The sequence below is a fragment of the Emys orbicularis genome, chromosome 4, assembly GCF_028017835.1.
Source record: "Emys orbicularis isolate rEmyOrb1 chromosome 4, rEmyOrb1.hap1, whole genome shotgun sequence".
In the NCBI taxonomy this organism is placed as follows: Eukaryota; Metazoa; Chordata; order Testudines; family Emydidae; genus Emys; species Emys orbicularis.
In genome coordinates this window covers 14128173-14272351 of record NC_088686.1, presented here as the reverse complement: position 1 = coordinate 14272351, position 144179 = coordinate 14128173, and the positions used below count along the sequence as shown (strand labels likewise).

Sequence of the window (144179 nt, the reverse complement as noted above, 5' to 3'; positions counted from 1 at the left end):
TCTCCTACCCTGGGTGTAATGTTACACTGACAAGGCGCGCAGGACAATGAAAAGGGAAATAGAATTTACCCAGCGAACAAAAGGTATTAGTGCTCTCTGCTCCAAACCCCAGGTGACTGTACAGAATTGATTGCAGGGTCTCCGGTGACAGAAGGCTTGTGTCATATTAAAAACATGAATGTGGCAGCAGCAGTAGAAAACGAATACACACGGCGGTGGCCAATTGCTGTAATTGTAGTGTTTTGTGTGGCTATTTTTTGCTAAATGCAACTGGTGTCATTTAAAGTTGAAATCAATGAAAGAAATCAGCCAGCAGGCGCCTTAATGCCAATGGCATATATTCAACTGGATTAGCATTTTCCAAAAAGGAAAGATCTCCAGCCCTGCTTTATTTAGATTATATGGGCCTGTTCTTCTTTGTTATGGAGCACCCACAACTCCCACTGACTTCATCAGGACTAGTGCCCCCCCAGCACCAGTCAGGCTCAGGCACTGAAGTGAAAGCATCACAGGAACGTGAATCTCTTGCCACTGGTTACACATCTGGTGCGCTGCAACCATCGCTTCCCAGGCTGGCTGGAGTCATCTCATTGTGCTGCCCCTGTCTGTTTTATTGCTTCCATTTGGGGAAGGCACCATCTCTTTGCTCTGTGTTTAGACAGTGACTCAGACAGTGGGCACTCCATCCATCCCTAACCTAGACAAATTGGAGGATTGGGCCAAAAGAAATCTGATGAGGTTCAACAAGGACAAGTGCAGAGTCCTGTACTTAGGACAGAAGAATCCCATGCACCGCTACAGGCTGGGGACCGACTGGCTAAGCAGCAGTTCTGCAGAAAAGGACCTGGGGATTACTGTGGATGAGAAGCTGGATATGAGTCAGCAGTGTGCTCTTGTTGCCAAGAAGGCTAATGGCATATTGGGCTGCATTAGTAGGAGCATTGCCAGCAGATCGAGGGAAGTGATTATTCCCCTCTATTCAGCACTGGTGAGGCCACATCTGGAGTACTGCGTCCAGTTTTGGGCCCCCCACTGCAGAAAGGATGTGGACAAATTGGAGAGAGTCCAGCGGAGGGCAACAAAAATGTTCAGGGGGCTGGGGCACATGACTTATGAGGAGAGGCTGAGGGAACTGGGCTTGTTTAGTCTGCAGAAGAGTGAGGTGGGATTTGATAGCAGCCTTCAATTACCTGAAGGGGGTTTCCAAAGAGGAAGGAGCTAGGCCAGGGGTGGGCAAACTTTTTGGCCTGAGGGCCACATCAGGGTTCTGAAACTGTATGGAGGGCAGGTGTAGTGTATTAAATTGCTCCCTGTAGGAATGTGCTACTTACGATGTACTACTTACAGCTGCCAGTCCTGGTGCTCCATAAGTAGCACATTCCTACGGGAAGCAATTTAATACACTACACTCAGCGGCTCTTGCAGCCGTGCTGCCCAGCAGGAGCTTGCAGCCCCACTGCCCAGAGTGCTGGCAGCACGGTGAGCTGAGGCTGCGGGGGAGGGGAAACAGCAGAGGAGAGGTCGGGGGCGAGCCTCCCCGGCCGGGAGCTCAAGGGCCGGGCAGGACGGTCCCGTGGGCCGGACGTAGCCCGTGGGCTGTAGTTTGCCCACCTCTGAGCTAGGCTGTTCTCAGTGGTGGCAGATGACAGAACAAGGAGCAATGGTCTCAAGTTGCAGTGGGGTAGGTCTAGGTTGAATATGAGGAAACACTATTTCACTAGGAGGGTAGTGAAGCACTGGAATGGGTTACCTAGGGAGGTGGTGGAATCCTTAGAGGTTTTTAAGGCCCGGCTTGACAAAGCCCTGGCTGGGATGATTTAGTTGGTGTTGATCCTGCTTTGAACAGGGGGTTGGACTAGATGACCTCCTGAGATCTCTTCCAACCCTAATCTTCTATGATTCTATTCTAATGCAAATAAAGAAAGACATCGATAACGAGGAGGAGGTGAGGGTTTGGGTTATTCCAGTTCCCAGTTCCCATCTTTGATTTGTTCTGATGCATTGGCAAGTCACAGGCCACGCGTGCATTAAGGAAACATCTAAGCAGATAAGAGAGACAGTTAAGACAATGTCTCTGATGGTTGTTTTTTCTCTTTGCTGAGAAAGGTAACACATACACTAAGTAAAAATAACCATAGATGTTAGAGATGAAAAATACCATGCTAGGGCATGCGGGGTTGGCTCCCTACAGTACTTGCTACTGCATTGTTCTGGATTTGAACATCTCAAGCAATGGGGTTTCTGCCACTTCCCTTGGGAGAATATTCGATTTCTTAATTAATATGTCGCACTGTCATCACGGAGTGTTTTGGTGAGATTCAGCCTGCGTGTTCCCTCTTGAAAATTTCAGCTCATTGATCATAGTCAGACCTCTAAATGGGAAAGGGTAAAATATGGAGAGGGGCAGAACAAAGAGACGGATGACTGGCAGTGCATGAGCTTCCTGGGGCTATGGTATGAGTTCTTTTACACCTGGTTTCTAGGATTCCCTGGAAGACAGTGGGAAGGAAAGCTCAGACGGAGCAGCTCACATCACATCTTTATTCATGCATCTCTTCCCCACCCCCATGGAATTCCACCAGTGGCTCCCTCATACCTTTAGCATGAAGTTTAAGCTGACCCTCACCTTCAAGGCTCTTCACAAATGGCTTTGACCCAACTCTGATCATTCTGCCTATTGCCCCCTCACCCCCTGCCAATGATTAGTGTAATTGCCTAAGGGATTTAGGAGCTGAGCCTAAGTCTTAATTTAAAAAGTGATGTAGGCCTGGTCTACACTACAAAGTTAGGCTGACGTAAACTGCCTTGCATCAATCTAGTTGCGCATGGGGCTCCACTTAAAGTCATCTCCTACTGATGTAAGTGCACCGTTACAGCGACATAGTAACATCGCCTCCCCAAGCGGTGTTGAGCACACTCAATGTATGAAGGTCAACACGGAACAAATGTAGATGCAACATTACCTATGTCAACCCTAACAGTCCAGTTGCTGTCCCACAATGCCCAACACTGACCGCTCTGGTCACAATTGTTAACTCCACCGCCCAGAGATCACGTAGCCCGGCTCTCCCCACCCCTACCCTTTAAAACCCTGTGAATTTTTGCAATGCCTTTTTCTGATTCTCCAGCTGAGCGAGCGCACCTAACAGCTCTCCACCGTTGTGTACAAGTGCCCTGCACTTCTGCCTGGACTAGATGGGAGATTTTGGATCTCCTGGGCCTGTGGGGAGAAGAGGATGTGCAGGCACTGCTCCAAGTCAGCTGTAGAAAGGTAAGACATCTGTGAGCAGATTGCTCAAGGGGATGCAGGAGAAGGGGTACAACAGGGGCCAGCAGCAGCGGCACAGACCTGCTGCTTTTACAAAGAGTTGCATGCCATGCTTGGCGAAGATCCCACCACGACCCTGCACACCACTGTGGATACCTCCCAGGAGCCTGAGACACAGGCCCCTGCCTTGAACAGCAAGGAGGAGATGGACAAGAAAGAGGAGGAGGAGTATGGGGGACAGGTGACTGGGGGGGGGGGTAGGGTTCAGCTGTGCCGCAAGCCAAGACCTGTTTTTGACTCCACCACAGTCCAGCCAGTCCCTGCAGTTGAGCACGGGTGAGCCTGAAGCGGGTGAAGGAACCTCAGGTAAATGTGTAAATAAATTTCCCATAACAGTTATGACTCCTCCAACTTATCAAGACACAACCATCGAATATTCATTAATTTACTCACACTAGAAGAGGTAGATAGACAAGAAAGAGAGATACATTTGTTTGTGTACACAGGGAAGTCCGTTGAATCCTCCTGAGAGATCTCTATGAAACTTCCAGGGAAGTACTCTGCAACCCTCCCCTACAGGTTCCTAAGGATGGCAGCCTTCAATCTTCCTCCGTGGCAGGACACTTCCCCATGCCAGTCAGTGATAACTTCGGCAGGCCCCATTGCAATACACAGGCTAGTGGCATACGGGGCAGAGGTGGCTTCAGAATGCCAGCAGCAGCTGTGCTCTCTGTGCCTTTGTTACCCTCAGGAGTGAGTTATCAGATAAAACCACCACCCCTTGTGGAAAATGTTGCCAGTCCTCAGGGCCATTGCCCTGAACTCAGTTTTGTGCAACCCAGCAATTCCATCATTTTCTTCACTCCTGGTGGGCCCTACACACCATGGCTGGTGCTGTGAGCAGTGCCATGATCAAGCGCTCCGAAGCAGACGTGCCAATAAGCATGTCTTGTTTAACACTTTAGGGGAACAAGGGAAGGGGGGTGTTATGAATCTTAAAGTTTTGCTTTCTGTACATACTATACTGGCAGTGGTACCTCTGTGTGTTTTATCTGTAGCTGCAGCCATTGCGGCCTTGAGTAGTACCCCCGCCACAGGACATGTTCTGTGAGATCCTGCAAGCCAGTGCTACATCAGTCCTTGAACAGAGGGCCCGGAGGGTGAATATCACAGACAGCCTGGAGAAGGAAAGAGTGGAGAGGAGAAAGGCCCAGGAGGCCAGCAGGAAAAGGAGAATGAGATGCACCAGAACATAATGGGCCTTCTCCATCAACAAACTTAGATGCTTCAGTCTCCTGCGGATCTCCACGTTCAACAATTCCAGGCTCGACTGCCATTGCAGTTGGTGGAGAACTGCAGCAAAGAGCCTCCCTACACCTCCTCCTCCCAGCATTCTACATGGCCTCAGGTCCTGCTGCCTATCCCTACCACTCCACACTGGGGGAAAGCCTGGACAGCTGTAGCGTCACATACACTGACCTGTTAGAGCCACGGCCAATGTATGTGTAGCTTCAATGGACATCACTGTTCCTCTCCTTTGTTTATTTATTAAGGTTCTGACATTTTTGGAAGCTAAAATCAATTTACTATTATGTTCTACAGATTGTTGGTAGGTGCAGTTTTCCTAACTGAATAAAACTCTTTTATCTTGAAAGTGATTCATAGTTATTAGTTTACAACACATGGTGTATCATGCCAGCTGGCAGTGAAAATAAGGGTCATAACCCATGTGATCAGGGGCAAACACTGTAGTCGTCATAAATGTGCAACAAGCACCTCAACATTATTAGCTATGCCGGCAGTGATACAGATGTGCAGCAAACACCACAGTTCCTAACAGGCCCCCAGACTGCGGGGCCAGGTGGAGCACAGTACACCACAGCACATTGCTGTGGCTCGCTGTTAAAGTGCTCTTTCAAAGCCTCCCTACAGCTCCTCGATGAGCTTGTCTGATAGCCCTTGTATCTGACTGTTCAAACTCCACAGACAGCCGCTCCACATCTGCCCTCCACCCCAGCGGCAAGTTCTCCTTCTCTGCTTCACACATATCATGCAGGACACAACAGGCAGCTAAAACAAGTGGGATATTTTTCGCACTGAGATCCAATCTGGTGAGTAAACAACGCCAGCACCCTTTCAATCTACCAAAAACACATTCAGCTGTCATTCTGCACTGCTGATCCTGGAGTTGAATTGCTCCTTGGTGCTGTCAAGGTGGCCAGTGTACAGCCTCATGAGCCAGGGGAGCAAGGAGTAGGCTGCGTCCCCCAGTATCACTACTGACATTTCAACACTGCCAACCATAATCTGCAGGTTGGGAAAGACTGTCCCTTCTTCTACCTTTCTGAACAGTCCTGTGTTCTTAAAGATGTGAACGTCATGGGCCTTCCCCAACCAGCCACCATTGATGTCAGTGAAGTGTCCCCAGTAATCCACCAGCGCTTGCATAACCATGGAAAAGTAGCCCTTTCTGTTGAGATACTCTGTGGCAAGATGCTCTGGGGCCAAAATAGGGATGTGTGTGCCCTCTGTCGTCCCACCACAGTTCAGGAACCCCCATTGCTGCAAATCCATCCACTATGTCCTGCGTAGCAGGGGATGATTAATGGCCCTGCAGGCTTGCATGACTACAGCCCCCACAGTGGATTTTCCAACTCCAGAAATGACTTTTTACTGACCGGTAGCAATCAAGGGTTGCACATTTCCACAGTGTGATCCCCAGTCGCTTCTCTACTGTCAGTGCAGCTCTTAGTTTGGTGTCCCTGAGCTGGGGCGAGCTTGGCACATAGAGCCAAGAATGTGGCCCCATGTATCCGAAAAAGTTCTGCAGCCACTGCGTGTCATCCCGTGCCTGCCTTACGATGCGATCTCACCAGTCAGCGCTCATGTCTCGGGCCCAGAAGCAACGCTCCACTTTCTGCACCCGCCACCAACAACCTTGAATTGGTTCGCACTGTGTCCCACAGCAGTCTGTCCGCCAAGGAATCGCCATATTCCCCACGGTTCTTCTTGCAGCTCTGCAAATAACGGAGGATTGCGTGTCCTGTGTTTGCCACTCTCGTGACAACAATGCAGAGCTGTGCAGGCTCCATGCTTCTGTGGGAGATCGCGGACAGCGTAGGTGCATGGGAAATTGACAATAAGCATGAAAATTATGGGATAGAGATGATATTATGGGATGGAGAACATTGCATAATGAGCAGTTGACCCCTTGCTTCCAGGCACCTCTGTGGGACTCATTTCTGCCCCACCATGCATTGCCAAAACTACCCAAAAGACAATGTGCTGAGTGGTGGCGGGTTGCTCACTGGGATACCTACCCCTGGAGCACCGCATTCTGCATTGACACAAGCACTCCTGGTGAGCACACACAGCACCGACGTAAGGAGCCACATGTGCACACGCACAGGCGACATTCTAACTGCGGCGGCTGTGTGCCGACATAACTTGCATTGTCAAAACTTCGTAGTGTAGACATGGCCTTAGGCACGTGACTTTCCATGAGACTTAGGCTCCTGAGTCACTTAGGTGCTTTTGAAAATTTCCCCCCCAGTGTCAATGCCCAGCTACTCTCCTTCTCCTACTCCTGCCTCCATGCCTTTTACCACACTGACGCTGCCCCATGTAGCAAACGCTATCCCCCTTCCAGTCTGACATGCCATGCCCCTATCCCCGCATTCAGATCCCCCCTCAGCACTCACTTCTTCCGCAGGCCCCACAAGAGAGGATCCTTCATCCTGATATTTCCAAGGGTATCCTGGCTCTGGGTTTCCCTCTGTCATCACTTCAGCCTTTATGTCCCAATCTGCCTGGGCAGACCCTTGTCCCCGTGCACAGCCCCATTAAAGTCAGTGAGGCTCTGCCTATACTGATCCACTTACAGCACCAGGGCTTAGATCAGAGGTGGGCAAACTACGGCCCGTGGGCCACATCTGGCCCGTGGGACTGTCCTGCCCAGCCCCTGAGCTCCCGGCCAGGGAGGCTAGCCCCCGACCCCGCCCCGGCTGTCCCCCCTCCCCCGCAGCCTCAGCGCACTGTGCCGCCAGCACTCTGGCCCACCGCTCCTGCCAGGCAGCGTGGTGGTGTGGCTGGCTCTGGCATGGTAAGGGGGCAGGGAGCAGGGGGCGGTTGGATGTTGCGGAGGTTCGGGGGGTGGCGGTCAGGGACGGGGAATGGGAGCGGGGGTTGGCTAGGTGTGGGAGTCCCAGGGGGCCTGTCAGGGGGCGGGGGTGTGGATAGGGGTCGGGGCAGTCAGGGAGCAAGGGGGGTTGAATAGGGGGTGGGGTCCCAGGGGGCAGTTAGGGGTGGGGGGTCCCGGGAGGGGGCGGTCAGGGGACAAGGAGCAGGGGGGGTGGATGGGTTGGAGGTTCTGAGGGGGGCAGTCAGGGGGTGGGATGTGGGAGGGAGCAGATAGGGGGCGGGGGCCAGGCTATTTGGGGAGGCACAGACTTCCCTACTCGGCCCTCCAAACAGTTTTGCAACCCCGATGTGGCCCTCGGGCCAAAAAGTTTGCCCACCCCTGGCTTAGATTGTCAACTCTCTGCAGCACTGACTGTCTTTATTTTGGGTTGTGTACAGGACCGGGCACACGCTGGATGCTTCACAAATGAGGCTAAGTTTATATTGGTGCCATTTATCCACCATGAACATTCACTCCTCCATGAGACCAGCGGCACCAGCCATATAAAGTCTCTGTTGAAAAGTAATTAGACAGGAGTAGATATAAAACTAGATTTGATTTTACAGCAAGTCTTGCAAGGGAGTATCCTTGCAGGGGAAAAAATATAGTGGTCAGATGTTATACAATGTATTTCTCTGACTGGGAACAGAGTGAACATGCCATACAGCCAATGAAAGGGGGGGAAGGTCAGCTAAGGTCATCAGAGAATTATTTTCTTTTGAAAATTATTTTCTTTTGAAATGTCAGTAACCTTACTCAGCCGAAGGAGGAATGCAATGTAAAGGCATACGGTCAATTTGAAAACTAGTCAATTAAAAAATATCCAGTGGCACCTGTCTCTGAGTCCTCTGCCAATTTTTGTGGTTTTACAGCCCTCCATCTCCCTATTTTTAAATGAATTTTCTCTCCCCTTTCTCTGTGAAGGACTCACACAAAGAACAGGGGAAACTTACTCTACTACTGCATAAGGGAAACAGTAAAACTGACTAGGTACAAAGTACTGCCCAGTGTATAAACATAGATAAATGCATTTTCCTCTGATCCCTTTCAATTACAGGAATTGTGGGTGTCATTTCTAAAACAGTAGGTTCAAGAAATTCAGACAGATTTTTAGTTTTAAGAGTATGGTTTGCAAGTTGCCCTTTGCCCTAGAGAAGGGGGCGGAGTCCTTTGATAACCGTTATACACACTAAGAATGAAATCTCCTGGTTCTAGTCATCAGCTGATCAACACATGAGTGAGGAAAGCATCGCCTTCACCATCCACCTGCACAGCCTAGTGCTACTGGACAGGTGCTTTTTGGAAAAGGTGGGTTCATTTTTCTCTGACGCATCAGACACAATCCATTGCTGAAGGTAGGATACTGAACCAGATGGACCAATGGTCTGATCTAGTATGGCAAATCTTAAACTTCTGTGCAGCAACTTGCCAAGGAAATATACAGACCTTATTTCTGGGGTATATTATCCATCAAACAGCAAAGTTGAGACTGAATATTACATCTAGTTCAGATGATGAATATGATGATGATGAAGATTTTTATGTTAAAGTTCATTACGTTATCCAATTAAAACCAGACCTCTCTCTCTCTCTGTCATTTGCTGCTCAATGCCTTCTGAGATAGGTGTATACAGTGATTGTACCTTTAGCACGCTCATCCAGAAAAGCCACTTTTCTCTTTCCTGACTTATAACCAAAAGCCCAACCTCTGGGGTGACAGCCTTCTAGGCTCAAATAACCTGAAATTTGCTTAAAAAAAATTGGTAGGAGCCCGATCCAGGAGGAAAACAAATGCCATGAGTTCCACCTTCAGTTTCCTCTGCTTCTGGGGGGTAGGGGAGGAAGTGGGTACATGTATTTCATACAGAGACATTACATCATTTAAAAAATATTTTCCATATGCATAGGCTGTAACTTATCAAGGGGGCCACTGTCAAATTAATTCCTATACAAATCCACACACATAAGTCCTCTATGTATACCATGCCACTTACACAGCAGTAGGTTACATCGCATTTTGCAAGGTGTGAGAAGTTTGGCTCCCCCTGTGGCGCAAGAAAGGATCTCCCCCTCCTTAAACCTGCAGCTGTCAGCACAGATCGCAGGACACCTGGAGGAGACCACAGCCATCTGTGCTGAGGCGCTTTGCATTCACTAAGACTATTGTTAGTGGCTGGATTCCAGACGTGCTGTCATTTTAGTATGGTATTTATTATTACCCCAAGCCTTTTAGGAAGCAATTCCCTATCTGGGCTATGAAGAGAGGGAAACTTCTCTTCTAGGGCATTTGAAATAACAATTCCAACAACATTATTTGACAGCTACTAGAATATATGTTTCTTGCAGGGACAAGACTTTTTAAACTGTTAAGAAATGTAACACAATGTTTAAAAGACAAAAGTCCTGCTTTCCTCCAAATAGCTCTACCATGGATGTTGAAAACTGGCCTACCAGGGAAATTGTGGCTCACTTTAACACTAACCCACCAGATGGTTTTTGCTTGTTTGTTTTTAAATGTCTTCTTCCCCAGGCCATTCTGCAAACATTCTCTCAGCTGTTTTACTCATTCTTCACCAGCTTCTTCCCCAGCAGCAGAGGAGAACAGAGCAGGGCAGAGAGAAACACAGTTCTCGAGTTAGCCTTTGTAGATGTTTCAAGTTCACAGACAAACCCGAGAACAATCCCTTAAAGGAAGCTGTTGCATAAGTCCCAAATCTGGTCTCTATCTATCTTAGGTACATATATGCCCCCCCTTTACCGAGCTATGAATGCTTCACAATTTTTAACATATTTATCCCCACAACATGCCACATGAAGTGCTATTATCCCTATTTAACAGATGGGGAACTGAGGCACAGAGAAGCTAAGTGACTTGCCCAAGGTCACACAGGAAGTCAGTGTCAGAACCAGGATTTGATCCCAGGTCTTCTAAGTCACAGACTAGGGCCTTTAACATTGAACCATCCCTACTGTCTTGGGAAATGCCAACTTTGCTTAACACGTTACTTATTGTAGGAACTTTTCCCTGTGATTCTAATAAAAGATTGTTAACCTGTTTTATGATGAAATGAGGCTGTGGGGAAAGGGCCTCCTTCCTGGAGTTCATTTGATAAGAGCCTGACCAGACCTGGCTCTTTCTTTTTCTTTCTTATTAAGAAACTACCTAATATGTCTGACCTTCACCCAGCAAAATCCTGGTTTGGAACATGCTGGAGATGCAAGGGATGTGATTCTGATCAGGTCAGATGGAATCAACTTCCAGGTTCATTAGAATATCATTAGCGTCAGATGCCTTGCTCAGCTAATAAGCTAAAAAGCAACCACTCCAAATCAGGGCTTTCCAGACATATTGGGTATACCGGAATGCTAAACTGCATTATACCGTTCAGCCACTAGGTGATGCTGTGCGTAATACACCTTATTTAAGCTAATCTCAGCCAGACCTGGCAATACCTTAAAGGATCTTATGAAAGACAGATCTCTGGTGTACCTCTCTGAGGCCTGGTCTACACTACGAGTTTAGGTTGAATTTAGCAGCATTATCTCGATTTAAGCCTGGACCCGTCCACACGACGAAGCCCTTTTTTTCGACTTAAAGGGCTCTTTAAATCGATTTCTTTACTCCACATCCGACGAGGGGATTAGCGCTGAAATCAGACTTGCCAGGTCGAATTTGGGGTAGTGTGGATGCAATTCAACGGTTTTGGCCTCCGGGAGCTCCATTGTGACCGCTCTGGACAGCACTCTCAACTCGGATGCACTGGCCAGGTAGACAGGAAAAGGCCCACGAACTTTTGAATTTCATTTCCTGTTTGCCCAGCGTGGAAAGCACAGGTGACCACGCAGAGCTCATCAGCACAGGTAACCATGATGGAGTCCCAGGATCGCAAAAGAGCTCCAGCATGGACCGAACGGGAGGTACGGGATCTGCTCGCCATATGGGGAGACGAATCCGTGCTAGCTGAACTCCGTTACAGTAAACGAAATGCCAAAACATTAGAAAAAGTCTCAAAGGGCATGAAGGACAGAGGCCATAACAGGGACGCACAGCAGTGCCGCGTGAAAATTAAGGAGCTAAGGCAAGCCTACCACAAAGCCAGAGAGGCAAACGGAAGGTCCAGGGCAGAGCTGCAGACATGCCGCTTCTACGCAGAGCTGCATGCGATGCTAGGGGGTGCAGCCACCACTACCCCAACCCTGTGCTTTGACTCCGTCAATGGAGAATCAAGCAACACGGAAGAGGGTTTGGGGGATGAGGAAGATGATGATGAAGAGATTGAAGATAGCTCACAGCAAGGAAGCGGAGAAACCGGTTTCCCCAACAGCCAGGATATGTTTATCACCCTGGACCTGGAGCCAGTAACCCCTGAACCCACCCAAGGCGTGCTCCCGGATCCTGAGGGTGGACAAGGGACCTCTGGTGAGTGAACCTTTGTAAATATTACACATGGGTTAAAAGCAAGCGTGTTTAATGATTAATTTGCCCTGGCATTCGGGGCCAGTACAGCTACTGAAAAAGTCTGTTAACGTGTATGGGGATGGAGTGGAAATCCTCCAGGGACATCTCCATAAAGCTCTCCTGGATGTACTCCCAAAGCCTTTGCAAAAGGTTTCTAGGGAGGGCTGCCTTATTCCGTCCGCCATGGTAGGACACTTTACCACGCCAGGCCAGTAGCACATAGTCTGGAATCATTGCATAACAAAGCCTGGCAGCGTATGGTCCCGGTGTTTGCTGACATTCAGACAACATCCGTTCCTTATCTCTCTGTGTTATCCTCAGGAGAGTGATATCGCTCATGGTCACCTGGTTGAAATAGGGTGCTTTTATTTAGGGGACATTCAGAGGTGCCCGTTCCTGCTCAGCTGTTTGGCTGTGTGGCTGAACAGAAATGTTCCCCGCTGTTAGCCACGCGGTGGGGGGAGGGGTTAAGTGATCATCCCAGAGAATTGCTTGTGTGTGGGGGGGGGGGGGGGTGGAGGGGGTTATTTGGGTTTGTGCTGCATGCTAACCTGCAAACCGCAGCCCCTCCTTTTAAATTGTTAACCCATTTTAAACGGCCAATCCAACGGCCGCTTGGTATGGGAAATGAGGGCACTGCTGTTTGAAACCATTCCCACATGTTATGAAGGTTAAAGAAGCCAAAAGACTGTGGCTTACCATGGCTGCCTGCAAGCCGAATTCTGTTGCCTGGCAGTGCGTGAGTGATCTCTCACACCAAACCGGCAGGCCCTTAATATAAATAAGAGGCAAAATGTGACCTTGTAACGAAAGCACATGTGCTGTGTAATGTGAACAGCAAGGTTTAATGGGAAAGAGTGATCCTATTGTTCTCTAAAATGTGTCTTTTTAACTACCAATCTCCCTTTTCCCCCACCAGCTGCAAATGTTTCTCCTTCGCAGAGGCTAGCGAAGATTAGAAGGTGAAAAAAATGCACTCGGGATGTTCTCGGAGCTCCAGATGTCCTCCCACGCTGACAGAGCACAGCAGAATGCATGGAGGCAGACAATGTCAGAGTGCAGGAAAGCACAATATGAACGCGAGGAGAGGTGGCGGGCTGAATGGCGGGCTGAAGAGAGTAAGTGGCGGGCTGAAGAGGATAGGTGGCGCCAGCTTGCTGACAGGAGGCAAGAGTCAATGCTCCGGCTGCTGGAGCATCAAACTGTTATGCTCCAGCGTATGGTTGAGCTGCAGGAAAGGCAGCAGGAGCACAGACCACCGCTACAGCCCCTGTGTAACCAACAGCCCTCCTCCCCAAGTTCCATAGCCTCCTCACCCAGATGCCCAAGAACACGGTGGGGAGGCCTCCGGCCATCCAGCCACTCCACCCCAGAGGATTGCCCAAGCAACTGAAGGCTGGCCTTCAATAAGTTTTAAAGTTTTAAAGTGCAGTGTGTCCTTGTCCTTCCCCCCCTCCCCCACCCCAGCCGGTGCTTTCCTCCTCCCCCATGCCTCCAGGGCTACCTTGGCAGTTATCCCCCTATTTGTGTGATGAATTAATAAAGAATGCATGAATGTGAAGTAACAATGATTTTATTGCCTCTGCAAGCGGTGATCAAAGGGGGGAGGGGAAGGTGGCTAGCTTACAGGGAAGTAGAGTGAACCGGGGGGGGGGGGGGTTCATCAAGGAGAAACAAACAGAACTTTCACACCATAGCCTGGCCAGTCATGAAACTAGTTTTCAAAGCTTCTCTGATGCGCACCGCACCCTGCTGTGCTCTTCTAACTGCCCTGGTGTCTGGCTGAGCGTAATCAGCGGCCAGGCGATTTGCCTCAACCTCCCACCCCGCCATAAATGTCTCCCCCTTACTCTCACAGATATTGTGGAGCGCACAGCAAGCAGCAATAACAATGGGGATATTGGTTTCGCTGAGGTCTGAGTCAGTAAACTGCGCCAGCGCGCTTTTAAATGTCCAAATGCACATTCTACCACCATTCTGCACTTGCTCAGCCTATAGTTGAACAGGTCCTGACTACTGTCCAGGCTGCCTGTGTATGGCTTCATGAGCCATGGCATTAAGGGGTAGGCTGGGTCCCCAAGGATAATTATAGGCATTTCAACATCCCCAACGGTTATTTTCTGGTCTGGGAAGAAAGTCCCTTCCCGCAGCTTTTGAAACAGACCAGAGTTCTTGAAGACGCGAGCGTCATGTACCTTTCCCGGCCATCCCACGTTGATGTTGGTGAAACGTCCCTTGTGATCCACCAGTGCTTGCAGCAGCATTGAAAAGTACTCCTTTCAGTTTATGTACTCGCTGGCTTGGTGCTCCGGTGCCAAGATAGGGATATGGGTTCCGTCTATCGCCCCACCACAGTTAGGGAATCCCATTGCAGCAAAGCCATCCACTATGACCTGCACATTTCCCAGAGTCACTACCCTTGATATCAGCAGCTCTTTGATTGCGTTGGCTACTTGGATCACAGCAGCCCCCACAGTAGATTTGCTCACTCCAAATTGATGCCCAACTGACCGGTAGCTGTCTGGTGTTGCAAGCTTCCACAGGGCTATCGCCACTCACTTCTCAACTGTGAGGGCTGCTCTCATCTTGGTATTCTGGTGCTTCAGGGCAGGGGAAAGTTTCGCAGCCACTGGGAATCATCCCAGACCTGCAACACTATGCGGTCCCACCAATCTGTGCTTGTTTCCCAGACCCAGAATCAGCGTTCCACAGCATGAACCTGCCCCATTAACACCATGATGTGCACATTGCCGGGGCCCGTACTTTGTGAGAAGTCTATGTCCATGTCTATTTCCTCATCACTCTCGTCACCGCGCTGCCGTCGCCTTCTCACCTGGTTTTGCTTTGGCAGGTTCTGGTTCTGCATATACTCCAGGGTAATGCGTGTGTTGGTTATAGTGCTCATAATTGCCGCGGTGATCTGAGCGGGCTCCATGATCCCAGTGCTATGGCGTCTGGGCTGAAAAAAAGCGTGAAAAGATTGTCTGCCGTTGCTTTCATGGAGGGAGGGAGGGAGTGGGGGCCTGACGACATGTACCCAGAATCACCTGCGACACTGTTTTGGCCCCATCAGGCATTGGGATCTCAACCCAGAATTCAAATGGGAGGTGGAGACTGCGGGAACTGTGGGATAGCTACCCACAGCTACCCACAGTGCAATGCTCCAGGAGTCGATGCTAGCCTCGGTACTGTGGACGCAGTCCGCCGACTTAATGCACTTAGAGCATTTTGTGTGGGAACACACACAATCGACTGTATAAAAACAATTTCTAAAAAACCGACTTCTATAAATTCGATCTAATTTCGTAGTGCAGACATACCCTGAGAAGGAGGCTCTGTAGCCAGTCAATACCTGGTACAGGAGCCTGATCTGCTAGTAGCAGCTCCTGCAACCTACTGTGTACAAGGTGTGCATGACACGGTGGCAGAAGTAAACTAATGCTAGAGGAGAGCAGAAATGGAAGGAAAATAGCAACAAAGGTTGCAGACAGAAGGAACAAAGCAACAAAGGTTGCAGGATTGATCTCATCAACATGCCACTCTTCAATGCCCCAGAGAACTTCAGCTTTTACTAACCTTCACAATGGTTAGACTGAAAGCAGTATTTTGCAAGATTTCAAATTGCTACAAAACTCCATAAGGAAACTGGAGATATTCAGGTATCATCTTCAATTTATGCTCTGGTGAAGTAGGCAGAGTATATCTTAAAGCTTTAGATTTTACTGAAAACAATCACAAATATGACTATGAAATGGGTCTGGCTATGTTTGATGCATACTTCATACCTCAGAGAAATGTGGTTTATGAAAGAGCATGTTTTCACCAGAGAATTCAGGAACCAAGAGAAAATGTTGAATGTTTTATATGTGCGTTGCATAAATTGGCTGAAAAACTGTGATTTTGGGGACTGCCAAACAAAAATATCAGAGAAAGGCGGGTTATTGGGTTTAACAGACAAGAAACTCTCACAGCACCTACAATTAAAAACACACTTAACTCTACACACAGCTATTCCAATAGCAAAGCAGTATGAGTGAGTAAAACACCAAAACCTAGAACAACTTGCAAAATGAAAAACCTGAAACTAGAAGCTGTAAACAGATGCAGCCTGAGTACTAGAAGTCATTACCATAAAAGCCTAGAGGCTATGAGGAAATTCCAGGAAAACCACAAAGCCTTTTAGAATAAATGTACAAGATGTGGAAAATTTCGTAGCTAGACATGTGTGTCTAGCTAAATGTGAGATATGTAATAAATGCACAAACTATGTACATTTTGCAGCTATTTGCTGCACTCAGGCACAGAGAGAGCTAACTAATATTGCAGACAATCAAGAGCCGTTGTTTCTGGCATCTATCATGTGACAGATCCTGCCTGGAGAGTGAAACTGAATATTCATAGAAAGACTATTGGCTTTAAAATTGACTCAGGAGCTGACCTCACAGTCATCTCAGAAGGAATTTACAATAACCTTCAACGCTGCCTAGAGCTGATATCATCTGATTCAAATCTAACTAGCTCTGGACGTATTCTGAATTGCCTGGGCCATTCACCCCAGAAACAACTTACAAAGACAAAAGCTTTGAATTCAGAGTGCATGTGATCAAAGGATCGAAGATCAACAACCTTCTCAGCTGCAGCATGGCAGACATGATGAACCTAGTGAAAAACATGGAAGAACTCAAAGGAGTATTTGATGATATTGGACTTTTGAAAGGAGATCCAGTAGAAGTAAACTTTAGAGACAATGCTGAACCATACAGGGTACAAACACCTCTACCATACAGATCTTGGAAGTGACTAGCTGCAGATTTATGTGAATTCAGAGGACATCATTACCTGGTGATAGTGGACTGTTTTTCCAGATATACAGAAATAATGTACTTGAAAGACATAACGTTGCAATGTTACAGAGATATTCAAGTGCGCTTTTGCTCATTTCTGTATCCCAGAACAACTAATGATGGACAATGGACCACAATTCAGTGCAGCAGAATTTAAAACACTCCAAGTGAAATATGACGTTTATCATATTACTAGCAGCTACATTACCCACAAGCGAATGGAGATAGCCAAGAAAATCCTACAGCAAGAAGATCCATGCCTTGCTCTTCAGAGTTACAGACCAGTGTAAATCCTGATAGAAAGACAACTCAGAACTATTGTTCCAATTTTGGAAAAGAATGTATCTTCAAAGTGGCCAGATATGAAGATAATAGCCAACTCAGATAAAAAGGCAAAAAGAGCTTACAAATGCTTTTATAAAAGACTTCACTCAGTTAAAGAACTACTGGGTCAAGAACTTTGTGACTATGTTTGTATCAAACTGGATGGAGAAAAAGGATGGACAATGCAAGATGTCATAAAGAAAAAGAATTCAGCACCCAGATCATATGTGATTGGGACTGACAGTGGAGAGTTGAACAGAAACTGTTGACAGTTTGTTTCTCAGAAAGAACAATCAACAGAGCAAAGTCTACAGATGGTGGATGCAGAATAAGAAGACGGCTTCCCAAAGATTCCAACCCATCCAGAAACAGTCGTTGCAACTAATGGACAGACAGATGACCAAGTTGTTTATGCTTCCAGGTCATGTAATTAGAAAATCTATACAATTCAGAGACACTTGACAGACTGGTCTGCACTGAACTTTAAAGATAGTGTAATAGTGTCAATTTTGTAAATAGTAGGAGTGTAGGACTTAAAGGGGGAGGTATAATGGAATGCTAAACTGTGTTATAACTGTTAAGTCACTAGGTTGAGCTGTGTGTAACATACCTTACTTAGGCTAACCTCAGCCAGATTCGGCATTATATCAAAGGATCTGATGGAAGACACATCTCTGGTGTATGTCTCTGAGGAGGAGGCTATGTAGCCAGTCCATATCTGGTACAGGAGTCTAACCTGCTAGTACCAACGCTGCAACCTACCAAACGAGGTGTACATGACACTGGGATCCTTCTCTAAAGGTCTATCAGTTTCCTTCTGCTGGAAGAGATTAAGAATGACATCCTTTTAAGCGCCAAGCTGGAACACATGCTTCCATGATCAAGATATCAGACAATTGGATGCTACTGTATATTCCTGGTTCAGAATGGAACTTTAGGAAGAAATCTTGAGCCACTAAAGCTTAGAGTAGTAGTGTCAGAGAAGGACCAATGAAAGCAACATGAGCCATTGGACAAGAGGCTAAAAGGAATAGCAAGCCCCAGATAACAAGCTAGTTTTCATTGCATCTATCGGGGTGGTTTCCAAAATGACCAAGAGCCAGTGTCATTTGTCAATTTTCAAGGTTTCAACAACTGCCTATGGTACAGACCCTCCAGAAGAGAGGTAAGCACAATGCTTGGCAGCTATGCTGATTCCCAGAGTTTTCATAGTGAGAATAACATAGTTCAGTTCTGAGGAGAGCTAGTTCCACTTTGAAGTGTGGTTTCACTCTGATAGACAAGTCTAGAAATGGTGTGATGGGGTTCAGTGCGAATGGGGTTGCACAAGTGCAACTGAGGGCAGATTCTGGTCTGTGGAACCTTTGTTACTTGCAGTGATGCAAAAGCAGGAAAGAATCCAGTGCTGACTCTCAGATTCCCAAGTTGAGGTGACAAGACTGGCAGTTAGGAAATATCATCCTTTTTTGTGTAACTGAGCTAATGTGATGCAGAAGCAGAAGCAGTGACAGAAACATGGAACTCATCACTGCTTTTTATTATTATTAATAGGAAACCAAGTCACTTTTCAGAGTGGATCCACACTTTAAATGCTTTCTGGAATGTCAGTAAGGGTCTCTAGCCTCCTTGTCTCACCAGTTGATTGCCAGGTTGATTGATTACTGGCTAATATTGTACCCGCACAGATCTTTCCTTAGCTAATTTCTATTAGGATTATCTTGTCCAACCTTCTGCCAAGTATAAAACAGCGCCTCCATTATGGACTTTGGTTTTGTCTACCCAATTTTAAATGATTCAAGTGATGAGGCTTGCAGCATGTCCTGAGGTAGCGCAGCCCACAGATTGTCGAGTCTGACAGACTCTCTAATCACTCTTAAGTTTTTCCTGATATTCAGCCTAAAATTGCTTTTGCTCAATTTCACTTCATTGCTCTCGAGGCCTGTCTACACTAGAGAAGGGCACCAGTCAGGGGAAATGGTTTTCAGATCCGTTTGTGCCTGCAGCAGGTCAGTGCGTCTGCACCGACCAGCCTGGTTTATGTAAACTGGTGCACTGAAGTTGCACGCAGCACTCCCTCGAACATGCGCATTTTGGTTCTTGTCCCCTCGCCCCGGCAAGCTCCTAAAGGCAGGTGCATACTCTTGTAGTAAGATGAGGCCCTGAAACATAAACTCTTGTGTCAGAGGCCCAGTCTGAGGCCTGAAGCCTGAACCAAAGTACTTCCAGGCATTGCTAAGTAAAAGCTGGGCTGTGAGCCAGAGGCAGGCCCCACTCACAGAAGTTGGCAAGAAGAGGGCTGCTAGAAGCAGGTGCATCCACACATAAGTGCTAATAAGAGGAACTTGTGCCAAGATGACATCAGGACACTCCACAGAGATAACAAGGAACAGGCAGGTGCATCTTAAAGACAGGGTCAAAAGGACAGCATGATGGATAGATCTGTTTGAAACAACATGATCAAAGGAGGAGACAGCACCCTAATGAGCCAAGGGGCTGTACTTCAATACGTCAGTAGGGATGAGTAATCTGTCCTGTAACTGTATAAAAGTAGGTCCCGGAGTGCACATCTTTGTCTGGCCTAGGGGGCAGTGGAAAGTCCCGCCACTGACTGAGCCAGTCTATTGTCAGGGGGCACAAATTCGTAGTATGTCTTGTAGAGTCTACGGGAAACTACTACTGTGCTTCGTTTGACAATAAACCTGGCTCGAGTTCCTTCGTACCTTACTAGAGTCTGTGGTCTTTGGGGGTTCTCTCGGGGTCTGCTGTGTCAGCGATCTGCGCAGAGCCGGGGCAGCACACAGAGGGAACACGCACGCAGCCCACTGTTATCATCATCGAACAAGAGCAGAGCACCACACCGGTAGCTACTGACAACAACTCTAAAGAATGTTACACTTTTTACATATGTGCAACATACATGAACCTCCCAAAAAAATAACAGGAGTACTTGTTAAATTTGTTAGTCTCTAAGGTGCCACAAGTACTCCTGTTATTTTTGCGGATACAGACTAACACGGCTGCTACTCTGAAACCTGTCATTATGCAAGGCACTGCATTTAGCCGTATGGAGTGGAAATCCATCAACTTCATTAAATTTGTTAGTCTCTAAGGTGCCACAAGTACTCCTGTTATTTTTGCGGATACAGACTAACACGGCTGCTACTCTGAAATGAACCTCCCAGTTATACATATGTGCCCCTGCTAACATTATATATTATTTCCCAGTGGTTTATTTCAGCGACTGATGACCCTGGCAGAAAACATGATGTCTCTGCATATTCAGACCACAGTTGTACTAGCTTTTGTGTTTCCCTTCTATTTTATATTCCCAGCTTAGCTTTGCAATCATCCAGAAGGAATTTCAGTAGCTTCTTGATCTTCGAGACCACTTGCTTCTGTCCTCACTGGTATTCCATCTGGCAACAATTCCCCCTTGGTAAGGGAAGATACATAAGAGATGTGCAGAGAGTGAGTCTGGTTGTTGAGCCTGTGCGCTTGTAGCAGAAGTTCTACAGGAGGCATGGCACAGAAGACAGTCCAGGTGGGGAAGGGATGCTCTGATGGCTGTACCCCACCTTTGCACCTTGCAGATTGTGGACTGCTCAGATTTACAGGAGCCCCTACTGGGCTGGCTGGGGGCAACAGCCCAGTCCATTATCTCTTAGTGCCATGCCCCCAAGCCATCCCTTCCTATCCCCATGGCCGTGCTTACAAGGACAGCATAAAGCTGAGCCAGGGGAATTCTCCTTCTGCCCACTGTACAGCCCATGTGCCATCTAGAGCAGCTAATCGAGGTCTGACGGGATGCAGAATATGACCTTCAGTTTCTTCTAGTCCCCACCAACCAATAGGATTTCTGCCCATTGAAGGAAATCTAAAATTGATGGAGCCATCATATGAACTGTCACATACTTTTCACTAATTGAAATCCACCCAGAAAACAGGCAGATAATTGTCTGATACAGTGAGAGAAGAGCATCAGAAAATGTCTAGAGGTGACAGCCAACCTTACAGACAAGCTGTCCGATAAATAATCTGGAGTTTATTACAAGGAAATTTGCCATTCTGAGCCTGCCTGAGAGACATAGTATTGCCTTTGACTCTATTGTTTGTCACCATTGGGACTTTGTCTGAAATTCAAATGAACATTCGTAACCTGGGCCACAATTCCAGTTCAATCCCCAAAGCAATTTTTCACTTGTATTAGTTCATATTTAGATTAGTCCTTCATTGCTGGTTTCTGCAAAGAAAGGGGATGTGTTGGTTAGGTGAGGAATTATTGATTAGGATCAAATTTTCAAAAGTACCCAAGTGACTAAGGACTTTCATTGACACTTAAGCATCAAAATCATTTTTGAAAATGGGGGTTGGACTCCTAAGTCACTTGGGCACTTCTGAAAATGTTATGCCTCTATTTTTGTCAGTATCAGAACTGTGTTTTATACAAAGCTCACACCTGACATGGTTCACCTGAATCTGCCAAATTGGGTATTTTAAAAATTAACATTTCAATTTCTGACCTCCATCTAACCCATCATTCTGGACACTTTCTGCAAGTGTTAATTTACTATGCTAACTTTAAAAAAAATCCAAATATGAATTATCAAGATATGCAAAAAGCAACAGAGGGTCCTGTGGCACCTTTAAGACTAACAGGTCTTAAAGGTGCCACAGGACCCTCTGTTGCTTTTTACAGATTCAGACTAACACGGCTACCCCTCTGATACAAGATATGCAGATAGCAAGTAACTCACCTAAGCTTTCCTTGTTATAAACCTCTTTTCCCGGCAACAGTTCTGTGACGTTGCACTCCATATGATTTTATAAAAATATACTAATGAGTGTGAATATAATGTAACTGGAATATGCTCCATGCAAAAGTTCTCTTGTAAGGTATCATTACAAAGCTTATAATCTACTGAGTGTGGTCATCCTATTTGTATAAATGTATCATTCTTGTATCTCAAACTAGAAATATGAAATATAACTCTGAGGTCCAATTGTAATTCTGCAAAGTGTGGGTCATTAATGGTGGTTTGTAATCTTGATGGCTCACATCAACTTGGACAATTTGTAAATGGCTGTTTACTTGCAAGCCTTCCTGTGAGTCAGGCCAGGAAGAATGAAGGCTTGGGGTCTCACAGGACATATGACCATGTCCCCTGGTACTGGAATACATCTAAAGCCTGGGGCTTTTCTATTTAGAAGGGGAGTGGGGACCCAGAGAGACAAAAGATTCCTGCCTTGTGCCAAAGCTATGTAAGGGGGTGGAACCGAACAAAGGAGGTTCCGGTCATGAGAAATCCCCTAGCTACCACCTGATCTGGAACAAGGGCTGTACCAGGGGAAAGGATTGGGCCCAGACTAGGAAGGCATCCAGTCTATGAAAGCAGCTTATTGGAACATCTCTGAGGGTGAGATTTTAGCTGTAATCAGTTTCTTAATGTATTAGGCTTAGACTGGCGTGTTTGTTTTATTTTGCTTGGTAACTTACTTTGTTCTGTCTGTTATGACTTGGAACCACTTAAATCAGGGGTGGGCAAACTTTTTGGCCTGAGGGCTGAATCGGGTTTCCGAAATTGTATGGAGGGCCGGTTAGGGGAGGCTGTGCCTCCCCAAACAGTCAGGCGTGGCCCGGCCCCCACCCCCACCCCCACCCCCTATCTGACCCCTCCTGCTTCTCACCCCCTGACACCCCCCCAGGACTCTTGCCCCATCCAACCCCCCCTGTTCCCTATCCCCGGACAGCCCCCAGAACCCCAGCCCCTGACCGCCCCCCGCCACCCCATCCAAAGCCTGCTCTCATTCCTGACTGCCCCCTGGGAACCCCTGCCCCCATTCAACCCCCCGTTCCCCGCCCTCTGACTGCCCCGACCCCTGTCCACCCCACCACCCCCTGATTGCCACCCCAAACTCCCCTGCCCTCTATCCAACCCCTCTGCCCCCTTACCGCGCTGCCTGGAGCACCGGTGGCTGGCGGTGCTACAGCCGCACCGCCGCGCAGCACAGAGCACCAGGTCAGGCCCCGGCTCTGCATCTATGACGCCCCAGGAGCTTGCAGCCCCGCTGCCCAGAGCATTGCACCAGCAGCAGAGCGCGCTGAGGCTGTGGGGGAGGGGGAACAGCAGGGAAAGGGCTGGGGGCTAGCCTCCCAGGCCAGGAGCTCAGGTGCTGGGCAGGAGGGTCCCGCAGGCTGGAGGTGGCCCGCAGGCCCTAGTTTGCCCACCTCTGACTTAAATCCTACTTTTTATTTTTAATAAAATCACTTTTGCTTATTATTGAACCCAGAGTTAGTGACTAATACCTGGGGGAGCAAACAGCTGTGCATATCTCTCTGTCAGTGTTATAGAGGGCAGACATTTTATGAGTTTACCCTGTATAAGCTTTATACGGAGTAAAACAGATTTATTTGGGGTTTGGATCCCATTGGGAGTTGGGTGTCTGGGTGCTAGAGACAGGAGCACTTCTTAAGCTGTTTTCAGTTAAGTCTGCAGCTTTGGGGCACGTGGTTCAGACCCTGGGTCTGTGTTGGAGCAGACTGGCGTGTCCGGATCAACAAGGCAGGGTTCTGAAGTCCCAAGCTGGCAAAGAAAACGGGCTCAGAGGTAGTCTCAGCACATCAGGTGACAGTCCCAAGGGGGTCTCTGTGACCCAACCCAACAGAAGTTCCCTTTCGCATTATTTGTTGTAATCTCTGGCTGTTAAATCTAAATTAGATTGCAAAAAAGCTCTGGGTTGGGCCCTTCCATTTTTCTATGTCTGTAAAGCACCAAGCAAACCCATGGCCTTATATAAACATATCATCAACAGGAGTATGTAGAATAAAATGGAATATTTAAATCTTAGAGTCTATGCAACAGTGTAATGAACAAATACACTCTTGAGGTGTTGGAAGGGGGAAATATATTAAACTGTACAGCATCTCCTTTTATCATAGTAAGAGGCAAAGAGCTCTACTTAGGACATTTCAGTTCTGTCGCTAATAGAAACTAAGGGTCTGATCATTGGTACCTCTATCAGTAAGTCATTGCCCTAAATGCAAGGTCAGATCACACAAAGGCATCAAATTACCTCTCTGGGCTGCCAAATTTCTTCAGGCCTCTGAGTCAGGTAAGCGATATGGCAGGTCTGACAGTGGAAGTGCAGGACTCGTGGACTGAACGTGTGGAATCTACCATGAAATCATGTACAAAATAAATTAGATCTAGACAGCAATCTAACCACTTGCAAAAGGACACGGCACTGCAGAGCTATCTCAAAATATTGGGATGGCACGGGGGAGAGAGATAATTCAGGTCAGAGCACACAATCTACAAATCCTTGGAATGCCTGAGGGTGTGGAAGGCAATGACCTCAGACTGCTTTGAAAATTGATTAAAGAAGCCCTACAGCTGATCATAGTCAATGACCCTATCTATGTGTATCAAACAGACAACAGACAACCTTCTCTGATTGAGTTGGTAATTGTAAAGATTTTGTCCTGAGATCTCTTGTGGTGGCCAGCAAGAAGGCAGTCCAATAGAACCAGTACCACCCAGTAAACTATTCTTCCTCAGCTCAGGCACAGAAATGAAAAGATGAGCTTTGTTCTCTTCAAGGGCTGATTGTCAGAAGATCAGCCTAAAGATGATGCTTTTTTAAAATGTATTTCCAGCTGTGTGATAGATCACAATATAAAAGACAAGGCATGTGTGCTTCAGGATCTGGTTTGACCATTAGCCTGCTAAACCCAGGGTTGTGAGTTCAATCCTTGAGGGGGCCATTTGGGGATTGGCCCTGCTTTGAGCAGGGGGTTGGACTAGATGACCTTCTAAGGTCCCTTCCAACCCTGATATTCTATGACATGGAGAACCACTTACTGAAATATATGGCAAAATAGACAGCTGGCCTAAAGAGTTGGACTGCATGGTATCTTTTATCTTTGGCTAGAAGTAGAAGGGATAAACCAAAAACTAGTAATTGTGAAATGGCATAAATATTTATTTTCTTTTTCAGACCAAGGATCCAATTAGCCTTATGGTCAATGTCTCCTTTTTGCCCTTGTGTGTATGTACCTTTAAAAACAAGCACCTTAAATATATATGTATCTAGTTCAGTTAAAGATTTTATGGTTAGAATACATGTGGCATAACCACAGCATGCGAACAAAGTTATTTGCTCATTTCAAATGATGGTTTCTCCAGGTGTTCAATGCGGAAGAGAACCACCAAATGTTATGGAGTCTAATTTTGATGGCAAAGGAGATGTTGGGAAAGGACTTTGATTTGTCTGCAATGTGTCATTCTCCAATACCTCTCACCCTACCTTAATACACACATTAATTAAGACTCACAACACCTTGGCAGACATAAGTATTATCCCTAGTACTTTACAAATGGGGAAAAACACCACCAGCCAGAATTGTTTGAGACAACAAATCCAACTGGAGTAACAGACTCAGAACTCCCAAGTACAAGTCTACCCTGATATAACGCGACCCGATATAACACGAATTTGGATATAACGCAGTAAAGCAGTGCTCCGGGGGGGCGGGGCTGCGTACTCCGGTGGATCAAAGCAAGTTCAATATAACGCGGTTTCACCTATAACACGGTAAGATTTTTTGGCTCCCGAGGACAGCGTTATATCGAGGTAGAGGTGTACTTACCTCCCAGTCATTTGCTGAGTTTGCTAGCTCTGTGAGGCTGTGTAACACTAAACTATTATAGGTGAGACTAGCATTTTAGGTTCTAGGATATCAAAGTGCTATGGTTTTTCTAGGATTGAAACATGCAAAAAATATTGTTTCTTTTAAAAAGTCACTCATGGTAAAGATGAAAGAATGGGTAATAATGCAGGAAGCTGCTAAAGGCTTTCAAACATTCAGGAACTTCTATCATAAAGGCTATATTCACAACTTGGCTCAAAAAATATACAACAACCAGTGCTTAGTTTTTTGAACTGCCATGTTTTCCAGACAATAATGCAAAGCTATTTTAAAGGAAGAGACTCTCATTTACGAATAATTGAGTTAAAATATGTTGGGAAGGATTTTTTTGGTTGGGGAGGTTGTATGAATATGAGGGGGGAGAACTAGGACTCAACGAAGAAGAAATATTAGGTTTCTGATCACACCCATCTTTAGTAGGTCTTATTCATGATAAGGGGACACAATGGAGGAAATGTCACTACTTTAAGGGGTTATTTAATTTCTGCTGGGCTTTTACAAAAATCACTGCAGTTGAATTTCAAGTAATCTACACGAACTAGGAAATACATGAAATGTGATTAAGAAAAACATGGAGACGAGCCCAAGTCCAAACACTTAATTTTCAAAGAGACTCTAGGCCTCCCCTCGATGGAAATGTAAGTACATAAAAATAGTCAATATTTCTTTTTTTTTTTTAAAAGGCCCACATATATTTTATATATTTTTTCAGGCCCACATTTTAAAGCTATTTAGGTGTTGCTGTGTCTGCCTGTCAGCTGTTGATGGAATTGAGATTCCTAAGTGCCTAAATCCTTTTGGAAAATGAGATTTAGGATCTTAAATAAGTCAAGCATTGGAAAGTGACTGTATTTGTGCAAGATAAATGCCACGGTGCTGTATACTAGGGACTGTGCAAAAATGAAATACACTTTTTTTTTTTTTTTTTTTTTTTTTTTTAAACACAGTCATTAGTGGCTGGTTATAGGGCAGTATTTCCAACTCAGAAGAGATCATTGTTCTTGCCAAGAACAATAGTTATGGCTGCTGTTGGTGAGCCAGAAATGAATCTTGAAATAAAGGGAAAGGTTAAAACCTGGAGGTCCTTATTTTGGGACCACCACCTCCAGTCACAGCTTTGGTGAGACAAGACTTCTTTAGCATGTAGCCTAGAAAGGGTCCATAGCATAAAGGCAGAGAGAGACAAGTTTGAACACCTGCATCACCTCCACTGCTAAAGAAGAGAGGGGATACTTATAGCCACTTATTTTTTAGTTTAAAAAAACCCAACATTCATTGATTTATCTATATATTCTAGCAAACTTCTAGAACCCTCGATTGGTCAAATCCTGAAGTATTGACTCAAAACAAAGCTCTACCTTGTTTGCTACCCTTAAAACCTATAAAATTTGAATGCATAGCATAAAGCTGTTCTTAAAAATAAGGGTATAAACAAACAAAAGAGAGTGGCCCATTCTTCAGGAAGGAAAACCTATCATTCTTGCAAAAGCTTTGTGATTCATGAGTTATCAGTAGTGCCGGTGGACATTTGTGGAGAATTTAGCCAAGTTGTGGCAAGTCTTCCTCCTGATTTCAGTAAAGATTTTGGGAGGTCTTCAAGAAAAATCGACTTAATACAAATAAATTCACTCAAATGTGAATTCTAATAAAATGGTTTTTAATAAGCTCCTGATTCTGCAAATAAATGTGAGCTGTCCCGTTGAGTTTATCCAGCTCCCAGTTGCTCACATGCATAAGTGTTTACAGCATTGTAGCCTAAGTTATTTATATAAGTAGTTTTAAAAAAAAATGTCAGTCTTTAGAAAATTCCTGTAATTCCCCAAATCTTCCAGCTTTACTATAGACTAATCTCACATACTCTAACGTTTTCATCCTGGGTCAAGGCAATTAAATATTTGACAGAACATTTAACCATTTGCATCTTTTAAATTAGCTACGTAAATGCCTTTTCAATTGAATCCACCCATACTGGACAATGCACATCAGCTGAATGTTTCCAATAAAATGATCAGCAATAAAAGAAGTGAAGCTGCCATTCAGGTCAATATTATGCTTCAAGAATTAATACACTCCTTTGAGGTGCTACCCAGATATTGTTTCAGTAGTTCTACAGTCTGAGGAAGAACCCAGTGATTCAATGTCATTCAGAAAGAGCTTTCCAACCAAAAAGGCCATAAACAAAACAAAACAAAAAAGTGACTAGTAAAAGGAAAAATGTTTTTTCCTCCCTCCCCCCCCCCTTCACTTTAATGCATAAAGGGAGCTTGACCATCACACTCTCACTGCTTAGAAATAATACTTGGTTGTTTTGCTAGACAACTCAGTTGTCTTAGCTGGGAACAGAGAGCATTCTCAACCCTTAACAGGGGCGTGTTGAATCTTTAAGGAAGACAGCTTTGATCCCAGGCATTTGAGTTAAACAGAAGATAACAAATCAAACATCCATCATTTAATCTGTTTGAATTTATATGGGACTTGATGTTAGAATCCTACCAGTTCTCCACTTGTTCATAAATACTTCCAGGGAAGACACCACCTGAATTGTTAATGTAAGAAACAAGGTTTTTTGTTGTTTTTTTTTAAAAGCATAAAGCATCAAAGTAGGTGAAACTCATTTCCCCCCTTTCCAGGTCATCTCTAAATTCTTAAGGCATTGAATTAGGACTCAGGATATTTAGGTTTAACTCCTAGGTAACCTCACCCAAGTTGCAATCTCTCTGTGCCTCAGGTCCCCATTCTACTTCCTTTCACTCTGTCTTGTTGATTTAGACCTCAGTGTCTGCAAAGATTTACACATATGCCGAAAATTCAGCCCATGCCTAAATATTTACAGAATCAGGGCATTAGACTGCAAGCTCCTTCAGGCAAGGACACTCTCTCACTCTGAGTATGTACAAAGCCAAGCAAAATGGGGCCCTAATCTCAGCTGGAGCCTCTAAATCAAGGGTAGTCAATAAGTGGACCGCAGACCAAATTCAAGCCGCCAGATGCTTTTGAACGGATCCTGAAATCTTTTTATTTACTTACCATTATTATTTTTATTTTCTCTGGAGTCTGGACCTTGACCAAGAAATTTGAATCTTGACAAAAAATTGATTGCCCCTGCTCTAAGTCCTATTGCAATAACATGACACACTTAAATTCATGCTAAAATGCAGAAGAATTTCCATGCCACACATTTCCAGCGGTCCTAATTATCAGGGTTGGGAGTTTCAGAAGAGCCTAAGGGAGTCAGGCATCCAAATCCAAAGGCTCTTTTGAAAATCCAGATATTCTTATTTTGAGTCAACACTACAGTCACTGTCAAGTACAAATTGTTTTACCCTAAAACAACTGTACACAGGGAGAGAAACCCGATAAACTGGGGGTCAGTATTTGTTTTAGTATCAACAATGAGTAAGCAAAAAAAAAAAAAAATGCACAGTATTCTATTTTAATAAAATAGACTTGAATTGTAACATTTAATTGAGGTCTCATGTAGGCTTTTCTAATTTAGTAACAAAAAAATATAGACGTGAGGTTTTATACCATACCAGTCAAATACACACACATTATGTAATTGCCTGTTTATTTAGTGGCACCATTTAGAAATATTTCTAATTTTCATCCCCCAACTACAATTCTTCACCATTAATAAGCTTAATGCAATTTGTTCAACCGACTCAAAAAAAAAATACAATCTCAAAGTTAGAAACTAAATTCACACATTTTCTTTGGGACCAGGAATCTGTACATAGTACAAAATATACATTTATTGAACTTTCTGTAAACAGTTTGAATTGCGTAAAACTGTAAATAGTGGGTGAATTACTGGATAATTTATTATATATTGTAATACATTTTACTTAAGGAAAATAGTTTTGCTCTTGTATATTACTCTGTTAAATTTATAAATTTCATAATGAGGCTGTGTATTCTGCAAACATGCTTTTCAAGCTTAAATCTCTCCATTCACAACACACATTTATACAGGTTATCAATGAAAAAGTTACACTTCCACAAAATATATATATATATGTATATAAAGAGTAGATTGAGCTTTCTAAAAAGACAGGCACAGCATGTCACTACAAATGAAGTTTTGTTTTATGATACAATGTGGATTCACTTGTGTAAGGAGGATGGGGAAAAACTTTAATTCAGTATGTTTCTACATGGCCTTAGCACCAAGACAGATGCAAAAAACTCTGGTCTAAATGACTTATCAGCCAGCCAGTTCAAGAAACCAGACTAAAGACTTCACCCTCTTGAAAATAAATTGCATTCAGTTTGCCCTAGATAAGGGAGCCCACATTTTTGGAGAAGACCATCTCTCGCATTAACCCTTTGGCACTGGTGGTTGGGATTTCCAGGCACTGAACTACCGGGCATTTTGCACTATTAGCCATTTGCTTGATTTAGCACTTACAGTAAGCACTAGATTCCTGGCACCAAAAAGTTAAAGTGGGTCATCAACAGATCAGGTTAATAAATCCAAATTGGTACCCAAGATCACAATGAACCCCCATACCAGCAATGAAACGTATCCTAGGAAATCCTGACTTCCAGAATCAAGTGGTTACGCTGTGGTGGAAAATACTTGCCAACAAGATGTGTGGTAACATTTCACTTACAGCGACACTGGATGTACTGCTGTCTCTATCGTAAATGATGATTTTCCAGTTTAATATTCTGCAAGTTCCAAATGACAGCAGATTGAATCTTGTCAGCAAGAATGCTAATTTCCTTATAACAGTTTCTCTCAGTATCAGAGCATTCAGTAGGTCCATTACTGGACACAGAAATTGTGTTAACTCCAACTCCCACCACATAAGAAACTGGTTCAGATATTGTAGGGCTGGAGTAACCAAATCCCTCCCAGAAATTTACACCTGATTTCACCCCTTCTCCAAGCTTTTGATGAAAAGCTGCATAATAAATAGAGAAGAAATTTCTTAAAACTGCTCATTGGATGCTTTGAAGAAAAATAGCAGAATTAGACGTTTGAAAGTTATATAACAAGAAACTGCTGTCCTTAATTTTCTATGAAAACATCTTATTTTAACACCATCATCTTTGTTCCCTTTAAAAGAACACTGTGAGGCGATTTAGACTTTAAAATGTTTTTCAAAACCAAAGATGAATAAAATTACCTTTTTGTTGTTTAATTCCAGTGAAAATAGAACAGTTGAGGCTCTAATGCCACAAAGGCGCGCACACACGTAACTTTACATGCTGCAATTATAGTTCAACTTCAATGGGACTACTTGCAGGGCCTAAAGGTCAATACTGTACATGCACAAATCTTTGCAGGATTGGCGCCATAGCATTTAAACTTTCCTTTGCCGTTTCTGCAAGTGAAATATTGCAGTATAGTGCTAGTGCCGGAAAACCAGAAAGTGAAAATTAAATGACTACTCTATTTTCATTTACAAACTGAGTTGAAATGCAAAAAGTAAAGTCAGCATTAGTAGTGAAATTAAGATCTTCGGGTTTAAATTTAATCTAAAACTTCTGATACAGGTTACAAAATGTAACATATTTTTAACCCAGCAGTGGTCCTTTAAATTAAATGGGAAGCCTTGTAATTTTCTTTAAATCATGCTTCTGCTCTGAAAAGTGACTGCACTCAGTTGACCTGCTCCCTGTGTATATACAGATTCCTGCCTATTTATTTGTTGATTAACGTTAAAAACAAAAGCCACCCGACTCCTGTTAGCTCTTTAAGCCCAATAGCTATGAAGAGCGAGCTGACTTGTATTCTGGCTTGTGCAGTGTCAACAAAGTTGAGAACTAAAGACCCAGTCCTATAAAAAAAGCTTACTACCCAGCATAGTGTTTGCTAGCATGAATAGTACTGGTCAGTTGTAGGGGTAAGCACTATGGGCCATATTTTTAAAGATACTTAGGCACCTAAAAATGCAGATAGGCATCTAACTCCTACTGATTTCAAGGGGAGTTAGGCACTTAGGTGCTTTTGAAAATCCCACTAGGCAACTAAGTAATTTTAAAAACTCTGACATCTAGTAGTGCTTGAAGGATTAGGCCCAAAGTTCTGAAGGCAGAATCTTTATTGTTGGGGAGGAATGGCACAGAAAGAACCCAGCCTGACTTTCAGATTCAGGGACTAAGAATTTGCAAGAGTAGAACTCAAAAACATTTTTACTTGTAAACTGAATGGATATGATCCTAGGATGTGATAACATAAATCAATATTAGTATCACAATTTTTTTAAAGTAACTTTTCAGAGCAGAACCATATTTTAATGTGAATTACTCATGTCCCCATAAAAGAAAAAATATATAAATCCAACCTCCTTAAACATTAAGGTTGAGAGAAACTAAAACATGAGAAAAATAGGATGAGTCCTTTAGCTTGGGCTAGTAAGGGTCTTAAAACAATGACCACATATGAAGAATAAACACTTTATGGGGCATTAAAAGTGTACTGCAAAGCTAAAACAAAAATGAAGTTAAACCCAGAAATATGCTGGAGACCTCCCCCAATAACAGATTGTGAACTCCTTCATCAGATAATTACATTTAGTTTTAGTTTAATTTTCCCCACTCTAACTTTAATGCAAGTCATATCACAAATATTTGTCAAGCTCCAATATAATCAATGATACTCAGAGGAAAGAGAAAAAATGGACCCTGCTCTCAAGTTTATAATCTAAGTAGACAAAAAGAGGTGATCAGAAGATCACAGGGCAGTGCAATTTTTCGTTTATTTTTCAGGAATCAGTTGAAAAGGTTGATAGACTTTGCTGAAAAAGTGTGCTTTTGAAGTGGGACAGTACAAGCACAGCACCCTGGACACATCACAAAAAAGGGGGTATTCTGGCATGTCCAGTGAACTTGAGTGCCAGGGACAGGGAGGGGAATTTTAAAAAAAAATTATTACTATGGCTTCTTACAAGAGTTGCTATGACGGCAATTGCCATGACCCAGGGCTCTGAAATCACCATTACAGCGCACTGACAATATAGCAAAGCAATTTCATTTAAGCAGACTTAAGCAGTCCTGCAATGAACCACAGCAGGTATATTCCTGTGCCTGCACAGAGACCCACTGACTTCAGTTCATATCAGTTCAGGGGACCAATCATGCAGTTTATTGCAAGGTCTGATTTCTGAGTTGAATTCTTCCGTAATCTGCTCAGCACATACTTCTAAGCTTCACTCAATTTCCATGTTGGCTTTGCAGTTCACATAAGAGATGGCCTTCATTTTGCTCAGCACAGCATTCAGAAAATTCACACGGTATGAGCATTTCTCACAACACCAATTTATTTTTGAAGTGTTGAGAGTCCATCTAATCAAAAGTGACCTAATTTGAGCCAACAGTATAAAGACCAAACAACAGTTTATGAACATGTACTTTTGGACACTAACAAGGAGCTACGAGGGGCTAAAAACATCATTTTCACATCTAATGAAGTGAAGCCTGGCAGCAAATTGGACCACTCCATTACACTAAATTTGTCAACTGCAGGTCTCTTTACCAACATATAGTAAACAACGTGCTGCCAGTTTCTAATTCCCATGAAGAAACTCATCAGCAAATATTTATAGTAAAAAGTTTTATAATACTCAGCTGCCTATTGTACATCATGCTCTAAATTAAAGGTTTAAACTTTCACACCAATTCAGAGTATTCAAACATATCAAACTATTTGAACATAGCGTTATCTAATTTGAAAAAAACATGTTCGTCTAAAGATTCTTAAGGTATGAAGCATTTGTCAGCATGAATGAATGCTGATATATTTGGGAATAAAGTTCAATTACAATTGATACTTCTGAGTTGCAAGATGGTGGCAGCCATCTTGTCAGCCCGTCAGGAGAGGAATTATGCCTTCATGTTTGTACAGAGCTATCAGAAGCAAAATAATCTGATTTTTTTCAGTGTGACACTCCCGTGTAAGGCTAAAGAAACTTCTATTCGATAGCTGTTTAACAAAAAATGAATGTTTAATACTAAAGCAAAATGCTTATATTTTAAATCAATTCCATAAGGAAATATTCAAGCAATGACCTTTACACTCCCTTACAAGGAGCTGTGAAAGGAGTTAGTCCTAAAATATTTTTTTTAAATGATTAACAGCAGTGTTTTGCCAAAATGTTGCCTTGTTGTCCATCCTATTCATAATTAACAGTCAAAAGTTTAGTTTAGTTAAGATGGCACTAGCAGAAGGAAAATAACAATTGCAATAAATGCTATATTCCTTATTTCAGTTTGTTGAATTACCTAATGAATTTTCAAATTCTTGGACTGAGCAAAAGGGCCAGTAACTTTTTTATTCATATTTTAACCTATGCAATTGAGGATGCATTAACTTTGCAATAGATAGTGTTGATGTTCAAAAGTCAGTCAATATCCATAACTACAAGATGTTAACAAGTGCTGTAGGTTAGAAAAATAATCATCAAGAGAGTGTTGTAGTTACTGAACTACTGGTTAATATTCTTCAGACATCTTGCTGCAATGGTCAACTGTCCTGGGATTACCCCAATTCAGCACACTATAAAGACATGCAGATGAAATTCTTTTCTCTGATTCTGACTTCTGCCGAAGGATGAAATTGAACGATGGCAAAGTGACAAGCTCTCTATAGTGCTACTGACGGACTAGCACCACAGCAAGCCAACTATAAAGGACCTAGATTTGCAATTTACAATGCAGGACAAGACTTTTCAGGATTCTGTATGAATGCAGGGGTCTCCCATGCACTGTAAATTGCAAACCTAATGCCCCATGTATTAAAAATGCAATTGCATTTAGTAAGTGACACTGGTTTTAAAAGTTAATACATTTTAAAAATTCTACCTTGAATAAAATACCTCCCCAAAGCTGAATTAATGAGAGTAGTTTAAGATTATTTGAAACGGTGTTATCTATAAAGCAGTACAATATTTTCCCAAAATGATCAGTGAAACATTTAATCTGACTATAACAATATTCACAGAAACTGAAACCAGTGAAGCTGTCAAATATAAAGAAAAACACAGAAACTTGCATGGCATATGAAGCAAAATAGCTTTACAAAATGTCATTTCTTTTTAAAAACAAGCAAATTGGGACCATCCTATTTGAACATCTATTCAAAATACATTTTTGAACAGCACATTGTTTGCATTTTTGTCACACAGGAATCTTTTCCCGAGGGAAATAAATAGCACACAATACTTCAAAAATTCTGCTGCCTTGCCCCTGAGGTGCTAACGTTTTTAGCATTAAAAAAAAAGTTTAACTGGTGCAAAAAGGAAATGCACAAAGGTGCAAAAGTGCCTTTTTAAGATTTTTTTTTTTTTGCAGATTCATGAAAAGACCAGCTAGTCCTTTGCAATAATGTTTTTATGTACTTAATACATGTATTTTTGTAATCAAAATCTGTACCTAGAATGGCAGTGTTTATGCACATATAATAGCCTCAGTGCTCTGACCACACAAAAGTGCTGAACGTAAGGCAGAAAAAGGAAGGATTGCAATAGACATTCCTCCTTTACCTCCAAACCTAGTTACAGCACTGGTAGCAATAGCAGAAGAATTATGTTTATATTTTTAGGAAGGGCCTCTCAGATGAAAATGCTTTTAGTACACAGTATGTCATTATGACACACTTTAAGTGATTATATTTGAAGTATGGCTTTCCACCACAATTTTGCTTGTGATTTTTTAAGATTTTAGGTCTCAAAGTTTCCACAGTCCAGTTCAAGGTTTTGCAGTTTCCAGAACTAAACTTTAGTCTATGTAGAAAAGTAAAGAACAGAACTTTATCTGCCTAATCCTAAAAATAAGTTTAGCTTTCTGTACTAGTATACCGTGTAGTATTAAATACATTTGTTAATTAGGTGCTTGCGAAGCTATAACTTATGACATTATTATAGTTTTGCACTCTACAACAAAATTAGACATTTTAAGCATTTATTTGTAGGTCGGTAAGGAATTGGTTCTTTAACCAAAAATTGCTATAAATTTATAAATACAAATAGTGCTTATGGTTTCTTCATTCATGCTTGAACAGATTACAAACTGAATACAATGAAGTTACGTTTAAGCACCCCACATAAACAAGAGGGATAAAAGAAAGATTTTGCTGGTATATACTATACTTAATTCTGAGACACTATAAGTTACTTTTTCACTGTTCAAAGTTCCCTAACTCTGCATTAGTTTTAAGGCTATATATACAAATATGTATATTTCAAAGTTAGGGAAAAGACAAATATAGCAAAACGCATTGTACTACATTTTCCTATCAAAAAGTAATTTTACACCAAGTTTTGATTTTTTGTTTAGTTGTGGTAAGTGTTACAAGCTACTTCTATTTTACTGATTTTCCTTTTGGGGACTCTGCCTATTGAATGATTAAAGTAAACTACTATATTAATAACAAACACAATATCCTCAACCTAAGAAGACAAGAATACAAGGTGCACAAAACAGTAGTTTTGCAAACACGACTGATTTGAAAACTTACTTTTTGTATGTTCAATGGGAGAAAGTTAAGCTTAAGTCAATTTAGTTTATGTTTATTACCCTTAAAATTTTTAAATTAGAATTTAATTTTAATGACCAACAGTTACATATTGTCAACATGCTATATTTCAAATCACAAATACTGTTTAACCACTAGTTTCTCATTCTAAATAAGTGGGTCAATTAAAAACACACATACCATAAAATGTTAAGATTGTCAGGCTTTGACAAATGTATTTTCATTAAACAGTAGGCAAATTCAAACTGATGCTCATCTCAGTGAAAAACAAAAAGCCTGAAATAAATCCATGTAAAATAGAGTAACAGATTAAACCCACTACATCCTCCAGTGTCTTTCTATGCCTTGGGCAACAGTCAAAGTTCTTCCCATTTTAAAAATGGGCTACCAATTATTTAAAAATATTTTTCCACATGTGAAATCTCATTTACAATGGCACAGAATTTCAAAAGGCAGGAAAAAAAGAGGAATTACACATATATGATTAAATTTCTTGTTTTTTAAATCAAGCTTTATTGATAAAATGGAATTCAGAATATTTTACTTGGAACAGCAGCAGACTCAGCCAATCAGGATAGTAAAAATGCTGCAGACTCCTACTGTATGTAGAAAGTTGCTCCCTCTTGCTCAACTGATTAGTAATTTCAGGTAAGGGTTTGTAAAAAAGAGGTGCAAAGAATCAAGGCATTCTAACCTCAAAATTGGTATACTTATGATTGCACTGTATTATACAGCATGATCCTGCTTCCATTGAAGTCACAGCCGAAACTCTTGTTGATTTCAAGTGGCAGCAGGACTGGGACCATAGTAAATAGCAACAGAAAACATAAAAAGATAGGTTTGTTGGAGAACGAGCAGTATGTTAGTTATTTTTCCCCACTGCCAAGCAAATTCATACACTACAGTTGGGATAAATTGCCCGAATGTTCTGCTTTATATAAAATAAAAAATAATCTTACAGTTTTGTGCACCTCTTGAGCATCTAGCTGGCTAGGCTGCTGCTCCTTGCAATCCAAAACCACAACATAAATTTAAAGGGCTATATATTTGTTGCATCACACAACAAGCCAAACATTTCTTCTAACCTTTATAGTGATTTAAAGCAGTTCATAATTAAATATGAGCATTTTGTACAAGGACAATTGCACTTTACAAAAACAAAATCATACAACATAAATTGCTGGAGTCTGATTTACAACATGAATTATGGTTTGAAATCACGTTTACAGAAGTCTGTTTTACAAAAAAAACATCAGTTCCTGGGCTAGATGTCGTACTGCTGTAGTTTTCTGGTGTAGTCACTCTCACCAACACATCATAATCCCTTCTTTAAATAAGGTTGAGGATGGACGTTAAGAAGGGTCACTGAGGTTGGGCCGCACTTTCAACTGGAGGATGAATGTAAACTCCACAGCTAGATGGGCAGTTTTACCACATATCATCAGTTGATGCAGAGTCCTTAATAGAGAAAAAAGAAGGAACCCTTTAAAGTCTGGAGTGCCCAAAATTACAGCGGTTTCTGGATAATCCAGACTGAAAAGGGTAAAAATATGGATAATTGTAGGAGTCTTTTTTCCCTTTAATGAAGGGTTTCATACTAGATACTTGTAAAACACTATTCCTAACAACATGCAAAAATGTATATTCATTAAACTATTTTAATTCAGTAAATATTAGCTAGCACTAAAGCAGTTTTTTAACACCTGGTCTCAAGTGTAATACTTTGTTTTCTAAACGTTTAAAGCTGCTCTAAATAATTGTTAACATCAAAACCAGCACATTCAAAAACATTACCAGTAGAACCTAAAAAAGACAGTATACTAAATGTATCTATTTGGACAATTTCTTGCAGGTGTGCTAAGTTCACAGGGAGCATGTTTCCAGTTATTCTTAATTACGTTCTACCTACTCTGACTGCCTTCTCAACTAGGGTAGCCAACTTTCTAATTGCACAAAACTAAACACCCTTGCCCCACCCCTTCCCCGAGACCCCCCCACACACACACACCCTCACTCACTTTCACTGGGCTGGGGCAGGGGTGAGGGCTCCGGCTGGGGCTGGGCCAGAAATGAGGAGTGAGGGGGCAGAAGGGGCCTCTGGGCTGGGGCAGGGGTGGGGGTGCAGAAGAGGTGAGGGCTCCAGCTGGGGGTGTGGGCTCCGGGCTGGGTATAAGGGGTTCAGGGTTAAGAAGAGGGCTCCGGGCTGGGGCCAAGGGGTTTGGAGTGTGGGAGCGGGCTCTGGGCTGGGACAAGAGGTTGGGGTGTGGGCTCTGGGGTGGGACCAGGGATTAGGAGGGGTTTGAAGTGCAGAAGCGGGCACTGGGCTGGTGCAGGGGGTTGGGGTGTGGGCTCTGGGAGGGAGTTTGTATGCAGGAGGGGGCTCAGGGATGGGGTTGGGGTTTGGGAGGGGGTGTAGGGCCCAAGGGGTTCTGACCTGGGGCAGGGGTGCGAGTGGGGGTTCAGGCTCCAGCCGGGTGGCACTTACCTCAGGCGGCTCCCAGTCAGTGACACAGCAGGGCTAAGGCAGGCTCCCTGCCTGCCCTGGCTCCACGCAGCTCCTGGAAGCAGCCAGCATGTCTGACTCCTAGGCAAAGGGGCGGCCAGGATGCTCTGCGCGGTGCCTGTACCTGCAGGCACCACCTCTGCAGCTCCCATTGGCCGGAATTCCCAGCCATTGGGAGCTGTGGAGCCGGCGCTCGGGGCAGGGGCAGCGTGTGGAGATTCCCTGATCTCACCGGCACCTAAGGGCTGCAGGGACATGCTGGTTGCTTCCAGGAGCCGCACGGAGCCAGGGAGCCTGCCTTAGCCCCACTGCACTACCAATTGGACTTTTAACGGCACGGTCAGCAGTGCTGACCGGAGCCGCCAGGGTCCCTTTTCGACCGGGTGTTCCGGTCGAAAACCAGACCCCTATTCTCAACCCTCTTGCTGTAAGGAAGGCTTAGAATCCAAGTCACACCATAAGTAATTTATTGAGAGTTAAGATTAAATTTAAAAGAAATTTAAACATGTTAAGATATGGAAAATACACATGGCACCCAAAGCAACCTAAATTCTCCTCTTGTAATGACATGAGGGGAAAATATTGCAAAAACTATCATTAAAAATCAGTTTAATCTGGAACCATAAACCCTAAAATGGCCATATGGTATCACTACAGGGAAGAGTTAAGGTTGCTTGGGTGTCTTAATTGTACATTTCTATATTTTAATATGTTTAGATTTGTTTTAAGTATAACCTTAACTCTGAATTATCTGAATTTGCAATACTTGGTTCTTGGATAATTACAACATCCCTGTAAGACACTTATCTTCAAGTTATTAAACTATCAGCCGTAACTCCATTTTAACATAGTGTTGTGTGTCTTGGAATGTCCTTATAATAAATTATGCTTAATCAGCTCTCCTCTTTCCCTCCTCATACTTATTTTTTCATCCTCTTTCCCCTCTGCACAAAGAATTTAACAGAAAAAAAGTTGAATGAGGAATACTGGACTGCCCATCAGTTTTACTGAGCAGAAGTTGTCAGCAAGATTGTGTTTACACAGTCAGAGGCATCACTTTAAGAGGAAAGAGGCTGCTGTTTAAAGTATGTCTGAGCAATGCCATCTCTCACTACTTTAGATTGGTGGAGCTGATGTGCAGCCCTGTACTCCTTATTCAGCTATTAAGTAGAATTTAATAGGATTCTCTCTCTTTGCAGGACCGGAAAGAGAATATTGGTCATGAGAATTAAAATGAATTATTTACTTTTAAAAAATTATGATTTGTAAGAGTAATGTCTAAGCCTTCCTATGGGACTACAAGTAGTAGAAGGCAGAAGCTAGAAAGGACTAGGATAGGCAGGGTGAGAATCTGAGGTGGCCATGTTTGTCAGAGCACATGGATAAAAAAATTAAGTCAGCATCAAGTCAAAGTGCAGAAATTTACTTACTGACTACATACTATGCAAATTCCTGTACTCTGACTACCAATGACACTTAGATTTGAGTACTGTACATTTGCAGAAGAGTTATACAATGAATGACTGCATATCATCCCTATGCAGGGATAATTCCATTTTACTTATAGATATGGGTCAATTTCTTAGAAATGAGAGGAGACAAGAATAGAAGAGGCTCGTTGTAAACTGTAGCAAATAAAGCTTAAGACCAACTGTGCAGCTTCTGTTACGCCAAAACATTTGCAAACTGCATTTTACTTATATAATTTTTTGTTAATTAAAAAAATCATATTAACGGTATTAGATGCCAGAGACATTAAAAAGTAACTGCTTTCTTTCTGAGACACAGTACTCCCAAGAATTTAAAGATGTTTCCACAAAGTGGTTCAGTTTTAAATGGACTTACTGTTCCCATTTTATAATTGTTTTTATTGAATTTTCACTGTGAAAAATATATTAGGGAAGTTACAGCATAATATAATCCAATGATCAGAAAATTATGTTAACTGAACTAGAATCGTAAATATGCTAATCATAGCAACTATTAAACTACTAAGTATCCAGCAGAAAGTTACAATAAGAACACTTTTGCCTGTAATTCAGGGAATTAAAATTTCACAAAATGAAAAATATTTTAACCCAGATTTCCCACTATCTCTGTGGTATCAGGGATTAACCAAATAAAATTAGATATCTCAAAACAAGACAATATCTGCTACTAGTGGTGGGATCTGGCACCAGATGTGGGGAAATGAGGAGACAGAATACAATCAGACTTTCAAGTCTTGAACTGATAGAGGATAAGAACAAATGAGAGTTCTGAAGGTTCAGATGAGGGAAAGGGGGGAGGGGAGGAAGAGAACTCACAGGGCACAGTCTACAGAAAGCACTTTTGGAAAAAATCCCTCCCCCTTCAAAGAGCTGTAGTAGGGTCTGCACAAACAGGTTGAAAGATTTCAAAGGGTAGGACGGAAATGATGGGAGAATGAAAGTACTTACAGCATCATCATTTCTATAGGGGTTCAGTCTGTTATAAACAGCTTCAATCACACTCCGTCTAAACCAAAGCAGAAAACAAAATATTAAGGATTTTTTTAAATGAAGTCAGACATTTCCTAAATTCAGTCATGACGTACTAAAATGCAAAACCTTAAAAATGGTAAAAAGATTCAAAATGTATAGAACTTCAGTTTTTTGCAAATAAAGCTGCCATGTTTCCATATAATTTATGCAGTGCTCTCTTTTGGATTCAGGAAGAGAGAGTTTAAAAAGGTTAACACTCCTAAGGATTTTGCCAACAAAATGGAAAATTACATAGTCTAATTGAAAAGTCTCATATGCAAATGTCTGCTCCTGATATACTGACAGGGGCATGCCCACATTTTGTCTCTGAAGTAATAAGACAAGGAGGTTACAGAGTGATGAGCAGTATAAACAATATGCATTTGTGTGCTTGCAGGATATGGTGGCAGTAAATAACACACCATTGATGTACAAAGATAATATTTTTCACAAGAGAGAACTGTATTTGTGTTTTCTGAATACAATTTTTAGTGTGCCCCTTAATGAAAGCTCTGCATTCTTGGTTTGGTTTAAGTTAGTTTCCATTATAAAACTTGTTAGGTTATTTCTTTTTTTTTAATAGAGCAGTAGCAGCTTCCCATTACATGCCCGATTTTCAACTCCCTTTTACAATTATCCTCCAAAAGAAACCAATCTCAACTTAAAACAAATTTTGTATAGTATATCTCACCCTGCAACAGAGATATATTCCTGGGGAATTTGGTAAAAATCAGCACGAGTTTATAGTGTGTTGAACATTTACCTTTTATTCATGTCTGAACTTTTAATTTTTATAATCTCTCACAAAACAGCTTGGCTTTGGTACTCCTCCCCTCCCCTTTTTTGTGCCTTGCTGGTTGCACTTTGGGGGTGGATGAGGAGTAGAGGATTAATTACAAAAATATATAATAAAACAAAAAAATAGCTTGTGATCCCTGCTTACCCAACTGTAGGGGAAGAGATTAACAAGGGGTTCGTTAGAGCAACAATACTAAAAAACAGTGGAATGCTAAGGGAAAGAAGAAGATATAACTGAGAAAATGAAGGTCTAGTACAATTAAGAGATTTTAAAGACTTTTCTCCTGGATGATAGGGGTTTTTTGGGGAGGGGGTGAGTGGGGGATGGGGGACAAAGCTGAAGAATGCCTCGTTTCTTATTCTATATAATAGGGTCAGGTGGAGAAGTGCTCTGCACACATGTTCATGCCTTAAAGTGGCAGAATGTCATCCTCCCCCTTGTCTTTCTGTTAGTCATGATTGCAGACTGGGCTACACTCATAATGAGCTGTTTTAATTTTTTCCCCCCCAATACTTATAAATATAAACTGACCTATTACTGACTCCAGGCATATGTTCAGGGATAGTGTAGGAAATACAGGAAAATGTAAAGGGGTCAGTATCCTAGAGGGGCCATGTTGGTAGCATGCTAGCAAGGGTGTGGGCTGGGCTGGTGTATCTAAGTTTTGGAATGAGGGACTTCGGGTGAGGAATAAGCAGGGAGATTCCATGATAGGCAGAGAACAGCAAAAGAGACAAGGGAATGAGGAAGATCCTAATCAGCACAACCACTTCCAAGAATCACCTAGTAACTTGTGGGCAGCATAAACAAGGTAGGGATTGATTATTTGGCCACGAGTAACGATCTGGATCTATTACCTGCTCATTTCCAGACATCCTAATGTCTAGAGTTCCAAAAGGTGGACAATTTTTGAAGAGAAAGTAATACTGTTTGAAGGTATTGCTGGACTCCACTGAAAAAATTTCAGCCTTAGCTTTTTAAACCAAACTTTTTGCTTCCAATTTTAATAATTAACTTCAGCATGATAAAAACATCCCAATAATAATGCTCTCTCTGTGAAAAGATTCTCAGAGAGAAAGCAGCTAGCTATGCAATCATGTCAGAAACCTGAAATTTAATCAGTAAAATATTCTAAATTACTCACATTCTAAAAAAGTGTTTTATAATTAAAATAATTAAGAAAATTATTTCCTTTAACACAACATGACAGTACAACAAACCAAACACCACCAAGGACTTTTTCAGAACCCCATCATTTTGACATCTAGTAAATTTTTATAAAAAAAGTTTTAGAAGTAGTTTCAGGTACTACCACTGTCCTTGATTTCCCTTGAAAAATGTGTGGGTTTACCATAACATTTTTTTTTTAAAGTGTCTTTTCCTTCCCCTACCCCCTTGCTGTCCCAGATAAACAAGGAAAACAGCAAAGCTGACTATCAGAAAGTGATATTCCATGCACAAACTGAAAAACAGACTCCTCTCTAATCTTTCAGACATAATTATCTCAGGTGTTACAAGTAGACAATTGTCAGATAAATGTGATTTTCAAATTGACAGCATCCCTTTGAGTTACATTAAGGCCCAGTTCAGTAACTTAATTAAGCACACATTTAAAAGTTAAAGGTTTCAGAGGAGTAGCTGTGTTAGTCTGTATCAGCAAAAACAACGAGAAGTCCTTCTGGCACCTTAGAGACTAACAAATTTATTTGGGCATAAGCTTTTATGGGCTATAACCCACTTCATCAGATGCATGGAGTGAAAAATACAGTAGGCAGGTAAAAATATACAGCACATGAAACGATGGGAGTTGCTTTACCAAGTGGGGGGGGTTAGTGCTAACGAGGCCAATTCAATCAGTGTGGATGTGGCCCATTCTCAACAGTTGACAAGAAAGAGTGAGTATCAACAGAGGGAAAATTACTTTTATAGTGACCCAGCCACGCCCAATCTTTATTCAGGCCTAATTTGGTGTCAAGTTTGCAAATTAATTCCAGCTCTGCAGTTTCTCGTTGAAGTCTGTTTTTCTGTTGAAGAATGGCCACTTTTAAGTCTGTTATTGAGTGTCCAGGGAGACTGAAGTGCTCTCCTACTGGTTTTTGAATGTTACAATTCTTGATGTCTGATTTGTGTCCATTTATTTTTTTGCGTAGAGACTGTCCGGTTTGGCCAATGTACATGGCAGAGGGGCATTGTTGGCACATGACTGCATAGATCACATTGGTAGATATGCAGGTGAATGAGCCCCTGATGGTGTGGCTGATGTGGTTAGGTCCTATGATGGGTGTCCCTTGAATAGATATGCAGACAGAGTTGGCAACAGAGTTTGTTGTAGGGATTGGTTCCTGGGTCAGACATCAAGAATTGATGGTAAGGCAACTCCCATCTTTTCATGTGCTGTATATTTATACCTGCCTACTGTATTTTTCACTCCATGCGCCTGATGAAGTGGGTTATAGCCCACGAAAGTTTATGCCTAAATAAATTTCTTAGTCTCTAAGGTGCCACAAGGACTCCTCGTTGTTTTTATTCTTTAAGTGCTGTCCCTGAACAGGGAATGGTTTCTTGAATCTGGGCCTAAGCTGCTATTGCATTTGTTCACTAACTAGCTAAAAGCCTGCATCTCAGAGTAAACAAATCAGTGTATTCTCAGTTACACAGTTGATTTCAGGTATTGCAGATATTTCTTTAAAACAAAACCAATGAGCCATAACAATTGGTTTGCAAAATTATCACACGCAAACACGCACAAGAGAATCCTGAAGTTAGAAACACCAACATGGGATGGGAGTAAAATAAGTCAATTTTTAATCTCAACACTTAAAATTAGTTGCAGTCTAGGTTATTTAAATCAACCAGATAGTGCAATTGGGCAACATATACTGTGTCCTATAAACAGATTAATAACAAACAGAACAGATCTAACATCTCAGGATGATGTAGTTCTGCTGCAACGCAGGTAACAGTCTCCCATGAAAAGGTGTCTGTTTTCACCACTTTCACTAGCACCATAAAAATACTCTTAAGTCAGGTGCAGCAGGAGAGATTTGCTCACAAGCCCAATAGAAGAAAAAAAACAGAGCTAGAAAGAGGAGTCAAAAGAATGATACACATTCCAATTTAATGTTGCAATATTTAGATTTGCCAAATGTGTTAACAATAACTCAGACTCAATGATGCTTCAAAGAAAATTAAATATATTCTAAAAATAGATACCGCTCTGACATCTCATCCTGGCTGCTCCGTTGTTGTTTTTTTAAACACTGAAACATTAGCATGAAAACAAGGTTTTTGTTTCTTTAGAAGTTCATTTGCTCTGGAGTCTAGCTGTTTATTGCTCACTGGAAGTCATAACTCTGACATCACAGATAGTTTATCACAAAGAGCTAAAAGAAAGCTATCATGCTGAAGCAAACAACACACTATGAAAATGATAAAATTTGAAATAGATAATTTATAATGTATTCATATAAATACATTTTAAATAGAAAAATATTAGTTCGTGAGCAATCTATACGAAAATTGCTTGATTTACTGGACAGAGGAGCTTGAGATTTGAATTCTTTGATGGTTTAATGCTAATGTATAAAACTAGTAACTCTGTTTCAGACTATTTCTTTAAGACAACAATCAAAATGAATGTGTATAAAGTTTTAAATTCAATCCCCTGCTTAGCCAGGGTGAGGCAGTAATTTCCTTTAAAGGGATAATTAGCTAAACAGCTTATTTATAATTCTAAAAAAAGAGGTATACATTTAACAAAAAAGCAAAAGCAAAGAAAGCTGCCAAGTGAAGCATTAAATGCACCGAGTAATCGCTGTTTGTTAACTAAGTACATAAACTACTTTTCAAAATGAGCCATTATATGCATTACATTTCCCTTACATCTTAAAAAATAAAAGCAGTAAACATTTTAAAGCTACAATTAACAGAGGAGGCCACCCTTAAAAGCAGTCCATTCTTTCTACAACTATAGTTTGACATTCACATATTTTTAATTTTAGAAACTATCATCCACAGTCAACCACGGTCTTGTGCATGGATTTTTTTCCAAACTTAAAACAGATCAAAATGTGAACGAGATTAGTTGAGAATAGATTATGCCCTTTTGTTCCCCATAAACCTTATTTCAATTTATTTATTTTTAAGAGTGGCCTTACAAAAAGTCTCTGTTAATTTAGACCAAAAGCACATTTACACTAACGTAGACTCACTTGCTTGCCAATTCACCCCCTGGCGGGAGGTTTGGGATGCTCTCAGTTGCTAACGTACGCATCACGTGGACTAAGTCTGGTACTCCTTCACCCTGCTTCTTTATGATCTCTGGGAATCAGAAGTACTTTTTTTGTAAGTGCAGTCCAAATTTAACTTGAAAAGATTGAAACACTCAGTTTTATCAAAAAGCAGTTTAACATTTTAAAAGACAGCATTTACCATGTTGGACACTGTCTGTAATCTTTGGTGCCATAACAAAAAAGCCAGTGTACCTGTAAAAAGCTATTGGATATTTGACACACACAAAAAAAAAAAAATACCAACTACAATCTGTTCTTCACATAGTTCTATACTTCCAAAACTGTAATCATTTTGATTAGTATATTACATAACAAAGGGTATCTTAACAAGTAAACAAACTAGGTAGTTCTAAATAGGCTTCACTAGAACATAATTATTGTATTTTGCCAATGAAACATCCTGTGAAAAAGCCGGGTTTTAATGTCAATTTTTTTATATGAATGAATGTTAAAAGGTTATTGCCATGGTAGAAAATATAATATTTTGAAGAAACAAGAAGTTAGGTGTTTTGTTTATAATATGCTTTATATAGTTATACCAGATTGCAAATTAACATAAAAACATAAAAAGTCATTATGCATAAACTGACAAGAGCCAAGAATGTCAGAGTTAAGATACAACTCCGTCCTTAACTCACCAAAGGGATATTTCAACAGCAGGTGATTTTACATACAACAAACCCAATCCACCTCTTCATCATGTAAGCAAAAGAATCTCTACAGTAGCCACAGCAAAGTGTGCTAAGAATAAAGTTGCAGATAACTAAATTTCTTAAGCCTCATCTTCTGAGGTGTGGAACACTCACATATGCAGCTGAATTTAAGTTAGTTATTACCTTTCAGGGGGCGGGGGGGGAAGGGGGGGAGGAGGAAATCAGACTTCTTCCAGTTTTGTGAAATCCGTTAAAAATTTTTTTACAAGGTAAATGAGAATTGTCTACTATCCCATGACATTTAAATGTATATAAATTTCTCAATGCACTAGAAATTCCTTCAAAGACATTATTTAAGAAGGATATTTTATTAAATAATCAGCTTGGAGTTGTTGATCTCCAAGTGGATGTCATGGCATGTGTACAATAATGCGCATGCACAGTTAAATATTCTTTATGTAGTAAAATCTTTCCAAAATTTATTTGAAAAAAGTAATTTGAACACATCAAGAACCCACTTCCAATTTAAATATTTTGACAATTTATCTTTTTATCCCAAATACTGAAAAAAATAATCAAGATGTACGAAATACCATTTTAAACTCATATTGGTGAGTTAACGGCAGACTAAAGTGTCTAAAACCAGTATACTTTCCTTTTAAATAAAAAAAATAGTTCAAATTCATGAACTGATTTGTGTGCACGGAATGGGTTTTCTGGGCTGCAACCTTCTATGCAAAAAGTTTTAGCCCAATTTGCAGCCAGATTCTATGCAAGTAATTGACACTGGAACACTGGCATGCCCTTACTTGCAGTAGAATAACCAAATGTCAAAATTTGCAGTAAAAAGTATTAGCTGTTTAGTTCTACATTTTAAGTAGGAAAGAAATCCAACATGTGACATTAGACATTAGGCAAACATCTCAAAACTCAAATGTGCCACTTTCTCAAGAACTATGGCCAAACTTCATATTTTACCATCTAGCATTTAGTAAAAAGAATTCTAACACTCTTAAATCTGAATAAAAAGCAAAGATCTCAGATTTGGTTCGCCAAGTTCCTTTATTGTGTAATCTTCAACATCTAGTATATTCTACATCATTCTAAAGCTAAAGTTCTGCTGTACAAAAATAAAGGGATTTATAGTTTTCCTAAACTACACAGTTTCACAACCTAAAGCTGCAGTACATTTAACATACAGTCACCACTAAATGAATACATTTATACTTGGAGAGAACTATAGATACAGTCTGAAATAACACTGATGACAACAAATGGAACCAATCCATTGCTTCTTTTTTTTTTTTTAAATAATTATTAAATTATCTTTTGTTTCAATGCATCTTGCATCCCTTTCTCTTTAACCTACTTTAAACCTTCTAAATGTTTTCACCATTTAAGACAGTGGAAAAAATGTACTTGCACTAAAAATAAAGAATTCAAAATGTATCTACTTATTTCCTGTTTTGAATGGAAATTTCATATAAAATTCTTAAAAATCGACCATTTCAGATTTTGCTGGAAAATGGCCAGTTAATTTCAAATTATCCATTTCAGTTAATTCCGTGGATTACATGTATCTAATAACCAGATTTGTTACCGTGTTAAGTATGTATATGCTACAAAATTTGTTTTAAAGAATGGGGCAAAGAGCTTAAGGAATATTAATTTAAAAAAAAAATAAGAGTCAAACCAGCTCAGGAACTGGAGTAATAGTGCAACTAGAGCAATACATCTGGGAATGATTGATTAATCTTTTCCAGCCAGCGAGTCTTCAAAACCTTTTAGAAGCAACACTGATTTATTGGAAAGGGATGGCACGAAGATGTTTTGCCACTCATACTTCACCTCCTGTTAGACATTTTCAGCTCTAAATGTGAGCCACAGAAGTGTCCAACATTGATGCAAGAACGTAGGTTAAAGGAGTGAAGGATAGTCTGGTGTAAGAGGGAAGAATAGAAACCTGTATCAGCCAGGTTTTTTTATTCCCTTTTGTTGCTCAAGATGGCCATCAATACATGGCCTTCTTTACAGCATTAAGTACAACAAACTTTAATACGAAGATATTAAAATAAGATTTTACTGCACATTATGGGATGAAAAATGCTTTTATGTAACTGATCAACAAGAAAATGTATATTAAAATATAATCTAACCTCATTACTTGGACTGTTTGCTGGTCAAACTGCCTATTTTGTTATATAACTGCTATGTATTGCAGTGCTCATTCACAAAATTTCCATTTTATTGGATTTTAATTTTCTACATTAGACATTACATACTGGTAAAAACCACTTTCAGAATTTCTTTACATTTACCAATTTCTTCAATTGAAATTGTAGCTTTTAAAATTTTAAACACTGCATTATTACTAAGGCATTTCAAGATAACAGTAGTAAGATTACTCAGCACAGTGTTGAAAGTTTCAGCAATGGCCATATTAGTCCCACCTCAGTAGACAATACTGTATATTAAGTTTCCAGCATGAAACAATCTTATTTTAATTGCATAAATATGGTTAAGTTTAATGTAATAAAGTGACATTGTGGCTTGAGTTTCCCTTTCTCACATATAGTCCCAAAAATTTCACTCATGGTAGTGAGAGGGCTGTAAATTCAGAAACTATGTAATGTTATAAACTGCTATAAAGTTGCATTTTTTGCTTATAATAAAAAGTGTAAATACTATTTCTGTGTGCATTATCAAAGGGAAAAGATGTTTAAGTCAAAGAAAAATAACTTTAAAACAAAGTGTGGACTCTAACAGGGTAGCAGCAATATATTTTTCTAAATGTGTCCACTGAATTAGGATTAAAGTGCTTTATATCATGTAAATTTCCCCCACTCACACAGACAAATATGAAGTTTCACTTGTCCCTGAAATGTGTTATTTCTAAAAATGCAAGAAACTCAGCAACCAAACAAATGCCTTGTTCCCTACACCAGTGGTTCTCAAAGCTGGTCCGCCGCTTGTTCAGGGAAAGCCCCTGGCGGGCCGGGCTGTTTACCTGCCGCATCCGCAGGTTTGGCCAATCGCGGCTCCCACTGGCTGCGGTTCACCGCTCCAGGCCAATGGGGGCTGTGGGAAGCGGCGGCCAGCACATCCCTCGGCCTGCGCCGCTTCCCGCAGCCCCCATTGGCCTGGAACAGCGAACCGCGGCCAGTGGGAGCCACGATCGGACAAACCTGCGGACGCGGCAGGTAAACAAACTGGCCGAGCCCGCCAGGGGCTTTCCCTGAACAAGTGGCGGACTGGCTTTGAGAACCACTGCCCTACACCATAACCTTATGCAGTTCTAATACTTAGGATCTTCATTCAGCAATATCTGGACGTGATGTTCCCATTCCATCTACTGTAATACACATAGGCCAATGGGGTCAGTTAACGGAGATGCAACCTTAACTCTATGACCACGGTATATTCAAGTTAAGTCAAATCTCCAATCTCCAAGATTTTTAACAACAGTTAAAAGGGAAAAAGTTAATGAGGCATTTATATAATTCATCAATCACTGATATGACAAACCCTAAGAGCTGTGCATATCATGCCAATGCATGTTATTAGGGACTCTTACCCTGGATATTAGTAACATGATATATTATTCATAATAACTGAATAATTAAAATCTAGATTCTCAATATGATTCCATTTGGAAAATATTAATTTCATCTATGTACTAAACTGCATGTGTACAGTAAGTGTTTTAGATATTTAGGAAATCTGAGGACATCAGGGGTAGCTGCTTCTTAAACCCCAATCTCTGCTTCAGTTTTTAATACCCAAAGGCACTACAGTCCAGATTACAAAAATATTAAATTATGTTTTAAGTCAACACATTTTTAGCTATATGGCACAAAGTGCCTGAAATGGTTCCACTTCTCTTTCCCTTTTAAAATTAAAAAAAAAAAAAAAAAAAACCCACAAATGTAAATATAATTTGCTTTTTAAAAAGTTACTGGCAGGATGGTACATTATATGCCCAGCTTCAGTTCAGTATGAATGTTTAAGGTTTAGCTATAACAGAAATGTTGATAGGCTTTTACTCTTAAATATAATCATATTAGCAAGTGCTATTATGTTAACAGTAACATTGCTGTGACCCTTAAATCATCATACAATATACTTATTAGGGCCATGTAATTGAACATAGCTTTACAGAAAAATGGCCCTCAAATTACCATCTTCAAAAATATGCTGCCAGATTTCATTCAAATGCACATGCCAGGAATCAGAATTTACTGGTCTGAAGTTAGTGACGCCAATGGACTCATCAAGAACTTTGAATACAAGTAGATTACTTTCCTCTGCCATCCTAAATAGAATCTCCTGGGCCATAAGCTTCTGCAGTTTCTGTTTTAGTAGCATTTTGTCATGACATACAGCATACATCCAACAGAATACAGGAGTGCCTTTTTCAGAGATGTATATATAGGCTACATCTACACCTGGAGCTAGAGGTGTGATTCCCAACTCATGTAGACACACTCGTGTTCGCTCAAAAAATAGTAATGTTGCCACAGTGGCAAGGGCAGCGGTGAGCAGCAGCAAAGGCTATCCATCCTGCCTATGTCTCTCAGGGTCCAGGAGCGTTTGTACTTTGCATACCTAGCCTGTGCCACTGTCCAATGCAGCCCATGCTACCAGGGCTATACTACTATTTTTAGAGCACTAACTCAATGAGAGCTAGTACAAGTACATCTATGCAAGCTAGGAATCACACCTCCTAGCTCCAAGTGCAGAGAGCCTAAATGTCCAATGGCACTTCAAGGTTTAATAAAAAAAACCTACATGTGATAAGAGTTTAGTTGTTTGGGGGATTGCTTAGAAACAAAGCTACTTATTTTTTTTTAAATGATCCACCTTCTACTCTGCTTTCCAGGTACTTGTCCAACTCTGCCTCTCTCTTCACCGCCTCTGGCAATACCTTTGGTGCATTTGGAAAACAGATCAAAATCACACTCATGTTGTCTCGACTTCCCTGTTCGGGAGAAAAAAAACAAAACAGTTGAGACAATATCCTGTATCCAATGAATAATACACACTCTGATTTTATTCCACGTCCATATCAAAGCAGTTCATAATTATTTAAAATAATTAAAATAAAAATTAAATTAAATTTAAAATAAATTTAAAATATTTTGCTAATCATGTGAAATTAGAACACTTTCTTCCATCATACCATTAAATAAAAAACTGTAGCATTTGCAAATAACACTGTTCAACAAGTCTGCATGTTGAGTATCATTCAGTACAAACAAGCTTTTAAATATACTTTGTTAACTTTTTCCTTCATGATTGATGTTTACAATGAGCCTATAGTTGATGACTCCCGTCTTGCTGAATGCTGAAATTATTTGCAAAACTAACAACATGGGAGATTTATTATTGAGATTTATAAAACCTGTTTCCATCCTGCTTAAATGTTAATATTGTTTGGAGGGAAAGGTTACATTAGTTGTAGGTATATTAAATGCTTAAATAGGAACATTTAAGATATCTGAAGCCAGTTATAAAGAAAAATCAAAAAAACCCAACTTAGACAACTAAAAATATTGCTAGTGTCAAATGTGCATTTCCATAAATGACAGTTCCCTACAGTAGGCCTAAGGGCCAATCATTAAGAGGAAGTAGTGTAAGTGACATTTCTCATGTGCAAATGAAAAATGTGTTTATTTCTCACTATGTAAACTTTTAGAATACAAGTGAGCAAAATAAGCACAACTTTAATAAAATACTTGTACAGTACTGCCGTCAACCACGCCCTGCAGAAAAAAGTACTAAATATTGATTCAAATGATTTTCCAACTGTTAAGGGCCCTATTCTGCAAACACTTACATAGATGCTGAACTTTAATCACAAGTAGTCCTACTGAAGCCAATGAGGCTACTCATGTGAATAATGGTAAGCACGGATGCAAGTATTTGCAAGATTGGTGCTTAAACCATGAAGCTATTGAAAAGCAGTATTGTCCTGTGGTATTTACATTTTGCAGACTAGCGCAGCCGAAATTATAAATGAAAAATTGGCAGTGAATGAAGTTCAACTTTTTAAAATGATAGAAATCTATTTATACAATGTTGTTGTAGCTACGTTTGTCCCAGGATATTGGAGAGACAAGGTGGGTGAGGTAATATCTTTTATTGGACCAACTTCTGTTGGTGAGAGATACCACAGTTCTGTGGAGCTCTTCTTTCGGTATCTCTCACCAACAAAAATTGGTCCAATAAAAGATATTACCTCACCCACTTGTCTCTAGAAAACTATTACATAGTTAACGGGGTCATTGTTTCACACCTCTTTAGAGAAATGGTGCCAATACTAATGATGCTATCTTGCCTTTATTTACAGCTTACATATCAAAGCTCAGTTTTATAAATAGAATTAAATGCTTGTCTAGGGAAAGTTAAAACAAACACTGAAATTTTAACAATGTTCAGTCTGTCCTATTGAACAACAGAACAACCTTTCATTTTGTTTATAGAAACATACAAATTCGGACTCATTGCATATAAAAACAATCACAAAATCTGTATTCGTTAAGTAAAAATTGTGCCTGTCTTCTTGAGCAGATATAATTAGTTGGACTTTTGGACACCAAAAAGCTATACAAAATAATTTGTAAGTAATTGTATAATAAAAGATTTTTTTATGCAGAAGTAAAATTATATAAGGAACAATTTAAAAAAATCAGATCAAAGATTTCAGTAGTTAATTGAAGTTCTTAATTTTAGAAATCAAAATTCAATCATTTTGCAACGGTTTTGGTATGATTCAGCCAGAAATGCTACATTTCCCAATGACAGAAGAGGAAAAAATAAAATTGTTTGTGCCCTTTATTTACTTTTTTGTAAGGTATAAAAGCTACTTATACATTTTTTCCATTTCCTTTCTTTAATCTTAGAAATAGATCATTTCTCCTCAGCTACTAAATTTTCCACTCATACCAATACCACCAGTTCTCAAGTAATTCAGTCTGTATGCGAAACGTGATAAGACCTGATATTTCTATCAAATGTTTTAAAATCCATTTTTACTACATTGTGAAACAGCAAAAAGGGCACTGTTTCCCTTAGTCATTGTTTAAAAGTGCTGATTTGCAATAGAGCACAACGTATTTTTAGATGATTTAAACTCCTAACCAAATAAGGAGACCCATTATTGAAGCCCAGGTGCCCTTACTATTTGCTGTTCCTAGTTATATCCCCAATGGCATTCTAGTAAGTGGCTCAACGGTAGAATGATTGCATCATATAGTTATTTTTACAAAATTGTACAGAAACTAAACTTCAGCTACTCTATAGATCTGAACTGAAATTTATTTTCATCTTGTTGATAACAGAAAAACTCCTACTACTGTACTGAAAACATAATAGGTTTCTCCTCTTAAAATTCTGGCTACCTTGTACAAGCAGGTGTCGACTATCTCATTGCAAACTTTCTCAAGGTCATCAGTGACTTCGAGTCTGGATCTTACAAAGTCACAGAGCTCTTCATTTCCCATAACATCCCAGATACCATCACAAGCCAGTATGATAAACTGATCATCTTCTTCTGATCTCTCAATTTCATAAACTTCAGGCTCAGGTGAGACAAGTTGCTCTGTAGGGCCTTTCCCATGGACACATTTGTAATCGAAGTCCCCAAGAGCTCTAGACACAGCAAGAGAGCCATTCACACGTTGAATCATTACAGAACCACCTGCATTCTGTATACGCTCTTTCTCCAGTGGATTACTTGGTTTGTGATCTTGTGTGAAGAAGTGAACCTTCCTGTTTCTACAAAGTAAACCTCTTGAGTCTCCACAGTTGATGAAGTAAGTGTGTTGAGGAGAAATCATGACACCCACCGCTGTCGACCCGCTTCTATCTGCACCATGTTTCTTCTCAGAGATTACTCTCATATGTTCATCAATTTGCAGAAAACCTGTTCTGATTCCACTCTTTACACTTTCCACAGAGGGTGGTCCATCAGACCCTTTAAAATCCTGGTTGCTTGTGATGTGATCTAATAAATGCTCACAGCAGTATTTGGCAACCTGGGATCCAGCATGCCCATCATATACCGCAAAAAATGACCATCCATCAAGTCCATTTGGCAAACCAATAACAGCTGTATGTGCATCCTCCATCTCAACTCGCCAACCTTGCATACTACTTAGCCCATAACGTAGCCCATTACCCTGCCCTTGGGCATTATGCTTCTCCATCTTTGGCTTGTCTAAAAATGCTCCCATGATGACTTGTTCCTTCAGTTCTAAGGAAAAAAGAATATTATTGTTAAGCTATTTCTACAAAACAAGTAACCATTTAAACATGTTACTAGAAACTATTAAATATAGAAAATGTTACTTAAATAATATTAAGGTAAGACACAAATGAAGATGGGAAATTAAAATTGATGGCTGACTTTTGGTACTTAACTCAATATTTTACATAATAATGAGTTAACTAAAACGTCAGCCTTTAACTTTGAACTGACTTGTTTTGCTTTTGTTGTTGATTTAAGTAAGGACCTCACTACTAACTGAGTGTACTCTGTATGCTTTTGTAAATATTTAAGCTGTAACCATGCATGAAGAAGGGTTTACACTAGTTTCGTGTCTGTGGTTTTCATCAAAACACTTGTAGTGAAAATAAGTATAACAAAAACCACCATTCAAACTATTTTAACTAGCATAGACATCTTAGACTTTTGGTTAGTTTTTACAGCAACTAACTTCTCAGATGTCTATTTTATGGCCCAGTTGTGTTTAAAACTTCAAACTTTCTGTGTGCTTATACTTCAAGGAGGAAAACTACCTTTAACATGTTTGCAGAAATCTGATTGGAAATAAAATTACAAGTATTAGAAATTCACATTTCATATATGCAGCAAGCAAATTTTATTTTAATATTTTCTTTATTCACTCTTATGTGGGCACAGAGAACCAAGCATATATTTGTGCCCAAAAACCCCTATTATGCTTTTAAATAGTGTAAATCGACTGGTCTATCTTGACTGCTCTGTACTCTCACACCCTAGCCATTCATTTTGCCCTTTTAATCCCTACCAGTTTAACTACGTAGTCATTAAATCACCCAAATCAGCTCAAATTTTACATTCTCAGAAGTTTTGCACCATTTGGAGTGTGCAACCTGTCGTGATGCAACACAAGATAAAGAAAAGCTGGAAAAGTCCTATTCCACCTGATGATTAATAGGCCAAGCATAAAATTGACTAGGAAAGAGTCCCCAACTTCAGTGTGCCCTGCAAACAAGGCTGCTATGCTGACAGAACATTTCACTTATGTGTGTTGTTTTTCAAGGGGTAAACATGCATATAAAGGAACTGATCCACACTGTCTTAAGGATGACAGCAACACTTTATTCCAGCAGAACATTAAATATCTCTAAGGAACAAATTAATCCTGGTAGCTTTCTAGATAATTTCTATCCCCACCCCCACTCTACTCCTTTGGAAGCGAAATGTGCATACTCTAGCGCACACAGCCCAAGAGGAAAAAGGGATAAACAGTTAAGTGGCAAATTTTGCAGATGATACAAAATTGCTCAAGATAAGTCCAAAACAAACTGTGAAGAGTTACAAAGGGATCTCACAAAACTGGGTGTCTGGGCAACAAAATAGGAGATGAAATTCAATGTTGATAAATGCAAAGTAATGCACACAATCCAAACTATACATACAAAATAGAAATGGGATCTAAATTAGCTGTTATCACTCAAGAAAGATCTTGAAGTCATTGTGGGTAGTTCTCTGAAAATGTCCACTCAATGTGCAATAGCAGTCAAAAAAAGCTAACAATGCTAGGAACCGCTAGGAAAGGGATAGATAACATGACAGAAAATATCATAATGCTACTTTATAAATCCATGGTACACTCTGAATACTACGTGCAGTTCTGGTCACCCATCTCAAAAAAGATATTAAAATGGGAAAAGGTACAGAAGGGCAGCAAAAATAATTAAGGGTATGTAACAGCTTCAATATCACGAGAGATTAAAAAGACTGGGACTTTTCAGCTGGGAAAGGGACACCTAAGGGGGAAATATGATAAGAGGTCTATAAAATCATGAATGGTATGGAGAAAATGAATAAGGAAGTGTTATTTACTCCTTCACATGAACACAAGAACCAGGGGTCACCCAATGAAATTAATAGGCAGCAGGTTCAAAACAAACAATGTACTTCTTCACATAATGCAATGTCGACCTGATTTCCAGGGGATGTTGTGAGGGTCAAAAACATAACGAGGTTCAAAAAGAATTAGATAAGTTCATGGAGGGTAGGTCCATCAATGCCCTGGGTGTCCTTAGCCTCCGACTGTCAGAAGCTGGGACTGGATGACAGTTACCTGTTCAAGTTCATTCCCTCTGAAGCACTTGGCATTGGCCATTGTTGGAAGACAGGATGCTTGGCTAGATGGACCATTGGTCTGACCCAGTATGGCCATTCTTATGTTCTTTGAGTATTTACATTTGATCTGAAAGTGAGAGTATATTCAAATATATGTATATGCTGCCTATGAACAAAATTCTGTATATAGCCATATCTACATTACAGAATTAAGTTGACTTAAGTTACAATGACAATCATAAACCAGTGTAATTACATTGCTTATGCATATTCATACAACGATCCTTGTGTCAGCGCAGTGCATCCACGGTTGGTGCTCTAGCACTGTGGGTAGCGACCCCACTGTGAAAATCACCACCTTCTCCTGCTAGGAGTTTTGGGAAGGGATCGCAGTGCACCATGAGGGCAGGATCATTGCCCCATGATGCAGTTTTTTCTGTCCCATAATTCCCAGGGTTTCTGACTAGGTTTCATGTTGTTTTTCAACTGCTCCCATAAACTTTGCACCTGCCATCTCTGCCTGAAAGCATGGATCCTGCACTGCTCACCAGTCTTGTGATGAACATTATGAATGCAACGTGGCTGATCCTGCATTATTTCATGAAGTGGCATGTTTTTGGCACCATACCAGAGCGATGGTTTGCCTCTCTTGCCTTCTGGTACACCTGCCTCAGCTCCTTGATCTTCGCACGGCACTGACACGTATCCCTTTCATGCCCCTTCTCATCCACAGCACGAGCAATCTGCTCATAGGTGTCAAAGCTCCTACAGCTGGATCAGAGCTGTGACTGCACAGCCTCCTCTCCCCACAGACCCAACAGATCCAGCAACTCCAGTGCACTTCATGCGGGACTGCGTTTGATGCAGAAAGCAAGCATTGTCAGCTAGGAAGATGTAAGGTGAGCTGTCCACACCGAGCAAACAGGAAGTGGAAATTCCTGGGGCTTTAAGGGGTGTATGCTGTGTACCTGCAGCAGAGTAGAAACTGCTTACCAGTAGTCACGATGGGCATCGTGGGACACATCCTGGAGGCTACTTAGGGCAACATAAGCAAGCGCACAGTCTATACTGACACTGTGTTGCTCTAACTTTGTTGCAAAAAGCTCTATGCCGTTTGTCGAGGTGGTTTTATTATGTCGGCATAGCAGGAGAATTAAATCAGCAGCAGGAACATTATTGAGTGTACACCTCCCCAGTTTTGTTGACAAAAACTGACTTTTGTCGACAAAACTGTATAGTGTAGACAAGGCCTCTGGATATGCATTTGTAAAAATATACCGTACGTTTATTTGGAGCTGCAGTGGCCAAAGTGCACGTTTGTTCTACATTATTTAATATAAGAAATATAGCTAAAATTATATTACCACAATATTCTGGATTTGAACAAATTAATTAAAAAAAATATTCCCGTAGCAACTGTAGCTAAGGCATGCACACTGTATATACTGTTATCTAAGTCTTAAAAGCATATACAAAATATTACACATATGAAAAGGGTCATGCCACAATTGCTAGAGTATACCATCTTAACAATGCATTTCTCTCTCCAGCTATATCATCCCAATGAAATCATATACTGACCTAAACCCCACTCATTTATACAGTCTTACAATAATTCAAAAATGGAATTATTTCCTAGAAAACTACAGCTCATTTATTCCACTATAACATTCCTTGAATGTTTTGGAATGAACTTCAATAGTATAAAAAGTATTAATGGAATTTAATCAATTCAATAATTTCAAGTTTTAATTCAGGACTTGAAAATGTGAGTATAAAATAAGAATTTGGCAGAGCAATTTCATGTTTTGTAAAGTATTTCTTACCCCTTGCTACCGTCTCAACCATTTGCACAAAAAGAGAAAGTGAATATACAGAGAATACAGTAAAACTGGCTATACACAAAGTGCTTGTCAATGCAAACTACACACACTAGATTTTTTCCTCTAATCTTTAAATTACAAGGGTTTTAGGAGTTAACTTTTAACAGAAATAGAAACAAAATATTCAGACAGAGGTGTGCTTTTTAAGTTAGTATTTCCCTTTTCATTACTTTTTTTGTATACATTTTTGAAAGGACAATGTCTTTGACTACGAGACCTTTTATTAAGGCAGACTGACCATATACAACTTTAGCAATCCTCAATGGAAAACTGTTCAGTTAATTTTTGGAGTAATCTATCTACCCCCCACTCCAGTTAAGTTAGTTTCATCACCAATATAAGGGTAGGTCAAAGCTCTTGCTATCTTGTCTAGACTAGAATTTAAAGGTGAGATGTTTGCATGTGTTAATTAATATATTTTTAAAATCTAATGTAGCAGTGAATATAATCAGACCAGAGGATAAGCACGATGCTCTAATAAATTTGTTAGTTTCTAAGGTGCCACAAGTACTCCTGTTCTTTTTGCGGATACAGACTAACACGGCTGGTACTCTGAAACCTGTCACAATGTGGTTGTAGAACTCATCCTAGGAAATTTAGTTATTCAGAGCCTACAGCAGGGGAGGGCAAACTACGGCCCGCGGGACTGTCCTGTCCGGCCCCTGAGCTCCTGGCCCGGGAGGCTCGCCTCCCCCCCCCGCAGCCTCAGCTCGACCGCTCTGCCACCAGTGCAATGCTCTGGGCGGTGGGGCTGTGAGCTCCTGGTACAGCACAGCTGCAGAGCCTGACCTGACCCCGTCTCTGAGCTGTGTGGTGGCGGCAGTGGTGTGGCATGGCTCCAGCCGGGCGGCACGGCTGAGGCGCCACCAGTGCTCCAGGCAGCGCGGTAAGGGGGCACGGAGAAGGGGGGGTTGGATAGAGGGCAGGGGAGTTTGGGGTGGTGGTCAGGGGTGTGGATAGGGGTCGGGGGGAATAGGGGGTTGAATGGGGGCAGGGGTCCCAGGGGGGCAGTCAGGAAGGAGGGTGGGTTGGATGTGGTAGCAGGGGGCAGTCAGATGGGGCAGGGGTCCGGGCGGGGCTGTCACGAATGAGAGGAGAGGTTGGATGGGGCGGCGGGGGTCTGGGGGCGGTCAGGTGACAGGGAACAGGGAGGGTTGGCTAGGGCAGGAAGGAGGTGGGGGCCGGGCCACGACCCCCTCCCCTATCCAGCCCTCCATACAATTTCCAAAACCCAATGCGGCCCTCAGGCCAAAAAGTTTGCCCGCCCCTGGCCTACAGCATAAAGCTCTCTGAAGAGAGCATTAGATGAACGCATACGTGGTTTAACATGTTTTTGTGGAAGTATGATTAATGACAATAATGTCACTCTACATACAATTTTAGTCAACAGGGAAGTTCTTCACTTCTGCTCCAAGCTGGGCTTTAAAAATATAGATTTGCACCTAGGACACTTTCACCTAGGAGCAAAGCACTGTCTTTCTGAGCCTGCAAAAAAAGCTACAGTGCCTCTGCTGTCATTCCTAGTTTCCCCACACAGTGCAGTAGACTGAAATATACAGGACTCTGGTCAGTATGACTACTGCTACTCAGAACCTTTTAGGAAAACAGTAAAACAACAAATCATGTTAGTTTCATTTGATTGATTTAGGATGTCTTATGAATAGCAACAAAGGCAGACTAGCTACTTATGGAGAGCTAGCAGAGAAGACAACAACAATCCAAAAAGCAGAGATCATAAAAAAAGATCAAAAGGCTGTCTTTTGGGGGGGGGGGGAGTGTTGGGGTGCTAAGAAAGAAAACTGCAATTTTCTCACAAGAATATTGTCCACACTTTGCTGTTTCCACCACCCCATATCATTTCCGAGCATATCCCACTAATCATTCAAATATCAGTCTCTAGCCAGTAAGTCCCTGGTACATCTTTCACTCATTCATAGAGTTCTAAGGGCTTACCTTAACATAGAAGTTGCACTGGTTTAACTAAATTGGTATAAAATTACACCTTTAATTAGACTGGTACAACTTTCTATGTAGATCAAATAGCCTAAGTGAGATCACAAGTCCTTTATGCCACAACATAGCTGTGACAGAAGTCTGAGCCAGAAGAGACAGTTACTCACCTTGTGCAGTAACGGAGGTTCTTTGAGATGTGTCTCCCTGTGGATGCTCCACTTCAGGTGTCTGTGCCTCCTGGCACCAATCAGAGATTTATGGCAGCAGTGTCCACACAAGTCAGGCATGCACAGTAGGCATCTCGTGGTGCCGTTGGTGCTGCATCTAGCGCGCGCATGACCCGAGCCCTCCAGTTCCTTCTCTACCGCAGACTCCTAGTGGTGAACTCAGAAATAGAGGGGAGGAGGGCGGATAGTGGAGCACATACAGGGACACACATCTGGAAGAACCTCAGTTATTGCACAAGGTGAGTAACCTTCTCTTCTTCGAGTGCTGTCTCTGTGGGTACTCCACATCAGGTTCATTTGCATTGTAGAGGTAAGTACGGTTAGGCCAACTATGGTGTCAGCCGCAGAGTCTTGAGTGATTGCATAGTGCTCAGTGAATGTGTGGACAGAGGCCCAAGTGGCCGCCCTACAAATCTCTAATATCGGAAAATTGTTGAGGAACGCTATCGAGATAGAAACAGATCATGTGGAATGCGCTCGGATATGCGTAGGAGCGTCAGTATTCCGAATACAATAGCACTGTTGAATGCATGTGGAGATCCATTTAGACAATCTCTGAGTGGATATTGCGCAGCCTTTTGAATGCTTGGTAATAGAAACAAAAAGTCTAGGAGATTTCCCGAAAGGTTTGGTCCTTTCCAAGTAAAACGCTAACGTCCACCTAACGTCCAAAGTATGCAAAACGGCCTCCGTTGGAGTGCCGTAAGGCCTGGGATAGAACATGGGAAGATGGACTGGTTGGTTCATATCATAGGCTGATGTTATCTTCGGTAGGAATTTTGGGTGTGGACGTAGCATGACCTTGTCTTTGAAGAATATTGTGTAGGGAGCATCGGCCATGAGTGCCCCAAACTCACTCATCCGTCTGGTAGAAGTTACGGAAAGCAGAAATACCACTTTCATGGATAAATGCAGCAGGGAACAGGTGGCTAAGGGTTCAAATAGTGGTGTGGTGAGGCATTTCAACACCAGATTGAGGTCCCAGGCTGGGGTGGGTTGGCGAACTTCTGGGTAAATGTTCTGGAGACCCAGGAGGAAGCATTTAGTATTTGGGTGCGCAAACATTGAGTTCCCATCCATCTCGTGATGGAATGCAGTAATGGCTGTAAGACAGACTTTGATCGAGCTCATTGCTAAACCAAAGCGTTTCAGCTCCAGTAGGTATTCCAACACTACTAGTAGGGGTGCTGTGGAAGCAGTCAAGTGTTTTTCTTGACAATGGGAGGAGAATCTCTTTCATTTTTGAAGGTAAGTATTATGCGTGGTCACCTTCTTGCTGTTTAGTTACACGTGTTTAACTTGTTCTGAGCAGGCTAGTTTGCCATTATGGAACCATGCAGGGGCCACGCTTGTAGGTGGAGTTTCTCCAGCTTCGGGTGAAGAGTGCGACCGTTGTTCTGAGACAGTATGTCCGGACAACAAGGGAGAGCTCGAGGGGCGCATATCACCATGCACATCAGGTAAGGGTACCATGCTTGTCTGGGCCATGTCGGAACTATGAGGATAACTTTAGCCTTGTCTGTTCGTATCTTGTATATCACACATGACATCATTGGAATCGGTGGATAAGTGTACATGAATTGTGCATCCCATGTGATGAGCAAGGCGTCCCCCAGTGACCGGGGTCCCATCCCCACTCTCAAGCAGAACATTTGCGGTTCGTTATGGATGCGAACAAGTCAATGAGGGGAGTGCCCCACGGCAGAAAATGGAGAGCAAGACTCTCCCATTCCTTTCCCTTTCATGGTCTTGAGAGAAGTACCTACTTAGCGTGTTCACCATCACATTCTGACAGCTGGGAAGGAAGGAGGCCAAAATGTTTATGCTGTGGTGTATGCACCAGTGCCAGAATTTCATGGCTTCGGCACACAGCGAGTTAGATCGAGCCCCCCCATGTCCATTGATTTAAAACATGTAGGCAATGTTACCGGTCATCATGTGAATTAATTTGTTCTTTATGTGAGGTCGGAAGTGTCTGCAGGCATTGCGGACCCGCGCGTAGCTCTAATAGACTGATATGTAGCTGAGTCTCCACAAGAGACCATTTGCCTTGAACCGTGTGCTGATGTATGTGGGTGCCCCAGCCTATCAGCAAGGCGTCTGTCATTACTACTGATGGGGGTTCCTGTTGGGACGGGATGCCCATGCATACATTTTCTGGTCTTGTCCACCAATGTAGAGAGTCCAGGACACGGGGTGGTACTGTAAGTCGTTTGTGAAGGCTGTGCTTTCTGGATATGTAAACCGAGCTCAACCAGCCCGGTAGGCAGCGCATATGTAGTCTTGTGTGTCGTACTACAAACGTTGTGGCTGTCATGTGTCCTAGCAGTTGCAGGACAGTTCGAGCCAGTATTTGGGAGCTGACGCTTACCTCTGAGATAAGGTTTGTCAGAGTTGTGAATCTGTTCAGGGGCAGTGATGCCTTGGCTTCTATAGCATTGAGATGTGCCCCGATGACGTCCAGTTGTTGGACAGGGATTAGAGCGGATTTTCATTCATTTATTTGTAGTCCTAGATCCCTGAATAGTGTGATCGTTTGTACTAAGTCCAGTGCTTCTTGTTGAGTTGGGCCTTTGAGAAGGCAATCATCCAGGTAAGGGAAAATCGTTATTCCCTGTTTGCGTAGATGTACCGCTATCACCGCTAGGGTTTTGGAGAAAACTCTTGGTGCAGTGGATAGGCCGAATGGTAGTACTCCGTACTGGAAGTATTCGTGTCCTACTGTGAAACGCAGGAATTTCCTGTGAGCAGGGTGTATGGTAATATGAAAATAAGCATCTTGTAGGTCGAGGACTGCAAACCAGTCCCCCTTTTCTAGCGCTGGAAGTATCGTGCCCAGTGTCACCATTTTGAACTTTTGAGTGCGTATGAACTAGTTGAGTTTCATGAGATCCAAGACAGGTCTCCATCCCTTCTGGGTCAAGTAGTGGGAGTAGAACCCCTTCCCCCTGTATTGCAAAAGTACTCATTCCACGGCACCAAGTTGTAGAAGATGATCGACTTCTTGTCATAACAGGTGCTCATGAGAAGCGTCCCTGAAGAGGGACATTGGGGGGGGGGGGGGAAGGGTTGGTAGGTGGTCGGGAGGTAAAGGGGATGGTATATCCCGTTCGTATGATCTCTAACGTCCATTGGTCCACTGTTATTGAAGCTCAGATGTGGTGGAATGGGTGAAGGCGATGTCCAAAGAATGGGGACAGATTGGGTGAAGCACTGCCTGGTGAGGGAAGTCATCCAGATCCTCAACCAAAATTTCAGAATTGTGGCTTGGGCAGAGCCAATTGAGAAGTCGACAGTTGAGCGTGAGATGCTCTCTGTCGCTGTTACCGTTGGTGATGTTTTTGGTTCTCATATTCCACTGTTGTTGCTGTCGGTTGGAAGAGGAATCCGTGTTCTTCTGATAAGGCTGGTTTAATCTTCTCTTCGCAAGTGGAGTGTAGATCCACAAAGTGCAAAGTGTGGCTCGAGAATCCTTCATTAAGTGGAGCACCTCGTGTGTCTTGTCGAAAATAGCTTCTCTTGGTCTAAAGGTAGGTCCTCAATCTTGGTTTGCAGTTCTTTATGTATGCCAGAGGATTGTAACCAGGATGCCCAGTGCATAACTACGGCCGTGACCATGATTCTGGCTTCCGTGTCCGCGACGTCCAAAGACACTTGGAGGGCTGTTTTAGCTATGAGTTGACCCTCGTTTACAATGGCCTGGAATTGTGATGGTCTCTCCTCAGGGAACTGCACTGTCAACGAGTTGAGTTTCTCATAATTATCATAATCATGTTTGCCCAGCAAAGCTGAATAGTTGGTGACTCAGAATAGTAATGTCACCAAGGAGTGAATTTTTCATCCAAAGAGGTTGAGCCTCTTGTGTTGTCTTGTGGGGTCGATCGAAACTGTAGTTTGTCACGTTGGTTAGCGGCGGCGATCACCAAAGAGTTGAGAGGCGAGTGCGAGAAGAGAAAGTCCACCCCTTTGGTGGGGATGTAATACTTTCTATCGGCCCTTTTGCATGTCAGTGGAATTGAGGCTGGTGTCTGTCAGACTGTCTCAGCTGGTTCCAAGATCGCATCATTGATGGGCAGGGCAATTTTGGAAGTAGATGCAAGTTATAAGATTTGTACCAGCTTGTACTGGTTTATCTGCACTTCCTCCAATGGGATGCCCTGGCTTTGGCGACCTGCTTAAAGAGTTCCTGGAACTGTTTGAAGTCATCCGCCGAGATAGGTGACAGTGGCATGATTGCCTCATCCGGGGAGGAGGAAGTATTGTGAGGAGATGTCGCTTCCTGATCAGTGGCTGTTTCTGTGTCATCATCCCCAACGTCCTGAGCCTCCATTGGCTGCAGGAAGTATTGTGAGCAGGAGATGTCGCTTCCTGATCAGTGGCTGTTTCTGTGTCATCCCCAACGTCCTGAGCCTCCATTGGCTGCAGGGTGGGAGACATGGGATTAGACCTCAGCACACCTCTATGAGCCAAGGGTGGCCTGGTGTGGGGTCCCCGATAAATTGCCCAGGGTTCCCAATATGCCCATTGCATTGGGAAGGCCATCGGCGGATACATCGACGGTGGAGCGTATCACGGTTGAGCTGGCTGGTTATAAGGGTATTTAGGACCTATCTGGCTCCAGGGTGGTCATTGGTCTTTCAGAGATGAGTGGTGCGGCGAGAAAGTGCATGGTTCCTGCACATCATCATTATCACTGGACAAGTGTACTGCGCCATGAGAAGTATGGGAATCTCCTCTATAACTTACAGGAGAGCCCTCAGTACCGAGTAGTGGGGACTGCAGTGCCACTGACACAGCCAAGCCACTCTGTTGCAGTAGATTCTATGTCAGTTCGGATGGTGGTGCCGTCAAGATGTGGCGTTGATTTAGTCAGCATGGTCAGTGCCAACTTGGTTTTCTCAGCTGATGCCAGTGCCGGGGTGGAGGCATGGTGCTTGAGGAGATGCTCAGTACCGGGTCCCTTACGGGTGAATTCAGTGCCTTGGAGGAGGCATGTTGCCATCTGTGCCTCGACTATCTCCTTCACTCAGGACTTGGTGGTGCCAGAGGTGCCCGGACGGTCTATAGGTGCTCACCCGAGCACGTGTTGGCATCAGGGGTAGCGACCTGCAGGAGGCAGCCTATGTTTCTGCGGTGCTTTCTGTGCCCTCTTCCTCCATCTTTTAGAGGAAGGCAGGTCTCCTGTCTCTGCATGTCGGGTGCCCAGAGAGGAGGTCTGGCTCTGGTTGGAGAGATTTTTCCGTCAGTATCATTTTCAAGTGGAGATCTCAGTCACGCCGGGCTCTCGCTTTCAGATTACTGCAATGGGTGCATTTATGCAGGATATGCATCTCCCTAAGACACTGGACACCCACAGAGTGTGTCTGTCAGAAACGGGCATTACTTTGCAACAAGAGTTGCATCACTTAAAGCCTGGGGAACCAGGCATCTCTGACAGTTAACCAACCCCGGCGCGGGGAGGGTAAACTGGAAAAGTAAACTCTCCCACCTCCCCCTAAAATTATCACTAACACTAACTAAAACTAATTAGAACTTTTAAAAGATTAACTATTTAAACTACTATTTTTTTTTAAAAGGTTTGGCAAGAGTAACGAGCGCTGCCCCGAACTCCGTCTGCAGCAGAGGACGGCTGAGAAGGAACTGGAGGGTTTGGGCTGTGCGTGCGCTAGACGCGGCACCAATGGCACTGCGAGACGCCTACTGTGCATGTGTGACCTGCGCGGACACTGCCACCATAAATCTCCAATCGATGGCACCAGGACGCACAGATACCTGCTACAGGGACAGCACTCAAAGAAGAATTTAAATCTCTTTGCAATATGCTTTACTGAAAAAAAAATCCTACACAGGGTAGATTGATTTAAATCAAAATAATGTATATAATTCATTTTAATCATGATTTGTCTGTCAGCAGGAAATCTTAATTTAAATAATCAGTTTAATCATGTTTTGCTTTGGTACTTTTTGGTTATTTTCCTAAAGAAAACTTGATTCTCATTAGTTGGTAACCATTAAAACATGTTGATTTGCAACTAAATATAGCCTTTACATTAAATTTGGTGCTCCTTTTTTGCTAACCAGGAGGATACACAATGTCTATACACATTTAAGAAATTATATAGCTTAACTTACGTTTATTCAGTCTCGATTTTTACATTTTTTATGATGTTACAAAAATGGTGAATGATTATTTATTACATAATGATTAATCTTAACTTATGACTTATGTGTCAATCTATTCAGAAATCCAAATTCAATTAAAAATTCAAACAGTATTTAATTTTTTGTATTAATAGATCTTAAAATGGATACATAAAAAAGTTTATCTAAACATTATGCATTTAAAACTGTTTTATTAAACAAAGGAAGCATTATCTGCAGTCAGTGAATTGAACTGATTGTTTCTGGTCACCATGTCATTCAAGTTTTCAGAACTAGTAGATTTCACCTCGTTTTTATTCATAGATTAGAAGAAGAAAAGCTTTCCTGCTTTTTCAACCCCAAATTGATTTCTCAACTTTGAATAGACTAATCATTGAATACATTGGAATGAAGTAAATATTCTCTCTGCACCTGTGGAAGTGGCTACTGCTGTCTAAAGCTGATTTAGCACTTGCAGAAAACATTTATTGCTTAATATTTTTGATATTTAACTTAAATGACAAATATATTATAAGTAGTTTAGGCCTTAATATAAGTTGTCAATTTCAATTTTAAATTTAAATTTATTTTTACATAAACCTGTATTTAATATAAATTTAAAAAATCCAGGGGGTGAGGGCTTACGTAAAAAAAAAAGTCTATTTTTAATCCACCCTAATCTTTAAAAAGAAAAAAATACAAGAAGGCTTCCATCTGCCAAAGTGCTAAGCAAAAGCATAGTATGGCTTACTTCAAAGTAAGTTCAAAACATGACTCAATTCAGTCAAGTTCCAGAGAAAGGACCCTCCTTTCTCTTCAGTCACCTTTCTAGATGGGATTCCTCCCTGAGTCTCCACATCACATCAATGCTCTTATATAGTTGCTTGCAGGATTATTTCTCCACCCTTGACCCAGCCTTGCTACCCTGCACTGTCAGCCAGAAAATGCAGTCCTCTCTGACAGGTTTCAGTGGTAGCCGTGTTAGTCTGTATCAGCAAAAAAACCGAGGAGTCCTTGTGAGTCACTGAGTATTAACCTCTTCCCTGCCTACCTCGAGATGGTCAACACATCATATCATAGTATCCAAAATTGCTAATGAAGACTGATGGATCCCTGCTACTTCTCCTACAATTAGGAAAGAAGTAGTGCATTCTGGTTATGTAGATCAGGACTCTTCTAATGTTCAATTTATTTTGGCAAGCTTTGAACACAAGGAAGGTGCCACTGCCCTGAGACCAATGGAAATGTGAAACATGCACAATTTTTCCTTGGAAGCTATTTAGTTCCAAAACATTTCTTTGCAATGTTCTTGCTACATAAATGCTGCATTTATTGACAAAGAGGATAAATTGATAATATATTGCCATAAATAGATGACAGACTCAAAAATGTGTATTTTGCAAGTGTCTATAGAACTAAGTTCCAATTCTAACTAGGATGGAGCTTCCCTTGTCACCATCTCAGCCTCTAACTTCCATTTAGGGCCTTCTTCATGAAGAAGCTTCCTGCAGAAATGGAGCCCTGTCTCGTGTTAGTCATTCCAGGAAGGATTTGAGGTGCTTTATACAAAATATAACAATTATGGGCAACATTTTGACAAAGACCTGAACTGCATGAATATGCTGGTATTCTCCAAGGCAGAAGATGAAGCTATTGTGCTCATCCATAAGCCATGACTGAAGTACTGAGTTTCCTTCCTTCCTTCATAAAAGTCAACTGAGAGGACAATATCCTACAACTGAAAAAAGGTGTACAAAATTCAAGTTGCAATGTGCAGGCAGCACACGGAACTGCAGAGAATATTACAAAAGGCTAGAAAAGCCGGCAAAATATCTAACAAGCCATGGTGCCAACCAGTGAGGTGACGACCTAACACAGGATGCAATGGTGCTGCACAAAATAAACTGGCACAGAAAAACAGGGTTGTTACTAATTTGGACTATGGACAGCCATGAATACCTCAGAAGAATTCATAAAATTCCTTTGCACCATCATGTGTTCCCCTAAATCTTGCCAGTCAAGCAAACAGCAAAGCTCTATTGCCTCCTGATCCACAAGACAAGAAATTGATTGTATTGCTCTTTGTTCTATCAGTTGATATAGGGGTTACATATGAAGCCATGAGGCATTCTTACAAATTCTACTGAGTATCCCTTACTGATTTATATCCATGTAGTCCTGTCAGAGGAGGCCCATTTGTCAGAAGAAATTCAGTCACAGGCTAAGAGTTTAAGTCATGTCCAAAGAAAACCTGAAACTCCTATCTGGTTGTCCAAACAGGAAATTGTATTTAATTAGTCTTTTTAAACATTGAGTTCTGTTCCTCTCTCTAGGACAAGCTTCTTATCTGAGCTGCACTTAAGTTCCAGGTGCTGACATCTCTGACTCAATGCTTAAACTCAAACTGTCCTCATGCCAGTTTCCTTGAAAATGTCACCGAGTGGAATTATGCCCAGTGTTGGAGTGTGCATACATGATTAGTCCTATCGTCTCTACCCTGAACAGTAGTATGTGCTGCAAATCACTTATATAAGCCAGAGAATATATCCCACAAAGTAACGAGTGGAACAAGCAAATCATTTGTTTCTTCTACTTTTCTGTGGCATTTACAAGGAAACAAACAAGGAACTGGTTTTCATTTTCAGCATCAGCTTGGCTATGATGACCAGTCAGAGTGTAAACAGGTGATCACGTAGCAATATTCTTTTCCTTTCTACTGATATTCAAAACAGCAAGAATGTTTGTGATGATGCCCCTCTAATAGGGAAAGGGATGAAATACTGGAACCAGAAGGATCTGTGGCAGGAAGAATGGGAAGAGGTGGGAAGATGGACAGGAAAGCAGAGGAACGAAGTGCAGTGGGAATAACAAAGTAGTCAGAGAACAAAGGTCATAGGAATCAGGGTTAGGCATGGAAAAAGCACGATCAAGAACAGGAAAGTGAATAAAGGATAGAGCAAAACAAAAAGCCAATAGAAACAGGAATTGAGAAAGGATAGAATTCATTACCTGAAGAGGCAAGCTTATGATTACTACACTGAAAGAAAAGGGTATAAAAACACATGAAATACTTCCTGATCCATTTAAATCATATATGAAAATAAACATTTTCTTTTCTTCCCCTGCCCTCCAACTGAGCAAGTTATTTTGTTTCACACAGTAATTAACAAGTGCATGTGGCTATTTACCTAACAGTGTGAAGATTGAAATATCACAGTCAAATCTACCAGAGTAGGGAGCTCTAGATCATCATTCCTTTGATAAAAATGAATTCTGAGCACAGATCAACAGTATGGACCACAGGATATTTTCTTGTCTGGTCTGGTCAAAGGACCCCCCCGTCCCCACCTTCTGCTCCAGAGGTGACCTTTGAGGGAGATTTGATAGTCATGCTATTAGGAGATGAACTGTGTTTTATCTTAATTGCTTTTCTGTGCGAGTAGCTCTTTTCTACTTGTTTTGGTTATAGGAGCCACAAAAGAATGGTCTGATCCTCCGAAATCTTAGGAATCTCTTCTGGGGTTTAGAGAATGACAGACATTTCTTAGTAAAAATCGCAGAAGAAAATTTGTTGCAAGTGGTGATTTATTTTCCATATAGACAACAAATGCTGCTTCTACATTAATGCACAGATCAGCACTCAATGAAAAAAATACAGCTGATCTGACTTTCTTAAAAGACGCCTTAGACATGGAAATCTGTAATACATCCTGTCAGAGTAGTGTTACCCGAGCAAAGCAAATAGTTATTGCAGCATTTTGAAGACAGGATGATGTAATCGCAACACTACTTTGTGAAGTTGGTTTCATTTTACTAGCTGTTCAATAGCAGAAAGTAACTGTCTCCTTCGGAGAGCACTATAACCTTGGTCAGACAAGCAACTGCTCTGTTGACTTTAGAAGAGGATATTATTAGTTACTATTTGTATCAGTGTAGTACCTAGGAGACCTAGTCATGAACCAGGACCCCATTTTGTTAGGTGCTGTACAAACAGAACAAAATTACAGGAGAACAGAGACAGATGGGGGTAATATAAGGAAACAGTGAGACAATACTGGTCCACATGATTGTCAGTGGTTTTGGCACACCAGCAGCCTAACTCTTGACAAATTGTTGTAGGCATCACAGAAAAGGAGAGTTTTAAGGAGGGTTTTGAAGCATGATGAGGTTGCTTTGTGGATATTTACAGGGGGCAGCATGCGAGAAAGCATGAAAGTACTTGTTGCACACTTGTTAAATTTTCAAACATTACCAAACTGACTTGTCTTACTTTATAATGCTGCATCACTTTGCTGGTTAGTTTCCTTCATTTATCTTTTTCTTACTCTTTCAAAAATATTAAAAGTTGAAATGAAGAATACACCCTTCTTAGATGTAGATATGGGAATAATTAGAAGCATTATGGTAGCACCTTCTAGCTATAACCAAAATCAGGGCCCTATAATCCGAGGCATTGTAGTAAAAGACAGAACATGCCATAAAGAGCTAACGATCTAAAGTAGACAAGACAGATAGCAATTGGGAGAAAGGCAGTATTCTCATTTTACAGATGGAAAAATGAGGTATAGCCAGATTAAAACCAACTCTACTCTACAAACTTTTTCAGCATAGCTATGTTGGTCAGAGGTGTGAAGAGGTATGCTCCCTGGTCGATAAAGCCATGCCAGCAAAAGCCCTTAGAGAAGAGGGAGGATAGGGGTGGTACAGAATGAGCTATACCAGCACAAGTGCAGTTTTGCCACAATAAACTGCATTCACACTACAAGCTCTTTGCTGGAATAGTACACAGGTATAGCTATGCAGGCAAAGTGCTGTTACCATAGACCTGGCCGAAGTGATTTGTCCAAAGCCCCACATGAAGCCTGTGACAAAGCCCAAGAATTGACCATAGATACCGCATCCTAACCAGAAGATAATTCTTCTTCTGCTTATATATTTTCCATCCCTGCAGTGCTAGCTTCTTGAATTTCAACAGTAAGTATTGAGTCAAAAGACTATTAAGGAAACAATGTCTTGGTTTTCCTTGTTGGAAATGGCAGATTTCAGTTCTTCAGCCACCTTCTTAAGGACCACTCCACCCTGACTCTTCCATTTTCATTTTAAAACAGTAGAAACTGTTTGCTTTTTTAATTTTTTTTATTTTAAAGCTTTTTTTCACGCAAACCTTATTCAGAAGAAGGAAGGATGCAGTCTCCCCTCCTCCCCAAGTGAAGCAATTATAAAAGTGATGAAAAAAGTTTCACACTCCACAAATCTGTTCCCTGTGCACATTCAGAGTCTATGTGCTTACTTTGCTGACAACAAGTAGTTTTGTCTACTTTTTACTCTATGGGAAAGTGAGCTGGATTCTTTTCTGGCTCATTCAGAGTTGTTAGCCAAGTTCTAATTCAAAGTAGCTTTGGGGGGAGGGATAGCTCAATGGTTGGAGCATTGGCCTGCTAAACCCAAGGTTGTGAGTTCAATCCTTGAGGGGGCCACCAAGGGATCTGGGGCAAAATCAGTACTTGGTCCTGCTAGTGAAGGCAGGGGGCTGGACTCGATGACCTTTCAAGGTCCCTTCCAGTTCTAGGAGATAGGATATCTCCATTAATTTATTTATTTATTTATTTATTATCGGTGCACGAGCCAGAAGTACATAGATTGATTTTCAGATCCTTGGCTAGGTTTGCAGCACAGGCAGTTAGAAAACACATTTTTATTTATTTATGAATTTATCTAATTTGATACAGAATTAACTGAGAGAAACATAGGGTCCCACATGTATTTTTATAGATCCTCTTTTCAAAATATAACTGTAGTTTAATTTCCTGGCTGATATACAAAAGAATTTTCCTATGGATCTTTTTAGGGATCTAGCTCCTGCTGACCTGTGCTCCTCAACATTTCAGTTAAATAGTCTTAAGTTACACTGGCATTTGGAGTAAGACACTATTTGCGGGAGAAATAGCCTCCGAGTTGGGTATGGCTGGAAGTTAAGAATGCTAAGAGCAATAATACAGCCTCCCTTATAGAACTTTACCTTAAAGAAGGTTAAACAATACTCCCAGTTGCTCATTTATTGGTGGAAGTTCAGAAATTTGCCATGTTGTTGGTCCCAGTTACAATATGACATGGCTAAAATATGGCTTGGTTTTTAGCATGGATGTGAACAAACAGTAACCTTAATGGGTTCTGCTATCTTGCGTTCAAAAGCTTTCTGTACTGTGGAGGACCTTCTGTGAAATAAGTGGTTTGTTGCACGGTTTAAATGATGCTTTCATTCAATTTTCCCTTGTCCTCACTGTTTAAAGAAAAATTAGGGTGGGTAATATCTTGGTATGGGCCCAAGCACCTGGTGCCAACGGAATTTATTTATATGGTACTTATTTATGATATTCATCTGTACGGTATCAAAGTGCCTCAAATACTGATGAAGCACGTTTCCAGCAAAAAACAGCCTCTGAACACTAGCCATATAATGTAGTATGACTCAAGAGATACAATCTGTAAGAACTCTAATCTGCTGAATTTACTGTTTTTATCTGTGCCAAGTTCTAACAATGGGTCTATCAGACTACACCTCTACCCATTCTGCTAATGGTGCCAGCCTCTGCACCCCAATTGTCTATTTCTTTACAACCACATCAAGGGTTACATGTGAAAAACCCTTCCTCAGCTGCTGACTCTCATTTAACTCTTTCAGAAGTCCCACATCTCCCTTGATGCTTACAAAAAAACAATGAAGTCATCTATTATTTCTCACTAACCTTATGACTGTCCTCTCCCTTTTATGTTGGGTGGAAAGGATGCAAGTTCAGTAGCAGAGAAGCTGTATGTGGGGAGTAGATGGGGTAGGCAGGAGATGTAGTGTGACTAGCTTAAACAAAACAAAAAAAATGCCACAAATGTGTGCCTATTACCATTAATAACTTTTCTTGGAGGCGATATCCCTTTCCTTCGTCTTTCATCTGTCTTTTTAATGTAATTTTTTTTGCAAATGTAATTGGCATATGCAATAAAATGTGATCAAATCATACTATAACACCACATCGAACAGTTGCACAATTGTGTTACACATGTGTAAGTAAACATTGCAGCAATGACATAATCAGTTGACAATTTGTCAGGTTTCAATTATAAGATAACCTTCTCACCCCCAACTTCTGGGGGAACTGCAAATACAGCCTAAGAAGTCTTTTGAACCAAAAAGGTCTCAGAACAAGAAGGAATTCTGAAATAAAATGTAGGGTAAAAAATATTTTGTTTGAAGTACAATTCGCTGTGCCCTCTGAAATCTCATCTGTGGATTATAAATCTATTTCTTCTTGCAGACATTTAAAAAGGTATAACCACAGTGATTCTCAGTTGACTAAATATACATCCCTAGTATTATTAAGTGATGTAATTCAGTCTACCTTTGTCCTACTTTTTCAAAATTAAAAGTATGGACAATGACCAGAGGGACTGATTTCTTTATACATGGGGCTGAACTTCCTGCTCAATCAAGTTGTGTATATTATGAATGCACTTCTCATTCACATACCAGATGAACCCCTTCATGCAGATCAGCGCGATTATAGGGTACAGGATCCCAATAAGGCGCCATCAAGAGGAGCAACAGCATCTGAGAGGGATAACCTACAAGATGATCATGCATGGGGGGGAGGGAGGCCAGAGAATATCCCACATATATGAGTTGTGTACAGACAACATTCAACACTCCCCACCCTGCAATTATTGATTAGTAACTACTCTTGTTGGTGGCCTTATCAGTTTCTGAAGAATTTAATCTTTCATTACAATGAAAACTATTTCTAGCCTTTATGGCTGCAAAGATCACCTGAATCTGACAGATGTAAAGCTATCTTCCAGATTCCGCTGCGATAGACTGAAACATCACCAGGTGTGAACTGTGCTCTATTACTTTCAGGCCTGGTCTACACTACGCCTTTAATTCGGATTTAGTGGCTTTAATTCGAATTAACTCTGGAACCGTCCACACAACGAAGCCATTTAATTCGAATTAAAGAGCCCTTTAATTCGATTTCTGTACTCCTCCTCGACGAGAGGAGTAGCGTCAAAATCGGTATTGTTAATCCGAATTAAGGTTAGTGTGGCCGCAATTCGATGTTATTGGCAATTAGATGTTATTGGCTACCCACAATGCAACGCTCTGGAAATCGATGCTACTACGGTAGCTTGGACGCACACCACCGAATTAATGGTGCCTAGTGTGGCCGAATACATTCAAATTTATAAAATCGGTTTCCTAAATTCGAATTATATAAATTCGGATTAATCCTGTAGTGTAGACATACCCTCAGTAGCATATTGACAATGAGGCCAAATGAAGAAAATTCAGTTGTCAACATTTAACTCTTTCACTAACAGAATTAACAGTTACTTTGGGATTATAATCAGAATTAGAGGATAGTGCAACCACTGCTTCCTCCCCCTTCCACACATTTGATCCAGACTTCTATATGAGTACAACGTTTTCTGCTTTTAGGTAGCTTTTCCTGATGCAGTAACAACTACTTTGATTATTTTATATATAAATGTTTACAGTAATTATTCTGTAATAGGGATTGGTTCATTTGGCCTAATGGTAGTGCAATAAAGAACACTGAATAGCTGAACAGTGGCATTTTCAGTTGAGTGATAATGTTGACGGGACTCCCCTTTGGTTTCTGTCCAGTTCCAGGTTTGGACATCTGAAGTGGAACCATTAGGAAAGTGGCAGTGGGATAAAAATCGGGAAGAGTGGACTCACAGAGAAGCCCCATTCCCACTTGAAAAAACTGATTAAGTATTTAACTTAAATATCGCCATTTAGGGCTTGTTTTTTAAGTCTCAAGCTTACAAACACTTCCACAGGTGAGCTGAAGTTACAGTACAACTTCAGAGTTAGGAACACCAGAGTTACTAACTGACCAGTTAACCACACACCTCATTCGGAACCGGAAGTATGCAGTCAGGCAGCAGCAGAGATATTAAAAAAAAAAGTACAATACTGTGTTAAACGTAAACTACTAAAAAATAAAGAGAAAGCATTATTTTTCTTCTGCATAGTAAAGTTTCAAAGCTGTATTAAGTCAATGTTCAATTGTAAACTTTTGAAAGAACCACCATAACATTTTGTTCAGAATTACAAACAACCTCCATTCCCAAGGGGTTCATAACTCTGAGGTTCTACTGTACTTTCATAACAAAGCCTAAGGATTTTCAATTCATAACCTTGCTTTTTAATCTTCAAACACATATTTGGAGCAGTAGAGCATACTGTTTTGCTATGACATATCGTTATAGCACTGAAGATGTCATCAGTGAGCCACGGATCTTGGGAAAGCCTTATTGGCAAACTTCTGAGATGTAACAATCTTGATGTAAAAAACTAACAAATTCAATCTTGATGTAAAAAACTAACAAAAACTTTTTTAAAGGTGACCGACAGAAGAAAAATAATTGGATGTGCGCCCTTTTTTGCTTTGTTATAATGTCTAAAGAAGGCTTTCATTATATTCTTTCTGCTTGTTTTTTACATTAGAAATTCAGGGCATGTCTAACCTGGAAGACAACACAAGAACTAGGAGTGAAAGTTCAGCAACTGAGAGGTGAAGACCGTTTAAGTGCAATGACTAATCTTTTGGAGAAATAACATTTTTGTTAAAGATTCCTGACCCCTGTTCTGTTCAATTAATGTGTGAGTGTAATATATATGTCCCAAAATCTCTGACACCCACAATCCAGCTGGCAAAACTGGGGAAGAATGAACTGTTCCTCATATTTCTAAAGTAAAAAGACAAGCATAAAGAAAACCATTAAAAAAAATGTTTTTCAGGCCTCCTCTGTAAATCAGAAAAGTTACCCCCAAAAGCCTTTTAAAAAAACCTTTACAGATCACCTTTAAACTTTGTTTGTTTACATCTTTAGACTTTACATTAACTAAATTTAAAATAGTGACTTCAAAAAATTCTAACTTTTTTTTTTACTCCATATCCTCAAGAATAACACCTTCTGAGAACAGTGTTGTATACTCTAAATGCTAAATACTGGTCCAGCAGTGAAAAGGCAGACTTGAAAGCCCATTTCTGCAGCTTGTGCCCAGAACACTAAGGTCTACAAGAATGAACACAAAAATGTAGTTATAAACTTCTTGTACATATTCAGAGTCCACTTACTTTTCACTCCTGTTAGCACTGTACAGCCAATTCAGCTACAGAAATGTGAGCTTGTTTCTTTTCAGTTTCACAAGTATACAGATATATTAACTAAGCTCTATGAAGATTATTAGTCATGATTCATGTGGCAGAAAGACACAGTTTGACCTATAGATTCCAGGTTCAATTTGCAGGGTCAGCAAGTTAATAAAAAGGCCATCTTTCCTTTCTGAAACAGAAGTCACTAAGGGTACGTCTATACTTACCTCCGGGTTCGGCGGTAAGCAATCGATCTTCTGGGATCGATTTATCGCGTCTTGTCTAGACGTGATAAATCGATCCCGGAAGTGCTCGCCGTCGACACCGGTACTCCTGCTCAGCGAAAGGAGTACGCGGAGTCGATGGGGGAGCCTGCCTGCCGCGTGTGGACCCGCGGTAAGTACCTTGTAGTTCGAAATAAGATACTTCGACTTCAGCTACGTTATTCACGTGGCCAATGCCAGGTGCCCCAGAGGGAATGAACAGAACAGAGAATCATCAAGCAATCCATCCCGTCGCCCATACCCAGCTTCTGGCAAACATAGGCTAGGGACACCCTGCCCATCCTGGCTAAAAGCCATTGATGGACCTATCCTCCATGAATTTATCTAGTTCTTTCTTGAACCCTGTTATAGTCTTGGCCTTCACAACAACAACTGGCAAGGAGTTCCACAGGTTGACTGCGTTGTGTGAAAAAAATACTTCCTTTTGTTTGTTTTAAACCTGCTGCCTATTAATTTAATTTGGTGACCCCTAGTTCTTGTGTTACTAGAAGGAGTAAATAACACTTCCTTCTTTACTTTCTCCATACCAGTCGTCTTTTTTCCAAGCTGAAAAGTCCCAGTCTTATTAATCTCTCCTCATATGGCAGCCATTCCATACCCATAATCACTTTTGTTGCCCTTTTCTGAACCTTTTCCAATTCCAATATATCTTTTTCGAGACAGGGCAACCACATCTGCACGCAGTAGTCATGATGTGGGTGTACCATGGATTTATATAGAGGCAATATGATATTTTCTGTCTTATTATCTATCCTTTTCCTAATGATTCCCAACATTCTATTTGCTTTTTTGACTGCTGCTGCACACTGAGTGGATGTTTTCAGAGGACTATCCATAATGACTCCAAGATCTCTTTCTTGAGTGGTAACAGCTAATTTAGACCCCATCATTTTATATGTATAGTTGGGATGTTTTCCAATGTGCATTACCTTGCATTTATCAACATTGAATTTCATCTGCCATTTTGTTGCCCCGTCACCCAGTTCTGAGAGATTCTTTTGTAGCTCTTTGCAGTCTGCCTGGGACTTAACTATCTTGAGTAGTTTTGTAGCATCTGCAAATTTTGCCACCTCACTGTTTACCCCTTTTTCCAGATCACTTATGAATATGTTGAAAAGGACTGGGCCCAGTACAGACCCCTAGGGGACACCACTATTCACCTCTCTCCATTCTGAAAACTGACTATTTATTCCTACCCTGTGTTTCCTATCTTTTAACCAGTTACCAATCCATGAGAGCACCATCCCACTCATGCCATGACTGCTTACTTTGCTTAAGAGCCTTTGCTGAGGGAACTTGTCAAAGGCTTTCTGAAAATCTAAATACACTATATCCACTGGATCCCCCTTGTCCACATCCTTGTTGACCCCTTCAAAGAATTCTAGTAGATTAGTGAGGCATAATTTCCCTTTACAAAAACCATGTTGACTATTCCCCAACAAATTATGTCCATCTATGTGTCTGACAATTTTGTTCTTTACTATAGTTTCAACCAGTTAGCCCGATACTGAAGTCAGGTTTACCAGCCTGTAATTGCCAGGGTCACCTCTGGAGCCCTTTTTAAAAATTGGCATCACATTAGCTATCCTCCAGTCATTTGGTACAGAAGCTAATTTAAATGATAGGTTACAGACTACAGTTAGTAGTCCTGCAATTTCATATTTGAATTCCTTCAGAACTCTTGGACATATACCATCTAGTGCTGGTGTCTTATTACTGTTTAGTTTATCAATCTGTTCGAAAACCTCCTGTAATGACACCTTAATCTGGGACAGTTCCTCAAATTTGTCACCTAAAAAGAATGGCTCAGGTTTGGGAATCTCCCTCGCATCCTCAATCGTGAAGACCAATGCAAAAAATTCATTTAGTTTCTCCGCAATGGCCCTATCGTCCTTGAGTGCTCCTTTATCATCTTGATCGTCCAGTGGCCCCACTGAAATGTTTATTGTAAGCAAACAGGAGTACTTATGATTAAAAACTTTCATTAGATTTATTATTCTCTCATTTTTCAAGAAAATACTTCTATTGTTTTTGGTCAAATTTGACTCCAAGTTTAGTTTTGGTAAAACTTTATTTTTACAAAACCTGAGTTTTCCTTTAATACTACTAGAGAGAACGTATATAGTCATTTTCCACTGAAGATTTCAACAATCAATTTAAATACCCGTTAAAAAGTATTGTTGATATATCAACCAAAAAACAAGGGCAGAAAACATCCTTTTTAATAAAGACCTCATAAAACACTAATACATGTTGGAATAACAAGTTTCTATACACCAACAACTGTAAAAAAACAAGGGACCTGATAAAATACATGTTAAATAAGTTACAAATATCTGCCAAAACAGCGATCTACATTGCCAGTTTACTGGATGAGAAATTTTAGAATTATTTTTGGACTGTATGCTATTTGGGGCAGAGATTCTTCCAACTGGGCAGTACAGTTGTCCAATAGCACTTCTCACACTTCCCTGCATTTTGGTTCCCCCTCCTTTTAAATGTTCTTGCTAGTCTTATGATTTCAAGAATTTACCCCCTTATCTTGAATGCTTATGAAATCCCCTCCTACCTATACCACAACGTTACTCAGAGAAGCCATGGAAAGACAATCTCCCTATGCAGCTGAGACACGCATTGTCTAGGTATCATGAAATACAGCAACACTTGTTGGACTGCATTTCATGGACCTACAGCCCAACAAACATTCTCAGTCCACCAACATCCTTTCAGGCACTATACTACATTTACAGAGGCTTTACACTTTGTACACTGGAATTACTACAGTGATGGGCACTTTACTGAAGGGACAGTCAACTTAAACTTGACAGAAGTGAGATTTTTGACACCTAATATTATTATATCTGAAAGATGTTGGAGGAAAAACATTTTTTTAAATGTGAAGATGTGATCATAAAACCACAAAAATCTGCAAGAGACCAGAGGGACTTTTGCATATGAAAAATAAACCAGCTTTCAAGTCGACCGCCTCCATTTAAAGCACTGATATGATGATTTCAGTGAACCCTGGACTAAATTGCCAGGGCCACACATAACATGGCAGGAGCTGCACAAGCTTCCCTACACAGCTCTGCCAAAGCACTACCATCTTGACCTAAGGCATCTTTGTTATTCAAGTGATTGGTCTCTATAAAACAGCAACTCATGCCAAAGTGAACATTTTTATGGTGTGGATCAACAGACCCTAGGATCAAGGAGGGAACTAAACTTATTCTCATTTGTGACCCAAATAGCATTTGAACCCAAATTTCCACAAGTAAAAACCTGGGGCAGTAAACCACTGAATTAAACAATAGTCAGATTCATTTTATAAAAAGAAGGAACATTTGTTACAAATACTGTATATTCAGTTGCAATAATACTGTACTTCCCAAGATGTTAGAAGGCACTTAAAATGTCATAAAATACTTAAATAAAAGTTATGGACACACCTTTGTTTTACCCAAATCTTACACAATTTTTGCTGAGTTGATAAACTCAAAAAATCTTATGACATTAGAATAGGCCTGATTTTGACATTGACAACACTGCAAAGTAATTAATCATGGTTATTATAGTTACATAAAGTTTATATTTAATTCATCTTTGGGAAGCAGATGCTTAATCTGAATTCCACTAAAATGGCAAAGTGTAATAAGATCTCCCTTTTATTGACAGCTGCAGTCTAAAACATATAAGTTGCATAAGTTTACAAATTAAACCACACCCAACTGAAATCTTTAAGAAGTATTTTGGGGCCATTAAAGTATTTTGGGGTATTAAAAGGCTGGTCTCAGCAAGAACATGACTCAGTTTCAGTGTGTTTAAACTATACTCTAGGTAAGAAACAACCAGCTTGATTTCACGGGGGGGGGGGGGGAGGAGGAGGGGGGATCTTTGTGTAATATACTGCTTGTAATGGAATTTGCATCAAACTATCAAGTGAATGCCTGTTCAGACATGTTAACTTCAACCAACTCTCACCAAACCCGTGATATCTCCATCCTCCTCTGAGTTTTTCACTGAAACATCTCTACAAACCTTGCCATAGAAAGTTCAGTAAATACTTTATGTTTTCCATATATTCACTTTTTAAAAAGGAATAAAAGCACTGAATACCGACCATGAAAAACTAAAATTTACCAGATAAGCTTAGTCCTCTGGAAAGTAGTTATTAGCAAGAGTTAGGCCTTGTCTACATTAGAAAGGGTTTGCCAGCATAGCTATATATATCAGAAGCATCTTATACCAGCAAAAGTGTTCTCCCCCCCCCAAAAAAAAGTTATACTAAGAAAAGGACTTTTTTTTTCTAGTCTAACTGCATCTACCCTGGGGCTTTTGCCAACACAACTGTGTTGGCTAGGGGTATGATTTTTTCCAGTCCACTAGCTATGCCAGCAAAACTGAGCGTAGACTAGGACTTGGATACAAGGGGGCAGGTGAGAGGAGATCCCATAAAGCGAGAGAGATTCAGGGGCAAAACACTTGTGAGATGCCCAATCCCTACTGCAGGGAAGGATGCTGAAATTTCTACCAAAATGTTTTTCCTTCTTCAAGGGTTCCATCTTTATGGATGCTGACAGAAAGAATCTGATACTAAATATGAAGCTCCTATCCCCCCCTCATCCCAACTGTTGGAAGGGAACAGGAGCTTAAAGAAGGGTCTCTGGTACTTCACATCTTCGCCAACCCCAATTTGCTCACTCCTCTTTCCTCTGAATAATTCTCCAGTTCTTGCCTCTGCTGCTGTTCATAACTTTCCCAAGCAGGAGGAGGAATGTGAAACTGACACAGAAAGAACTGTGTGAAACTGACAATTCTTGATAGTTGCTTCCCCCAGGTTTCAACAGCAGTGAAACTTGTTAGTTTCACATTACAAAGGCTTGGCAAAGTCTGGAGCAGCAGCAGCAGCACAGGAACAATTTTTCTGAAGACCCAAAAAAATACTGCACTGGTCCACACTTGGAAGGCCCTCTCTCACAGTCATAAGATATAAAACATTATTTTATAAATGGAAGCTTAAATTCTGAAAACACTGATGACTTAGGCCCCACACATGCCAGGGAAATCTTCCCCCTCATCACTAGTGAATGGCATGTGGAACTTGAAGCCTTACTGCCCTCAATGTCTTTCCTTTTAAGATAGGTATCTGCTTCAAAGAATAACTCCTTTGTATGAAATAACGAGCCCTAAACCGTAATGTTATCACAATAGTGATTCTCAACAAGCAACAGGCTTTCTAACTTGTCAAAGGACACACCAACCCTAAAGCTAGTCCCTCATAAGCAAGACAGCAAAGTTGAGGGGCCCTTATTGTTCACCAGTATGTATGTCAAAGAAATGCTTATCAAATCACTTCTTTCAAAACTATTAATTTGCAGCACATCCTAAACACATCTCTGGCTAGTACAGTTCATGTTAGCTGCAGAAAAAAAAAAATTCTCAGCCCACATCTCTGACATTTAAAAAACCCAAACCAGCCAAGATTACCAAGTACGTCAATGGGCAATAGTTTTACAAGGGGCCTAATCTCTCCCACCCACTCTTAACATGGGAAATGTTGACAGCACATGCTTCATCTATGTAACCTTTGCTTTGGTTCTCAAAATTGTTTTTAAAGACCTTAATATGTAATTCAAACTTGAAATGTGTTTCAATGGTTCGCCTAGGGAGGCGTGCATGGAGGAGGCGGCTGCTATAAAAATAAGAAATCACTATCTGGGAGTGTTTGTGCAGCGACCCTTGCTGGGGTGCTTTATAAATAGATGTGTTTCTTAATGGTGCCCTGCCCCAAGTGCTTTGGCGGCGGCGTGTGTGGGGGGTGTTTATAAGCATTATTAATGGAGCTCGGCGGGCGAGGGGCGCTGCTGGATTGTTACTTGCAGCAGGCCCGGAGCCGCTCTCACCCAGGGGAGCGGAAGGGGGGCTGTCACCCCGCTATTCCCTACTCCGCAATGCGGGGCTGGACCCTTGGGGACAAGCCCCTGGTCACCTTCAGCCCCTTGAGTGCAGCATCCCAGGCAGGGGCAGACTCGCTCGCAGAGACCGCCTCGGTGCTGGCTGCTGCCCGGGATGGCAGGTCCGGGGGGAGGGGGGTCACACTCCCCTCCCGCCTCTCTCCGTAACCCCGCGCGGGCCGCCCCCGCTTGTTTACAGGCCCCGGGGCCCAGGCGGCGGCGCGGCCCTCAGCGCCCTAGCGTACTCCGCCCCGCCGCCTCCCGCTCGGCCCGCCTGGCCCGCCTCCCCACTCGAGCCCCGCACTGCGCAGCAGCACTTACTTACCCCGCGGCGGCGGCGGCCAAAGGCACCGGCTCTCCGGGGAGCGGAGGGAGGGCAGGGCCGCGCTCTGCGCTCCGAGGGGGCCGGCGTAGGGAGGGATCCGCGGCGGGGCTGGGCCGGCGGGCCGGCGGCCTCGCTTCAGTTCATTCACAGGCAGCTGCGGAGAGCGGCTCTCTGGCCAGGGGGAACCAAGAGCTCATCCCCCCTCCTCCCGCCCCCACCCCGCTCGCTCTCGCCCTGCCTCGAGCCCAGCGCCGCCCGCCGCCGACTCGCGCAGCGCCACAGACCCCGCTCCCCTCCCTGAGCGGCACACGCGCGCTCCCGAGCCGCCGCTCTCTCTCTTTCCTTCCACCCCGCTGTGTGCTGCGCGCGCGCCCTGCCGTCCCTTCGCCAGCGCGCGCACGCGCGCTCCCTCCCTCCTCTCTCAAGCCTGGGCCCAGGACAGCTGCGAGTACTGTGGGTACAGCCGCCGCCTCCGGCGCAGCGTAAAGAGCCCGGATGTTGGTTGAGCTCGGAGAACTGCAAGGGGGGAGGGGGAGCAGACTGTTGAGCTATTACATCACCTCCCGGCTCCCTACTGCGCATGTGCTGCCCGGGGTTCTGGCGGGGTGGGTGGTGTGTGTGTGTGAGAGAGAACGAGAGAGAGAGAGAGAGACGCTGGGGGGGGGATGGGCGGTATACCCGCCCTGCTCACTGGGGGGGAGGCAGCAGCACTATCCTGTGTGGGGCACCCAGCCAGGACACAGAACCCCCCACATGCTCTCAGGCGGGAAATGGGGGAGAGATACTGTACAGGGACCCCCGCGCACACACATACACACACACTGCCCCTAAGGGGATCGGTGACCTATGCTGCTGTGTGGTGTACAGGGGATCTAACCAGCTCAGACTGATATGATCAAGATACTCGCCTGCTCCGAGGCCGTGGCTGGGGACTGAGCGTAACATGCATGGGGAAACCGTTTCTCAGTCCCCAGAGGGGAAAAGAGACTGTACCACACAGCAAAATATACTCCCTGCTCACTACATACGCCATCCCCACAGGGGAGGTACTCTGTAACGTACACAACAATTATACATGCACCCACACACACGCACACCATTCCCAGTAACAACCCCTGCACACAGGCACGCCTTCCCCCTCCCCCACACCGCTCACAGTAACATCTCCCTGAGATAAAATATACAATCCCCCCCAACAGGGCTAACAAACTAATGTGGTCTCAGGTGGCCCGACCCCCCCGCCCCCGAGGCTCATGTGAGAGATGTCAGAACTGCAGGGAGGAGCTTAAAAGGGAGAAATCCAGCTCCAACTAGTGTGGAGAGTAGGTCCTGAGTTCATCCAGTTGTACTTAGTCTCTGACTATGAGCCCACAACTGAGGACTTCTACATGAAGATTTGCAGCATTGATGGCACCCCGACCCAGCTAGACTTCCTGGACATGGCAGAGCAAGGGGAGTTTGGGGATCTGCAGGAGCATTACATATGCCTAGGGAAGGGTTCCTGCTCATTTATGCCATCAGTGACCACAGCAGCTTCAATGAGATCAGCAAGTTCCACACCCAAACCCTGCAGATCAAAGACCAGGATTAGTTTCCCATGATCCTTGTGGGCAACGAGGCCAACCTGGACCTACAGCAGCAGGTGCCCAAAGAGGAGGCATTGGACTTCGACCAGGAGAATTGCATCCCCCTACACGGAGGGTACTGCCTCAACATGGATGAGTCCTTCCACAAGGTCCTCAGAGCCCTCCGGAGGTTCCAGGAGCTCTAGAACCCCCCTGTCCACACAGTGCACCCCTCCAAATAAAGTCTGAGAGCTGCCCCTGCTGCATCCTGTATGGAGGGGGGTCCTCCTCCCCCACGACCTCTTCACCCCAACACTGTGGAGGAACAGGGAAGCCCATCCTGGATTCTCCTGGTGGCTGGGGGGCCAATGGGAGAGGGGTGAAATATTCTATAGCTGTGTGTATATATCTACAAATAGCTATATTATGGGGAGGCAGATGATGGGAGCCCAGGTAATATTTTGGGATGAATCAAGGCAAGGATTCCTCAGGCAATTGATGCACAGCAACCCTGGAGGGAGGATGAATCAACTGAACCAACTTGTATTGGAACTGCACTTTACCTTAGCTAGGGAACCTAGTTAGGCCCACAGCTTTACAGAAGTATTCTGAGGGAAGAGAGGGAGGCATTCTGGAAGGGGTGGACTATCTGGGCTCAGCCAGAGGGATTGGATTGGTGTGTTGAAACACTTGGTCACTGCAGAGCAGAGGCCTAAAGGAGTGCTGGGACCCGGTTTAGGACCTATGGGGTGCCCTAGTGTGTAGAAACATCAGTGACAAAATGGTGCAGACTGCAGGCATGACCTTCCCACCCCTGGAAAAGTGGGAAGACTGATTGACCCGGACTGTTGAACAACCTAGGCCTAAGGGTATGGTTTGGTAAGACGATGGCTACATGGACCTAGAGCATTTTCTGTAGTGGATGACTGAGAACCCAGCCCCACGTGATGGCAATGGTTAAAGCCCGAGACTCAGACTGGAGTCGAGGTGTCCAAACTCATCTTGGTGAAGCATTTTGCCCACATACTCCTGGCTGGGGATAGAGACTGGGTACTCAGACACTGTCCCGAGACACTAGCCAGTGTAGTCTGGCTTATGAAAAACTATCTGGCTGCTGAAGTGGCTTTGGATGTGTCATGCCAGAGACCACCTGAAGCCAATGGGGTCCCTCTATTCAAAGGAGAACCTAGTTGGGGCAATTTGCAGACTGATGGTCCAGTGTTGGGCACAGAAGTGCCAATCCCTAGGGGACCCAGCAGGGCGCAGGGCCCTGGATTGGTTCCCTGTGGAAAACCCCAGCCCAGACAAAGGCTTCTAGGACTACGCCATCTCTTCTTCAGGAAAACCAGGGGGCGGGAGCAGACAAGTCACAAAGGAACGGGTCACCTTGAATATTAGGCACAAGGCTGGAGCCCAGCATGCCAGCTGGGGGAGTTTGCTTCTTGTGTGGGTGCACAGGACACTTGTCTCGCTCTTGGCCACATGTGGAGTGTGATTATGGACAGATGTGGATGGTGGAAAGTCAAGCCCATAAACAGATCCTGGCTAAACTAACTATCCCTATTTGGATAAATGGGACAGAGATGACAGGCCTGGTGGATTCTGGGCGTGATCAACCCCTGATTTGGGACTTAGTTTCCCTCAGGGCTATGAGGTTTGGGACCATCTTTCTACAATGTATTCTTGGGAACTTGAAACCTTATCCCAGTGCTCACATGCAATTGACAGCAAACATGAAGTCCCTTGTAGTGGAGCTGCCCCCAAATGCTAGCCTACGCCATTATCTTGGGATGGGATTGGGAGCATTTCTCAGAGGTACTGGGAGAATTTAAGCCCCCAGAGGGGTAAACTGAGGAGACTCTGGGAAGTGGAGCCTGGATATTGGCAGGTATAGGTGAGGAGCTGGACCCTGAAGAGTGGGGGTCCAGCCCAGCAGAATCTCCCACAGAGGTTCTCCCTAATAATGAAACAATATTGGACCCTGAAAGGGGAGGGCATCATAACTAGAGGGACTGACTTCATGAGGGATCAGAGGGAGGACAAAACCCTGAGCTGAGCCTGTGACCAGCTCTCAGTGGTCAACGGTGAGGTAATAGGCCCACATCAAGCAGAGCAGTACGCTCAGTTTGAGCTCCAGGCAGAGTAACTGTACCATCTGGAGAAAGACTGGCGGATGGTTGAAACTTGATTGCAACTCCTTGTTCCCTGGCTTCATCAGCGTGAGGTTATCTGACTGGCTCATGCTTTCCCTTCTGTGGCCATGAGAATACCCTGGCCAGGATTCTGGACCACTTCTATTGGATCAGGATTTACCAAGAGGGCAAAGACTTCTGCAGCCCCTGTCCTGATTGCCAACTCATAGGACCTTAAGGGGTGGGCAAAGCCCATCTAGCTCCACTCCCTGTAGTAAGTGTCCCATTTGAAATAATAGGGATGGATCTAGTTGGACCCTTAGAAAAGAGTACATATTAGTGATAGTGATTATCCTCCAACTATCTGGAGGCAATCCTGCTACACTCCCCACATGCAAAGATTATTGCAACAGAACTGCTAAAGATCTTTTCCAGAGTTGGGGTACCTAAGACGATCACCACCATTCAAGGCACCAACTTCATATCTCATCTGTTGAAGGAGGTGTGTGATCTGTTAAAAATAAAAATCCTGTGTATGTATGTCTATCATCTGCAAACTGAAGATCTGGTTGAATGGTTTTATCAGACCCTAAAAAGGATGTTGAAAAAGTTTATTGCTGTGGACCCCTGCCATTGGGATCAGCTGATCCCTCCCCTTTTATTGTCTATTTGAGAGGTTTCCCAGTCATCTACTGGATTTTCCCTATTCAGACAACCCCAGGGTCTTCTTCATCTGATCCGTGAGATGTGTGAGGAACAAACTCCTAGAACAGAGAATGTTGTACAGTCTACATTAACGCTCCAGGAGAGGCTCAAGACCCTAGGGACCTTCACCAAAAAAAACCCTCCTTCGTGCTCAGCAATCTCAGGAGTGAGCCTATAACATAGCTACTCTCTAAATGACAAGGACCATATGAAGTAATCCATCACATATGGCTAGTTAATTATGAGATCTGACAACAGGATCTACCATAATAACCTCCTGAAACCCTGGAAGGAGCAGGAAAGCTCATTTATCACTCCTTATTCCTCTGAGCCAGAGCTGTGGCCCCAAGCATCCACCTCCCCGGATGCTGACCCCATGCAGTTGGGGAGAGAACCTAGACCTGGAGCCAAGGGCCTAAGTGAGACACCTATTGAATGCCTTCCCAATGGTGTGCTCATCACAGCCAAGACAAATTCATCATGTTCAACACCATGTCCAGATGGATCCAGGGCAAAATATCAGGGAGAACCCTTAGCCGCTCTCCAAAACAATGCAGGATGCGGTGAAACAGGAGCTCTGTGCCATTGGAACTAGGGTCATTGAAGAATCCCAAAACAACTGGTGAAACCCAGTGGTACTGATCCCTAAACTGGATAGCGCTATATAGTTCTGCATAGATTTGAAAAAAATCATTGCTATCTCCAAATTTGATTCCTAGCCCATGCCCCAAGTGGATAAATTACTAGCCTGGCTGGGTGAGGTCCAGTATATTATAATGTTAGAGCTTCCAAAGGATACTAGCAGATTCCACTCACACTGGAATCACGTGAGAACTGATTTTGCCACTCTGTTTGGCTTGTATCACTTTAGGACTATGCCCTTTGGCTTCCAGGGCATCCTAGTGATGTTCCAATAGCTCATAGACTAAGTCCTCGAACCACATAGCTCACATGCTGGAGCTTATTTAGATGATGTGGTCATCTATAGTCGAGACAGGGAGGCCCACCTAGAGCAGGCTGCCACCGTCCTTTGATCCCTGCGGGAGGCTGGCCTAATTGCAAACCTAGCAAAGTGTAAAATCATGAAGGAAAAACCCCCTTACCTGGGTCTGGGGGAAGGGCCAGATCCAGCCCCTACTGGACTAAGAACAGGCCATGAAAGCATGCCCAGCCCCAACAACAAAGAAACAGGTCCAAAGGGTTTGGGTGGCTCACAGGTTATGACCACTGATTCATGGCAGGGTTTTCTATGATAGCGACCCCTCGCATGGACCGGAAAGTGCAAAGCTGGCAATCCAGCTGTGGATCACCAGCAAGAAGTATGGGTTGGACAATCCTGTGGTTTTTGAATCCTTTGCAAAATGGATCATTGTCAAAGGGGAACTGAACAGGTGCAACACAGCACAGGGAGCACTTTCCTCCAACTCTAGCTGACATCCTTATGGAGCCAGTGGGAACCCGCCAATACTTCCTCTACAAATACTCATTCCCAGTCTCCACCAATACTCCCATCATCCCCTCACACTAGTCTAAAATGACAATCCCACTGTGGATCACCAGCTGCAAGCAGCAGTTTGTCAGTCCTCCTATAGATCATCAAACTGGTACCGGTCAGGGCCGCCCGGGGGGCGGGGGGGGGCAAGTGGGGCAATTTGCCCCGGGCCCCACAGGGGCCCCCATGAGTTTTTCGGGGCTCCTGGAGCGGGGTCCTTCACTCGCTCCGGGGGCCCTGGAAAACTCTCGCGGGGCCCGGGCCCCCGGAGCTTCTTCCGCTCCGGGTCTTCGGCGGCAGTTCGGCAGCAGGGGGTCCTTCCGCTCCGGGACCCTCCCCCGAAGTGCCGGGTCTTCGGCGGCACTTTGGCGGCGGGGGCCCCCTGCCACCGAAGACCCCAGGCCCCCTGAATCCTCTGGGCGGCCCTGGTACCGGTAGCTAGGAAACTACAGCTGGACTGGCATTGCATTGTCAGGGCTGAAGCCAGGGGGCATTAACTTAGCAGGGGTGGGCAGGGGAATTTTCAAGGAGGCTGTCATGGGAATGGGGCATGGCCAGAGGGTTACTGGGGAGTGGTATGGGGGCAGCATGTGTAGTTTTCTCTGAGTCCCCAACTAGAGCACAGGCTGGGGACTTTCAGGGCTGGAGTGGGTCTAGAGGGGGAGCATTTCTCGGGGGAGAATAAGAGGGATAATGGGGCTGGGACTATGGCTGGAGGGTTGGAGGGGCAGAGATACTGTGGAGGGCTGAGAAGCATAGGGTGGGGACTCAGCTGGAGGACTAAGGAGGTTCACTGGTTGAGGCAGCTGTCATCTTTGAGAGCAGTCAGAGATGGTGCTCATGACAGCCACACACATCTTAAATCAGATTAAGGCTGCCCTAATGTGAAAGCTGGAAAAGCCTTAAATTGAATGCAGATGACTAATGTGGACACACTCAATTCGTGAGGCTTCGGACTGTGAATACCATCACCTGAAACCCCACTGAGTGACTGCTCTAATGTAAATAAGGCCTATCATAAAACATAGAGCAAAATCATTCTGCCCTTTTCAATTCCCAGAGATGGGTAGAGCTATTGTAACACATACAGCAAAATCTCATCCCCATAAAGCTTTTTTGCACTAGAAAAGTTTATTGTGTTTAAATGCAATTGCAAAGAATTGAGTTAGCTGGCATTGCTGACCATGACTGACCAGTGCGTGTAGACCAGATCAAATTGTGTTCAGCATTGCATCAGCTAATCGTTACTACTAACATGATACTGAACACAATTTGCCCTCATTTACATAGACCAGTAAGTCATGTCAATGAGCAATGTGTCAGCTAACTCAGCTCTTCACAATCATGTTCATATATAATAAAATTTTCTTGTGAAGCCAAACCAATAGAGGAGCTATAGCACACATTCCTCTGAAAATCTATCCTCAGGCAAAGTCTCCACCGTACCCCACAACGAATGAGACTTTGACAGGTCAGCACCTAACTCACCAGGTCCCCATCTATGAGACATGAGGTCCCCTGCAGTACCCAGACAATTTATTAACATTTTTGAATCAGCTCAAGCCTTAGAAAGTGTATTTAATTTTTTAAAGCTTGTTGAATAAAAGGAATGATCCTCTATGCCCACGTTTTCAAAAGGGAGAGCTTATGCATATCTTTAGAAACGTTGGCCCTAAAACTAACACACACATTTCTCCAAACGAAGGTTCCAAATCAACACACAGATAATTCTTCAGCCTCCATTCCTCTCATGAACACACACAATACTTTGCTGAATCTGTTTTAATTCCTTGAATTATGTATCATCATAATGAATGTTTAGATTTGAATTAGTATTATTTACTGATTTTGGTTGTATTTTTTTTAAATGCGACGGCAAATGTTAAGAAGCTGAATAAAAGTCTGGTTTAGCTTTTTCAGTGCTGCCCTAGATTTAAGCTGCAGGAATGCATGGGTACAGAGTTTTGCTGTTGTCATTTTCTATTTATATGTTTTTATCAGCAAATGGGATTGAGTCAAATAACCAAAATACATTCTTAAAGGGTAACTTTGAGTTTGTCAGATCTAATTTATTGGCATTGGCAACAGTTAACCAGAAACTCAAGGACCACATCTAATTTGAATAAAATGGAGCTATGTAGGTACACTCTTCTTTACTACATATTTGTAGCCTGAAGAGACTACAACTCCCAGCGCACAATTCTCTATGTAGGCCCAGAGCAAGATAAGGTATTGACTGTGGGGACCTATAGTCTTTGGAGGCAGAACCTCCACATTAATGAGGATAGCCCAGGCTTCATTGTGAAACTTCTGCTGTACTGTGTGTCATATGACAAAAGTGAATTCAGAAAGAGTCCTGTTCCTTGGCACTGAACAAGGAAAAAGGAAAACATCCCTGAAGCTACTATATCTGTCTGTCTCTGCTTCATTGTAGAATTTCTGCTTAGAGCCTTTTCTAATCCTACTCCTTCCCAGCTTCCTGCTAAAGTTTTAAAGGAAGTGTCATCTATAAATGATATTTAACAAGAATATTTAATAAATTAAAGATCAAGACAATTTGTCAGCTTTACCATCATTCCACAATGAATTATCTATTAGCAATGAGGTGGGTTTTGTCCAGTTGATTCACTTGGACTGTAAGATTGCAAAGGTGGAAAAACATGTTCATTAGTTTTACAATTTTTCTCAACAAGACTATCTCCCTTCACTAAGAGTTTGTTTGAATACCATTGATACTAGGATCATGTAGCAATTCAGCTGGGTTTTGGAACCAGCAGAAGATTCCACTTCTTTCCTTTGTAATGACTACTTTGATCAGTGTTAATCTGTGTGTGTTGGTGGTTTCCAGTATTTTTTCTCATCCAGTCTTAGCGAGACTTGGTGTCCTGGTGAAAGTATGGGTAAATTTTGGGCTGCATTCCAATTGTTAAAGAAGAAAGCCTGAGATCTCTTCAATTTGGCTTCATGTTATTTAAGGAGGGCCAAATTTACTATAACATTGGCATCATTCTGATATGTTGATCCAAAAGTAGCTAAACTGGATTTACTCCAGTGACTACAGGACAGCAAATCAAATAAACAGTCTTTTTGTTGTAGATTTCTCTTAGTAATCTGTACTGGTATCTCGTCCAATCTGCCAGTAGTTGATGATGGGAACTGGAAGTAATATGCTTGAAATTACACCATATCCCAAAAGCTTAAAATTAAAAGATGACAAACTCTGGCCTATAGTCAGTGACTATTCGTTCTGGATGCCAGAATGAGACAAGATGTATTTTAACTTCCCTGTGAGCTGTTGGTTTTAGTGAGAAACAGAATATATATTTTTATAAGAAAAATAGTTAATGGCTAGTAATTAAGTATGTTACTTTCTTTGGACAGACTTAGTGCTCTTCTTTTCCAAGGCCTACTGGGTAATGCTTTGGGCATGAGAGGTTTTTAGAATCTGTATTTCTGGTCATTGTGCCACACTGCAATTTGGACTCTTGACACTTGGTGAGGCCACAATGTCCCTTATGTATCCTTTTCAACGTCATGTTTGTGGGACTACAGTATAATTTATCTATGGCAATCAGTCCTCCAGTTTTGGAGAGTTCCCCTGTCATTGCATGGAAGTCACAGACTGGATGTGAGACTTACTGCTAAGTAATTGTGTTATGTTATAAATTGAGATGCATTTTGCAGTTGTGTACTACCACTGGTGATCATTCCAGTTCTGATTTTCAGGATGAGGCTGGAATGTTAGGCCACTAAAAATGGCACTCATGCATGCTTCTAGATCATCTCAAGCTTCTAGAAAACATGAATGATTAACAGGGTTCTTGGTAAGATGTCAACCATCACTAGAAATTGTCCAGGTGCATACTCTGCTGTATGTATAAATCTCATCAAACACATGAGCAATCACTTGGCACTTCAGGGACATCATGTCTAAAACTTTTTACTAATGATACCCAGGGCTTGCGGTCTCATGATCTTGACATTGCTAAGACCCTGCAAATATCTTGAGAAGCACTCATGCCCATAAGATTGCAAAATATTCTCTATAGGGGAATACCTAGTCTTGGAATCTAAAAGCCATCTGGAACAAAATGCTACATGCTTCCAATCATCTCAGTGTAAATTCAGTAACACCCGGGCAAGCTTATATCTGCAGGCATCTGCTGAAACAGCTGTACACTTGGAAACTTCATAAAATGCCAGTAGTGAAGAAGTAGTCAATAGATGGTTTAGATTGCATGCCTGTGCTTTCTCCACACCCAAACTGATTCTCCTTTAAGCATTTCATAAAGAGCTTGGCCTTTTGAGGAAAGGTTGGGTATGCATTTTCTTCATTCTTGAAATGTACCAGCTCCATTACAATTTGTCTTCCCGATACAGTTTTTTTAAGAAACATTACACACATCCTCACACTCTGGCCACACTGAGTCAAGCTCTGTGTTTTACTAGTATTATTTAAAAACAAATACCTTGTTGTGCAGAGTGGTAGTGACTTTTTTTTTTTTATGAATAGCAATCACTAACCTAAAACTCTTTAAGTCTGACTAATTATGCACAAATTCAGTAGGAGATTCACAAAGCAATTTTCCTATTTAATCTTTAGTTGTGAATGAGAGAAAGTAATTATCAATATGTTTGAATTTCTCTAGTGAAAATTTTCTGATGGAAGTAAGCAACAGTTCAGAAAAATCAAGAAAATAAAAATGTAGTAAGCACCTACATTTCAAAAGGATGGAAAACCCTTTACTTTGAAGACTTGTACCAGCAGAGGGTTTATGCTAGAATGGTGGTGATGGTGAGGGGGGTTGTTTAGTTTGGTTTTATTCCTTACAAGATTTGTATTTTATATGTAGGTTTTTCAGTTATTAATAACCATTACTTACCATGTTTATCACTCACATTCATATATCTAAATGAGAAACAGTACAAGTATAGTAAGAAAATCTTGGATGTTCTCCATGCATCCAATACTGCCTTTGATAGGGGATCTTTGTTTAAAGCTAAAGGAAATCAGAATTCAGGTTTGGTATGTGCTAATTCTAGACTCCATTTTCCAAAGTCACAATTGTTATTAGCCATTATTTGGCAACTGCTCAGGAGCATCAGATTGAAAATTAAGCTAATACTTGGTAAAGATACTGGATTGATAGCTCTGGAAATGGAAGTCCAAAAAAAGGTACAGGAGGGGCAAAGTTCCCCACACTGCTCTGCCAATGAACTTTTACTATGTTCTGGAGGGGCCACTTTTAGAGTATGTCTTCATTGCAGTGTTAGCTTGGGCTAGCCTAGCATGAGTGGAGCATCCCCACTGCAAAGCCCTACCTGTGCCAGATCCATGTGGTTGTGTCCACAATGGTATTGAACTTGCTGGGCTGGATTTCTAGCAGCATGACTCATGGTTCTTAGTAGTACATTGAATTGGGCCACTCTATGAATTCATTCGCAGTGTGTTGTGGGAGAACTTGTCTGTCCTTCCTGGGCTCCTGTGGAAGTGCTCTTGTAGGTCTTACTGATGTCATGCCACAGCTTTACCACACGGTTAGTGTCAGTTTCTGGCCAACTGGCAGCATGGGAGAGGGATTTATTGAATGGCTTCTCTGTAAATGCTGTGGAAGTGCAACAGAAATGGAGCAGGCAAATGTAGGTTTAAAACATAGTGCAGAATAAAGGAGGAGTTAGACAAGAAATACAGCCCAAGTGGAATTGTGGGATAGGATAGGAGGACTAACAGCACCCCAGCTGGATTAGCCTGCGTTCACACAGCAAAGTTGGTGGGTTGCCATCTCAGGCTGAAGCGAAACCCAAGTTCAAGCCTATACCGTCAGCCATGCCTGCTAGCCCAGGCTTAAAGCACTCTCAAGCTCAGGGTAGAGGTTGTTTTGTAAGGCTGGGAAGGGGTTAAAGTGAAACACATGGGCTAGAGCCTGGGCAAAACCAGCACTGAAGCCTCCCCCTCTGTGGGGTGAGGGGGCAGCTAGTTCAGTCTGTGGAGCATTTGAATTCTTTTCTAACAATAAAGGAGCCCTTGCCGTGGGACTTTTTTTGGTGCAATGGGGTCTTGTCTAGGAAAAGGACGGAGAATTACAATTTATTTCAGAGAGGCCACACTAAATAGCTGTCAAATGGTGATGACTTTTGGTCCCTATTAGCCTGCACCAGGTGATCTAGAAGGGAAAAAGTGCTCTCTCTTCTTACCCATTCAGATTTCCAAGTAACAATTCCAAAGCTGAACCCAAGAGACACAGATAATATGGCACAAATTCAGACAGTGCAGCATGAATACAGTTTGACAACAGCGTTTTGACAGCTCACCAACATCTGCAAAACACCATCTATTCGGAGGGTTCCTTTTGATAGTAATAAAAGGTTACTGAAGAGCTGAATGTCCAGAAATACTTGTTTCTTTCCCCTAAATATAAAGGAATATCAAAAATAGTGCCAATAATATTTTCAAAAATCAAACATTTCTCGAATAGTTTTTTTCTGTGAGATATGTGGCATATACAAAATACACAGTAGCATGGGTTTTTACTGTTTCTAATTGCCTCTCCTGGGAATTCTGCATGACATGTTCCACCAATGGAACATGGCAACTGTGTAACATCTTAAAGCAACACTATTCAACAGTTTAGGTGGATTTAGAAGTACTGTACCATAGAGGCTGGGATAAACTCAGTGCACAATACTACTTTTTTGACCAGCTGTCTTTCTGATTCTCTTTCAGATACAAAGAGATGTATGCTATTTTCCAGAATTGTCAGAATGCTGAACTCTCATTGATGAGCATTTGTAATGCCTGGATGTACAATTGCTAGAAGTTTTATTCTGGTCAGAAGATTTTTCCACTTCCCAGGAAGAATTGTGCAACACGGAACAACTCACATGTTTTACCAGTTAGAGCTTTAGTCTTTACTTAATTTATCTGATAGTGTCTCTGTCATCAAAATGAGGGTTTATATAAGCCACTGATTTTGCTTGCTGTCTTCTATCAGCCGTCAGTACCCATTGCTTTCAATGGTGCAGTATCAAGCCCATAGTTACTGAGATATTTGAGGGTGTAAAATGTCTGTAGTCCCAACCAGTTTTTATAACCCCTCATAGGATTGTTTCAAGGAATTTTATTTTGCCTAAAATAACTCAGATTCTAGTTCAGTCATAGCTAAAGATATCTGTATAAACCTGCTGGCCCATGAGGATACTTCAGATTGAGTCATTGAGAGCCTTGCAGCCTTCTCAGGTTTTTTGGATATAAGTTAATATTAAAGCAAAAAACTTCAACATTTTATAAAGATAAGAATTCCCAAAAGTACAGCAGATTAGTTCAGACAAGAGGGTGAGATTTCTGCTTACTAAAGTTAAGCCTCTTGTATTTTTCTAGTTTTCTCCTTTAAGTACCTGAATCTGGTTGGCATCTTTGTACATTCAAACACTTATTTTTTTGCCACATTCATTAATGTAAATCTAATCAGTCACTGCTCTCGTTTAGCAAGCTTCTTAGCTACAACACAGCTAATGAGACATTTTTTGTATAAATTAAATAGTTATAACTAGAGATGGGCTGGAACCAAAATGTTGGATTCAAACACTCAATATTTGGAGATATTTGAAATCTGAACCTTGATCAACATTTTGCAAACCACCCCTGTGTTTACAAGGGACTGTACCGAAACTCCTTAATAGTCCTGAATTGAGGGGTGTTCATAATATTCCACTGGATTTTTGCCACCTAAGCCCTTCTCTAGTGACAACACTGCTGAGGTTAAATTTAGTCTAATTATTTTTGTGCTGGTGTGGTGTGACTGCTGCCAAAAATAAAAACATTGTTAATGCCTGCTGAGCAGAAGAGGATGGTGGACAGAAAATGGTTTTAGGATCAAATCGACTCCTTAGAGAAGAACTCCAGTTGCCAGGAATTTGGGTTCTTAGCATTTTTATGCCTCTGTCTGTTTTTCTAAGTAATGAATACGCTGTGTAACCCACATCAGTATGTGTATCTTTGGGGATGGAGTGAAACAAAACATTAGCCAAGCAGAAAGGGCTGTTAAGAGAAAGTGCTTAAGGCAGCTGTATAAACTCAGTATACCAGGAGCAGGTGACCTATCAGAAGAGGAAACCCTCATATCCCAGGACATGCTATTATAGTACCTGAGTCAAAACATTTCACGTTTCACAAAAACAGACAAGTTATAATGTAGTGCAGCTCTGTATCACAGCAAAAAAAAAAAAAAAAAAAAATCACAGATCCTGTTTGTTTGTAGCCAAGAGAGCTATCCTTACCCTTAGAAATAATCTGATTCTCCATACAGAACAGATAGTGGCTGGTGCTCCTCAGGAAAATGAAAACGTCAGCTAGTCCCATACCCATGGAGACCAAGAAAGCCAGAGAGGCTTAGGACTATGACTTCTCTAAGGATTTAAAAATGTATTTTTTTTGTCTCCTTTTGTTAAAGTTTATTATTTACCACTCATATGTTTATTAAATAAGGTTTATCAATCCTTACTTCCATTATATACATACCATGTTTATTTGTCTTTTGCATACCTCTACCTTTTTACCTTTTACCATTGGTACCTTAATGTAACTTTGTTTGCTGATACCCAACACTTGTCATGGTGTATTCTAACTGCCCCTTTGTATTGTTTTATTCTGTGTTCAAAACCAAGAACATAATCTTTTTTTTAAAGAAACAAATTAGAAAAAAAATAGTTCTGCACTATCATATGTGGGGAAAACAAACAACCAATTACGTTAGAAAAGTGAGGTGTTGGTAAAGTGGACATCCATCCATGATAACTGGACTTAAACCATTATTAATTCATTTCACAGAGATTGGATGGTACAGTTTTTGCTTACTACAGACAATGTTTGGACTTGAAGTTGATCTGAATTGGACCCAGTCTAGAGATGAAAGGCTCTTTACTGATAATGGATAGAAAATAATGGACATTTTAATAGATGTGCAACCATAACAGCAACGTAATTCATATCCTTGAAACTCTTACACCGTAATGTCAGTTACTGTTTAGTTAAAGTTTGTGAAAATTTAGAGGTATTGTTAATGGAGAGCTTCCATTTTGTCTTCTGACTGCAAAAGTAACCTGAGAATTACACACGGAAAAAAACCTAGTACATTTTAATAATGCAGGCTAGAAAAAGAAGATTTCATTATCTCTTTTGAAAGCCATTCTTAAAGGCCATGATCCACATCTACTGGAATCAAAGACTCCTGTTGATTTCACTGGAGTTGGATCAAGCCTATATTTCATATTAACTTAGAGAAAACAGCAGCTGTGACAAGGTGACTTTCATCACTATAGCCTAGGTCACTTGTAGGACGATCATGTAGATAATTAGCGAGTGATAACAGGATGCTGACTAAATTAAGTTTTTATTTAAACACTTGGGGCTAGTATGATTAACCTCTTATTTTTTTGTGAAATGAATAAAATGCTTTTTCACATCATTAGAAAACTCTAATTGATCTGCTACTCAGTTCATACAAAGCAAAACCTTATTGTTTTGTGCAACTTTACTGAAACCATAGAGGTTGTGACACAGGCAGTTGTAGACACAAAGTTGATAGTAACGAAGTAGGTCACTGGGCTGCTTGTAATGATTCCCAATAACAACATTAATCCATCCCAACACTAAGTACTCCATAAAGTCAACTGGAGTTCTACAGGTGGAATACTTGCAGGATTGGGCTCACAATATGGGACTCTGTCACTGCAGGTGATGGGTCAGAACCTCAGATCCACCTAATCTGTGCTTAGCACACCTGAGAAGAAGGGCATAGCTGACTCTGCCATCTTTCTGTCCCCTTGATCCTCAGGAAAAAAGGAGCCAGTGTGGCCCCTGGTGCAAGTTACAGCAGCCTCAGGGTTGCTTTAACTTGTGTCAGTTGGAATGGCTCCCTACAGGCCATGCTACCCACAAGAATGCTGGTATGCTAGGTACTCCAGCCACACCTTCCCATCCTCACACATTCCATACTTCAGAGGGGCCAAGAGCACATGTTGTACAACTGTCTATGCCTGTTCTATGCCACTCAGAGATTTCCCCAGCTGGCTGTTTAAGCCAACTTTCTGCCTTTTTGTGCAGCTGGAATGGTTGCAAATATCTGTCCTTCATATCAGAGTTTCCTTTCTTTTCTACCACCTTCAAAGTACTTACTGGGATTTATATTGGTCTACCCATCCTATACATACTACTGTTTTTAGTTGGGATATACAGAGAAAAACAGCAATCTTTGATAACCTGAAAAAGAATCCCTACAATATATGCTTCTGGAGTTTCATTCATGACCTCTTCATTAAAATGACAGTTCTAGAACTCTGTTAAGAACCCATTCAGAATGTTCTCAGCTTTTCAGACTATATCCGTTCTTTGATGTCTTGTCCCAAAAGTCAACAAGCTCACATGAAAGACCAAACAATTATTTTCTGAGTTCATTACACCATTAAGTATTATTTTTTAAAAGGCCAGTTTAGACCTCAAATTTGATCTTCCTTATAATTCATAATCTGGTGGTGAAACCCTTGTAGATTCAAAATATGGATTTTTGGATTAAAATCCAATCACATTATTGTCACTATATATGAAGGATCTATGATGCTTTGTGCTCTGTTATGGAAGAGCCAGCAGAGGGTGCACAAGTTAACAAACCATATACCCAGATTTATGCTGGCATTCTTGACGATACTGGTTCACAAAAAAGGAAGTACACAGGAAAGCCACTCTAATTTAGTGTTCCAGTAGAAACAAAAGGGAATATATAATTGAAAACTAAAGGAAAAAAAGTGGACACGAGAGACACTTATTATAATAGGCTTCCAGAAGGGCATTGTTAACAATGAAGATTAAAATATGTAATATATAAAAATATAATACATGTTAGGGTTGAGAAAGACATTTTGGGTCATCTAATTCCAGCCATGCCTCCCCTACCCAGTACAGGATTGGGTCCCCTAAAGTATCATTTCATGCGATTTAGTTTTAAATGTCTCAAGAGGAGGCTTCAACTACTTCCCTTGAGAAATTATTAACAATCTTGGCACTATCAGATATTGTTCCTTTAACCATATGTATACTCAGAATCAAATTGCATAACAGTATCCTCCTCAATACTTATGAAATGGGCAAGATTGGGAAAGCTGGTGAGAACTCCAGTCAGTGTGCCTTCTTAATTTTATGGTTAACTTTGAGCTGAGTTAATCATTGTTATAACCATTTTGTGGATGGGAAAATTGACGCACAAGAAAGACTTTCCACTGACTCCACTGGGCTTTGGATCAGGCCCATAAAGATTTGCCCAAAGTCACACAGCATTGCCTCATCAGACCTGGGAATCAAATATACAAATCTTAATTCCCAGTTTTTGATTATTATTATTAATACAACACAACTCTCCCAGACCTAGAAAACAAGAACGTTTTATGAGAGGAGGGCAAATATTGTTTTCTCCCATCATTCCAGATATGGTCTAGACTAATTTCTTACAGTTATACCCGTAAGAAAAAAAAAAAAGGGACAATTCTCATATTCAGAAAAAGCCCATCACACTTTTGTATCTTGACCTATTTAAATATTTCATTGACGGAATCATAAACAATTCTATTGCCATATTGTGACACAAGCAAAATGCTATCAGAATCAGGTGGAGTTTTATACAATAAACTGAATATGTTCTGTATTTTTAGCACTTATATAAACACAGATGGTTTAGTCAGAGCCTTATGTAAACCGATGACAGTATGTTATGACAAGAAAATGCATGATATAACTTCAGAACTCCTGGTTTTCATCACTCTTATGTATCCTAAACAAACCTGATCTTTACATAAATTTCCCAGCCCTTGTAAAAATGCTTGGACTTTTCCTAGGCATTTTTATTTTTTCATAACTAGGGGCAAGAGGATATGGAATGTCAATAAACTAGGAAGAAAACGGAAGGCACTGGAGTCTGGAGAAATGAGCATAGGCTATCGAGTCAAAAGAGCCTGAGCTTTAAACTTCACCTTGAGGTGAAATTCACCCTTGTGCAGAGGGCCTGCACAAAGCATATCTGTGCACTTACTACGTGAGTCCCACTTAACCCCTCAAAATAGGGCTGAAGGCCGACTGGAGCAGTATAGTACACTCCAGTATAGACTGGTGTAGCTTAACTTGATTGGGAACAGGTTTAAGCTAAACTGAAATAAGAGTGTCTACAGAGGGTGTGCACTAATTTTATCAGTTTAAAAAGCAATTTAAGTTAAAGTAGTGCAACTCAACCCTCTAGGCAAGGCCTACATTTTACAGGTACAAGCTACACAGATGTAACCAGTTTTAGTTTTATAAAGAGTCCACACGGAACTTGCACTAGTTTAAACCAATTTATGCTAAGTCAGTGCAAGTTGTGTGTGTAGACAAGCCCAAAGAGCAATTGCAATTTAAGGAGGGACTTGAAGGAAATAAGGATGGAGGCATGACGGACTGAGTAAGTGGTGAGAATCTAGGAGGAAGGGGTTTTGTAGGACAAAGCATGAAGATGAGACTGGGAGAAAGTTAGTCATGCTGCTTCGTGGGGCAAAGTGGTAAATAAGCAGGGAAATGAAAAGAGAGTAGGGCACAGAAGGATGTGAGAGGCTAAATTGTGTAGGATCTTGAAGGCTAGAGCAGTTTGCTTAATTCTGATGTAGAAAGGAGCCTGATCTTGCTCCCACTGAAGACAATAGCAAAACTGCCATTGACTTAAATGAAAACAAGATTGTGCCTTAAATCACTGTCTGAACAAAATGATAGCTCATTATTTAAGCTAATTAAATTAAAAATTAAAGTGTAGTAATTGCGGTGTATTTCAATTTTCATTATTTCTGTAAGATGGTAACTGGGTAACAATTGAATTATAGAAGAAAGAACAATTTCTAACAATAAAATAATTTGTACTTAAAATTGATATAAAAATATGGACTACAGTAAATTAAGTGTAAACTACCCGATATCTAGCTACACATGTTTATGTAGGACATATTTTGGCATCCAGTTACATTTACCTAGGGGCTCTTTGTGTATATATATATATATATATATATGATTGTTTGTTCCCTATTCTAGCAACACTAAAACAGTGAATCACAGGTAACATTCTGAAGCCAATAGCACTGAAGAAAAATTGGCCTCCCTCCATTTGTACTCATTTAAAAATGGATTTGCTCTAAAACTATATCTTCTTAATCTAAGGAAAGAGCTTTTCTCCTTAGAACTGCTCTGTTTTGATCACAATAGTACATGGGAATACAAGACTGTTCTACTTAGTAGATATCCATATTAGTGTTAGTGTACCTGCATAAATAAATTAGTGAAGCACGAGGATTTTTCAAACTTGCATTTTACACAGACACTGAAATAATTTCAACTACTGTAATTGCAATGGAGTTTTATTTACTATAAAGTAGAACAAAGAATCTGCATCTCAGCTATATGGAAACTGAACATAAGAAAATAAGTACGGCCCTACTGGGTCAAACCAAAGGTCCATCTAGCCCAGTATCCTGTCTTCCGACAGTGGCCAGTGTCAGGTTCCCCAGAGGGAATGAACAGAACAAGTAATCATCAAGTGATCCATCCCCTGTCGCTCATTCCCAGCTTCCGGCAAACAGAGGCTAGGGACACCATCCCTGCCCAACTGTTCATACCTGTGTTCTTATGGGATTGGTATCAGGGAAAACTGAACCCATTTATATCTTACTGTCAAACTGTCTGGAGTGGCTCAAGAGCATGAGTATCAACCTCACGGCAGACTGTTAAGAAGCAAGGCACAAACCACCAACTGGTTGTGAGTTCCATACTTAGTTTTCAGCAACCAAGTATCAGGCACTACCACATCCTAACCATAGAGTCACAGACAGTCCCCTTGGGTACTTCAAACTATCTTGCCACCCAGGCAAGTTTGCCTTCAATAGATGGCCCCTTACACCAACAATATTCAGGTTACTCCCAGTCCGAAAGGATCAGTCACTTACCCCAGGTCAACTGCACTTCAGATCTTACACCAAAGACAACACACACAAATGAGTTACAGTCTTAAGTTCCAAAAGGTAGTAGAAGCTTAAGCAAGCACTATATGTCCTTTGGGGCTAACCCAGGCCAAGCACTGGGGATTTTTTGCTTATGCTTAGTAATCCTCCCCCTCAGAGTCCAAGCAGCATAAAGATACAGTTTCTTCTTGTCCAGGATTTTTATTCCCTTCCCCCAGAATTCAAGCTGATGGGACGAATCCACTGCACATCAACTCTTCATGGGTGTCTGGGGGTGGGGAGAGCAATCAACAAAGTCTTTTGTCCTCTGATGTTCCACAATGGTTTGTCTGGTGTCTATGTGCCTTTTTTTTTTTTTCCTGTCAGGCAGGATATAACATCTCCTGCAGCAAACTAGTATTTCACACTTGGTAATGCTTCTCTCCTGACTGCTGGTGAGTTACACAGTTACAAAGGTTTACAATGCAAACACTTGAGAGAACCTTATAACCTGGGATACAGATATTAGGAGTGAGATTAATACATGCAGCAATTTATGAGCATTTCGCAAAGCCTAAACACTAAACACATTTTTATAACTCTAATACCTATTTTACCAATAATAACACACAGGTGAGCCAGACTGGTTTCCAGCTATGCATTTGTCAGTGTTCAGATGAGGGCTAGGGGCGTTGGCATCTGGTCTGCCAGCATCACATTTACTTCCATTGAAGCACTCTTGGGAGCTCAGGATATCCCAGGGCAGTAAAGCATGCTGGCACTTAAGGTCGTTCCTGATTGAACAAAGGAGCAAACATATTTGAAGGAATGTCCTAGCCCTGGAAAACAATTAAGGGTTTCAAGGGTTTTAGAGGAAACCTGAAAAAAATTAGCAAAGGCCAAGACACATGAAGGCAGAGAGATACTTACCTACCTTGCATTGGTATTGTGAGATTTAATTAACATTTGTCAGGTGCTTTGATATCTTCGGATGGAAAGTGCTATTTAAGAGCAAAATATTTTCAAAAACCAACAAAAGTAAGGACATTCTGACCTGCTCTTCTGTCAGAAGGTCTTGGGGCAACATCCTCCGTAGGTCTGGAATTGTAATAATCTGTTGTACAAATAAAGTGATCCAGTTACAGTGAAACAATGACAGGTGGCTTCAATGAAATGGTGATTGGCACATTATAATAATCAGAGTAGACCAGAATATGGATGGCTCCGCTCCTCTGAAAATCAGACCACTTTTACTTAGGTGCCTAAATGTGCATTAAGTAGCCTCACTCTAGGCATCCAGGTTTGAAGACTCTGGCCTTTTTGTTTACTAAGCAAGGCATTACCCAAAAGGAATCACTTCCGTTACCATAGCAAGCCAGGATTGCTTGAGGCATTCAAAGATGCTATGGTCTAGAGATATTAAAATGTCTAGAGACAGCCTTAGGACAGTGTGAAAAAGTTAACAGTGGATCAAGAAAAGAGGTATAAAAAACTAACTTCGTCAATCATAGGAAAGCCATCGAAAGTTATTACTTTACATTACAAAACTATAATCAACTTCTAATTCTGGCTTAATATTATGACTATAGAACTCTGCTAAAGCCACCTGGTACTTGCAGGAGCGGCTCTAGCTTTTTTGCCGCCCCAAGCACGGCAGGCAGGCTGCCTTCGGCAGCCTGCCTGCAGGAGGTCCCCGGTCCCGCGGATTCGGCAGCATGCCTGCGGGAGGTCCGCCGGACCCGCGGCTTCGGCGTACCTGCCACCGAATTGCCGCCGAATCTGCGGGACCGGCGGACCTCCCGCAGGCATGCCGCCGAAGGCAGCCTGACTGCTGCGCAGGGACTGGCAGGCCACCCCCCGCGGCTTGCTGCCCCAGGCACGTGCTTGGAGCGCTGGTGCCTGGAGCCGCCGCTGGGTACTTGAGAACCATGTACAACTTCTTACTAGCAAAACTAATTCTTAACATGAAAAAGCTTCACCAGAATTACAGTTATAGGCCCCTATTCAGTAAAGCATTTAAGCATATGCTTCACAGTAAGCACATGTTCATGTCCCATTGAAGCCAATGGGACTTAACTACATGCTAATAGTTAAGTGCACCTTTATATCCATGGCCCTATCAAATTCATGGTCCATTTTTGTAAATTTCATAGTCACAGCAATTTAAAAATCTTGAATTTCACAGTTTCAGATATTTAAATCTTAAATTTCACAGTGTTGTAACAAAAGCATGAGTATGTATTTAAAGAGAGCAAAAATAAAATCATGTGAAGCCCTTAAGTTAACAAAAGCAGGCGAGGGAAAAAAGTTCTGGTTTCAAATGTCATTAGTTGAATGTGAGCATGGAGCATCCTGCAACTGTGTCTTTCTTCATTCCCTGTCTCTGTGCTGAAGACACCTGTCTGCGTTTAGTCACAGCTCTCTGCATGCACGGAGGAGGCTGGAATTGTCAGACAGCGCTGAGCTAGCCTTGCAAGGTGGGGGATTCTGCCTTCCACTGAGATCCAAAACCGTAGCACAGGCAAAGTTCAGTCTGCTGCTTTCGTGATATTTTTGTAAGCAGGAATCTGTCGCCTACAATTCTTATCAAAGCCAGGAATTGCATTAAGTGAGGTTAAATCCCCCATCAACAGGGGCATTTGTGCAGGGTCAAAAATACGCACAGCTTTTAGGAGCCTTGCTGCAGGTTGCTGAAACTTTTGAGCCATTTTTGCTACATCGCTTGACTCTTCCCCATAGCAGTAGTATTGTCCATACAAGAAAACACTTGCTGAGCACTGGCATTTAACTCAGCATCGTCAGAGTGATTTTCATTTGACTGAGCGTCAGTCCAGAACAGTACATCCATTACTTTGTTGTAAGCTTCGTGGATTATGACATGTCAAGATTCGAACCAAGTGATTACGTCCATCAGTCCTGTGGCATTCTTGGCAATAAACTGAACTTCCTCATTCAGCTGAGCATTGTTTAGAAGGGTTGAAAGTTCTGTTAAAACCTGCATTTTCGGTGTCAGTGTGAGCTCTTCTGAGATGAGCTCTCAGCAGTACTTGAGGTGAGCTGCTTGGTATTGTACAGCTCAAAATCAAGAATTCTAATGAGTAATTACTGGCTCTGGGGGAAGTGCAATTTTTTGTTCCGCAATTTCAGTTGCATTTGCAATGTGCTGCCTGTATCGAAGTTTGCAGCTAGGGCAGTGTTTAAAGATCTTTTTAATGTAGCTGACTAGTTTATCAACTTTACCAGACTCGCATCTCCACAGCTCCCTGACTAGAGAAATTATACGTGCATTACATGTAACATGGACAACATTTGGCATTAGACCTTGGAGAACCAATTTGAAAGATTTTGTCACGTAAGTTGCATCGTCGCTTGTGAACGCAGATACTTTGTCAAAGTCCGCACCGTATTTTGAAACGCTTTTAATTATCACTTGAGAAACTGTAGTGGCGTGAACAGCATCCAAGTAAATGCAGTTGACGAGCACTGTTGTTAGCTTTCCTGTCTGTACGTCTTTGGCCTGGTCAGAAATAAAATCAAACAGAATATGGTGTGCATAGTTGTCTTGCTCATCTGTGCACTCATCGAAAATAACTACAAAAGATTCACATGAGTTACAGACCTCATCTCCTCAAAATGTGTTGCAAAACCTTTGGAAGATAGTCCTGTTGTAGCTTATTCGCACTTGGTGTAAGCAATCGGCATATTGTACATTCTGTTGAATAAATTCACACAGCGTTGGGCGATCAAGTTTTTCCAACAGTATATTAGCATTTGCAAATGTATCCACAAGTTCTATTATAGCTAAATGATGGGTCTCAGAGCTCTCAGTCATCTTCTTAGAAAGAGAAGAAATTGTTTTTGTTTTTGTTTTCCTTTTTGTTTCCCAGCAATGCACTATGCTGCGGAGCCCTCTTTCTGCTTCAATGGCTTTCCGAGTTTAAGTGGCGCTGAACGATTGCCCGTCATGCATGATCCAACAAAACATTGCAGCTTGTACAAAACAGTTTGTCACCTGGCATGTATAATTTGGCTTCCAAATTCTTTCACACGATCTGCTACAGCAATGATTGTAGAGCAGGGGTGGGCAAACTATGGCCCGCGGGACCGTCCTGCCCAGCCCCCGAGCTCCTGGCCCAGGAGACTAGCCCCCAGCCGCTCCCCTGCTGTTCCCCCTCCCCCACAGCCTCAGTGCGCTCGCTCCGCCACCGGTGCAATGCTCTGGGCGGTGGGGCTGCGAGCTCCTAGGGCAGCGCAGCTGCAGAGCCCGGCCTGACCCGGTGCGCTGTGCTGCGTGGTGGCGGTAGCAGCGTGGCCCAGCTGTAGCCGGGCGGCGCAGCTGTAGCGTTGCCAGCCACCAATGCTCCAGGCAGTGCGGTAAGGGGGCAGGGAGCAGGGGGGGTTGGATAGAGGTCAGGGAGCGGGGGTGTGGATGGTGTTCAGGGGGGAAACAAGGGATTGAATGGGGGCAGGGTTCCCGGAGTGCAGTCAGGAAGGAGGAAGGGTTGGATGGGGCAGCAGGGGGCAGTCAGGGGCAGGGGTTCCAGGGGCAGTCAGAAGACAGGGAGAAGGGATGGTTGGATGGGGCAGAGGTCCCTGGGGGGGCCGTCAGGAATGAGAGGAGGGGTTGGATGGGGCGGCAGGGGTCTGGGGGCAGTCAGGGGACAGAGAGCGGGGGGTGTGGATGGGGCAGGGATCCCAGAGGGGCCATCAGGGAACAGGGGGGGTTGGATGGGGCAGGAGTCCCGGGGGGGCAGATAGGAGGTGGGGGCCGGGCCACGACCCCCTCCCCTAATGCCCTCCCCCAGGCCACGACCCCCTCCATATAATTAACGAAACCCGATGCGGCTCTCAGGCCAAAAAGTTTGCCCGGCCCTGTTGTAGAGGTTTTTGATTTATTTTGGACACTCGTTTTAAAATACTTTCACTTGTTTCACTCCGACAGTGGAGAGAGTGGGAACTGACCTGGCGAAAGAGCTAAGTCACAAGAAGAGGCAGCCACTGCCCCGAGAGAGACCACAAGCTGCTATGCCAAGCATGGCCATGAGGAGGCGCTGAGCTGACCCCCTTCACACCTCCTTGCCATAGACTGTGAACTTTGAACAATAGTGCGGTGGTAGGAAGTGGCCTAGGGAGGGCAGCCTTAAGGCACCCCTGGTGTCAGACCTTTGATAGCCCTTACAGGGCCATGGACCGGAGCCCAGTGGAGTGGAGGGGCCTGGGCTCCCCTAACAACCGCCTACCCTGCGTGTTGAAGGGCCTAAGCCCTGACCACTAGGAAACACACACTAGGAGAGCAAACCATCACAAGAGCTCCTAATTTGGATTTTTGTCTTTTTTTTACTCTGTTAGAGTCTCAACCATAAACAGCTTTTCCTTTCCCATTTAAAAATATGAACAACATTAAAAATGAATTATTCATAAGTGAAATGCCTGGATAGAGAGATTGCATTATGCCTAAGGCTATGATTTTGGCACAGAAATTTTAGTGAATTTTATGGCAGAGGTGTGGGGAAAATAGTCACGGAAACGTCACCAAATAATGCATCTTTCACTACATCGACATACACAGAAGCGTAGTGGGGGGGCTGAAAAGCGAGGCTCAGAGAGAGGGTTGGAGAGCAAGCCCATCCTGCCCTCACTGCAGCGGTGACTCCTGTCCAGCAGGGCTGGACCTGGCTTCCTGCTCCCAGCATTGTGACCTGGTACATGGGTAGGGCCCTGCCAAATTCACGGCCATGGAAAAACACATCACAGACCATGAAATCTGGTCTCCCCCAGTGAAATCTGGTCTTGTGTGCTTTTATCCTATACTATACAGATTTCATAGGGGGAGATGAGCATTTCTCAAACTGGGGGTCGCAAGGTTATTTTAGGGGAGGTCACGGTATTGCCATCCTTACTTCTGCGCTGCCTTCAGAGCTGGGTAGCCAGAGAGCGGCGGCTGTTGACCAGATGCCCAGGTGTGAAGGCAGCACCCTGCCAGCAGCAGCGCAGAAGTAAGGGTGGCAATATGATACCATGCACCCTTACTTCTGTGCTGCTGCTGGTGGCGGCTCTGCCTTCAGAGCTGGGCTCCCAGCCAGCAGCCACCACGCACCAGCCATAGGCACCAACTTTTCCCGGTGCCGGTGGGTGCTCAGGCTCCCCGGCCCCGGTCCGACCCCGCCCCGCCCCAACGCCACCCCCTCCCTGCCCCTATTGGACTCCTTCCCCAAATCCCTGGCCCCGCCTCTTCCCCGAGCGTGCCGCGTTCCCCCTCCTCCCCCCTCCCTCCCTCCCAGTGCTTGCAGCCGCAAAACAGCTGTTTTGTAGCGGGAAGCGCTGGGAGCTAGGGGGAGAAGCAGCGCACTCAGGGGAGGAGGTGGAGGCGGAGCGGAGGTGGAGGTGAGCTGAGGTGGGGTGGGGAGCTGCCGGTGGGTGCAGAGCACTCACCAGTTTTTTCCCGTGGGTGCTCCAGCCCCAGAGCACTCACGGAGTCGGCGCCTATGGCTCCAGCCGCCGAGCTCTGAAGGCAGCCAATGCCAGCAGGCATTCAGAAGTAAGGGTAGCAGTACTGCAACACCCCTACAATAACCTTGTGACCACCCCACTACTTCTTTTTGGGTCAGGACCCCTACAGTCAGATTTAAATAGCTGAAATCATGAAATTTACAATTTTTTAAATCCTATGACTGAAATTAACCAAAATGGACCATGAATTTGGTAGGGACCTATACATTGGGTTGCAGTGCCTCTCACATTTGGCTTGTCTGCCCCTCTGTAGATGGAGACAGAGGGGCAGACAGGCCAAATCTGATTGTCACTGTAACCCCATGTGCCAGGTCGTAACGCCAGTCAGTTTGGGGCTGTCAAAGGTGCATTCACAGCCATTTCTGAGATTTCAAGTAAGTTATTCAAATTCATGATTGATGTGACCCCTGTGACCTCTGTGACAAAATCGTAGCCTTAATGAAACCCAGTATCCCTTCTGGATACTGTACAATAGTTCCATAATAAAATAAACATATGGAAATAACAATCTAATGAAAACCACCAAGCATTTATTTCTCTTATTTTGGTTGGAACAGAAGCCAACTTAGCTCTGTTTATTTATAGTCTTTTTGTACATTAGTATCATTAGTGAAACTCCAGGAGTAATATGTGTTATCTTGTTAGATTATTCCTAGAGCTTCACTAATTTGTTTTCTGCTGTTAGAGTCAGCAGGGGGAGCTCACCAGACTTCACAGTGAGTAGTGGACAAGTGTTGGGACTGCACATGCACAGTATTGGTAGCTATTTGTCATTTTGTTTTCACAGCCTTGTAATTCATCCTCCCTTTGCCTCCCATTGCTCTTGACAACCACACCTTTGTGTTCTTTGTGTAGTCATCAAAAATGTGCTTACTAGATCACTGCTCTCCAAAGTGCTGTCTGTATCACTCACTGCTCTGAGGGCACCAGAACTGTCACTTTACTGATGTTCAGCCTGATTTAGTTTGCCTTCTGGCTTTAATTCTTTTACTATTTTTTTCAGTGTTATGAGTCATCGTTCCTTCAGGAAGTGAAAATTAGTTTCATAAGGGTGAAGTAAGGCAAGGCACCATGAGGGGGAAAATATGGAAAAAAATCTTTTAAAATCATTTTTAACCCTCAAGTTATTAATATGTATTCCCAATCTCTAACACCAACTTCATTTAGCTCATTGGGATTTAAGTATATTTAAGGGGACTGTTGGCACCTTACTAAAACTTAGTGGGGGTTGTTGGTTGGCCAGCTCGCAGTACCAAAAGGAAGGGGAAGGTGTGATCGGTGTCGGTCCACCTACCCGCTAGGGGGCGGTGGGGAGCTACGAGGTCACTGGCCGGCCTGGGTCACGCCTCCGCCAGCGGGGAATTAGCAGCGGGAAGGCCGCCGGCCAGAGTCTGTAGCGCGCCCCTCAGGCAGGGGAGCGCCGGCAAAGGTCAATAGCGCGCCCCTCAGGCAGGGGAGCGCCGGCACGGGTCCCGGCGTGGCTCGGCCGGGTAGGGGAACGCAGGCCCACCCTACACCACTGCGTTCCAGCCCAGGGCCCTGACAGTGGCAGGACGAGGGTCCCGCCACTGTATCAGCGGGGTCCTTCCGCGATACAGACTCACCACCGTGCAGCTCTGTCCCTGGGCTACTTCCTACCCGATTGCTCGTCCGAATCCCTCTGGTCCCGCCAGTGCGTTGGGGTAGTCCGCTGTTGGCAGCTCCAGCTCCCCCTCAAGCTCAGGCTCCTCCAGCTGCTCCCGGTCCTTGGCTGCTGGCAGCTCCAGCTCCCCCTCCGGCTCCTCCAGTTCCTCTGGGTACTCGGCAGTGGGCAGTCCTGGCAGCCCCAGTCTGTCCTCCAGGTGAGGTTTCCACTGGTCCAGGGCCTCCCCTGGCGTGGCAGCAGGGTCTGAAGGGAGCAGCCCGCGGTCTGCGTCTGCCTCCCTCCCTGGTGCTGCCCTAACTGAGCTAAGGGCCCCGCCCTTTATACTTCCTGTTCCACCCCTCCCCTTCCGGGGGGTGGAGCGAGCTTGGGCTGGCCCCGCCCACTCAGGCTGAGAGAAAGGCCCTTTACCCTCAGGTTCGGAGGGCAGCCACCCTGGCTCCCTACATACCCCACCCCTCAAATCCAGCTCCCAAACCTCGGAGCTGGCGTCCTCAGCCTCCCCCAGACGGGAGAAAAAGTCCGCATTGGCGTTGTCCCGTCCCGCCCGATGGCAGATCGTGAAGGCGTAGGTTTGTAGCGTAAGATACCATTGCTGAAGGTGGGCATTCGCGTCCTTCATCTTGTTGAGCCACTTCAGGGGTGCATGATCTGTAACCAGTATAAAGGGGGCCCCAAGGAGGTAGTAGCGGAGAGCATCAACCGCCCACTTAACAGCTAGGGCCTCCTTCTCCAGGACGGAGTAGTTCCGCTCCCGGGGGAACAGTTTCCGACTGATGTAAACAATAGGGTGCTCCTCCCCGTCCACCTCCTGTGAGAGGACCGCCCCAAGCCCCACGCCGGAGGCATCGGTCTGGACAATGAAGTCACGATCGAAGTCCGGGCTGAAGAGTATGGGTTCACTACACAGGCGGTCTTTGACAGTTTGAAAGGCCCTCTCACAGTCGTCAGACCAGCACACTCTGCGGGGGCTATCTTTGGTCAGGAGTTCTGTCAGAGGGGCCGTAATGGTTGCAAAGTGGGGTACAAACCGCCGGTAATAGCCGGCTAGGCCCAAGAATTGACGCACCTGCCTCTTCGTGGTTGGCGCCTGACATTCCTGGAGTGCTTGAACCTTCCCGATGAGGGGGCGTACCTGTCCCCGCCCCAGGGTGTACCCCAGATAAGTGGTTTCTTCCCGCCCGATTCGGCATTTCTTGGGATTGGCTGTGAGGCCGGCGGCGCGGAGGTCCCGGAGGACAGCCGCCACTTGGTTGAGATGTTCCTCCCAGTTACTGCCATAGATAACCACATCATCCAGGTAGGCGGCGGCGTACTTGGTGTGAGGTTGCAAAATCTGATCCATCAAGCGCTGGAAGGTTGCTGGGGCCCCATGGAGGCCGAAAGGCATCCGAGTAAACTGGTACAGGCCTGAAGGGGTGGCAAACGCGGTCTTCTCCTTGGATCGGGGTTCCAAGGGGATCTGCCAGTACCCCTTGGTGAGATCTAACGTGGTGATATAGCAGGCTTCTCCAAGCCGGTCAAGGAGCTCATCGACGCGGGGCATTGGATATGCATCAAACTTTGAAATGGCGTTGACTCTCCGAAAGTCAATACAAAACCGCCGGCTCCCATCTGGCTTCGGAACGAGGACGACGGGGCTCCGCCATTCGCTCTGGGAATGCTCAATGACACCCAGTCCCAACATGGCCTGGACTTCCTCCTCCACAGCCTCTCGCATTTGCCCGCGGTCTGCATCTGCCTCCCTCCCTGGTGCTGCCCTAACTGAGCTAAGGGCCCCGCCCTTTATACTTCCTGTTCCACCCCTCCCCTTCCGGGGGGTGGAGCGAGCTTGGGCTGGCCCCGCCCACTCAGGCTGAGAGAAAGGCCCTTTACCCTCAGGTTCGGAGGGCAGCCACCCTGGCTCCCTACAGAAGGGTTGATGGAAAATCAGGACCCTGGGACTGACAGTCCCGTGGTGCAATGGGGAGAGGCCAACGCTCCAGCTCAGCCTGATTGACAGGGCGGGCTAATGAGAGAGTCAGGAGGCCAAGGCACGGGAGGGGGGGTTCCCATCCTCCCTGTGAACTGGTGCTCCCTGGGCCTGAGTGCGGCCAAGCTAAGGAGAGGCCAACAGGAGCCCAGGCTGAGATGGGGAGCAGAGCCTTGTGGGCCAGAGCCAGAGAGAACCAGAGAAGCAGCCCAGGGAGCAGAGCTGTGCTAGGAGAAGAGCTGCAGCAGCAGCGTGGGAGCTGGGGCAGTCCAGAGCCAAGTGTGGTGAGCAGCTGGGGACAGCAAGGGGGACTGTACCTATTGGGCTTCAGGAAGTGGGTGGGCGGGCGTAAGCGTAAGCCCGCCCACTGCTAAAGGGTCCCCCCCCAGCCTAAGGGGAGGATTCATAGGGCCTGAAACTCAAATAATTACGGGGGACAACTAATGTAAAAGGAGTGCGGTCACAGGGTCAAAAGAAGGGAACCTGACGGGGACACCGAGCAGAGAACCCCAGACAGCGCCCACTGCTCCTCAAAGGTGTCAAGGGAGCCAGTGGACGCCGCCCAGAGGAACTCTGCCCGGATACGTGAACGGACAGAGGATCGAAACAGGCCCCACAGTCACAGGAACCTCCATCGGCCAACCTCCTCTCCCTGGTTTTATAGATGGCCAGTTTAGCCAGGGCCAAGAGGAAGTTGACCAGGAGGTCCCGTGACTTTGTGGGGCCACGGATAGGGAGTGCATAAATGAGAAGGTGAGGGGAAAAGTGTAACCAAAAACATAACATAATGTCGGTGAGGAGCCGGTGTAGGGGCTGCAACCTGGCACACTAAGTAAACATGAGCCAGGGTCTCCCTCACGCCGCAGAAAGGACAGGTGTCAGGGACAGGGGTAAACCACGCCAAGTACACGCCCGTGCTCACGGCCCCATGAAGGAGCCGCCAACTGACATCCCCGGCGGGCCTCGGGACCAGGGTGGAATAGAGGCTGGCCCACCGGGGCTTCTCACCCTCAACAGGTGGCAGGAGGTCCCGCCACTTCGTATCGGGGCGGGACACGAGGGTGAGGAAGTGAAGAGTGTGGAGCACGAGCATGTATAGATGTTTCCTTGGCGCGGTCAGGAAACGAACCGGCTGTAAGTCGTGCAGCCGGCTCACGGAGAAGGGGAGGGGAGGCCGGTTGGGTCCACGGGGCAGGGGCCCGAAAGAAAGGTCCGGAGGACCAGGGGTAGAGGGTGGGCGGGGCGTGCCCTCACGCAGGACCTGGTTGAGGTAGACCCGAGCAGCGGGCGGCAAAGCGGCCCTCACCTCCTGAAGTACGCGCCGGGGAGTACAAGGCCTGGAGAGCCCCATGCGCCGAGCGAGCGTCAGGGGATCCAGCCAGACTCCCTGGTCGTAGTCCAGGAGGTCTCCGACTCTAGTGACGTCTGCCAGGACCAACCTCTGGCGCACCGCGGGGGACTCCGCCACCTGCACACGAAGCTGGGGGTTGTGTAGCAGGGGCTCCGCAAGGAGATCTGCCCCCCCGGTGGCCGCCACGGACCTGGTCGCTGAAAACAGTTTCCAGGTCCGGAGGAGGTCCTGGTAGAAGACCGGCAGCCCGGAGAGGTCTCGCGGAAGACCTTTCAGATCGAGATAAAAGAGCTGCCGGTCGTATCGGAGCCCTCGGAAGCGGCGCAGGAAGGCATGCGCCAATACTCTCCACGTCGGACTACCTGCACCATAAAAGGAGCCTCTGCAGGGCCTGGAGGCGGAAGACATGGACCTGAGTGCAGAGGCACTTCAGGCCCTGCCCTCCCTCCTCCAGGGGCAGATGGAGGACTCCCACAGAGACCCAGTGCAGTCCTGGCCAAAAGAACTCCAGAATCGCCCTCCGGAGGTCGGCCAGGAGGCCCGGGGCCGGGACCAGGGTGTTGAGACGGTACCAGAGCATGGACAGGACTAGTTGATGGAGTACCAGTGCCCTCCCGCGAAGGGAGAGGCACCGGAGTAGTCCTGTCCATTTCCGGAGCAGCTCCGTCACCCTGCCCTGTAAACCTTGCCAGTTCTCCGGCGGAGATGGATGCGTGGCAGAAAGGTAAACGCCGAGATAGAGCAGCGGACCCGCGCTCCACCGGATGGCCTGAAGCGCGGGTGGGAGGGAGCTCGCCTGCCACCCGGCCCCTACCACCAGGCCAGAGCTCTTGACCCAGTTGACCCGGGCGGAGGAGGCCGCTGAGTACACGGTCTGGCAAGCCTCCACCCGCACCAAGTCGCCCGGGTCCTGGACCACGAGGAGCACATCGTCGGCGTACGCCGACAGGACCAGCTGCAGCTCCGGCTCCCGAAGCACCAACCCCGTCAAGAGGAAGGGCTCGATCGCCAGAGCGTACAGCTGGCCCGAGAGGGGGCACCCCTGCCGCACTCCCTGCCCGAAGCTGACCGGCTCGGTCAGGGTCCAGTTGAGCCTGACCAGACACTCTGCAGAGGCGTACAGCACCTGGAGAAAACCCACAAACTGGGGTCCAAAGCCTAACTCTCGCAGAGTGCCCAGGAGATACCCGTGGTCCACCCTGTCGAACGCCTTCTCCTGATCCAGGGACAGGAGGGCGAACGACAGACCATCCCTACACCCAAGTTCCCAAAGATCCCGGACCAGGTAGAGGTTATCAAAGATGCTACGGCCCGGGACGGTGTAGGTCTGGTCTGGGTGGATCACGTCCTCCAGCACGGACCCCAGCCGCAGCGAGATGGCCTTGGCTACGATTTTGTAGTCTGTGCTGAGGAGCGAGACGGGACACCAATTTCGTAAGTCGCGGAGGTCCCCCTTCTTCGGCAATAAGGCGAGCACAGCTCGCCTGCACGAAAGAGGGAGGACCCCGCTCAGCAAGGCCTCGGCCCAGACAGTGACTAGGTCCGGGCCGAGGACGTCCCAGAACACGCGGTAGAACTCCACGGTCAGCCCGTCCATGCCCGGAGATGTATTGGTGGGCATGAGGCGGAGGGCTTCCGAGAACTCGGCCAGAGAGAGAGAGAGGCAACTCTAGCCGGTCCCGGTCGCCCGCGCTGACCATCGGGAGTCCGTCCCAGAGCACTCTGCAAGCGGTAGGGTCGGTCGGATCCGGGGAGAAAAGGTGTGCGTAGAAGGTCCTGGCCCTCTCGCACATCTCCGTTGGATCCGTGAGGGGGGTGCCGTCCTCCGCCAGGAGGCAGGTGACGTGCCTCTTGGCCCCCCTCCTTTTCTCCAGGGCATAGAAGAAGCGGGAGCCGCGATCCATCTCCCGAAGGAGGCGGATGCGGGATCGAACAAAAGCACCCCGGGCCCGATGATCGTCGAGGGCCCGGAGCTCCTCCCGCTTCTCCTGGCATGCTCCGCAAAGGGATGGATCCTCAGGGCTGGCGGCCAGACGCCTCTCTAGCTCTAAGACCTCCCCTTCCAACTGCTTTATTGCCGCATCCCTCTGTCGGCTGGCGCCCCGGGTGTAGTCGCGGCAGAAGAGCCGGGCGCGCACCTTTCCTAGGTCCCACCATCGCCGCGCTGAGGGAAAGGCACGCCGCTGCCCTCGCCAGACCAGCCAGAACTCCCGGAAGGACGCCACGAAGCCCACATCCTCCAGCAAACTATTGTTAAAATGCCAATAGGCCGGCCCCGGCCTCTCCGCACAGAGAGAGGCCGTCACGGTGACTAGATGGTGATCCGAAAAAGGGGCCGTCCGGACGTCGGAGGAGTGGGCCCGTGAAAGATGGAAGCGTGACAAGTAAATGCGGTCCAACCGGGAGTGGCACGACCGATGGGCTTCCACCCGTACATAGGTGAACGTGGAGACATCGTCCGGGTGGTGGTCGCGCCAGACGTCCACCAGGGAGTGATGTTCCACAATCTCCCGGAGGACGTCCGCGGCGGCCGGGCACTGCTCGGTCCCCGAGCGGTCCTGCTCCTCGAGGGTAGCATTGAAGTCCCTGCCCAGGACCAGGCACTCACGAGGATCCAAGGAGCCGAGGAAGGCGGACGCCTGCTGATAAAAAGGCAACCGCTCCGGGCCCGATGTCGGGGCATAGACGTTGACAAGGTTGACCACAAGCCCCTCCATGCAGACCCAGAGGTGCAGCAGGCAGCCCGGCACAACCTCGGCAACCCCCAGCACCTCGGGCCGTAGGTCGGGGGAGAACAGGGTAGCCACTCCAGCCGTACGAACTGTGAGATGGCTAAAATAGACCCTGTCCTCCCACTCCAGCCGCCAGCTGTCTTCGGCGGCCGGATCCGTGTGGGTCTCCTGCAGGAAAACCACAGAGTACCCCCCCTCCCGAAGGAAGGAGAGCACCTGGCACCTGCGGAGACCCACCCTACAGCCCCGGGTGTTCAACATTGCAAAAGCGATAGGTGGCATGAGGAGGGCTGGGGGGGATCCTCGTCAGCAGGGACGCTCACGGCCCCCATTGGGCCGCGCAGCAAACCATGACCCACCCCAAAGGTGAGCAAGGAGTCACGGAAGCTGCGGACCCGCTGGTAAGCCGCGGCACCCTGCTTCCCGGTCCTTTTACCCTCCCCTATGAGGGCCCTCGCGGCCCGGAGGATCTGGTGGAAATCCCCCCATCGCTGGAGAGCGAGCGGCACCTTATTGCGGGAGCCACGGACGTCTTCTAAAAACTCCCACAGCTCTTCTCGCAGCGTATGGGGGGGGTGGGGTCACTGGCTTCTGGTCATCCCCCGTTGGGGCCCCTGGCACGGCCCCGTGGCCCAGCGAGACGGGCAGGCAAGAGGCGGACCCTCGATGTGGCGCCTGATGGACCGGCGCCACATGGCCCGCCTCAGTCCTCGACTCAAAGGGGGGCGGTGGCTGAGGGAGAACAGCAGCCCCTAGTGGGTCGGGACTGGGGAACACAAAGGCCGCTCCCTGGGGGCCATCCTCCGGGAAAGAGAAGGAGACGGCCCCAGGGGCGGCAATGGCATCGCAGGAGGTGGAGGGGATAGGAATCGGGTCAGGAGTAAGGGCAGGGCCAGGGGCAGGAGTAGGGTCGGGAAGAGGGACAGAGGTGGGATCCTGGGCCCCAGGAGCTGGACTGCTGGAAGGTAGCTCCTCTCGGTCGGGCTCAGGGGTCTGAGGGTTGGGGGGGGGGGTGTCCCCAGGGATGCCAGGCTCAGGCTCTAAGGCAGATGGAACAGCCACGGCAGCAGGAGGTGAACAATCTGCAACGGGGCCCCCACCCGGGAAGGAACTCGGTTGCCCCACGCCAACGAGGGATACCCCTGGTAACTCGTGTCCCGGCCGCGAGGCACCGGCCGTCGCCTGAACAGGCTCGGCGGCCGTCAGCGAGGTGTCACCCGCAGCCGGGCAGGTCAAAGAGTCCAGGGGCTCCTCTGAGGCAGGAGCAGTGGTTAGGGGAACAGAAAACGGAGAAGGGGGGGTTGGGGTGAGGTCGGCCAGATCTAGGCCCGCTGGCAGAGGGTCGTCCTCCCCCTGGGTGACCGGGGTCAGACCCAGGGCCTCGATCTCCTCATAGATAGAGGGCAGCTCACCACCCACCACCCCGGGGTCATCCCTGCTAGCACCCGAGGCGACACTTTCCTCGGGCATCACAGGGGGTACAGGTAGCAAGGGGGCAGGAGGGGCTTCAACGGGGGCCTCCGCAAGGAGGAACCGCGGGGGATGAATGGTGGGATCCTCTGGTGCTGCCACACCTTCCCCAGCCGGCAACGGTTGATGTAATGTACCCGCGGGCAAGGCGGAAGGCTCAGCAACGGTGCCCCCCTTCCTGGTTTTCCGGGGGGCCTCCGCACCAGATGGCAGGAGTGGAGCTCGAGCCTTCCGCTTGCCCCGCTTTCCCTGTACTAGGGTCCAGCCCTCCATGGCATTATCTGCGGGCTGGGTGACAGGGGTTGGGTCGGGGGGCAAAGATGACGGCTCGAGGACCTGAGGAGGTAACAATGGGGCAGCAGGAGGGGGAGCGGATTCCCCCTGGGGAGGGCCTTCTCCCGCACCCGGCAACACCCCCACCGCACCCTCCTCTACAGGCCCCGCCACAATGCACGTAGCAGAGGCGGGGCTCTCCTGCTCATCTGGGCATGGTGGGGGAGGTACCCCTAAGGCCCGAGCGGGAGCAGTGGTGGTCCGAGAAGGAGGAGGGGAGGCTCCGGGTACCGGGCAACCAGGGGCGCTAGCAATGGTGGGGCTGGCGCCCTGCTGGGGCTCGGGGGTCCCGGACGCTCCTCCGTGCCGGGCCAAGGGGTAGTCCCTCCGGACGTGCCCTATCGCCCGGCAGAGGTAGCACCGGGCCTCCCCCGTGGAATAGTGCACCCGGTAATGGGCCCCCTGATAGGGGACCAGGAAAGACCCCTCGAGCGCCTCTCCGCCACGCGCCGCCGACGGCAGTTGGAGCTGCACATGCCAGCGGAACGAGAGGACGTGACGGAGGGCGGGGTCTTTGCAGCCCAGCGAGAGAGGGCGGACGATGGAAATTGGTTTCCCCAGGGTAGAAAGGGCGGGCAGCAGGGCGACATTGGGGAGGAAAGGAGGTGAGGACCATACGGACACCCAGGTCCTCCAGCGGCTTCAGGGGGACGAACATGCCCCCCACCGCCAGGCCCTTCTCCACCGCCTCCTGGGCGGCGGCCACCGAGGCAAGGAAGAAAACAACCTTGCCATACATTTTGGAGGCTGCCACGATGGCCGTGGGCCCCACCACCCTCGCCAACGTCCGCACGTAGATCTCCACATGGGGCGAGGCGGGCACCAGGAGGCAACGGACGCCGTGCTTCCTAGTCAAGGTGGGAAAGGGGCCCAGGCCGCTACAGATGGAAACAGAGGCGGTGGATGGACGAGATGGCGTACCGGCAGGCGGGGGGGCCGCCGCCACCTGGGCATACGCCCTGGGGGCCGGGGGAGGGGCACCCGCAGAGCTGGTGGAGGGAGCAGCGGGAAAGGACGCCGCGGCCGGGCCGCGGCAGTGGGGGTAGCCCCTGCCATGGAGGGCCCAGTCTTCCTAGCGGGGCTCTTCCCCTTCTTTTTGCCCTGGCCTTTCCTGCCGGCTGGGGCAGCTCCCCCAGAATTGGAGGGAGCGAGGGACGTGGCAGCAGCGGAGGTCACCCCGTCGGCTGCCGCTGCCGCAGCGGTGGCAGGTGGTTCGGCAGCGGCTAAGGGGGCAGGCGGGGGAGGGGTGATAGGGCCTACTTGGGGGGGCTCGCCCGCCGTGTTCCCCTCCATAATGAGCAGGGAGGGAGGGGAAAACACACTGGAGAAAAAGGGGGGCGGCTAAAGGGAAAGCAGGTCAACCACTCCTCCCCGCTATGCTGCAGGCAGGGGAGGAGGGCGCCGAAACGGGGGGAAATGGGGGGTATCAAGGGCTTGGGAGGGGGGACAGTTACCGACACCGGCTCCTCTAGTTGCACTAGGGAAGGGAAGGTCACAATAACAGCAGGGGATGCAGTGATTAACAAAAATGTGATGGGGGGCACAAGCACACGGGAGGGGGCATGGGCACACGAGGGGAGGGGTCAATCAGGGCAAGGGGGGGCGCAAAGGAAGGGGAGCAACTAGGTTGGGAACGGGGCAGAGAAACCAAGGGGCTAACCGCAGGGCTGGGGTGGGACAACCGAACTAAACTGCAGAGGGAAAAGGGCGGGGCAGGCAAACAAACTGAAGCTGGGGAGGGGCAAAAGGCTACAGAGGGCAAATGGGGTAGGCAGCAAGGGGCAAAGCTGGGAGGCCTGTTGCGAAGGGGAAGGGGTCAGTCCAGGTGGGGTAGGTGTGCCCACGAGTGCTTGCGTAAAGTCTATGTGCGGCTGCCTGCCTGCCGCTGCAGGCCCAAATGATGTCAATAGGGCGCGGCAGGCCAGGAGAGCAGCAGAGTCCCAGAGGCAGGAGCAGAGGCAGATGGTGAATGGGCTGTGGGGGTGGTGGAGGGGGCAACGATGGGGGTGGGGGTTTGGGGGGGAACACAGATGGACCAGGGGGCAGGCTCCACACCACACCCCCTGTGTCCCCACAAACACAGTCTAGACCCCCACCACTAGAGCACAGTTCAAAAATTACTCAGTCCTGAATGGCCCCCTCCACAGTGGTCTCCAGAGTCCCGTGCGCTCCCCCAGCAGCCGATGGTCTATGTAGTCCTCTTCTTCCACCTCCAGGCTCCAGCAGCTCCCCAGGCTCTAGCAGCTCCCCAGGACACACGCAGCAGCAGCTCCAGCAACCCTGGCAGCCAAGCAGGAAAGACCCCCCACAGGTGGTAGTGGTGATGGTGAAGGTGGGGTCCTGGCTTCTCCCTCCAGAGATGGTGGGGAGGGGGGGCTGGCCGGCAAGGCCCCTTGCTCAGCAGCAGCAGCAGCCCAGGGAAGGAGCTCTAGCCAGCAGCAGCAGCAGCCGCCCAGGGAGTAAGGGAGAAGGAGCTCCAGCTAGCAGGGTAGCTGGAGAGGAGGAGAAGGAGGGAAAGCTCTAGCCAACAGGGCAGCCAGAGAACCCTGAGCACGCTCTGTAGAGGGGTGGTCACCCCACTCCAGCCCTGAAGGGCTTAAAACAGCCCTGGGAGAGGGCTGCGGCTCAGAATGGCTAGGCTGATTGGAGAAGCAGCCACAGCTGTGGCCAGCTCAGTTAGGGCCCAGCTGGCCCTGATAAAAGGGCTGTGATCCAGGCTCTCAAAACAGAGATGCTGTCTCTCTAGCTTCTTGAGAGAGAAGGACCTGGCTGCCTGGGAAGCGGAGAAGGATACCTAGGGTGGAGCAGTGCTGGGGAAGGGCAGAGGAAGCTGGGGAGCTCCAGGCTAGCTAAGCCCCAGGCTGAGTTAAGGGCCCACAAGTGTACTAGGGCTGCAGAAGGGCAGCCCAGGAATAGGTAGAGGCTGCTGGTCCAACCCCCCTTGCCAATGATGAGTGGCTTATAGACTGCAGTCTGCCCCAGGGAGCAGGGGCTAGATGATGACTGGCAGTAGCCACTGAGGCAAGGTGGGGATAAGGGGTTGGGGGCTCCCCTGGGAGGGGAGACCCAGAGATGGAGGGGTTATTGCTGGGGGAAGAACCGTGGTATACAAGGTCACTGGGGTCTGGGAGGGACACGGGGGAGGCAGCGGCAGGTGAGGCATCAGCCGGCAGAGGGTGCTCGGGAGCTGAAAAAGCTAATTCCCTGAACAACCAGCAGGAGGCGCGGTGGCAGTGAGTTGTCACCCCGCCACAGGGACCCTGGGCAGAGGGCCCAGCACAGGGAGACCCCACCAGACTGGGGGGGGGGCGGAGAATCATAACCCCGACAGGGCTGACGCTGGGAAGAAGGAACTGCCACCTAGCTCCTGAGGGTGTGTGGTCCCTGCCAGCAGGGCCGGCTCTAACTTTTTTGCTGCCCCAAGCAGCAAAAAAAAGCGCCGCCCCCTGAGCCCCCCCCCCCCGAGCGCCGCGCCGCTGGAGCCCGCCCCCCCCCCCCGCCGAGCGCCGCCGGAACCCCCCCCAGCGCTGCGCCCTGCGCCGCCCCCCCACCAAGCGCCGCGCCGCCGGAGCCCGCCCCCCCCGCCAAGCGCCGCCGGAACCCCCCCCCCCGAGTGCCGCGCCCTGTGCCGCCCCCCCCCGAGCGCCGCGCCGCCGGAGCCCGCCCCCCCCGCCGAGCGCCGCCGGAACCCCCCCCGAGTGCCGCGCCCCGCACCGCCCCCCGCCAAGCGCTGCGCCGCCGGAACCCCCCCGAGCGCCGAGCCCCCCACCGCCAGAGCCCGCCCCCGCCGAGCGCCACCGGAACCCCCCCCAGCGCCGCGCCCCCCGCCGCCCCCCCGCCGAGCGCTGCGCCGCCGGAGCCCGCCCGCCCCCGCGGAATGCCGCGCCGCGCTCCCCCCGCCGCCCCTTACCAGGTGCCGCCCCAAGCATGTGCTTGGTTGCTTGGTGCCTGGAGCTGGCCCTGCCTGCCAGAGAAAGTCTGACCTAGTACATCCATACAGCACAGCCAGGGCATGTGAAGGAGGCTGGAGACACGTGAGGGACAGACTGTGAACTTCCCTTACATTCCAGAGACTGTTGGTTGTGATGTCCCCATACCACAGAGTGGGGTTACATGTTTCCTTTTATCCCTTTCCATTTTTTTCCTTTTTTTTTTTTTAAGTAGTTGCTGTTTAATAAATTGTATTTGCTTTGAACTGTATGTAATGATCAGTGGGGCAGGGAAGCATCCAGAGCAGAGAGAGCACTCTGGAGTGGGGACACCCTAACCCCTGCCCTAAGTGACCACAACAAGGTCAGCCTTGTCAGGGTTACGAGGACTCCGCCACCCAGGAAAGTGAAAGGGGAGTGGTCAGGCAGGCCTTTGGGTAAAGGGAGTGGGAGTGGAGACTCAGATCTCTTTGCTAGCCCATTTCACCAGGATAGTGTATAAGCCGGGAAAGTTCCCCACAATAGCAGGACCATTCCCCCACTTACATATAAGTCAAATTTGGGGACCTTTACTTCTTCCTATTTAAGATGTTTCATCTTGCTTTGGTACTCTGCTAAACAGCTCTTCCATTAGCAGCGGCAGCTTCTTAAACTGCAAAGTATGTGGGGCTTGTCTCCATCTAAAGGCAGATCCACATACAGGGTTTAGGAGCCCCTTAAGGAATTTAGCTGTAGCTCAAATCATGCTTTTTAGCTCTGAAGGTTCTGGCTTCAAACCCCACTGATGACCCAAGCAGGGTTTCTGTTTCTGTATCTTGATAAGTGTCACCCTTTATTGTAATGTCACCTTACCTTGTAATGTATACCAACGACTGGCAGTAATTAAAGAAAAATATCTTGATAAAATTATTCTCCATATTTGATCTAGATTTTTATCTGGGGCAGAATGTATCCAAATGTGTTAACTTTCATCACTTTTGTTTCCTGACATACTTAGCTCTATCACGTTTTTTTTTATTTCTCACACAATTCAGCATCTGACTATACTTGCCACCAAAAATTATTTTCAGATTTTAACTTCAAATTTCAGCTACATGTTTAAAATTAGTTATAAAAATATTCTTTTTCCACTATTAGTGCTGCAAACAATAGGTTTTTTTGTTTTTTTTTACGAGACGTGAAGAAAGCACAAAGACAGATTTTGAATGGCTTTAATATTGTGATCAGTTTGTGTATCTCAATCGGGAAGAATACAAAAAAATCCTTCTGCTTGAACAGAAACATTGGGTCTGAACAGTAAGAGAAACATCTTGAATAATTCTATGGTCAAAAGAACTTGTATCTCAAGAAGGTAAAAGGTTTGAATGGTGAATTTGCTCATTGAGGAAATCATAGAATCCTAATACTGGAAGGGTCCTCGAGAGGTCATCTAGTCCAGTCCCCTGTATTCATGGCAGGACTACGTGACCTCTCAATTTCCCTTGCAGTCCTATGATTTCCTCAGAGAGCACAAATGCGGATATAAGCCAAAGTGCCAGGAGGTTCTATTCCCATAAAATGAATCCTGCTCAGTGGGGGAAGCAATAGCTGTCAGATTCACAGAAGGACTAGGGAGATCAAGAATAGGGGGGCAGGGAGGGAGGAAAGAGGACGACTGTGATGGGTTGGATCACAGAAACCCCCTTGGGAGCTGCCACCTAATGTACCAAGACTACTTCTATTCCTGTTTTCCCTGCCAGCTCAGGACTCCAGCACCCTGTCTTGCTGGGCCAGACACTCCCGTCTGCTCCAACACAGACCCAGGGTCTGAATAACTTGCCCCAAAGCTGCAAGTTTACCTGAAAACAGCTCACAGAAGTGTGCTTGTCTTTAGCACGCAGATGCCCAACTCCCAATGGGGTCTAAACCCAAATAAATCCGTTTTACTCAAACTCATAAATTGTTCACCCTCTATAACACTGATAGAGAGATATGCACAGTTGTTTGCTCCCCCAGGTATTAATACATACTCTGAGTAAATTACTAAGTAAAAAGTGATTTTATTAAATACAGAAAATAGGATTTAAGTGGTCCCAAGTAGTAACAGACAGAACAAAGTAAGTCACCAAGCAAAATAAAATGCGCAAATCTATGTCTAACCAACATAAATACAGATAAGTTCCTCATCAGTTCCAGAATGCTCCCTTTTACAGGCTAATCTCCTTTTAGCCTGGGTCCAGCAATCAGTCACACCCCCTGTAGTTACTGTCCTTTGTTCCAGTTTCCTTCAAGTATCCTTGTGGGGGGGGGAGGCTCCTTCTTTAGCCAGCTGAAGACCAAAATGGAGGGGTCTCCCACAGGTTTAAATAGACTTTCTCTTGTGGGTGGAGACCTCCCTTCTATGCAAAGTCCAGCTCCAAGATGGAGTTTTGGAGTCACCTGGGCAAGTCACATGTCCCTGCATGACTCAGTCTTTACAGGCCGAAGCCATTGTCCACATGGTATCTTGTATGTCTCCAGGAAGACTTCTTATGTGGATTGGAGCATTCCAAGATGCATTGTTCCCCAAGGTACTTAACCTTGCAAATTCCTACCTAAAGAAACTGATCAAATGCCTCACAAAGCTTACTTAGAAACCAAGCAAGTATACAGCCCATATTCTTAACCTCAAGTAGAAAATGATATATGTGTACAGATAGGATGAATAGATATAGTAGACCATAACCTTTACGGAGATATATTACATGGCACAGGCAGCACAAAACATATTCCAGTTATGTCGTACATACATTTATAAGCACCCCCCCCATAAAGCCTTGTGGGGTACACTGTCACAACGACCTCTACCTGCGTGCAAAGGACAAGCTAGTCACTAAAAGGGCAGCTGAGGAAGGCCCACCTGTCCAAGGTGAAGGAGAGCAGTGGCTGACTTAGCAGGAGATCCAGACTCACGACCAAAACTATCTACGAGATCAGTGGTCTGGACACCTTAGTGATAATAATGAGCAGCCAGAGACAATGTAAATTAACAAACAATATATAGAATCATGGGACCTAGAGGGGTCATCTAGTCCATTCCCCTGCACTCATGGCAGGACTAAGTATTATCTAGCCCAGCGTTTCTCAAATTGGGGTCTGGGAGGGTACTCCAGGGGGTCTGCCAGCACACTGATCAACTCCTCCCCCTCCCTCCCTCAATTTCCCCCCCTCCCTTCCAGTGCCTCCTGCATGCCAGGGAACAGCTATTCAGCAGTGTGCAGGAGGTGCTAGGAGGGAGGGGGAGGAGTGGGGAAGGGGCAGAATCATGTCTGGGGCCACCAGCCCCACTAATCGACTCCTCCCCCTCCCTCCCAGTGCCTCCTGGACACCCATGGAACATGTTCCCTGGCATACAGGAGGCACTGGGAGGGAGGGCAAGAAGCTGGGATGGGGCGCTCTTGGGGAAGGGGGCAGACAGAGGCAGGGAAGAGGAGGGGCAGGGGTGGGTGGGGCCTTGGGGGAAGGGGTGGAGTGGGAGCGTGGCCTGGGGCTGAGCAGGTGGCTTGGGTGTCCGTGAAAAATTTTAAATCAAAATGGGGGTCCTCAGGTTGCTAAAGTTTAGAACTGCTGATCTACACAATCCCTGACAGGGGTTTGTGTAACCTGCTCTTAATCTCCAATGATGGAGCTTCCACAACCTCCCTAGGCAATTTATTCCAGTACTTAACCACCCTGACAGTTAGGAAGTTTTTCCTAATGTCCAATCTAAACCTCCCTTGCTGCAATTTAAGCCCATTGCTTCTTGTCCTATCCTCAGAGGTTAAGAAGAACAATTCTTCTCCCTCCTCCTTGTAACAACCTTTTGTGTACTTGAAAACTGTCCCCTCTCAGTCTTCTCTTTTTCCAGACTGAAAAAAATTGGGTTTATTTAATCTTCTCTCGTAGGCCATGTTTTCTTTAATCATTTTTGTTGCTCTTGCCTGGACTTTTTCCAATTTGTCCACATCTTCCTTGAAATGTGGTACCCTGAACTGGACACAATACTCCGTTGAGGCCTAATCAGCGCGGAGTAGAGAGGAATAAGTACTTCTCATGTCATACTTACAACACTCCTGCTAATACAGCCCAGAATGATGTTTGCTTTTTTTTTTTTTGCAACAATGTTACTCTTGGCTCATATTTAGCTTGTGGTCCACTATGACCCCCCAGATCCCTTTCCACAGTATTCCTTCCTAGTCAATCATTTCCCATTTTGTATTTATATCCTATTTACTTCAAACCATTTCTCCAGCTTGTCCACATCATTTTGAATGATAATCCTATCCTCCAAAGCACTTGCAACCCCTCCCAGCTTGGTATCGTCTGCAAACTTTATAAGTGTACTCTCTATGCCATTATCTAAATCATTAATGAAGATATTCAACAGAACCGGACCCAGAACCGATCCCTGCGGGACCCCACTCATTATTCCCTTCCAGCATGACTGTGAACCACTGATAACTACTCTCTGGGAATGATTGTCCAACCAGTTATGCACCCACCTTATAGTAGCTCCATCTAGGTTGTATTTCCCTAGTTTGTTTATGAGAAGGTCATGTGAGACAGTAGCAAAAGCCTTACTAAAGTCAACAGGGCCGGCTTTAGGCCGATTCCCCCGAATTGGGCCCCGCGCCCTAAAGAAGAGCGCCTAACTTTTTAATTTTTACTCAGCCGGTGGTGGTCTGGGTCTTCGGCGGCACTTCGGCGGCAGGTCCTTCACTTGCTCTGGGTCTTCAGCGGTGGGTCCTTCAGTCCTCCACGGAAGACCCAGAGCGAGTGAAGGACCTGCCGCCAAAGACCCGGACTGCCGGCCGCTGGGTATTCGAATTGGGCCCCGCACTTCCAAAAGCCGGCCCTGAAAGTCAAGATATACCACATCTATTGCTTTCCCCCATCCACAAGGCTTGGTACCCTGTCAAAGAAAGCTATCAGGTTGGTTTGACATGATTTGTTCTTGACAAATCCATGCTGACTGTTACTTATCACCTTATTAACTTCTAGATGTTTGCAAATGGATTGCTTAATTATTTTCTACATTATCTTTCCGGGTACAGAAGTTAAGCTGACTGGTCTGTAATTCCCTGGGTTGTCCTTATTTCCCTTTTTATAGATGGGCACTATATTTTCCCTTTTCCAGTCTTTTGATATCTCTCGTCTTCCATGACTTTTCAAAGATAATCTCTAATGGCTCAGATATCTCCTCAGTCAGCTCCTTGAGTATTCTAGGGTGCATTTCATCAGGCCTTGGTGACTTGAAGACATCTAACTTGTCTAAGTAATTTTTAACTTGTTCTTTTCCTATTTTAGCCTCTGATCCTACCTTATTTTCACTAGCTTTCACTATGTTGGACGTCCAATCGCCACCAACCTTCTTGGTGAAAACCGAAACTAAGAGGTCATTAAGCACCTCTGCCATTTCCACATTTTCTGTTATTGTTTTTCCCCCCTCATTGAGTAACGGGACTACCCTGTCCTTGGTCTTCCTCTTGCTTCTAATGTATTTGTAGATTGTTTTCTTGTTACCCTTTATGTCCCTAGCTAGTTTGAGCTTGTTTTCTGCTTTGGCCTTTCTAATTTTTTCCTTACATACTTGTGTTATTTGTTTATATTCATCCTTTGTAATATGCACCAAGGTGTGGTGTATTGAGGACTGCCCTGGAATTGCAAGCTAAGAGTGTGGGATTTCCTGGTCATCATGAGCTCAGGCTAAAGGCCTCCATAGAAAAGTGTGTGAGCAGACAGTGTTGCCATCTTGGGCAATTTTTTTTTTTTTTTTTTTTTTTGCCAATTAGAGTTCATTTGAAAGGCCTCGGTGACAAAAAAAACAAACCTTGAATTGGTGACTTTTTGGGATACAAATCACTTTCTTGTGGTGAAATTTGAGTGATTTTACTTAGAGCTCTGTTGTTCTCCAGTCCCTGTCTCTTTGCTGCCACCTGGTGGCCTTTCAAATGAGCAGCCACCAAAGGACATGTGTAGTGGGAACAAATCCAGCTCCTCTAACCAGCAGATGCTCACATGCCACTGGGAACAGAGCCTCACTGGCTGCAGCAAAGCGGGGCTTCCTATTGGCCCCAGGATGTATCCCACTGGATAAGGATGCAGCCAATAGGGAGGTGGGGTATAAACCGGCAGCAGCTTATGGGCAAGTGACTGACAGCTGCTACAAGTGTTGCCAACCTCTCTGATTTCTTTTGAAATGGCAGAATCAAAATTTTTGAAGCGAGGTGTCATTCAGTGATTTTGGGACTCCTTTTTGCATGTTGTTGGTGAAAACTCGAGCTTTGTGGTTGGTAGCACTGGAGCAGAGTCAGTCTGGAAAGAACCATCTGAAAGCAAGGTGGAGTGAATTGTGCCTCACTGTCTTAAGGAGCAGCCTGTTTTGTCTCTCTCTGTTTTTGGTTTCTTGTGTGTTATCCTTTTGAATTCTAAGAAATAAAATAATATTATATTGCAACCTTTCAGCAGGAGTATTTGTTTTTATTTAATTTCTCTCTGTATATACTGTGGACATAGCAGAAGGTACCTCAGTTGTTGTGTGTTAGAACAGTAATGGGTATTCCAGTACTCATGGAGAGCTGATGAAAGACCCCCTCCAGCTTCATCTCTTGGCTTGCATCTTCCTAAACCATGTTTAATTTGCATGAACTGCAAGCAATTCTGAAATAGGCTAAGACATTTGCCCATACCTGTCCTTCAGCCTGCAGAAGATCTGCGCACACCCACCCACTCACATGCTGAAAATCTCATGCATGCCTAAAATTCATAACATCAAGTTCTCTAATTTATGAAAATAGAAACTAGTACTTAGCTGTCTAGCCAATTGTGATGAAGTGGGAATGTTAATGTTTTCTCAAAATACTGTGTGGGTGCCTCAGTTTCCCCAATGCATTTCTTAAGTATCTAGGTGGTGGGATAAGGGTGTGCGATTGTTGCAGAGCCCTAGAGGGCAGGGGTGTGCAAGGGTCTGCACAGAGAATGGCCGACACCCTGTCTCCTAGCAACTGATAGCCTGGGCCCCTCCCCTGCAAAGGTGCCAACTGAAGGTGTTGGAGAACAAAGAGATCAGGTGACCTCCTGGCCCAGGAAAGAGACAAAGGGAGAGGAGGGGCTGAAGAGTTTCAGTTTGGAGCTGGCTGGGAAAATGGAGGGGAGGCCAGACAGACCTCCTGGCCTCCCTGGCTCCCCAAGATGGACCTGACCAAGGGGGTCCTGTTGTCTGTACCTGCAAGACCTGTCTTGGACTGTGTTCCTGTCGTCTAAATAAACCTTCTATTTTACTGGCTGGCTGAGAGTCATGGTGAATCGCAGGAAGCTGGGGGTGCAGGGCCTTCTCTCCCCAAACTCCGTGACACCAATTTTAGTCCTACGCAGAATTTTGCAACATAAATAATGGCTGTCATAATCTGTGGGCAGGCTGCTCCTGTGGAGAGCCTTTTCCAGTCCCTTGAGTGAACCCCTTTCAGTGGCAGGCCAGTGCCTCTACTTCTTTGAGGTGGGATCTTGCAACCCAAACAGTCTCCGACTTGGTCTCCAGGTTACTCCAGGTTGCCAACTGCATTTTTTCAGCAGGCCCAATTGGTTTGGCACCTGCAATTTTCCTGCAGAAGCCTCTGACAGCACAGGTTTGCAGTGAGACAGAAACAGCTTATTCAAAACAAAGCATAATTTATTTTGCTCCAAAGGCACACAGCTTAGAGAACTGGATTTTAACATAACAAAGATTCCTACAGAGAAAAGGTGGGTGAGCCAATATCTTTCATTGGACCAAGTTCTGTTGGTGAGAGAGACAAGCTATCGAGCTTATAGTGCTCTTCTTCAAGTCAGCTCTTCTTCAGCTCCGTGTAGCTCAAAAGCTTTTCTCTCTCTCATCAACAGAAGTTGGTCTTGTAAGATATTACCTCATCCACCTTGTCTCTCTAATATCCTGGGACCAACAAACACTGCATACAAACACTGCTACATGCATATTCCCTTACTGAAGCTTAACACCGCTCAAGCAGGTCTGGCTTATTTCCTGTTTCTGAGTTGAGAGAAAACAGTCTGCACTGCTTTCAGTCTCCTCCCTCTGTTTCTCTGTGTCTCAGTCAGACTGTCAGCTTTTTTTTTTTAAGACCTGAAGAAGAGCTCTGTGTAGCTCAAAAGCTTGTCTCTTTCACCAAGAGAAGTTCATCCAATGCAATTTAAAAATTTTATTAAGATTTAAAAAAAAAAAGGTACAGAGTTTAAGCATAGAAGTTTCTGGTTATCAGGGAATAACGTACCTCACCAGCCTCTCTGATCTGTATTACCTTTGCTAGCACCTGCAGGTAGAATCTCCACATAATGGCCTGTGACAGGGTGCTATTAGTAGCACCCTGATCACTGATGTTGATGCAGCAGAAAGAAAGCTACAGTCTCAGCTATGAGCAATTAAATACTTTCTATTGGGGGTTTATGAGCACCTGGATGGTAATCACTGGGCTAACAATAAAAACGAGGAGTCCTGGACTCCTCGTTGTTTTTGCTGATACAGACTAACATGGCTACCCCTCTGAAACCTGGGCTAACAATGTAATTGGGGGGATATAAATGGAAGGAACAGGAAGCAAGGGGAAGCTTAGAGGGGTATAGAGAAGCTGCCTCTTGCTGTAAGCCTGCATGATACTTCAGAAGGAAAGACTAAATACACACTTGGTGAAAGGGTCACAACCTGGTGTGTGTTTGTGACTGTGAGATCAGGTGAAAGGGACAAGTAGTGAAGTACCCTGGGTAGCAACAGAGGCACCTTCTGACATGGCCCCATTGTTTTCTTAGCTGCTTTGAAGATATGTACTGAAGTGGCCTTATCTCTGTCATTTATCTTTCCTGCTGGGTTCTTTAACAACTCCTTTACAGCTTCCTTTGACATAACTCTATGCATTCAGGCAGACAACAATACTAAATCCAACAAAGAAACCAAATCTCATACAATATTCATAGGAAAAAATGCAGACATGTTCCCAATTCATCAAATGGCACACTACAAGAAAATGAACTGCACAGATGCTTAACTGTGGCATGCGGCAGGGCTGGCCTTAGCATTTTTTTGTCCAGCCTGCAAAATGTTTTGCCATCAGCAACCTTCTCTCTACCCCCTTCCCCCAACCCCACCTCCAAAATGTTCTTACTTGCCCACAGTGATGCACCTCAGGGACTACTCCCCCAGGCCTGTCTGACAATAAGGTCACTCTACCCTCTATGTAGACTTCTAGTCCACACACCTTTGCCCAGCCCTGCCCTCTACCCCCAGGTAAATCCATTCAGAGTCTAAGACCCAGAACCCAGTTGTATGTAGTACTCCTGGGGAATTCATGGCCCCTGAAGATTTTTTTTTCTCTACAGAATATGGAATCTGCTGGAGAGGCACTGCAGTTACACCTTTCGCCCACCAGGGGCTGCTGTGGCACCAAAAGAGAGGGCAGCCAGCTGGCCAAGAGGCTGCGTTCCTCACAGTAGGACCACGTGAGGAGACACGGAATGGACACAGTGGAGCATATGGGGATGCTGGAGAGGTCAGAGACTGGGGTTCAGAAGGGCTAGTGGGCGGGGGAGACTGGTGTGTGGGCTCAGGGGCTAGTGGGGTGACAGCATTGAGTCTGGGGCTGAATCAGAAGGAGGGTGCAGGGCCACATAGGGATGGAGGAATGGGGGTGCAGGACCACATGGAGATTGGAGGGGCTGCAGGGGGACATGGGACCACGGGCAGATGTGCCTGACTGAATGGGAGAGGCTAGGATTCTGCCAGGGTCTGTATGGGGGAGGCTCCCTAACAATCCCTCCCCCCCCCCCAAAAAAAACCCTGTTCCATATGTCTCCCACCCACACCCAACAACCCTCCAGGTTCCCTCCCAGGCTCCTTCCCAGAAATTACTTCCATTTCTCTCAACTCCTCCATTACCCCTGACTTCCCCCAAGCCTTTGCACTACTACTGAGGAGTTGAGGAAACTGTGACGGGTTGGATCACAGAAACCCCCTTGGGAGCTGCCACCCGATGTGCAAAGACTACCCCTGCTTCTGTTTTCCCTGCCAGCTCAGGATTCCAGCACCCTGTCTTGCTGAGCCAGACACTCCAGTCTGCTCTAACAAAGACTCAGGGTCTGAATTACTAGTCCCAAAGCTGCAAGTTTACCCGAAACCAGCTCACAGGAGTGTGCTTGTCTTTAGCACTCAGATGCCCAACTCCCAATGGGGTCTAAACCCAGATAAATCCGTTTTACCCTGCATAAAGTTTATGCAGAGTAAACTCATAAATTGTTCGCCCTCTATAACACTGATAGAGAGATATGCACAGTTGTTTGCTCCCCCAGGTATTAATACATACTCTGAGTAAATTACTAAATAAAAAGTGATTTTATTAAATACAGACAGTAGGATTTAAGTGGTTCAAAGTAGTAACAGACAGAACAAAGTAAGTCACAAGCAAAATAAAATAAAATGCACAAATCTATGCCTAATCAAACTAAATACAGATAATCTCACCCTCAGAGATGCTTCAGTAAGTTTTTCTCAGACTGGACACCTTCCAGGCCTGGGCACAATTCTTTCCCCTGGTACAGCTTTTGTTCCAGCTTAGGTGTTATCTAGGGGATTCTCCATGATGGCTCCTCTCTCCCTCTCAGTTCTCTTCCACCCCTTTATATATCTTTTGCATAAGGCGGGAACCCTTTGTCCCCTCACTGGAAAAGCACCAGGTTAAAGATGGATTCCAGTTCAGGTGACATGATCACATGTCACTGCAAGACTTCATTACTCACTTGCCAGCACACACATATACAGGGAGACTCACAGGTAAACAGCCATCTGCAGACAATGGGAGTCATCAAGATTCCAAACCATCATTAATGGCCCACACTTTACATAATTACAATAGGCCCTCAGAGTTACATTTTATATTTCTAGTTTTAGATACAAGAGTGGTACATTTCTACAAATAGGATGATCACACTCAGTAGCTTATGAGCTTTGTAATGATACCTTACAAGAGACCTTTTGCACAAAGCATATCCCATTTGCATTATAGTCACTTATCAATTTTTTTATAAAACTATCCCAGTTACGTTATATTCACTTATGATCATGTTTTTATAAAACCATGTAGACTGCACAACGTCACAGAAACATACTTCTGTATTGTAGTTTAAATGAATTATTACTCAAAATTCTAGATTAATATGCCTAGTAAGATATCTATTTGTCAAAAAAACATTTCCTGAATCTTTTTTTGTCTCCATTGTTCTAGATGTAACTGTTTGCCCCCCTTTGCCACCTGATGTGCTGAGATACCACTGAACCCACCTGTGATGCCAGCCTGGGTACCCTTTTTACCTGTCTTGTTGAGCCATGCTATTAAGCCTCCTCCAGCACACACACAGGCAGGGCCATACCCAACTGCAGAACGAAACAGACACTGAGATCAGTTCTGGGAAGGCTCAGCTTAAGGGACTTGCTGCAGCACTCAGGTGTCCACCTCCCTTGGAGTGCAGACCCAAAGGTATATTATGAAGTCCGCCTCCTCCCTCAACATGAAGGAAGGTATGTACAGCCTCTTATCCCCCCCCCCCCCAATTATGAATTATTCAAATGGGGTTATATTATAAACAAGAAATAAGTTTATTAACTACAAAAGGTGAATTTTAAGTGAATATAAGAGATAACAGACAGAACAAAGCGGATTAATGAGCAAATAAAACAAAATACACAAGCTAAGCTCAATATAATTAAGAAACAGGTTACAAAATGTAATTTCTTATCCTAAATGTTATTTTAGGCAGGTTGCAAAATTTCTGTGGTTTAGAGTTCCAGTTATATTTCTTTTCAGACTGGATCCCTGTCTCAGTCTGGACTCCCCCCTTGCCTTCCCTTCACGTGTCTTTAGCAACCTTTCTTCTTGGGCAGACAGGCCATGGAGAGGAGTCCTGTTTGCCTTCCTCACCACTCTTAAATAAGATTTACATAAGGCAGGAATCCTTTGTTTCCCAAACTTGACCCCCCCTTCCCTTTTAGTGGAAAGTTACAAGAAGTTCCAGATAATGTTTAGTATCCGGTGACAAGACCACCTGACCTAGTAGTGTCACAGTTATGTCCCCAGATGCCTCCCAGGAAGGGGAGAGATTAGTATCTTCATGGTCTTGTTGTTCCTTCCTAATGGCCCATCAAATCTGATGGCCTGTCATCTGGTGGGTATCTTCCAATAAAAAACCCAGTTGTAATTGTTACATAGTCCATATTCCTAACTTTAGATACAGAAATGATACATGCATACAAATTGGATAATCACATTCAGTAAATTATAACCTTTCCAATGATATCTTACAAGATCCATCTTGCATAAAGTACCTCTGTTGTGTCATATCCATAACATAAGCATATTTCCATAAAGAATATGGTGTGTAATGTCACAATAGACATTTGCTGATAGGTATTTTGAAATAAAATTGTGAAAATAATTGAAACTGAACATAAGAACGGCCATACTGAGTCAGACCAAAGGTCCATCTAGCCTAGTATCATGTCTTCCGACAGTGGCCAATGCCATGTGCTCCAGAGGGAATGAACAGAACAGGTAATCATCAAGTGATCCATCCCCTGTCGCTCATTCACAGCCTCTGGGAAACAGAGGCTAGAGACACCATCCCTGCCCATCCTGGCTAATAGCCATTGATGGACCTATCCTCCATGAACTTATCTAGTTCTTTCTTGAACCCTGTTATAGTCTTGGCCTTCACAACATCCTCTGGCAAAGAATTCCACAGACTGACTGTGTGTTGTGTGAAGAAATACTTCCTTTTGTTTGTTTTAAACCTGCTGCCTATTAATTTAATTTGGTGACCCCTAGTTCTTGTGTTATGAGAAGGAGTAAATAACACTTCCCTTTTACTTTCTCCACACCAGTCATGATTTTATAGACCTCAATCATATTCCCCCTTAGTTGTTTCTTTTTCCAAGCTGAAGAGTCCCAGTTTTACTAATCTCTCCTCATATGGAAGCCGTTCCATACCCCTAATCATTTTTGTTGCCCTTTTCTGAACCTTTTTCAATTACGAGATATCTTTTTTGAGATGGGGCAACCACATCTGTACACAGTATTCAAGATGTGGGCATACCATGGATTTATATAGAGGTAATATATTTTCTGTCTTATTATCTATCCTTTTCCTAATGATTCCCAACATTCTGTTTGCTTTTTTGACTGCCGCTCTACATTGAGTGGATGTTTTCAGAGAACTATCCACAATGACTCCAAGATCTCTTATTTTTTGAGTGGTAACAGCTAATTTAGATCCCATCATTTTATATGTATAGTTGGGATTATGTTTTCCAATGTGCATTACTTTGCATTTATCAACATTGAATTTCATCTGACATTTTGTTGCCCAGTCACCCAGTTTTGTAAGATCATTTTGTAGCTCTTCACAGTCTGCCTGGGACTTAATTATCTTGAGTAGTTTTGTATCATCTGCAAATTTTGCCACCTCACTGTTTACCCCTTTCTCCAGATCATTAATGAATACTGTATGTTGAATATGACTGGTCCCAGTAGAGACCCCTGGGGGACACCACTATTTACCTCTCTCCGTTCTGAAAACTGACATTTATTCCTATGCTTTGTTTCCTATGTTTTAACCAGTTACCAATCCATGAGAGGACCTTACTTTGCTTAAGAGCTGTTGGTGAGGGTGTAGGGATATTAAAGAAGGTACTAACAGTGATTCCCCCAAGTGACAGTGACCTCCTCATAATTTGTCCCCCACACTTTAAAATCCAACAGTTTCACTAAGTACAAAAATCTCTTGGGTCTTCTGTTAAAACTTGTAAGCTACTGTCTGTAGAAACCATTGATTGTATCTATCCTGTGAAAGATACTTTATTACTATGTAAAATTTACAAACAAGTTAATTGACTTTGTTCTTGAAGTAATTGATACAATGTAAACAAACACTATAAGCCGTTAAGTGACTTTCACTTCATTATAATAGCAACGGCTCCTAGGACAGACCTCCACCCTCTGTGATTAAAGGGCTGGGAGTCTCAAATGAATTAGCACACACCCCGAAAGTGGTGGAGACAGTAAATTAAAATATGGTTAAGATATGGAATGTATGCTGATGAATGCTTGATATACATGAATGGTTAGGGAGGTCCCAGCCTAGAAAGGGAGTATCCATCGGCCGAAGAATGTGTCAAGTGGATGACCAGACAACCCCCAGAGGGTAAACTGGGATCCACCCCATCACCTGGAAGGATGAGAAACACAAACTTTGGACAGTTTGGAGCCACCAGGAATGTGCCCAGGAATGTGTCCAGGAATGTGCCATCTGCTGATTGAGTCAGCAACAGCAGAATGAAACAGCTCCCATAGACTAACATAGGAATTAATTCCTATAAGAATGGACTCTCAAGACTGATGACTTTGAGTCTCTGGTTCTGCTGCCAACCTCCAGGTGCATCTGACACAGACTCGGCTCCATCCTCATGACCAAGATACCTGGCCAGTAACTTGGCATGAGCAACTTCTAGGCTGGTAACTATAACACCTATACAAAACTTGAATAAATGATTGTGTGAATGAATCTATCTATCTATATGTGTGTGTGTGTGTATAAGGAATAAGTAGTGATAGGAATAAGTAGTCAAACAACGTTGTTTACTTTTATCTTTTGCTTTACCATTATATTTACAATAAATGTGGCATCTTTGCCTTATCCCTCTTAATAAGATCCCGCTGGTTTTTATTCTATTGGTATAACAAGGGACCTTGTCAAAGGCTTTTTGAAAAATCTAAGTACACTATATCCACTGGATCCCCCTTGTCCACATGCTTGTTGACCCCCTCAAAGAATTCTAATAGATTGGTGAGGCATGATTTCCCTTTACAAAAACCACGTTGACTTTTCCCCAACAAATTTATGTTCATCTATGTGTCTGACAATTTTGTTCTTTATTATAGTTTCAACCAGTTTGCCCAGTACCAAAGTCAGGCTTACCGGCCTGTAATTCCCAGGATCACCTCTGGAGCCCTTTTTAAAAATTGGCATCACGTTAGCTATCCTCCAGTCATTTGGTACAGAAGCTGATTAAAATGATAGGTTACAGACTACAGTTAGTAGTTCTGCAATTTCACATTTGAGTTCCTTCAGAACTCTTGGGTGAATATCATCTGGTCCTGGTGACTTTTATTACTGTTTAGTTTATCAATTTGTTCCAAAACCTCTAATGACACCTCAATCTGGGACAGTTCCTCAGATCTGTCACCTAAAAAGAATGGTTCAGGTTTGGGAATCTCCCTCACATCTGCAGCCATGAAGACAAATGCAAAGAATTCATTTAGTTTCTCTGCAATGGCCTTATCGTCCTGGAGTACTCCTTTAGATCTCAATTGTCCAATGGCCCCACTGACTGTTTACCAGGCTTCCTGTTTCTGATGTTCTTAAAAAAAATTGCCGTTACTTTTTGAGTCTTTGGCTAGCTGTTCTTCAAATTCTTTTTTAGCCTTCCTAATTATATTTTTACACTTATTTGCCAGAGTTTATGCTCCTTTCTATTTTCGTCATTAGGATTTAACTTCCACTTTTTAAAGGATGACTTTTTGCCTCTCACTGTTTCTTTTACTTTGTTGTTTAGCCACAGTGGCTCTTTTTTGGTTCTCTTACTATGTTGTTTTAATTTGGGGTATACATTTAAGTTGAGCCTCCATTATGGTGTCTTTAAAAAGTTTCCATGCAGCTTGCAGGGATTTCACTTTTGGCACTATACCTTTTAATTTCTGTTTAACTCCCTCATTTTTGTGTAGTCCCCCTTCTGAAATTAAATGCTACAGTGTTGAGTGGCTGTGGTGTTTTCCCCACCACAGGGATGTTGCATTTAATTATATTATGGTGTGATTATATTGTTTTGACAAAATATGCAGAATTTTAAAATGTTGTGTGCAGAATTTTTAATATTTTGGCATAGAATTCCCCCAGGAGTAACGTAGCGAACCTGCAGACAGTTTAACTGCACTGCTACCATGAACATGCAGGCTACTGAGTGGGAGCCAGTATCTTCTCCTCAAAGCCCATGTGCCACAGATGCTTCCTTTGTTTCATTACTACCCCCAACACCTTGTCAAAATCTGGTGCAAGGGTCAGTCTGTTTCTGCCCAACCATCTGCTTTTTTCCCATTTCATCTCTTATGCAAGCTACCATAAAACCACCACTTTCTCTTACTATTTTTTTTATTTGTATTCTGATAGTACCTAGGAGGCCTCATCAGGGACCCATTGTGCTAGGCATTATATACAGAACAAAGAGAAGGTCCCTAACCTGGTGAGTTTACACTCTAAGGCCATGTCTGCACTACCAAGTTTGGTTGACAAAAGTGATGCCAACATCCAAAAGTCAACATAATAAAAATCGGAATCATATGTTCACACTCGCTCCCTCTGTCGGTAAAGTGCATTCATAGTGGGGGCACTATTGTCAACAGTGTGTGCAATGCACTTTGGGTACCTATCCCACAGTCCAGCTCGACACCTTCTGTTGCTAGGTGTTGTGGGAAAGCAGAGTGGATCGCGGCGCATCCTGGGACTGGGCTCAATGTCCCATGATGCATTGCTTGCTGTCCCAGCAGTCCATGGGCTTCTGGCTTTCTTTCGCGGCATTTTTGCAATGAACCTTCTTTGCTGTGCACCCCGGCATCTTTGTGAGAAGGGATGGATCTCCTATGCTCTGTTAACTGTCATGAAGACATCGCAGATGGCAGTGCAGTTAATCGTGAAGTTCCTTACTGAAGAAGACTTGCAGGTGCCCGACATTCTGTGTGATATGGATAGGAGCAACTTTAGATTACTTTTGGCATTCACAGAACAGGTGCATAGGGTAGACGGTCACTTTTGGGCTCGGGAAACCAGCACTGAATGGTGGGATTGTATCATCATGCAGGTGTGGTATGAGGAGCAGTGGCTACAGAACTTTCGGATGCAGAAAGCCACCTTCCTGGAACTGTGTGCGGCGCTCGATGCCCCAGCACTAAAGGCAGCTCTCATTCTCGTGTCCTTGTGCCGATCAGTAGAGAAGTATGTGGCAATCGCTGTGTGGAAGCTGGTGACTCCAGACTGCTACCGGTTGGTTGCAAATCTATTTGGAATAGGGAAGTCGACCGTTGGGGCTGTGTTAATGCAAGTGTGCAGGGCAATTAATCACATCCTGCTACAAAGGACCGTGAGTCTGGGAAATATGCATGAAATAGTGGACGGCTTTGCAGAAATAGGTTTCCCTAACTGTGGAGGGGTGATAGTTGGCACACACATTCCAATTTTGGCACCAGACCATCTTGCGACAGAGCACATCAATAGGAAGGGGTACTTCTTCATGGTGGTGCAGGTGTTGGGGATCACCATGGGCGTTTCACTGACATCAACGCAGGGTGGTCTGGGAGGTGCATGACGCATGCATCTTCAGGAACACTGGACTGTATAGAAAGCTACAAGTGGAGACTTCCTTTCCAACCCAGAAGCTTACAGTGGGGGATGTTTAAATGCCCATAGTGACCCTGGGAGACCCAGTGTAACCCTTACAGCCGTGGCTCATGAAACCTTACACGGGAAACCTGGACAGCAGTAAGGAGCAGTTCAACAACAGGCTGTGCAGGTGCTGGATGAGAGTGGAATGTGCCTTTGGCAGATTAAAGGCGTGTTGGCGATGACTTTATGGCAGTTTAGACCTTAATGAGGATAATATTCCCATGGTCATAACCACATGCTGTACGTTGCATAAGCTCTGTGTAGCTAAGGGTGAAAGTTTTGCTCAGGGCTGGGGTGCTAAGAGTTCTGAATGTGCTGCAGGGGAGGGCAAGCACGGCTCTGCTCAGTCTGCAGCATTATTAAGGACTTTAGCATCTGCGTTTGCTCCTCCATTACTTTAATCATCTGCTCAGTTGCATCCTTAAACTCCTGATTCTCTTTTATGTCCTGCTATTCGGCTTCCCAGCACTCCTTGCGTTCTCTTTTCTCTGCAATGGACCACTGCAGTACCTCCCGGAACATGTCTTCTTTGCTGCAACTTGGGCCGTGGCTACACTCGAAACTTCAAAGCGCTGCCGCGGGAGTGCTCCCACAGCAGCGCTTTGAAGTGCGAGTGTGGTCGCGCGCCAGCGCTGGGAGAGAGCTCTCCCAGCATTGCAGGTACTCCACCTCCACGAGGGGATTAGCTTACAGCGCTGGGGCACTGTTTACACTGGCACTTTACAGTGCTGTAACTTGCTGCACTCAGGGGGGTGTTTTATCACACCCCTGAGCGAGAAAGTTGCAGCGCTGTAAAGCGCCAGTGTAGCCATAGCCTTGGGCACTTTCTTATCTGGCGGAGCTGCTCGGCTGGGGTGCGTGGGGTGTTCCTGAAGGCCACATCTGGTGAAGCACAGGGGACAATGCACAGAAACAGGATTGTTACATTCATACACAGCATTGAAATGTGAGTTAAATAAACCTTTTGCAACATTGCAATCACTCTCACTGACCCTTGCCAGGCACACATCTCTGAGAACACCCAAAGCATGGTGAGTGTTGGAGCGGGGGGGCGCTCCTCATGGGAAAAGAGCACACACTCTTTGCAAGGGTTGTGGTGCAGCATACTAGGGAAAAAATTCTAAAATTCTCCCACACTTTTCCACAGGCGGGGATCATTCTAGCAGCTATCTCACTGCAATGGGTAAGCAGGGAAACTAGGGTACATCTACTCCATGCTTGTGGCTTCTGCCCTGTTCCTTATGCTGCTCACGTGTGTGCAGCTTTGGTCCCTGCACAAGTGATTGCTGAATGGCACGGGAAAGTTTCCTACAATGGGGAAGGAACAAAGCTGTTCTGCCAAGGAACCTTTGGCAGAGCATTACCGAGTACTTCCAGGAAAGTTTCCTAGAGATCTGTCTGGAGGATTCCCGTGAGATCTTGGCGTGCATCAACACCCTATTCTGCCATACCGATTAGCTACATAGGGAAATGTGCAGCTCACAGAAACACAGCCAGCCTTCCACATTTCTATACCCTGAACCCACCTCCGCACCACACAAACCACAGCCACTTACCAGGCATCTCCTCTCCTGCTTCTTGCTCGCTGGAGAGCAACTGCTGAGACTGGCTAAACACCTCTGGAGTGGAGAACAGTACCTGGCTGCCTGCCCCACCGGGCGACCCCACAGGGAGCTGCACATCGTCATCTAAACTCCATCACTTCATCAATAACTTTGTCCTCCAGGTTAGGTCCTCTTTCCACTGCCTCCAGGCCCGCCGAAGTATCCACGGGGCTCTTGGCAGTGGAGGCGGGGTCGCCACTGAGGATAGTGTCCAGCTCCTTATAGAACCAGCAGGTTTTAGGTGAAGCATCGGTTTGATGGTTTGCCTCCCTTGCCTTTTGGTATGCCTGCCTCAGCTCCTTTATCTTCGCTCTGCACTGCAGCATGTCCCAATCATAGCCCTTTTAACCCAAGCTTCAAGAAATGTGCCCGTGGGTATCCCAATTCCTTTGGCTCAAATGCAGCTGTGACTACACAGCCTCCTCTCCCCATGTACTGATCAGATCCAACAGCTCAGCAATGGTCCAAGCCAGGAGAGCGTTTGGTGTGATAACCTGCCATGGTTACCTGGGAACATGTGATAAGACCTCTCCATGCAGAGCCAACAGGAAATGGAATTTCAAAAATTTCAGGGACTTCTAAGGGGGAGTGGGTGGTTGTTTACCTGGCTGCAGGGCAGTGGAATTCAAACAGCTGACTACAGCGGTCAGCATGGGCCTTGTGGGACATCTCCTGGAGGCCAATTAAAGCAATGAAATCAAGCATGGTGTCTACACTGGCACTTGGTTGAGATAAATTTAGAGGAAGAAGATGTATGTCTCTCATCGGGGTGGTTGTATTTTGTCGCCAAAACTGGACATTTTCCCCGAAAAAAGTCAGATCGGTGTGTACGCATTCACTGTTTTGTTGACAAAAGGCAGTTTTTGTTGACAAAACTTGGTAGTGTAGACAAGGCATAAATATAAGATGAGAGAG

The 144179-nt window shown here is 44.5% G+C and overlaps 1 protein-coding gene and 1 pseudogene across 2 annotated transcripts; one reads left to right on the top strand and one right to left on the bottom strand.

The window, feature by feature from the left end:
- Positions 1-35671: 35671 nt before the first annotated feature.
- PPM1A (protein phosphatase, Mg2+/Mn2+ dependent 1A) lies at positions 35672-84360 on the bottom strand. 2 transcript variants are annotated; one of them, XM_065402363.1, is made up of 6 exons: positions 84310-84360; positions 54411-55264; positions 51871-51988; positions 46277-46385; positions 41204-41261; positions 35672-37720 (listed from the first exon to the last, which is right to left on the bottom strand). In XM_065402363.1, the coding sequence occupies exons 2-6, from the start codon at positions 55242-55244 to the stop codon at positions 37691-37693; spliced, it is 1149 nt and encodes a 382-aa protein (XP_065258435.1). In that variant the 5' UTR covers positions 55245-55264; positions 84310-84360; the 3' UTR covers positions 35672-37690. The 2 variants fall into 2 exon arrangements, with proteins under 2 accessions (XP_065258435.1, XP_065258434.1); XM_065402362.1 differs by lacking the exons at positions 35672-37720; positions 41204-41261; positions 46277-46385 and adding an exon at positions 48117-48947 and having other exon boundaries at positions 84310-84338.
- On the top strand, positions 83982-97018 carry LOC135877188 (ras-like protein 2; annotated as a pseudogene).
- The last annotated feature ends 47161 nt before the right edge of the window (positions 97019-144179 follow it).

Bases quoted from the DNA above. Each gene is read 5' to 3' on its own strand.
- PPM1A (XM_065402363.1), bottom strand. From the start codon at position 55,244: ATGGGAGCATTTTTAGACAAGCCAAAGATGGAGAAGCATAATGCCCAA. The intron at 41,262-46,276 runs GTGAGTCTACGT...GCTTTGGTTTAG, and splicing joins GGGGGTGAATTGGCAAGCAA to ACGGAGTGTGATTGAAGCTG. The intron at 37,721-41,203 runs GTAAGTACTTTC...TTCTCTATTAAG, and splicing joins CCTATAGAAATGATGATGCT to GACTCTGCATCAACTGATGA.